This window comes from Tasmannia lanceolata, unplaced genomic scaffold, assembly GCF_043159265.1.
Source record: "Tasmannia lanceolata isolate RefF3 unplaced genomic scaffold, GAP_Taslan_0.1 ptg000018l, whole genome shotgun sequence".
Lineage (NCBI taxonomy): Eukaryota > Viridiplantae > Streptophyta > Magnoliopsida > Canellales > Winteraceae > Tasmannia > Tasmannia lanceolata.
In genome coordinates, this window is record NW_027518695.1 from 14,074,500 (window position 1) to 14,218,678 (window position 144,179).

The 144,179-nt window shown below is 38.2% G+C and overlaps 8 protein-coding genes and 1 long non-coding RNA gene across 27 annotated transcripts; 5 read left to right on the forward strand and 4 right to left on the reverse strand.

The window, feature by feature from the left end:
* The first annotated feature begins 2,214 nt into the window (after positions 1 to 2,214).
* On the forward strand, positions 2,215 to 12,624 carry PHIP1 (phragmoplastin interacting protein 1). Its single transcript, XM_077361117.1, has 4 exons — positions 2,215 to 2,830; positions 7,021 to 7,192; positions 11,768 to 11,814; positions 11,913 to 12,624. The coding sequence occupies exons 1-4, from the start codon at positions 2,343 to 2,345 to the stop codon at positions 12,409 to 12,411; spliced, it is 1,206 nt and encodes a 401-aa protein (XP_077217232.1). The 5' UTR covers positions 2,215 to 2,342; the 3' UTR covers positions 12,412 to 12,624.
* A 5,063-nt stretch (positions 12,625 to 17,687) lies between these two features.
* Positions 17,688 to 35,050, forward strand: LOC143850887 (PIF / Ping-Pong family of plant transposase). Its single transcript, XM_077360166.1, has 2 exons — positions 17,688 to 18,174; positions 33,647 to 35,050. Exons 1-2 carry the CDS (start codon positions 18,063 to 18,065, stop codon positions 34,690 to 34,692), a joined length of 1,158 nt encoding a protein of 385 aa, XP_077216281.1. The 5' UTR covers positions 17,688 to 18,062; the 3' UTR covers positions 34,693 to 35,050.
* A 744-nt stretch (positions 35,051 to 35,794) lies between these two features.
* LOC143851408 (hexose transporter) lies at positions 35,795 to 37,491 on the forward strand. The gene is made up of 2 exons (XM_077360832.1): positions 35,795 to 35,966; positions 37,110 to 37,491. The coding sequence occupies exons 1-2, from the start codon at positions 35,892 to 35,894 to the stop codon at positions 37,191 to 37,193; spliced, it is 159 nt and encodes a 52-aa protein (XP_077216947.1). The 5' UTR covers positions 35,795 to 35,891; the 3' UTR covers positions 37,194 to 37,491.
* Positions 37,492 to 39,450: 1,959 nt separating this feature from the next.
* Positions 39,451 to 54,125, reverse strand: LOC143850986 (2-oxoglutarate dehydrogenase, E1 component). 4 transcript variants are annotated; one of them, XM_077360299.1, is made up of 10 exons: positions 53,967 to 54,100; positions 53,614 to 53,706; positions 51,861 to 53,525; positions 51,271 to 51,497; positions 50,852 to 51,184; positions 44,828 to 45,074; positions 41,253 to 41,381; positions 40,958 to 41,173; positions 40,758 to 40,881; positions 39,451 to 39,993 (listed from the first exon to the last, which is right to left on the reverse strand). In XM_077360299.1, the coding sequence occupies exons 3-10, from the start codon at positions 53,421 to 53,423 to the stop codon at positions 39,755 to 39,757; spliced, it is 3,078 nt and encodes a 1,025-aa protein (XP_077216414.1). In that variant the 5' UTR covers positions 53,424 to 53,525; positions 53,614 to 53,706; positions 53,967 to 54,100; the 3' UTR covers positions 39,451 to 39,754. The 4 variants fall into 4 exon arrangements, with proteins under 4 accessions (XP_077216414.1, XP_077216411.1, XP_077216413.1 ...); XM_077360296.1 differs by lacking the exon at positions 53,614 to 53,706 and having other exon boundaries at positions 51,861 to 53,466; positions 53,967 to 54,125; XM_077360298.1 differs by lacking the exon at positions 53,614 to 53,706 and having other exon boundaries at positions 53,967 to 54,122.
* Positions 54,126 to 55,576: 1,451 nt separating this feature from the next.
* LOC143851041 (7-deoxyloganetin glucosyltransferase-like) lies at positions 55,577 to 60,874 on the reverse strand. Its single transcript, XM_077360366.1, has 2 exons — positions 60,302 to 60,874; positions 55,577 to 56,741 (listed from the first exon to the last, which is right to left on the reverse strand). Exons 1-2 carry the CDS (start codon positions 60,798 to 60,800, stop codon positions 55,807 to 55,809), a joined length of 1,434 nt encoding a protein of 477 aa, XP_077216481.1. The 5' UTR covers positions 60,801 to 60,874; the 3' UTR covers positions 55,577 to 55,806.
* A 3,429-nt stretch (positions 60,875 to 64,303) lies between these two features.
* On the reverse strand, positions 64,304 to 75,271 carry LOC143849783 (Ras-related small GTP-binding family protein). Its single transcript, XM_077358972.1, has 8 exons — positions 75,104 to 75,271; positions 66,060 to 66,132; positions 65,874 to 65,974; positions 65,697 to 65,762; positions 65,495 to 65,592; positions 64,809 to 64,871; positions 64,635 to 64,727; positions 64,304 to 64,544 (listed from the first exon to the last, which is right to left on the reverse strand). Exons 1-8 carry the CDS (start codon positions 75,174 to 75,176, stop codon positions 64,461 to 64,463), a joined length of 651 nt encoding a protein of 216 aa, XP_077215087.1. The 5' UTR covers positions 75,177 to 75,271; the 3' UTR covers positions 64,304 to 64,460.
* A 6,075-nt stretch (positions 75,272 to 81,346) lies between these two features.
* LOC143849638 (protein SUPPRESSOR OF K(+) TRANSPORT GROWTH DEFECT 1) lies at positions 81,347 to 93,514 on the forward strand. Of its 4 annotated transcripts, none has more exons than XM_077358737.1 (10): positions 81,347 to 81,559; positions 82,303 to 82,774; positions 84,698 to 84,803; positions 89,016 to 89,214; positions 91,359 to 91,427; positions 91,559 to 91,633; positions 91,870 to 91,968; positions 92,064 to 92,219; positions 92,657 to 92,805; positions 93,198 to 93,514. In XM_077358737.1, exons 2-9 carry the CDS (start codon positions 82,303 to 82,305, stop codon positions 92,780 to 92,782), a joined length of 1,302 nt encoding a protein of 433 aa, XP_077214852.1. In that variant the 5' UTR covers positions 81,347 to 81,559; the 3' UTR covers positions 92,783 to 92,805; positions 93,198 to 93,514. The 4 variants fall into 4 exon arrangements, with proteins under 4 accessions (XP_077214852.1, XP_077214854.1, XP_077214853.1 ...); XM_077358739.1 differs by having other exon boundaries at positions 93,205 to 93,514; XM_077358738.1 differs by lacking the exon at positions 93,198 to 93,514 and adding an exon at positions 92,907 to 92,976.
* Positions 93,515 to 95,869: 2,355 nt separating this feature from the next.
* LOC143850911 (uncharacterized) lies at positions 95,870 to 108,366 on the reverse strand. Of its 2 annotated transcripts, none has more exons than XR_013236107.1 (4): positions 107,688 to 108,366; positions 96,612 to 96,754; positions 96,356 to 96,517; positions 95,870 to 96,248 (listed from the first exon to the last, which is right to left on the reverse strand). It is a non-coding gene; the product is annotated as an uncharacterized LOC143850911 (long non-coding RNA). The 2 variants fall into 2 exon arrangements; XR_013236108.1 differs by having other exon boundaries at positions 107,720 to 108,365.
* A 3,205-nt stretch (positions 108,367 to 111,571) lies between these two features.
* On the forward strand, positions 111,572 to 121,208 carry MTSSB (mitochondrially targeted single-stranded DNA binding protein). Of its 12 annotated transcripts, none has more exons than XM_077359145.1 (8): positions 111,572 to 111,864; positions 113,493 to 113,701; positions 113,997 to 114,093; positions 119,174 to 119,280; positions 119,399 to 119,607; positions 119,760 to 119,860; positions 120,749 to 120,808; positions 120,903 to 121,208. In XM_077359145.1, exons 3-8 carry the CDS (start codon positions 114,024 to 114,026, stop codon positions 120,917 to 120,919), a joined length of 564 nt encoding a protein of 187 aa, XP_077215260.1. In that variant the 5' UTR covers positions 111,572 to 111,864; positions 113,493 to 113,701; positions 113,997 to 114,023; the 3' UTR covers positions 120,920 to 121,208. The 12 variants fall into 12 exon arrangements, with proteins under 12 accessions (XP_077215260.1, XP_077215261.1, XP_077215262.1 ...); XM_077359146.1 differs by having other exon boundaries at positions 113,493 to 113,631; XM_077359138.1 differs by having other exon boundaries at positions 111,573 to 111,864; positions 119,117 to 119,280.
* Positions 121,209 to 144,179: the final 22,971 nt, after the last annotated feature.

The window sequence follows — 144,179 nt, forward strand, 5'->3', positions numbered from 1 at the left end:
TTTTTTCCAGTGACGCCCAAAGCCTTGTGTTGGGTGTGCTTGGTTGCTCAAAGGACAGTATAGTTTAGGGGTTTTGCTTTGTATTTGGGTTTCACGTTAGCAAAATCTCTTGTTTGGTTGCAAATGTAGCATTGAAATCTGTGAAGATTACTACACAAGTTTCATAGATAGTTACAGCAAAATCTTGTTTGGTTGCAAATGTCACTATCCAAGTCGCTCTCTCTCCCTCTTCTTTCTATATTGGTAATGACACCCCTCCCACTACTCTACGAGGTTGGCAACCAAACACTTTATATCACTATTCTACGAGTAAATTCTGTGTATTTAATACTCTTTGACTTTGACTTGCAGCCATTGATAAATTATATGATGAATGGGTGTGCAAACACCTAAAGGTGGCACGCCCAAAAAACCACCCTTGATATTTGATCCTACAGCAGGTTCTCAAAAAGCGAGCTGATGTTGGATCAAATATCAAGGATGGGATGATGAGTACGAGTTTGTATGCCCTTTTTGCCCTTATAAATGTATACAAATGCACATTGGTGACGTACAGCCAATGGTGGCGCCTTTTCAGCGCTTTTTTTTTTGCTGGGAACCCTCGAGTTTAGCTTACCTCCCTTTTAATTGAGGGATATTATCATAAATGTTGAAATATAAATGATTAAATAACACAAACTCTAACAGCTTAAGCTTTTGGAGTAATTCGTTGTTTAACAACAAAGATCTCATTTGTAAGGTCAAGGACTACAAAGATCAATGATTTGGCTAGCAATACACTAACAAGACTTGATGGATTAAGGCCTAAATGATCCAATTAATATGTTCTCAATGGCATTTGGCCGGATTTATGGGTGCCGTTTGGATCAACGGATCTGATCACATACACGAGGTAAAAGTGGGAGTCTTAATTTTTGCATTTTTGTAGTCTTTTATCATACACATGGGATGTGCATATGGTATGAGACCAGACATGTACATTGCCTCAATGGTCTCGATTTCACCTACAAATCCTGGTTTGGACCCCAAAATTGCTTTCTTACCATTGATCGTTAAGGATGTGAATGCATCTGCTTCGAATCAGATCCACCTATTTCTCAGTCACGCATCCATTCAAATCCCTATCAGTCGCATCGGATTTGTAGTGTTCTTCGGATCCTATTTCTCATGTCTCGGTCACGATCCATTTCCAATCGGACCATCCATTGGAGTGTCCAAGCAGGTCCTACTTACGTTGTGTACAGTTAAAATTCTCAAAAGAGGGCGAGTGCGAGTTATTGTGACAAAGACGCAGCTGATTAGAGACTTAAAAGTCAATGGTTAGAGAAGGAAAATAAAGAGGCTGGCTCATGACTTGAAAATGAGACAGACGGATGACAAAATACAGAAAATAGAGATCGCTTGAAAAATAAATATGGATATTTTTTTACTAAAATACCCTTGAAATAATACTTAATGACTTAATGTTATAAGAATTGAAGGATATTTTTGTAACATAATAAAATAATATCAGATTTAGGACTGTCTGGTTGGCTTTTATTAGTTGTCTAAATCCGATCAGTAATTTTTTTGGATCGGGATTCGAAATATGACTAGGGGTGTTCATTATTCGGTTTTAACCGAACCGAACCGAATTGATTCGGTCAGTTCAGTTCAGTTTTTGCTAATTCGGTTTGGTTTCGGTTTTTATTTTGGTTAATTCGGTTATTCGGTTTCGGTTATCTCGGGAAAAAAATTCGGTTAACCGAATAACCGAAATTAACCAAAAATAAACATTATTTTTTTTGAAAAAATGATGTAAGGGCACTCGGTAGGATGATCCAAACTGCCCATTTGATTGATCACAACTTCAATAGGTTGTGACTAAAAAACCTTTTCGATAGATTGATCATAGCTCTCCGATCAAACCGTCTAAATAGATTTTTTTTGTCTTTTTTATCACTATTCGGTTATTCGGTTATAACCGAATAACCGAATTTTTATTCGGTTTCTGTTTCCGATTGAACACCCCTAAATATGACCATGGATCCTAGTAGCTTGTCTAGGTCATGTCCATTAAACTTCGGATATGGATAGTCCATCGGACTGTCTGGATCCTTCGATACCCGTATTGATCGTGAAAGTGACTTTCTCGGTAGTCATTTAAGAAAGGAGTGCTGTTATCAAAATAAAGTCTAATTTTACCCTATTCATTTCTAGAACAAAACCACAGGCGTTCTATAAAGTATAAACCCTGAACCCCAATTTTCGTTTCTACATCGAATTAACAAGCAGAAAGCGAAAGGGAAGAACCCTGTTTTTGTTTTTGCTGTGTCTTTCCATTAGAATCGAGAAAAACCCAGATGGTTTTATCGAACAAAAGGCTGAAGCAAAAGCTCAGAGCCACTTTGGCCGAGTCTCTAACGGCAAAAGAGGCTAAAAAACTACCCAAAGATGCTGCAAAAGTAGCCGTTAATTCGAATTTTCAGTCCCTCAAAGAGCTTTTAAGCTCTGAAACTCAGAAACCCAGGTTGTCAAAGAGGGAGAAGAGAAGAAACAATCTTCCATTTGAAGATTTGAAGGCCGTTCAAGGAAGTTCTGATAAGGAGAAAGAGAATAAGGAGATTGATTTGGTGAGTTTGAATGATAAGAAGAAAAAGAAGAGGAAGAGAAATGATGAAGTAGATGAGAAGAAAGGAAATGATGCTGATGAGTCCGCGGAGAAGAAGCAGAAGAAGAGCAAGAATAAGGAGAAAAAGAAGAAGAAGAATAAGAAGAAGAAGGGAACTGAGTCTCAAAATGGAGAAAGTAAAGTAGAAGGTGTAGTAGAGCTAGTAAAGATCGAGGAGAGGTATAATCCATTTATTCATTTTTATTTGTTTGGTTTGATCTTTGGCACTTGATGTCTTCAAACACTATCTCCTTTGATAAAAAGTTAAAAACCCTTTGAATCCAATAAAAACTGAAACTTATAGTCTTATTCAATGGAAGATCTGAAATTCTCTATACACATGTCCATATTTATAAACTTTAAACTTAACTGACTTGACTTGAATTAGGGCTCCTGACTTAACAAGAATTCTAATTATGTCTCCTACTAAAATATTTGGTTTAAAAATCTTTACTTGCCAAACTAACTAAGAAAACATAAGTAACTGTAGTACATCAGTCCCCCCACTTGAAGAAGATTCATTCTCGAGTTTAGTTCTGCTACTCCCCCCATGAAAGAAGGTTGATTTCGTACGCCCATAACTTAGTACACAACATATGGCCATTATCTAGGTCAATAACATCGTATTCGCTTTTGTCTTGATAATACTTTCTAAATGGTATACGATGTCCATTGTAACTCTTTGCATGCTTGATTATATACATGGATTCAAAAACACTGCGTTGTTGTTTGCGGATCTTCCTCTGGCATGCATAGGAAATCCCAGTTAATTAAAAGTGGATCATGTCGCAGAAGATCTGACTCGTAATCACCAGATGTCACTTTGTCACTTTCTGCTTATGGGGATTCTTCCTTTTCGACTTTTGATCCTTTATTAACTAGATCCACGAATGTTGGAGGAATTTCTACTACAGTCGTTCTTGACAATTTCTTCTTTACCGTTATCCTCGACAATTTCTTTTTTCTCTCCCTCAAGTTCAGAATTTTCATCGCTTGTTTCTTCTGAACTAGTAGCCAAATTAGTCACCTGGTACTGAGGACACTGATTAGATCTATGTCCAAGCTGGCTGCCATGATAACACTTCTCTGACTAAATCAGAGCGTACCAGTTCGTGTTCGCATCCTTAGTGGTGGTCCGTGGTCGTTCTGGATTGCCCACTGCCTGAATCTCAGGTTTTAGGTGGAGGTGGCGGGATTGGCTTGTCAAGGGATCTCTCACTTGTGTCGGCACTGGTTCTCATACTGATGTGACAGGTGTCATCCTGCATGTCGAGTTCTTCATGGAAATCCAATCTAACTGCATATCCACTCTAGTGGCTAGTTTGACGGCATCGTTAAGGGTCCATACAGACTGCATCAAGACTCTATCTTGGAGGGTTATGCGCAATCCACTTATGAACTGTGCAACTAGCTGTGATTCTGTTTTTGTCAAATCAATACGTGAGGATAGGTGATAAAACTCTCTCACGGTCCGACCTCCTTGATGACAAGTATGATATTTCCAGAATAGTACCTGATCATAGTCTATCAGCACGAATCGTGCTTGCATCAATCTTTTCATCCTCGGCCAAGTATGAATTGCTGCCTTCATCTGTTATTTTCGTGGGAGTTGGAGTTGCTCCCACCAAGTTGAAGCTCCACATGTGAGTTTAGAAGCTACCAACTTTACCTTCTTTTCTTCAGGGATTTCCATATAATTGAAGAACCGTTCTACTTCAACAAGCCAATCGAGGAAATTCTCGATATGAAGTTGACCATTGAAGTCTGGAAGTCGATAGTTTCGATCGTGTATGGCTCTTCCTTGCCTTCCGTGTTGGAGGATCACTTCATCAAATTCCTCATCGCTAGACTCACCTTCATAGATTGGTGGTCTATGATTCAGACGTGATACCGAATCTGTCAATCGCAAGCCCTAGTGCGGATCATATGTGGTTCATTTCCATGGATCCTATTGCCTTCAAAAGGCGGTGAAAAGTGATATGACAATTATAGAAAATGGATGTGAAATAATGGAAAAGGGAAGGAAAAATATTAAAAGGGAGAGCAAAGGTTAGTTGAAAATTGGAAAAGAGTTGTTGGATTTGTTTAAAATGGACAAAAAAGCTGAAACTAATGGAAATATTAATTGAAGAGAAGTTGGTTCTGTAGGGAGTTCTTTGGTTATGGGGATTCAGGAATTGGTTAAGAAGAAGGATCTTGAATCAGTTAAAATGCAACAAGAAAGATGTTAAAGATGGTGTCAAGAATTGGTTGGAATGTTAAAGAAAGAACTAGAGTCGTTTATGGGTATTTGGGTTGGTGAAACAAGGGGGTGTTTTAAGGGGCTTAGGAGTAATATATTAAAGAAATAGTCATGAAAGTTGGGGGTCTTGATTGGTTTCAACTTTCAACAAAGATTAAGAAAATTAAAGGTTTGTTGAATATTACAAATTTTGGGATGAGAAATGAAGGGATAGTCAGTTAACAAAGTGAAATCGACTAACTTTAAGAGTGCATGTGCTGTTGGGATTATGGGGAGAGGCTAAAAATTGGAAACAAAAGGGTGTAAAACACAACTAACAACAGACAATTAATCGGCTAATTAATATGGATTTTTGGGTAATATTATAAAAGGGGTATATGGAGCCTAAAAGCTAGGAGGGAAAGAGGTTTCTAAGGTAGTTTAGGAATGAGAATGATCTGCTGGATGGAGGGGAAGGGTGGCTGATATGTAGTTGATACATGGCTACAAACAAGGATGGTACACAGATGTTTGGGTGTGAAACAATGGGATTTGTTTCAAGGTAGATGGCTGGTGGCCGTTGGGTGGCCGGCTAATAAATCTGCAGGTTGTAGGTGTGCTGGTTATGGCTAAAATAAGAGTCTGATTTGGACGGGTGATTTGCGATGGAAGTGTGAGGTGTTGGTTAAAATCAAGGAAAAGGTGTTTTCTTGAAGCTTTGAAAGTGGGGAAGAATTGGCTAGAAAACAGGAATTATTTTCGAGGGAAACGGCTAAAACTAAGGTAAGAGAGAACTAACCTGAAAAGTAAAAAGTTGGACCTTTTGTGCGGCAAATCCGCATCAGAAATTCGGGCCTCGGTTGATAGTGGTTTGCAAGCTGGTTCGATCCGAGGAGAAACCTTGCTCTGATACCACTTGATGCGGTGGAAGTGTGCGGAAAGAAGGTGAAGATCATCGTCTTCAACTTGTTGAAGAAGAGCACCGCCTCCTTTGATAAAACCCTTGAATCCATTAGGAAATGAGATAAAAACTGAATTTTATAGTTTTATTCAATGACAGAACTGAAATTCTCTATACATATTTCCATATTTATAGACTTTCCACTTGCCTAACTTGACTAGAATTAGGACTCCTAACCCAACAATAATTCTTATTAAAACTCAGGCTAATATATTTAGTTCAGGACTCTTTTACTTACCAAACTAACTAAGAAAAATCAGTAATTGTACCACATCAATCTTTGATGTTGAACTGGATTGATTTTTGAAACCCCATGTCGTTTTAATGCTTTATGTAATTTAATCATCTGAGTTTGGAAAGAAACTGATTGTTGAATATCTGTGTTCTGTTATATGTCATGGTTTGAGAACTAAACTGTTTAGAGAAGAGTCAAGAAAATAATGAACACGAATGGTTGAACAGACCCTCTTGAAGGTGGGAAATCTCCTGTGTGCAAAGCACTTTTAGAGAGAATGTTTTCCCATCCCTTGTCACCCTTCTCCTTTCCTCAACCAAACAATGACCTACCAGTATCTTCCCCAGTCCCCTATAAAGTGCATGATAATTATTCCCATAGTAGGAAGAGAAAAGCGTTCCTGCGCTGCAGCGCAGGGAGCTTAACTGCGCTTTAGTGGTTTATAAAGCCTCCCATTGGTTCCTTTCTTGTGGACCCGCTATACGTTTCAAATGGGGACCCGCTATACGAACCAATGGGAGGCTTTATAAACCACTAAAGCGCAGTTAAGCTCCCTGCGCTGCAGTGCAGGAACGCTTTTCTCTAGTAGGAAACAAAACATCAAATAACCATCCTAAAAGGACTATTATGCCAATAACCTACTTACTATCCATGATTGCATGATTATTATTTTGAAAAATATTCCAAACATTGATGAGTTCTCCAAACCCATGTTTTTCTTGGTATTGTATTTGTATGACAAACCTTTTGAGTTTGGAAAGGATTTATTATTGTCTTTCTGGTTACTTGGTGTGTGGGTTTTCTTTCATGATGCCCTTGTAATGTAGTTTCAAAGCTGATTGGTTGTCTGTAAGAGACTGATATGGATTCAAGGAAGTATTTTTGTCCAAAGAAATTGTTTTTTGGGCACTTCATATTCCTTACTTTCATGTATTTGTTGGGGTTGTTTACAGTCAGGAAAATCTGGATGCTTCTACAAAGGTTTACGTGGGAGGTATTCCGTACTACTCGACTGAAGATGATATAAGGAGCTTCTTCGAGAGTTGTGGCACCATAACTGAAATAGATTGTATGAGGTTTCCTGAGAGTGGGAAATTCAGGGGCATTGCAATGATTACTTTCAAGGTTAGGCTTATCTGTTTGTGTAATGTTCATCAACTGGATTAAACTTGTTTACTTTCAGTTCTTATTATATAACTAAGATAGGAGCACGCCACTCGCAATACCAATCTTGGACATTGGATGAGCTTATTCAAGAGTTGTGGCACTATGACTTAATTAGATTGTATGAGGTTTTGTGAGAGTGGGAAGTTCAAGGGAATTGCTATGATTACTTTCAAGGTTAGGCTTATCTGTTTGTGTAATGCTTATCGACTTGATTAAACTTGTTTACTTTCAGTTTGCATTGTATATAACTTTATATTGCATGTCATTCACAATAACAATCTTGGACATCGGATAAGCTTCTTGAAGAGTTGTGGCACCAAAACTGATATATTGTATGAGGTTTCCTTAGAGTGGAAAATTCAGGGGCATTACTACGATTACTTTCAAGTTACGTTTATCTGTTTATGGAATGCTGTTCGACTGGATTAAACGTGTTCACTTTCAGTTCTTATCATCTATAACTTACATAAGGGCATGCCATTCACGATCTTTTACATTGAATATTCTTGTATGTTTTAAAAAAAATGGAAATCTGTAGAAATTGCAGAAGGCGTGCATTTTTAGATTGTAAACTGGGATCATTATATTTGATAAATTGTGTGTGCATTGTGCACAATCAACTGAATGTCTTCATTACAGAAATCTTTGATTTTGTACAGCTCCAAAAAAAAAGAAAAAAGAAACAAAATCTGTTGCATAAAACTAGGTTGTTGCTATTCAAAGGAAAAACTAGGCTGTCGCTATTCAAAGGAAAAACAAGGCTGTCATTCCTTCTCTTCCTTAAAATACAGGCAATCTAGGCGCACATAAAACACTTAGGGTTGAAATTTCACTCGGCGAAGTATGGAGTTGTTTATAGGTCTAGCCGTCTAGTAATGATGATGGCTTAGGAATCTATCATATAGTAGAAGTGTTTAAGGCTCTATTTAGTAAGTGGTTTTGGAGGTTTCACGTGGGAGAAGGTGATGCAAATCAAGTTTATGAACAAGTCCATAATTCAACAAAGACATTTGGAGAGAAGGAAATGATTGTTGAGATAAAAAAGTAGGCCCAAAGGAGATCGATTCATCATGCTAACATCAATAATCGGCCCAACAAAGTTCCTTTTGAAAAGTGGCAACTTGTGTTATTATGATTTATAATGATTATTATTTAATTTTCGGGTTAAATTTATGTAGATTTTGGGCGGCCATATGAAAAGAAATGTGAATAATGTTTTTTGGTTATTATGATTTACAGTTCGCTTGAAGCCGTAATAGTCCACTGTTAGATCCCTACAATTCACCTAAATCTATTACAGTTCACACCCAAAGCCTGGACGCTTTTCTTATCAATAACCTCGACTACTTCCTAGCCGCCCAGATTTTGAACAAATCTAGATTTATTAATTACCTTGATCTATCATTGTTTACCCTACTTCGTCAGATTTGTCAAGATTTGTGAACCTTGATAACCCATCACAACAATCCATATTTATTCTATCCCTAAGCCTCCCTAGAGCTGTTCGGTTAATCCTCACATCTTAATCAACCCAAATCTGAGCCCAAGATGCTAAGATATTCTTTCTCTTGACTGTAGATCAACTTGGTATCAGAGCTACACATCCAATTGTCTTCCCTTATCCATCATGCATCATTTTGGTATCAGAGTTGCATGCATAATGATCTTTCCGTACCTGTTTTGCATCACTATAAATAAGAATGTTGTCGAGATGTATCACTAGATAGTAGCTGATGAATGGAGGGAAGTCTTGAGTCATAATGCGCATATGCATTAGTGAGGCTGTAGGGCATCATCAACCATTCATAGTAGCCCATGCTTAGTTTTGAACGCAGTTTTCCATTCGTCTCCTAGTCTCACCCACACGCGCATTGATCTTGTTAATAGTTCGACTGTGACTACACTTTCTCAATCATCCGTCTTTCTTAGGTATTAGTAATGCTGGTAATGCACATGTGCCGAGACTTTCTTGAATAAAACCCTCTTCTTGATGCTTATCCGCTTATTGCTTCAATTCAGCATGTTCTTAGGGTTCATGTGATATGCCAATGAATTTGGTAACGATGATCCTGGAACCAAATCAATGGGATGTTGAATCTCTCATATAGGTGATAGCTCCTTTAGTAACTCCTTCAGTATCATGTTAGAAAAGTTGGAAAAAATTTGTTGGACTTTAGAGCCAGTTCCATTGGTTGCTTATCTTTCGGCTTCTGAACATCCTTGTCCATTAGGGCGAAAGACAGTCCACTCTTTAGTTTTATTCTCTAACTGCTTCTTTTTTTTTCTTTTTTGCAATGGTATTCTCTAACTGCTTCTTATTCAACTAATGTAGAGGCTACAATTCTCTTGTGGTCTTAGGGCTCTCTTTAACATTCGTCTCAATCTCTCAGACATCCATTAGCATTTCAAGTCAATATGCTGACCCTGGTATTCCCTTGACCCTTATAATGTGTTTCAAAACGATACACCGACCCTTGTTTAGATCATACAAGGTATTCCCTTGACCTTTTATGAATGACATCCTGATCGTACATCCATGATCTATCAAGTAATATATTGACGACATTAATCGGAACAGCATCACACCAAATAGAATCCTCATAGACTCCAACGTAGAAAGAGATCAGACATCGATGGGTGACTGGTATAGTAGTTTTGTCCACCCATGCAACCTTGTGTAGATTTTGGATTGGGATGTGGTTCGGGTTTCAACTTGAGGCGATCGATGGTACTTTGAGAAGCCTCCACATTAGTGCTGCTACCTCCAATAATTAATCATCAGATTTTTCTCTCAATGGACATTGGTGCAAAAGATAATTATACAAAGCCAATCTTCTTCTTCCCTCTCAAGAGTTGTCAAGATTATCAAAGGACATTCAGTTGGGGTAACTCTTCTCTGTGATAATATTCTTCATCAGTTGGGTAACCTGATTCATGTTCACATTCAAGTTCATTATGTGGATCTTCCATCTCATCCTCATCTTTCATATCCATCTAACCATCAACAATAATAGAGCACCCCAAGAATGTCCAATAATATCTAAGAGTTCCTATTGGAGAGAGCCAGGGTATTTTGCCCACAAATAGGCTCTAGTCTCCTATGGTCATTGCTTTTTTATTGGGTGACAGTTTGGACAATATTCTTACTGTGGATCACTTGGCCCTTCATGGATGGCATTTGCCAAACAAATGCATCATCTGTCAGGAGGTCGAGGAGACAATCTATCATCTACGCATTGCCTGCCCTTCTGTGAAAACCTATGGAGTTCTGTCATGGCCTTATTCGAAGTTAGTTGGGTGATGCCTGGTTCCATCTCAGATTTCATTGAATGTTGGATTGTTGATTTTCTTCCCTGTAGAGGAAGAATTATTTCGAATTTGTGCTTAGTAACTACATGGTGGGTGATATGTATTGTTTGGAGTGACAGAATATTCAGAAACAAGATCAACCCGACTTATATCATTGAGGGGAAAAAAATCCTTTCTTGTAGCAGTTGGTGGGCAAGAGGAACACTAGAGTTTAATGACTTCTCAGGGGATGAATTCAAAAGTTTCTTCTTGGCAATATCTTATCGTAAGAGGTCTAAGGAGAAGAGATCAATTTGGTGGACGACTCTGGAGGGGAATGTTAAGCTTAATTTTGATAGTACGTTCTTTAGCAATTCAGTCCCAGTTGAGGGGGTTCTTTAGATATCATGGAGGTTTGGTTAGACCTACTTGCGATTGGAGACTCTACTGAGGCAGAAGTTTCAACCTTACTCAATGGTTTGAAATTGGTGAGCTATCAGAACTTTAGACATGTGATTGTTGAAAATCACTTAGGATAGAGGATGGCGAGTCAGATTGAATAGATTTTAAATCTTGCTACGTCTATAGATGTGAGCTTCGACGATTTTTGGACAGAAGCAAACTCATTGGAAGACCTCTTGGCCAATGATGGCTTTACGTGAGATTTGCTAGCTATCATGGATAATTTTCCTCTTTATATTTTTTAGTTGTTTTGCTTTCTTTGTATTTTCTATATGACCAGCCCAATCTGTAGCTTCTCTATTGCTTCTACTTTCCATTTAAACTTGCCAATTGTTGTGTCAATCTTATCGCCATGCTCCTTATTGGCCACAACAAGTTTATACTTGGTTGCAACCTAGGGATTGTATTGGAGCACAATAACCTCTAAACTATTTTTCTTTTATTTTTCTACTAGACCTACTCCCTTCTACCTCTTTTTCATTTCCCTTCACGCAGATTTAGATGTTGGCGAGATAGTAACTGCAACTCCCTTCTACCACTCTGTCGTTTTTTTCAAAATGCCGCAATAAAATCATGATATTTTGGTACCATTCAAAAAAAAAATCATGATATTTTGAAAAATTCGAGATATTTGTGACTATGATTCCAACTGTTATGATAAATCTATGCAGATTACCATTTAATTCTCAAAATAAATTTACAATAAATTGTTTTTCTGCTTCATGATAGATACAATGATCTCAGTGATTGTTGATCTTATGATGTCATTTCATTTTGTTGCAGACAGAAGCAGCAGCTAAAAGAGCATTAGCTCTTGATGGTGCTGACATGTAAGTATTATATATAACAGATCACTCTTTAATTTTCTCTCTTCTGGCCTCTTCTTTTCCATGGCATTTCATATGCCATAACTTTTGAATTATTTCAGGGGCGGACTGTTTCTAAAAATACAGCCTTACAAGACAAATCGAACCCAAAAGTCATCAGATTTTGCGCCTGAGATTGTGGAAGGTTACAACAGAATTTATGTTGGAAATTTGTCTTGGGATATTACTGAGGATGACTTGCGAAAGCTTTTCTCAGATTGCACTATATCATCTATTCGTTTTGGTAATGACAAAGCGACAGGTGAGTTTCGAGGCTTTGCGCACGTGGATTTTTCAGACGAGCTTTCTCTATCAATGGCGCTAACATTAGATCAAAGGGTGGTGTGCGAACGACCAGTGAGGATAAGATGTGCAGTTCCGAAGAAGGGAACAGAAACCCGCTTGAACTCAGAGTCTACAAGTAAGAATCAAAATGATACAAGCTCTGGTAATGGGAAGAAAAAAAGGCGGACATGTTACGAGTGTGGCGTTCCAGGACATCTCTCCTCGTCATGCCCTCAGAAGCGGGTTAAGGTGGGTAATTCTGGTGCGGGTGGCTAATTACGGCGGACTCAGTTAACAAATGTGTTTAATATCTGTCACTGTTGTTAATTTAGAGCAGGATCAAACTTTTGGGACTAATAAAGTTCCCAGTTTCAAAAAGAAAGTTTGAGCAGGGTGAAACATTTTGGTTCCTAGATTGCATTCATCTAATGGGTTGTTGATGTTATCGCAAAGGATTATCTCTATCCCTGAAATCATATAATTGCTCTTTTCTTGTTCTTTAACATCTTTCATATAAAGGGTGCTATTCTGACTTTTGAACTTCTAACTGAAAATTGCTGCAACTTGGAATAGGGGTGTTAATGGGCTGGACCCCAAAGAGAGTTCATTAACTAAGAATTGCTCCCACTAGAGCCAATTGCATGCGTCTGAAGTCCAGTATTTTTCTAATAGCACAGTGACGCCCACTTCATAGCATGATCCAAACCGTTCATTTGTTGGGCCACAACGTAGATCATCTCCACAGGATGATCCTAACATCATCATCAAAAGAAGGATGATCCTAACCTCCGATCTACAGAGCAATTGCACGTTATAGAAACCTCTAGATAGGAGGGTTAGGATCATCCTATGGAGATGATCTACGGGATACATCCTATATATGTTGTGGCTCAACCAATGAACGGTTTGGATCAGTCTATGATGTGGGCCTCACTGTGCTTTTTCAAAAATACTGGACTTCATGCACACTATATAAAACCTCTCATGATTAGAACATTTCAGTGTGTATAAAGAAAGAAATCGGTCATGGTGAAAAACCGTCAGACCTTGGCAAGTCAATGATTGATGCGGTTAACTTTCGGTGAGTCCAAAGAATTTTCGATTGCGTTGGTAGGTTATAGACTAGAACTCAGGCCAAGGAAAAAGTGAGTCAACTTGGACGAGTTGATGATTAACTCGGAAAGTTTTTAAATGGTTGAAAATCTCAGTCTTGGTATTTTGTGGCTCCCACTGGTTGGGACCATAGTTAGCAAAACACTATTTTTAAAGGGCATGTCTACTAATGTGTCACCTCCCTATAAGATTGAAGCCAAAAACAACAGAAAGTTGGAATTTTGCTTGGATTTCTTGGGGTCGACAACCAAACACTACTTACCACTGTTCTACGAGGTAAGTTCCAGGTAAATCCAATGCTTGTCTAATACCTGTCGACTACTTACACCGCTAATCTACGGGGTAAATACATGGAAAAATATCATAAGAAAATTAATCAGGCAAAACAGAAAAGAAAAGGGTCCACAAATATGAAAGTAGCAAAAATTAAGTGAAATCATGATTATATATGAAAGCCCTTGTAAAATAATATGCCGAGGTTGCATCAATATCATCTCTGAATACGTTGACACCTCCTATTTAAATAATATGTATGTATACTATATATAATAGTAAGCCCCACTAAAACTTTGTAGAATGTTTAATTAAAATCGGTTTCCCTGAGTTAGGTCGGAGAGTGGACCGACCGACCCAGTCCCTTTCATATTAATCTCCTTTTTAAGTGTTTCTCTAAAACTACATGTCCCACCCCTACTTTGGCTTTGCTAGTAACAAAAACATAAATAAATGCAGTGACACGTCCCCATCACCACTTATAGCATGCTACGTAAAGTTTTTATTTGCCCGTACAAAATCAAGGGAATTGATATTTCCACCCTTATTTGTTTGTCTTTTCTTAAAATTACTTGGTTTTATATGCTGGAGTCCAATAGTGGGCCGACTTCATAGGATGATCTAAACCATTCATTTATCGGGACACAACATAAATAGCCTGTACCCCATAGATCATATCTATAGAATGATCCTAACCCTCTTATCTATGGAGATTAGTATAATGTTCAGTCCCTCTACATATCGTAGGGTTAGGATCATCCTATGGAAATGATCATCCTTTGAAGTGGAAGTGGGTTCCACTGTACTTTTTGAAGAATACTCAACTTCAATACTTCATGCGTGCTCACCATATAAAATCTCTCATTTCACACCTCTTTTCTTTGTCTCTCCAATCCATTGTAAGAAGGAAAAAACATGGTTAAGAAGGTAGAAAATATTTTTAAAAAAGAAGAAAGAGTGGCAATATCAATTCTCTAGGTTGAAACTAACGTTCGTGTGGGTCCACATGGAAAACGTTCATGGACAAATTCATGGTAGCCAAGTAAGGGCAAAAAAAGAAAAAAACAAATATAGCTCATGGATTTCATAGACAGCAGAAAACTTAAGTGAGACTGTGAAGGGTAGTTTGGGAAACGGATTCTTACATGCACCGGAGAAAAGATTAAGGGCACATATTTGTAGGGTTTTATATTGTGAATGCATGTAGATGTAAGTATTTTCCAAAAAAAAAAAAAAAAAAAAGTAGGGCCCACATTATTCGATGATCCAAACCATTCATTCCTTGATCCCCAATGCAAATATGCAGTGCATTAAAAAATCATCTCTATAAGATGATCCTAACCCTTCAATCTATAGAGGGAGTATGCTATATAGATCAGAGAGTTAGGATCATCCTATTGAGATGATTTTTTGGGCACAGCGTATTTACGTTGGGGCCCAACAAATGAATGGCTTGGATCATTGAATGATGCGGGCCCACTATATTTTTTAAAAATAATCACATGTACATGTGAACAACATATAAAAACTCCATATTTGTATGATTTTTTATTTATTATGAAGCACAAATACTGAGTGTTTTAAAGCAGGATTGAACCACCAGGTACAAATCGGGCGGCTAATTTTTCAACCAATCTGATAAATTTCGGTCCCGTACAAATCGGGCGGCTAATTTATATATAAATCCGACCTCTTAACTACTTAATAGATCCTTTTTAAAACCAAAAAGTAAAAATTTAAAATTTAAAACTTAATACCTATCATTTACCAACTTATCTTATTATAATAAAAAAAATATGATCTAACTCTGTTGATTTTTTCTTCTAATTTTCTTTGTTAGAAGTTAAGAATTTGTACTATGGGTTCTTTTACTTTTCCTTTTCCTTTTTTTACTTTATTTATTTTTCACTCTGTTCTCTTAATTTTTGTTTTATAAGTCTAAAATTAATTAATCAACGACCACATGATTAGACAAGTTTGAACCAAACCAAAACCATTTTCTTTAGTTAGAATCTAAAACCCACAAACTTTTGCTCAGAATACCCTTTTCTCATCACATTGGAGGCCCCCACTTTAATATTTGACTTACTTTTTGGAGAAGGATAGTGACCTTTATGAAGAAGATTGACTCAAGATATAGTGTATATATACATCATTCAACCCTTAGATCCTTTGCTTCTTTGTGAAGAAGATTGATTCAAGATGTAGTGCATACACTTATTAAATGGTGTATATACAACACTGACCGTTAGATCATCTTAGCAATCGAGTAGGGTCCAGATTTTCAAGAAATGATGGCCATTAGATCATGAAGTTATAGCTGTGCACTAAATCATTCTGATTATCTATGTAGTCATTTAGAATTCTCAACCTCATTTGTGTTTATTTACACTCCCAAACCTAGTTAGTTAGAGAGAAAAATCGCAACTAATCATACTAGTGATCAATTGAGTAAACGCGAGACGATTGAATTAATCACGAACTCTGTGGGAAGATTAGTAGGATGATCTGCAATGCTAATCGTCGCGTGGGTGATTTTAAGAAGTTTCTAATATGCATAAACGATTGAGATTTGCTAGGCAATTTAATGTAGGTCTATCCTGAAAAAGTGATCCGGGAAATGGGTTTACGGCCTAGAGAGCGAGTCTCTTGAAAGGGTCATTGTGTTTAATACGTCTAAAATTTTGTCATCTATAAAATATCGCAGGGTAAAGTTAAAAAATTGGCCAAACAAATGCATTTAATATCTTTTAAATGTTTTCTTCAAAAGAAGGATTTTTTTTTTTGTAAAAGTTTTAAACGACAAACCTATAAAATAATTTTTTTCCCGTTTGATGGGAGTAAAAATAACGGCTTAATCATATGCTGACACGTGGCAAAGGGTAACTAAATAATCTTACCCAATTTGAAAAGTTCTAGACCAAATCCTTGCCCAACCACAAGGCAACACTTGTCCAGGAGTATGAAGCATCAGAGAGTCTTCTCAGAGTACAAAAACTCCGAGTTGGCCTTCTAACTGTTTGCTCATTTGCGCAGGCGGTTCCAGCTCTTCCGACGCCACCTCAGCGGATCACCGATTTTGGCCGCAACACCGTTTTAAATGAAGTTTTGCTAACCCGGACATAGGTCTATCTAAAAGATTTCAAAAGACATTAAAAATAGGAAGAAGAGTGTTTCGAAAATACGAAAAGGAGATTTTATATGTTACGTGCGCGTAAAGTCTAGTGTTTTTCTAAAACTAAAGTGGGGCTCACTTCATTGGATGAACCAAACCGTTTTCATTTGTTGGGCCACAATGCAAATAGGCTGCACACCTGCAAATCATTCCCACAGGATGATTCTAACCCTCCGAAATGTAGAGGGACTGCACATTATAGAATTCTTTTTAGATCGGAGGGTTTGGAACATCTCCATAATCTACAACGCATAACCTACTTACATTGTAGCCCAACAAATGAACGGTTTGGATCATCCTATGAAGTGGGTCGCGCTGTACTTTTTGAAAAATACTAGACTTCGCGTACAAACCATCTAAAAAGAGATGGGCATTTCTTGCATTTCACTCTCTTTCTCTCATTTCACTCTGGAAATGTTTGGCAACAATGAAATATTAGTTTACAATGTGGCAAGAGAGGTGTAAGAAGGGTGGGAGAAGGAGAGACTTGAGAGGGATTAGGTGAGGAGATGATGAGAAGAGGATGAAAAACACGAAAAAATTATATTATATTGTGAGTAGAATTTATTTTTTCATTGTCTTATGTCTCCCTCTCATGCCCTCCCTCACAATTGAGAAAACTAAGGGAGTGTTCCGCAACTATTATTTTACGGGATTCTTCCACTTTATTAAATGATGTGGAAGATGATAAAAGCAAAAAGTATTGAAAATCCAGTTAGATTATTCAACCTGTCATGCGTGTCTCAATTTTCAGTGAAAATGAGAAGCGTTGCCAAACACACCCTAATATTTCATGGAAAAAAACACATGGTTGCCAAACATGGCCTTATATGACATGGGGTCTATCTAAAAGACTTCAAAAGACATTAAAAATAGGAAGAGTGTTACCAAACTATATTTAGAGAAGGGGGGCATTTCATGAATTTCACGGTTGGCTTTGGTTAAAATTTCCCATGATCCCAACACATGGTTATACCCAACAAAGTGTTAAAAAGACTCCTAACCAAACTCTTAAAACTGCTATAGTTTTTTTTTCTCGGCTCTTCCCTTGCTGCATTGTCCTTATGTCTTTCTTTAGATTTTCCTTCATTTTTTCTCTTTATAAGTTTTTCAAATCTCTGTTGGCATGCTGTAAACACCACCACCACCAACATGCTCGACAACTAACCATCTCTCTACTTTCTATTTCTATCTCTAATCTCCATAAATGGCTTTGCATGTACTCACTTCATCCATTTCTATGTCTTGATCAATAGCCTTGTCTTGTCTCACTCTTCTGTGAATTCTGTTTTTTCTTCTTTGATTTTCTTGGGTAAACTTTGGTGGGTTTTCTAAGTCTTTTAAGTTGATTGGCTTTGGACTTTTAATGGGTCCCGTGAGAGGGTTCAAGAGGAGAAAGAAGAAGGTCGAGAGAGAAAGTGGGTCATCTGAACAGGACGCTTCTGATTGGTGGGATGATTTCTCTAAGAGGATTACAGGTATTATGTACTGTAATTTCTTTTGCTTTGTTGTTCTCCTTTGTCACTGCTTTTCTTTAATCAATATATTGTTGTTGCTATGTTTTTCTAATTGAAAGTCTTCTTAGGTCTGAATGGGTTCTATGATTTTTTGCTTCATTCTGAAATTTTGGCACATGTGCTTAGTGTAGTTTAAGGAAATTGGGCTGGTGCCATTAATAAAAAAAGTTAATTGGGTTGACTTGCTCTTTTTCATGTGGTTTTACTAAGAATCTGGCTTAGATCTTGTGCTCTCTGTTATTTTTGAGTTTACTCTTGTTTGGTTTTATAGGAAGCACTGCAACTATGAATATCTTCCAATCTTGATGGATACACGTTTGTGAACGAGACATGGAGATAAATGCATTTTGTTGCTATTGCTTAGAATCCAATGGAGTTGATGATTTCCCTAACATGTTTAAAGTTGACTGTGATTGTTACTGATTGCTTCCACATTGACTAGTATATTATATCTTAGGGTTGAATCTTGTTTGCCTCTAGCAAAACTGTTATGTTTAATTGTTTATTGTGTCGCATCATATAATCAGATACAACCCTGAATCATATAATCGCATTGCTATTCCTTGGTTATTCATCTATTTAGAAGTAGTATAAACTATTTTACATGGATTCTTCTGAATGGGCAACATACCCGTGTTGGACACATGTATGATTCCAATACTTCAGGACTCACTGCAACACTTCTACATCTCTTTTATCTATTTTTTCTGAATACTAATGTCACCACTACAATTGCCGCATGCTTTTAGTATTATGCATCCTAGTAGTAAGTTTTTTACATGGAAATAAATCATTATATTTACTTAACCTGTTAAAAATTTTCATATATTACTTGTTATAACCATGCTATTATGTAAAAAAAAATTGAGAATTGATTAAAAATATTTTGATGAATTCACGAATCTTCCCTTTCGAGGTTTGCTGAATACTCGATATCCGAATCCATGAATCTTTCTTTTCGATGTTTGCTAAGTCTGATATTCAATATCTGTGTCGGATTCCAACACTCGTTCTTGTACTGATGCAACATAGGGTATAAATATCTTGATCCTATGTCTGGTAATAGATATGTCATTGTGAACATTACCTTCTTTGAATCTGTTCCTTTTTTCTCATCCCCCACCTCTAATCATGGGGATAATTGTGTGTAAGGGAGGTGTTTATTTCCTGCTCCTATAGCTGATCACTTATACTATTCCAAGGTTAGAAAAAGCTAGAAATTATATATGTATGTGAGATACCAAAAGGAGAAGGCGGTTACAACAGATGTTCCATTGCAATTTGATACTTCGGAACTAAGTCCTGCTAGTATATCTATTACTCGTCTTTCTCATATTGTTGAGTTCATTTTGTTGAGTCTGAATTTCCAAGTGATCTTGATCTTCCTATTGCCTAATCTTATGCAAAGGGAAGCATGCCTTATTTGATCTTGTTGCCTTACGTAATGGAAAACGTCATAGTACGTTGGATCATATTTCTAAATTTGTTATATATGATTCTCTGACGCCATCATATTGTCTCCTCTATTTCTTTTCTGTCCATTCCTAACAATGTTGCAGAGACATTCTCCTAACCAAGTTGGAAAGAGAAAACTTGGGAAGAGATGAAAGTGTTGACAAAAAATCAAACCTGAGAAATGGTTGATCACCTAAAGGGGAAGAGGCAATTGGCTGTAAGTGGGAGTTTACAGTGAAGCATAGGACAAATGGATCTGTGGTAAGAAACAAAGTGAGACGGGTGTCCAAGGGTATGCACAAAGTGAGAAATAGTTATGGCCGCTATTTTAGTTGGATGTGAAGAATATCTTCATCCATGGGGATTTACGGGAGTGAGAGTACATGCAGCCTCCTCACTCTTCAATCATCTAGGTACTAAGGGAAAGTTTTCCCCTTGATGAAATTCATCTATGATCTAGATTTATTGAATAAGTTGACGGCATTGTTGTGATAGGTAGCTGTCTTACAAAAATTGATCAGCTAAAAGGTTACTTGGTTTGCTGAGTTTGAGATCAAGAACTGTGGTGAGTTGAAGTACTTTCTTGGAATTGTGGTAGCTCGATCAAAGAAGGGAATTTTTATATCTCAGAGGAAATATGTTCTGGATTTGTTGAGAGAGACTGGGGAGATGGGTGCTTTGCCCAGCAGAGACTCCATTTGATCCTAATCCACAGTTAAGAGAAAATGATGGTGATCTTCTTCTAAATAAAGGTTTATTTTAGAGACTTGTTGGTTGGTTGCTATACATGTATCTAACCTATCCTGATATTGCAGTAAGTGTGGTTAGACAATATATGCATGCCTCAAAATTCTCTTACCTTGGCCATACTGAATCCTCCCTGGAGAAGGCAATCATTCTATGACTATTGTCATCTTCGAGTTGAGGCATTTACTGATACTGACTGGGCTGGATCTATAGATCATCGTAGATCTACCACAGGATATTGAACCTTCGTGGGAGGAAATTTGGTTAATTGTAGAAGGAAGAAGCTTTCAGTTGTGGTTAGGTCCAATGCAGATGCAGAGTATAGGGTTGCAATGTATCTGTTTGAAGATTTTGTTGTGCGAGTTGAAGATAAAGTCAGATTGTCCTATGAAGCTTTATTCTGATAATAAAGCTTCCATAAGCATCTCCCACAATTCAGTTACCATGACTAAACGAATCATATTAAAGTGGACTGGTGCATTCTCAAGAAGTTTGTCTATCGTATGTAAAAACTGAAGCATTCTCAAGAAGTTTGTCTATCGTATGTAAAAACTGAAGCGCACTCAAGAAATTTGTCTATCGTATGTAAAAACTGAAGATCAACTAGTTGATGTTCTTACCACAGGGGTGATAAAAACATAGACAAATTTTTAGGCAAGCTAGGCATGATTTATATGTATGTCCTGCTTGAGGGGTCGTGTTGAATTACTTTATTGTCGAATAGAGGCATACTTTTCATTATGACAAGTACGACTTAAATCATAATAAAAGTATAAAACTTGAAGAGTAAGGGATCTCCCTCAACTCTCGTTTCCCGAAAGCTTTTTTCTCTCTCTTCTTCTCCTTCCTCTCGGCCTTTCTCTTGTAATCATATCATCAAAGACAACTAATACCTATATTCTTATATAGGATTTGCTAGGGTCCATCGCAAAAGGCATTTCGCGCCTGGTCTGTCGCATGTCAGACCAGCCACCTCGTGAATGAAGATAAAAGCTAGCAATTCCCTTCTTATATTATTCTTTTTGTGCATCAAAACTACTACTCACAAGCAAGGTTTTAAATTTTGGTTTCGATTTCATTCTGCACATAAATGGAAACATTTCGGCTTTAGTGGAAATCTTGTAAAATCATTGAAACATATGGAAACATATGCAAATGATGAAATTTTAAGATGAAACATTGGGAAATGGGATAAGCACAAATACATACCTAGAAACCATCACATAAACAAGAAAGGCATCCGTAATGGCTTAATTACTTCGAACACCTAGTGATATGCATTGTCGCACATGGCTGGATTAGTAAGTTAATAAAGAAGTATAATGTAATGAAGTATAAGAAAGTACAATGACCAATCTCCCCTCCAAGGACCCCCATCTCTTTGTCAATACCACATAGAGTTATGAGGTATTATTGGTCTCATGCCGATTTAACATCCCATGCAAAAAATATGGTTACTCTGCTGTGGAGTTCAACGATGTTGACATCTCTCCATTTTTTTGTAGTTCTGACCATGTCGGTCGAATTTCGGTTAGAAATAATGACGTGAAAGGAATTCATTTGAGGTTTCGTTTCGGTGGGGTTGGAAACAGAAATATTTCAGTCGTTCGGGAAAATTTCAGGGAAATTTAAAACCATGCTCACAAGAACAATCAAGGATCTTGAGTTTCCTGGTTGTCGTCAATGGATCATTTTTACGGTATTGGAGATGGATGGTGAACCAATGGGTGCTTTATTATTCCGTCGCATTTAACTTTTGGACTATACAATGTAGTTCAATGGCTTGCATACATTAAATTAACCTGAAACAATTTCACCTTATAAACATTGGAAATTTCATCTAATCACCAAACTAGGGAAGATGTTGGATGCATTCTTAAGAACTCTAATATTGAAATAATAGCTATTGGTTTGCATTCTTTACCTAGAAAGAACAAAGAGACCGAAAACTTCATTAGTATAATGAACATAAGACCAAAAATCTTACTCTCATTGTCTTAGATTTGACATCCATGCACACAAGGAACCAAATTCTCATGGATGTTGATCATTGCGATAAATAAGTTTAAGACTACGGTCAAAAAATTGATAATCTGGCATCATCTAGCAAATGGTTTCATGTTCTGTCTCCAAATTAATTGAACTTCCAAATGCCCCAGTAATCACTGGATATTTCAATAGTTTTTTACTTCATGTTTTGTTATTTTTTAAGCATAAGTCAAACATCCAGGGTTCCAGAGAGTAATTGGTGCATTGCAAGTCATCTCCCTGCCTGTTTACCTCTATCTTTTGTTTCTTTGGTTTATAAGCTGGGTTTGGTTCTGACCTTTAACAGTTCATTGAGGAGATAAAAACTACATTATCTTGTATTATTTCCTATGCCTATCAAAAACTCTTAAGGATGGTAGGGTGGAAACAATCTAGAGTAATAATTGTATTACTAAGTTGAGCACATTTTGTTAGTTTGGAAAGATAATAATGTAGAATTTTGATCCACACATGTACGGGCTAGCCATAAGGTTTGTACCTCTCCGTTCATGATTTGGTCATGAGTTGAGTTACTTTTCATGATTAGATTGTGAATTGAGTCAGATTTGATCCATAGTGATAGTATTTTCTTCAGTGCAAGTTGGATGGAATTTTGAATTGCTATAAGTTTTTATTTTTTTGAATGGTACAGTAGCTATAAGTTAAACAATAAATATCTGGTAGCAAGGTACATCTGCAGAAAAGAGGAACGACTTAAAAGTCGCTAAGCATCCCAACATATCCTGTCTTCTCATGATGAGGGAGCCATTAATTTACGTTGATCCAGTCAGGGCTCATTTCCGTCCATTATGTATAGTGTTATCAATTGCGGAACTGTCCATGTAGAGGGGTTGCCAGCAGAGCTATCAATTTTGCTGAGGTGATCCTTCGACAAAAGCTTTATCTGCAAATTTGACAGTTTTGATCATACGAACAACTATAGATATATGCTTATCTATGAATAAATCATTAGACCACTTCCTCAATATTAGGGGTTTACCACCAACAAACCACAGGCCAGTTTCTCGAATTTTCTTGCACTTTCCTCTTGTGCCAAGTTTGAATAGGGAATTCCAATTTTGAGAGAAAAGATTTCTAGAGAACTCAAACTTATCCAGCCCTTTCCCATATGGCCTACGTTTCTACACATAATATGACTTTCCCAAGTAACCATTTAAGTTGCCCATGTAGAGGATGCATCTTTGATAGATTTATTTGGAAATTCAATGACTTCCATTTCCATCTTTTGTGGCCATTCAATATAAGAAGGAATTTTCATCTTTTATTCTATCTTGCACAGTTTTAAATTTCCGCCGAAATGGACACAAAACGACCGAAATGTTTCTGTATCCATCCCCATCGAAATGCATACCTAAACCGAAATGTACATTGAAACCAAAACAATAAGGATAGTAGTGGTATACTATACTAGTATGTGTTGCACAATTATATTTATATGAATTGCGTGCGAATGTGGTGTGTATATATATATATTTTTTGAAAATTGACAAATATATTCATACCAGCAAAATTACACTGGGGACCAGTAGTCCCACTAGATTTACATAGTATGAATTGCCCAGGAGCATTTTCCTTGGCCCAAAAGAAAAACCCATTACCCTTTACATTACCCAATAACCTCAATTTAATCGAATCTAGCAAAAAGTGCCAAATTTGTGGGACCCCCAAGTCAAGATCATGACCTGCCACGTCACACCGATTTCTCCACTGCAATCCGCTGGCGAATTCAATTTTCAAAAATCCCGCTTGAAGGCCCAGAGCTATTGTGCGCCCATAACCGTGCACGATAGCCTACCACCCAACATCATCATCCGATCTCCGGCGGCCTTCACCTCGAACCACCACCAAACACCGACGGCTCCCCAGTAAAAATATATCAAATTCTTCCACCATCTTCTCCAAAACCTACTTCCACTAACTCAAAAATCATCCCATCCAAAAGTACTCCTAGCCCTAACCCTAAACCGTAACCCTAAAGACTATACTACTCCCCCACCTCCTTCCCCAATCAACCCTAACGCTAACAATCCTAAAACTCCCCTCCTTTTCCTTCTCCTTCAAACCTTAACCCTACAAGGTTCATTGCCGCTATCCACAACCTCCCTCACCTCCATATCCAACCTCCTCCTTTTCCCCTGACATTTTCTCCATCAACCCTAACTAGATCCGGCCCTTTCACCATTAAATCCAGCCTTCTCGAGCCCAGCTCCGGCCATTCCACCCATATGGCCCCCGGTTTTCCATAACCCCCAGATTCAATAATCCACGGTCTCTACGGCCTCGCACCGCCTATAGCTGGCCTTTCATGGCTCCAGGTCTAGCACCCCACGGCCTTTCACGGCCACCGGTAACCTTCACGGTTTTCCCCTGCTCCAGATCCAGCTTCACAGCCTCCATGGATTTAGATCCGGCCTCCACGGCTCCCAGTCCAGCCTCCACGGCCCCGGATCTTGCCTCCACAGCCCTAGATCTTGCCACCACGGAAAAGCCATCTTCCAGATCTGGCCTCCACGGTTCCCGATTCGGCCTTCGCAGCTATCTTTTGCTAACCATGGGAGGACGGTAAAAAGAGTTAGCAATTGGGAGAGAGAGGGAAACAAGAGAGAGAGAGAGAGAGAGAGAGAGAGAGAGAGAGGGAGAAACTGCCTCCCTCCCTAGGCCGACGCCCTAGAGAGAGAGCTTTTTTTTATCGCCATAAATAGTTTTATAAATTATATTTGAAATGTGGTATTACTAGGTTATTAGACATGGGAGTGAATGTGGTGTATATATTATGTATAAATAGTTTTATGAATTATATGTGAAATGTGGTATTACTAGGTAATCAAACAATGCATGGCACTAGATGTTTGATGTTGTTAAACTATTTTGGGTGGTTTTTTTGTTTATGTGATGGTCATTCTAGAACTTTTTGAAGTTCCAACTTAAATGTCTATCATTTTCATTCCATACGTTTCTGTGACTTTACAGGATTCCCACCGAAATTTACATACCAAATTGTCATGTTGCCATATCTGTCACGACTGAAACACATGCCGAAATTGAAACATGAAACCTTGCTATCTTGTTCTTGAAGATGTTCCACCTCCATATGGTCTCGATTTCCATCCTACTTGATATCTTTTTATAGGGATTACACAACTAAAAATGAATCTTTGTAAATTGAAAAGAAGAGAATGAGAGTAAGGTTTTAAAACTAAACATAGGTTAAAATGAGTACATTTAATAAGTTTCTTGAGTTGTAAAGAAATCTAAGAAGCTAATTTGTAGTTGTAGCTACTTGGTAACGTTATAGTAAAACAAAGTAGAACCATGTTTGTAGCTCACTCAAGAGTGCGTTTATGCTAGTTCTCTCTTGGTAGAGTCAGGTCTCATTCTTACTAGAGTTGAGAATGATCTCTTATGCCCGGTCATTTATGAGGAATATCTGGTAGAGTGTTGATTGTAGTGCGTATCCTACTAGTTTGATTGTTCATCATGTACTAAGTCTAACAAACCTTCGCCTGTGGTTTTAAATTTTCATTGAAACATACACGAAATGATCTAAACGTTTCCGTTTCCATCCCCACTAAAACACATGCCGAAATCAAAACCATAAGTATATTAGTGGTAACCCGTAGGTCCCGTACGGGTGTGGCTCTTTGGCTTGAAGTCCTGGGTATGCTCCCCATTAACGCGAGTTTGAATCCCCCGGGGCTTACCCGATTCGCGTAGTTTATGGGTGATTGCGCGCATCCGGAGGGAATAATCCCGCCCTAAAAATTGGGGTGGGGATCCCTGTCATAAAAAAATGTATATTAGTGGTATGCTATATTAATATGCCTTACATAATTATATTTATATGAATTGAATGTGAAATTTGGTATATATATTATGTTTAATATTTGGGATTTGCTAGCGTCCATCGCAGAAGGCATTTCACGGATGGCCTGTTGCATGTGAGAGCAGACACACAGGTTCACAGATCGCATGTTGCATGTGAGAGCAGCCACACAGGCTCACTTTTCAGCAGATTTTGTCTTCATTCATGAGGTGGCTGGTCTCACATGCAACATGCCATCCGCGAAATGCCTTCTGCAATGGGTGCTAGCACATCCCATAATATTTTATATGAATTACATGTGAAATGTGATATGTACTGAATTATCGTACATGCATTGCTACATAATTATATTTATATGAATTGAATGTGAAATTTGGTGTATATATTGTGCATAAATATTTATATGTGTTAACTTACCAACTTCTCCAATAGCTTAAGCTGTTGGAGAAAGGCGTTATTTATCTTTTATACTTTAACACTCCCCCGCACGTGTGGCCCACTGGGCAAACATGTGGCACATGTGGTCCCACTTTGGGCTCCATCGCATGTGGATTTTTGCTATCCGGGAGGTTTGAACTCGAGACCTTTGGCTCTGATACCATGTTAACTTACCAACTTATCCAGAAGCTTAAGCTGTTGGAGAAAGGCGTTATTTATCTTTTATACTTTAACAATATGAATTACATGTGAAATGAGATATGTGCTGAATTATTGTACACGCACGGCAGTACATATCACTAGTTGTTCAATGTTGTTAAACCATCATCGATGGCTGCATTGCTCATGTGATGGTTTCTAAGTGTGTGTTTATGCCTATGTGAACATTTCCTAAAGTTTCATCTTAAAATTCTAAAATACGCATATGCTTCCATACGTTTCCATGATTTTACCGGATTTCCACCAAAATTTCCAACCAAAACCCCCCATTTCTGTGCCGATTGAAACCAAAACTGAAATTTAAAACATTGATCTTGACATTCATGAATTTGTGCCAACAAATTCTCTAATCAGTTTCGATAGTTTCCTAAATCATATGCAACTAATTCATGAATTGGTTTTCACTATTATGAACCTACTATAAGAGATCCACAAACCTTTTGTGAACTTCATTGTGGTTCCTAATTGTTTAACTGATAGAAATCATAGAATTTTAAGATCTGGGTGAGAGGTTTGTTAATTATCCTTAATTTTATTAAATAGTGTGTTATGGGCAGAAAGATAAACAATGTAAATAAATAAGACATGTTAAACTATCGTAGCATATAAACTTTATAAATGACCTATTCTACAACACAACCCCTTAAGACAGTGCATATATATATAAGCATGCTTGATGTATACTGCAACATGTTTCTGATAAAAGCTTTGTTGAGCAAATTTATCAGCCTGTCTTCAGACTTCACAAATAGTATCGAGATTTTCTTTCTTGACCACTTTACCTCTCATTTTCTTTGAAACTAAATAATAAAGGTTGCAACACAAGGACTTCCTAGAAGGTCACCCATCCTAGTGCTTTACCTTTGTAAGTGGCTGTTGACACCAATGTGGTTGGTTCTTCATTGAAAGACCTGGTTAGATGAGATATAAATAGTTGGCTGGTTATCGTAGGAGTCCTTGAATCGATTATTGGCTCGTCCAAGTTGGCTTGGTTTTTTCCCTACCAAATCAAAGGCTCCTTTGATTCCCTGAAATCAATAGAAAACTTTTGCATGAATCATTGACTCACCCTAGTCGACTCAATTTTACCTTGAGATAGTTTTTTGATTTGTGCATGTTTTATTGGTAAATCCATAGGTGCACATCTCAATCTGACTTCATATTTGAGTTGAGCTATGTAAGCTTAATTGTAGCATGAGCCATGGCCCATGGATCTAAACTCGGTTTATGTTCCTGATTTTTCTATTATTTTTATTTTTCTGCTTTTGCTTTTCCATGTAGAAATTGTACCTCAAAAAGTTGTGCAATGCCTCATGCTGGATCTTTTGTCAAATGGGGAACCGACATTTAAGTGATGCAACCTAAAAATGTCCATGAGGAGGCAGTAGCTTCAGTCGTCTTGGGTGGGGTCTTGAGATATGTTGAAATCTCCCTCACAACCTCCATGTAAGGAATCCAAGGGACTTGATAGCTGATTAGTCATGTGCATTGCATATTCATGATCCTAACTCTAGATCTTGGATCTTTATGAAGTCGGTCAAGCTCACCTTATTGAGTTGGTTCACCGGCTCATTGGGCGCTTATGGAAGAGTGCTATGGAAGGTCACACCATAAGCAATTCTTTGGAACTTATGGGTTGAGAGAAATAGATGGATTTTCAAGGGGAAACCAAGTCACTAGGGAAGTTAATCATCGAAATCAAGATAGCTATCTATCATTAGATGGGAAAGGTAAACGATAAATTGTTGGGGATTGGCCATTCTGTATCTTCTAGAAACTGGATATTGTTCATTTTAGCAAGAATCCAAGGTCTATAGTTTTTTCTAAAATCGACCCCCCCCCCCCACCACAAACAAACACACACACACACACACATATTAAACTTTGATCACCCTTTAGTCACCCTTCTTTTTTCTGATTTTTTTGCTGCATCAAGTCAGTTGTGAGGCGCTCAAGACATGTTCGGAAAAGAGTTGAGCTTGCAAAATCCTAATACTACTCATTCCAGCCAACGGACCACTCCCCCTTTATCGTTCTTCTTTTTATTTTTCTCATCATAATGCATGTGGAAATCAACTAAGCTGCCTGTGGGTGATTCTGGTTCTATCTCCACTTGATCCAAGTTTCAATTCCCTTTTTTTTGGCGGCGAGGTTGGCTAAGCTCTACATTGTTTTGGTCACCATTGGTATATAGTATAAGTCTATCGGAAGTGATTTTGCCATATTGGTTTTGTTTGAGTACCGTCCAGATTGTTAGAGCCCGGAGCCAGGTCATACATCAATTGATTGAGTGGGGCAGGGAGGTGCGAGCTTCCACTTGAAACCCTTTCAGTCACTGACATTAGGGCATTGCTCATTCAATCTAGAATCTCACCCCCTTGACGGTAAGTCCCATGTCCCTGTGCATGAGCAGGTTCTATCTTCTCCTGCCATGGAATCATAACGGAAGGTTTGTTGGTAGTGAGTTGCTTAAATAGTTTTAGCAAGGTTGTCTCCTTTAGGTGTTACAATTCTGACTGTCTTCTTATAGTAGGAACCGTTTTCGTATGTTTCAGCTGCTTATACACCAAGCAAAAAAGGGAATCGTCTTTTAAACCAAAAAAGGAAGGTTTTTAGTTGTCTAGTGAAGGTTCATTCTATCTCATTAGTTCTCAAGAAGGATTGACTTGGTCTCATGGTGGATGTGGATTGAGGGAAGTTAGAGTGTCAAGACTCATCCAACAAGCATGAAGAAGGATGGATCTTCATGGATGGTAGAATCCTTGGAGACGATACTTTTTTTTCTTTTTTTTTTGTATCATTACATTTATAACCCTTACAGTGCTAGACTACCAGACCGTTCTTGTGACTGATCTTTTTTGCTATGTTGTGTTATTTACTTGTTTGCTAGCTGGCCTAACAGAGTGTATTTCTTTAAAAGGGCGGCCCAGTGCACGATGCTCCCGCCATTGTGGGGTCTGGGGAGGGCTAGATGTACGCAGCCTTACCCCTGCTTTGCAGAGAGGCTGTTTCCGTGACTCGAACCCGTGACCACCAGGTCACAATGGAGCAACCTTACCGTTGCGCTAGGGCTAGTGTATTTCCTTATTTTAGTAAATTTAATTTACTTGTTCGAAAAAGGATATATATATATATATATATATGAGAAAAGTGTTCCTGCGCAGCTGCGCAGGGAGCTCCCTGCGCTTAAGTGGCTTATAAAGCCTCCCATTGGTCACTTTTTGTGGACCCGCAAAGGTGGACCCACTATACGAACCAATGAGAGGCTTTTTAAGCCACTTTAGGGCAGGGAAGCTCCCTGCGCAGGAACAGTTTCCTCTATGTGTATGTGTGTGTGTGTGTGTGTGTGTGTGTGTGTGTGTGTGTGTGTGTGTGTGTGTGTGTATGTGTGTATGAGGAAATGGATTCTGCGCTCGAGCACAGAAACAGGGTGGGGCCACATTTTGGGTGGGATCCAAAGCATTCATTTGATGGGCCCTTTCATGGGTAGGGTGTCCACCAAAAATATGCTCCATTGGATCACCTTAGGGTGTCCATTTGTGGTGCCAAAAATGGACAGATTTGTTTGCCCACAAATCTGTCCATTTTTGGCACCACAAATGGACACCCATTGGTGATCCAATGGAGTTGATTATTGGTAGGCCCCCCATCCATGATGGGGCCTTCTAAATGAATGGTTAGGATCACCCTCCCAATGGCCCCACCCCCCTGTTTCTGTGCTCGAGCGCAGAAACCCTTTTCTCATATATATATATATATATAAAGAGAGAGAGAGAGAGAGAGCAAAGTCATAGGGGCTGAATCACATGCGTGAGAATGCACGATGGAAAATGGGGTGTTAATTTTCTCATTTAGGCTAGTAGGAAAAGTTGTCTTTTTTTTTAGACAGCTCCTATGTCTCACCAATATCAATATCGCAAGGCTGACAAACTGAATAACAATCAGACGCGAGATACCTAATGATAGATTTCCCAATTGATCATGCCATCAGGACTCAAATCCTTCTTGTGGACATGAAGAATGAGACATTTGACTAGTCCTGGTTATGAATGCACATTCCCAAGATCCACACCCTCTAACAATCACCTTCTTGGTATCATTTGAAAAAGAGGAAGAAACCAATCACTTTCTTGGTTTTCTAAATGCTGGAAGTCACTCTGTGAGAGAATAGGGTTACATTGCACTACAAGAAATTTGTTTAGTAATTGTACTAAGGGATAGAAAATTGATGAGACAAACTAGGTAGGAACAAATTACATGGCATTGATAAAGATAGGAATAATTTGAATGGAACAACTCACAATGATGACAAAAGAAGACCCATCAACAAATTCAAATTTACACTTGAAGAACAACAAGAGAAAAGACAGATGACTTACTAGTCGTGTAATTGACAGCTCTCTTACTAATAATCAATGAATTAGAGAGATATGATGAGCTTCTTTTTTTCGAGGGGTAGCTAGACTAGACATGATGAAGCTGTGCATGTGATGAACTTGAAGTGCATGTTTTCTATGAATTGGTGAGAGTTAGTAACCTCCCAATGCTTTGCCTTTGCCACCCAATCTATGTTATTCTAAGGGGACTTGAGTCACCTTTTGAGTTGAAGACTACACGGTGTTAGCCTCGTGGGAAGTGTCTTCTACTCCGGTGGAAAGAGTTTGAAATGAATGAACCTAGCCTATAGTAACTTCAAATATAAGGGGTCGATCATGAAGTTTCAAACAGTGTTCCTTAGTAAATCAATCCTCTGATTATGAGTACATTTAATCCAACTCTTCTCATGCAACCCCTACCACGATCATATCTACTTCTACCTCTGCTGTTGGTCATCATGGAAGATCTGTCAGTAAAATCTACAATCAGAAGTGGACTAGTACATTGCTTATATTCTCCTATATTCTTTCATCCATCGAAGGAGGCAAGTGAAACATTGTTAACTCTTCATTCTTGAGTAGCTGGAGTTTTTATCACTTCAAATTAGGGCTTCAATTCTTCAAAGCAGTAAAAAGTTGAAAGTCTCTGTCAAGTTTCTGCCAATGGGTATGTTAAACTAAATTTAATGGATACCTTAAACTCAGACTTAACTAAACATGTGCTGGTACTCGTAGGTTTCTCCAGACTGTTCTCCAAGAGTGATCTACTCAAGGTAGAATAGGTTCCATCACATTTTCATCGAGTAATCATATCACCTCCTAGGTCTCGCAATCTAGTCCCCAAGCAGTCTTGCTTCCCACGATTAAGGCCATCCTAGTCATGTTATTTATTTTATTAATTTCAAAAGAATGGAACACAAGATATTCAAAATGCATGGAGCATATACTGGGAATATAATCGAACTCCGCAAGTAGTGGATCCTTTCTATTTTCAAAGATGGTCTCAAAATTTCATTTGAAAGAACAGAAGTGATCCTGGTTTGTTTAGAATTGGTGCTGTGATGTGGTTAGAAATTTGGGTGTTGACATCAAAGCATTCTTTGACCTACTCAGTGAGAAGGATTCTAGACAAGTGAAAACCACGGCTCCCGGTCTCTGGACTTTGAAGATCATCGTTTTGGAACTCTTAAAAGTGGAGTGGAACTGAGCCAATATCATTGCCTGTGCTCCTATCCCTTCTTTGGGTCCATGGCATTTTTCAAATACTATATTAGGAACTGTCAATCTTTTCCAGCGTGGGAGCTGACAAACACTGGCTCCTAGTGGGATAGATTACTTGTGTCATGGCACTCTTTGTCGAGATTTTGTAAAGCTAGCTTGCACTGTTTTTTCTGTTATTTTCAGGTTTTTAGTTTTGCTGCTGATTTTTTATGTTTCCTTGGGACAGCTTGTCTCCGTTTATTTTTGTATGAATCTTCTTTTTCAATAAAGCTTATGTTAATAATGCTCAAAAAGGAAAAGGAAAAGAACAAATAAACTGAAGTAATGCTTATTCACTTTGTTTTGTTCTTTACCTTCCTGATGTCTTCTTTTCTTTCTTTCTTTCTTTTTTGGGTCTCTAATGCCTTTCTTTTTCTGCTTTCAAACATTGTTGGGTGGCTATAATTTGTTCTCAATTGCCTATGTTGTCTTCTATAAAAATGCATCCAGATATATCATAAAGGAAGTCTTCCAATAAGGTAGTATTTCTGTTGCTGTAAAAGAGCCATGTGACAAGGAAGGGACATTTATTTAATGGAGTAGCCGTGGCATAAATGCAATGAAATAGAATGGAACCTGCTAGAAGAATAAACACTAGAAGGTAAAAAATAATTAGTTCAGTCAGTTGACTATAATTTTTGGTTTATAGTGATTGACATTTCTCTTCAAGCAAACTCAAGGATTGTATGTCAGAAATCACCACCATATTCTATTGCCTGAAGATGGGTAAATGCACATTTTCTCCTCTTTTGGTTTCTTTCTTGTTGTTGGTGACCTGTGACTACTGAACCAGTGACACAATGTTTCAGCATCTTCCAATTTAGCTGCCAACTCAAGCCAAATGAACCGAGTCTCTGTGATGTTTATGTTGGTTGCTTAGTGGGGTTTATTTTTCCTGTTAGACGTGTTAATGAAGCTTACAGTTTAAACTGCAAATCCATTTGTTCTGCTTTTATGGATGCATCCTAAAATTGTAGATTCATTTGAAATTAGAGTGAGTAATTAAAACTCTAATTTCTGTAAAATTCAAGTTGGTGAATGATTGTGTTCTTTTTTTCCTGTTCAGGTCCATTGTCTCTATCCAATGGATTGGATACTTTTGAATCTGTCTTCAAGGTCTCAAGGAAGACCTTCAACTACATATGCTCACTTGTTAAGGAAGATCTAATGGGAAAGCAATCAAGTTTTTCTGGTACAAGTGGAAAAGTTCTGTCTGTAAATGATCAGGTAGCTGTTGCGCTTCGAAGGTTAAGCTCTGGAGAGTCACTGTTAACCGTCGGAGAATCATTCGGTATGAGCCATTCAACCGTCTCCCAAGTGACTTGGCGATTTGTGGAATCCATGGAAGAGAGAGGAATACACCATCTTAGATGGCCCAACACAGACGAAGAGATGAAGGGGATAAAGTCAAAATTTGAAAGAATCCTAGGGCTTCCAAACTGTTGTGGCGCCATAGACACAACCCACGTGATGATGTGTTTGCCTTCCGTGGACTCATCGAACAATGTGTGGTTTGATCATGAAAAAAGCCACAGTATGGTCTTACAGGCCATCGTGGACCCTGATATGAGGTTCAGAGATATTGTCACTGGCTGGCCAGGGAGCATGAATGACGACATGGTGCTAAAAAACTCGGGCTTCTTCAAACTCTGCGAGAAAGGAAAAAGGCTTAATGGAAATAAAATTGAACTTTCTGAAGGATTAGAAGTTAGAGAATACATAATTGGAGATTCGGGTTTCCCATTACTGCCTTGGCTTGTAACTCCCTATCAAGGTAAAGAACTTTCGGATTCGAGAGCTGAGTTCAACAAGCGACATTTCGCGACTAGAATGGTAGCACAGAGGGCATTGGCGAGGTTGAAAGAGATGTGGAAGATTGTTCAGGGGGTGATGTGGAGACCCGACAAGCATAAACTTCCTAGAATAATCCTCGTTTGCTGTTTGTTGCACAACATTGTTATTGATTTGGAAGACGAAGTTCAGGATGAGATGCCATTGTCTTGTCAGCACGACTTGGGTTACAGACATCATGAATGTGAGGCTTTTCACAAGAACACATTTGTCTTTAGAGACAAGCTCTCGCGGTACTTGTCTGGTCGATTGCCACCTTGAAAATAAAATCATGGTTTGCTGTTCTATATTCAAACATGGGCAAGATTCGAAGGTTGCAGTCATTTTGCGGTTCAATGGTCAAGCCGAGAAAATGTGATCTAAAGTGCAATATTACTGAAATTTTCAATGATATCTTTCTTTTCTATGTTACAGGAGAAAGGAGAAGCGGAATCTGATTTATTAGCTAAATTTTCTACTCTGAAGCAGTTAGCAAAATGAGTGTAAAACTGTTGATGTTGTGAAAATTGAAGGGCAATGTTGTTTTTATATAGATTCTCATATCCCTCCATGTGAAGCTCCACACTTGGTTTGTAAATTTCAGGAAGTAATGTAATTAAATTGGGCTTATTTTCCATCACCTCCTTTTAACAATTGGATGGTGATGAAGATTACTTATTGCAAGATTTCTTCATGGGTGTTTGACATTCGATTATTGAAAATTCAATACTTTGGTGTTTCCTGCCCAAAGGACTCAAAAATTTTAAGGCCATGAATATTGTAATGATCATCTATCTGATGGGCAAGACTCTTGTCAGGTGGGCCATGGCTGAAAATTCATGCCAATTATACTTTTTCTTCGTTCCAGATTGTTCTTCTGGGTGGGGGGGAGGGGCACTAGGATGGGTAATGACCAAAAAGACCTTCCATATATTCTTATTAAATCTTAACCGTCCAATTTACAATAGCTAAATGACATAAGGTGGCGATCCATTCATGATGGGGCCCTGCCGATGAACGGTATGGATCGCCAAATTGGTGGGTCCCATTGTTAATTCGTAGGCTAAGATCATTTAATCTCTCCTTCATCTTTATTATGCCTGATCTGATATTCCCACTCAAATATCACGGTTTGAATGATCCAAACCGTTCGTTCTTGGGATGTGCTATTGATAGCCCTCCCATCAAACAATCCTAACCTCTGATCAAATGTCTGGCCCCACCTGTGCTTCTGCATACACATGAGGAAATGATATATTCTCCCCCCCTTTTCCTCCTGGGGCCACCCCCGCTGTGTAAAGAAAGGATTCATAAGTCATAAATACAATAGAGGGGGTGGCCCAGGGAAGAAAAGGCCGTGAATATATATCACTTCAGTTCTATAACTTAGCACAGTTAACAAAACTCCACCCAAAAAGAAGGCCAAGAAGGTTTGATGTGTTTAGGGTTTAGGGTTTTAGGTGGTTTCGAATTTTCAATCCATGGATGCAAAGTTTTTGAAGGACAAGAGATTCTGGCTTGCATCTTTCCTAGTTGCATGGGCTGGTGCTCTCCAGGTACCCAATTCAAACCCTAGAAGGAAAAATTCTTTTTTTTTTCTTCTGTGTTCTTTCACTTTCTTGCTTTCATCAAGTCCATATGTCACTTGATTGAAGTATTCATGTATTCCTACATGATCTGTTCTAAGAAAATGTCTGCCATGATATAGATTAAAAGCCCATCAACAAATTATCAGTAATTGTTAACGAACTGAAGTATCAAAACGATACATGGATTTTATAATCTAGTATTGTAAATTACTGGTTTAGTTTCTGGGTTTTATAATCCAGGTTTTAGTTTCTAAAATCCCAGATTATAAAATCCCTGTGTACAAAAGGACCCTAAGGATCTATTGGGTGGACAGCCCAATTCCATTTTAGGATCAATTTGTGTCTAAACCTGGAATCCAAACATTCCTTTTGATTGTTAATTCACACACAGATTGCAGTAAAAATTGGCACAGGGTTGTGAACCTGTTATGTGCCTAATCGCCGTAACACAAATAAAGAAAGAAAAAAGATGGAAATGAGAAGGGGTATGGTTGATTCGAGGCGACCAGACCTCGTAGTGGTTCGTACAAAGAACATCCCATTTAGGACTTTAATATGTAAGTTTGATTAGTAATACTTCATAGCTTCCCTTCAATTAGTTTATAAGTTCATGCACAAAATGTAATATACATGTATTTATACAATTGTCTGTATGTTTCATCCTCTTTAATTCTGTCTGGGATACATTGGCATACCATGCTTCTGGGTGCTCCAGTGTCAGCTTCCTAGTTTTCTCATCTGTCATGGACAAGCATGTCCATTCCCATGTTACATAGATTCTACTTCTTCTCCATATAACTTTCTCAGTGTGTTCACAGCTTTATACAGTTTCAATTGCTTTGGACCCTGATTGTTTTGAATTTTGAGAAGCGATTGTGAATCGAAAACTGATAATTGCACTCAAATGTACATTTTATTTTGAGTCTAATAGTCAGTTTTGGACTCACAATCGGTTCTCAGTATCCAAAACAAGCAGGGCGTTGGTTGTTTTTCTCATAGTTAATTTAAGTATTTCTCTTCAACTCCATTCTCTTTGGAGGCTCATGATCATAGCCATGGACATTTACACAGCAAGTCTTGCTGAAGAAATTAAACAACTGTCTTGTGCAGGCACATATGATGTGGATACAAAAGCAGGATTCTTTTAAGGAAAAATTCGGAAAAATAGATAAAAAGAAAGATGGGGATGAATGAGGAAACAGCTGATCGCGTATGTAGCTAGGAATTCTCAATGCAGCCCAATTCAAAGCTGCTGAAACTAAAGAGTTTCCAAAGCCAACATTTTAGAGGAGAGCTTTGGGAGTAATTGTTTAAGGTTTCAATGGTCTATTAATTCTAATTTCAGAGTAGTATGGAGACATTATCAAGAATTGGAGAGTTCAGAGTTCAGAGTTACTCTTGAATTCAGAGATGAAGTGATTAGCTGCCTTGTAAGAAACATCTTTTCATTTCGAACATCCATATATAACATGATAATCTTAGATTCTTTCTATACAGTATCCGATTCACTTATTTGTGATTTTTACATGAAGCCCAGATGCATGTTCTTTGATCGTTGTCTTTGATGAATGAGAAGGTTAAAGAATTGAGGATAGTCATTAGGGGAAAAATATTGGATCATACATTACAGTATTTAAATTTTGTATTTCAACCCATATTCCAACCAAAGTGGTAGACTATCTCATAAATCTTGACCGTTCAATAAATCAATAGGCAACCTCTTGGATGGGCGGTGATCCAAAAATCACGCTTGTTGGGATATCTCAACCATCCAATGATCAAATACACTTCTATCATCCCAAAGGATGGGAACCATGAAAATTTTTTCCATAGAATATTAGTTTGTCTAATGGTGAAAAGAGGTTGAAGAGAGGTTGATAGGTGACTAAAAATGGGGAAAAATAAATCGTATTTCAAGTGAAGTATTTTCCCCCTCGTTTTTTACTCTTTTCGTGCTCTCTCCTCACTCAGCACCATGGTTTAAAATTTTGGTTTCGGTAACCGTTTCGGACCCCACTGAAAACCGAAATTTCGGCAAAATCTGAAATTTGGTGATTTGGTTCGAAATTCATGACCGAAATTCCAAAATTTCGGCCGAAATATTATAACACTTTTTTTTAATAGATAATGGTATTTAATTGAAATTTCGGTCCGAAATTCAGTAAATGGCGAAAAATGAAATTTCGGATTTCGGTCGAAATTTAAAACCATGCTCAGCACCTCCCAGGTCTGCTGCCCATCTGATAAGCTAATATTCCGTGGAAAAAATATCCGTGGTTGCCAAACATGGGGCCGTAGTTGCAAATAAAGGCCAATTTTGTGGTATTTGGCATCCAAACAGGTCCTAAATGATTTCTCTCTTTATGCACACGTAGTTTTGTGATTAAATAAAAAAGTGCGTAGTTATAATCAGGGAAATGATAAATGCGCCCCTTTACATCACTTGGGACACCCAGCAGCAGTGAATCAATGACTGCAGAGGTGCTGATGTACTTCACGTCAGAAAGAATCAACAGATTTGATTGCCATGTACACTACAGTCTGGGGTGTCCCAAGTGATGAAAAGGGGCACATTTATCATTTCCGTATAATTAATTTCTAGGTTTAAGAGAATGTTGTTACAATATAGAAATTTAAGGAGGACTGACCTATAACCAGTATGGGTGTGGCTCTTCGGCTTAAAGTCATGGGTATGCTCCCCATATTGACCTATGTGTGGTTTACGGGTGATTACGCTCGCCCCTGGGGAATACCCTATGTCATAAAAAAAATATTGGGGTGGGCATACCCTAAATCATAAAAAGGAGAGAGAGAGAGAGAGAGAGGACTGATTTATAAAAGCCCCTTAAAAATACCTTATCTCTGCACTTTTCTACCGATTTGGAACAGCCTCTCACACAAAAAATTTAGTTTTCGCGCTTTTATACAGTTGATTATCGTTGGAGCAAACATTAAAATAAGTAGGATCCGAAGAGCAGTTTGGAAAGGATCTGACCGTTAATGGGTCCAAACAGATGGTGACCAAGACATATGTGGATCCGATCCAAAGTAGATCTATTGATACCCTTCGCTGGTAATCCATGGGGTATCAAAGGTTAGCTACTCCCTAGTGGTGTCAAGAACAAGGTGGGTTCTCCCATGTTCAATTCCAAATCAAGCGATAGATAAATGAGGTCCCAAATCTTTCACCAGAAAGTAGTCATATACTCATATCCCTTTATTCCAGTGAAGCGAGAATGGTGAAATTATTCCAGCCGAGAAGGAATCATATAAGGAAGCAACTCCTTTTTGGGTTGGAAAAATTCACTGAAAACACTCTTTTGGAAAAAAAAAAAAAACTCAGGCTGCATTCTCGAACCCATCTCAGGAATCATATAAGCAAGCAACTCCACCCAAATTGCACCCCTAAACCAAACGCGCCATTACACACCTGCAGATATTTGACCCAATCTGATAAGAAACCCCTAATATTTTCTTTCAGATTGTTTTTTTTAGAGAATACTCAAAAGGAATTCAGTTTATACAATATGAACTCACACATGAAAATGGCTGGTCAAAATATTTATAAATACAAACAAGCATTCATGACATTTTATGAGAAAAAAATTGTTATGTATGAATTAGGAGACTTAGTTCAAATGATTGAAAACAATTTCCCAAGCTCAAATACTCTGAATAGTGGAAATTGAGCACCTACAGTAGAGATTGGACCCACATTATTATTCCTTAGGCCTCCTGTACCTGAAAAGGTGGGATCAATGGGAGAATTTGATGGGTTCACGCTGCAACGCTTTCTGGATAAGTTCATTCTGTTCTTGCTGGTGAACTTGATAGAAACCAGTGGCTGAAGCAGCAGATGGAGCTCGCCCAGAATATTTAATGTCGTCCATGTTCCCTCTTCCCAGAGCTTTCATGGCTGTTGAAAGCCGAGGTGCAATGTAAGTGTATGCTCCCATGTTCATTGGCTCTTCCTGGCACCACACGATCTCTGCATCTGAAACACACAGCCAAGAACCCTAAAATCAGTTATCGACAATATTGTTTTCATTTCATGTAGTTATAATTATTATTGTTACTGCTAATGCCATAGTTATAGACGACAACAACCATACCAATCTCTAAACCCCAGGTTAACTACTACCAGGATCCTATCTCTAAATTGATAATATGGTAGGATCGTCTATAAGTGGGAATTGAGCCATGTGCCCTAGTTAGCTGGATCATAAGGGCTATCATGTCGAGGTTACAGGGTCTAACCCAGCGTACCCACAAACAGTCACAAATATTTCTCCAAGAATTTCTCTGGAAGGGTGTATCTTGGCATATTTTAAATTGTTTTTGTTAATTTCAAGTTTATATTGGGAAAACAATAGAAAAAATAAATATAAAAATAAAATAAAATTTAAGCACAAAATTAGGGAAAAAAATATTATTGTGAATTTATTGTGATATTTTTGTAATATTTTTGTGGTAAAAAATAAAATATGAAGAATTCTCCATGAATTTTTAAGGCGAGAGAAAAGTTCGGGATTATGTTGTTTTATCAAAAAAATCACAAAATGTCGTGATATTTTTTAAAAATTCGGAGATATTTGTGACCACCCACAAACAGTAAGAAATTAGGTATAGAAGTGGATCCATGCAATGAGACTGGCATCAAGGGGTGTGCATGTTCATGTGTGGGTGGGTGTCTTGGTGGCTGTATGAGAACCAGTGATACTAGAGGTTCAGAGACAAAAACCCTTTAATGGGACATACTTGGATATCGCTTCAGCTCTCGCTGGATCAGGTCATATGGGAATGGGCAAAGTTGTTCAACTCTGCAAATAGCAACATCCTTCCCATCAGTTTTCTTCCGTTCCTCGTCAAGCTCATAATAAATCTGCAACAAGATAAATGTTAATACAAGAGCCAATTTCTTTGAGAGAACCAAAATCACACAACACAAAGAAATGTACCTTTCCAGAGCACAGAACTAAGCGTCTGATACCCTCCTCAAGATTAGAGTGGTCGTTCTGATCCTTTATAAGCCGTTTGAAGCGGGTACCTTGCTTGTCAAATCCAGGGTGGCCTTTCACATCATCAAATTCAGATAGATTTGACTTGCAGTCCTTGTGGCGAAGCAGATTCTTAGGAGCCATCACTATTAGTGGTTTCCGGAATTCCCTGTGTATCTAGAAATGACACATTACAATCAGCAATTTAAATTTATTCAAAATTGAACCAATACCACTCAAAGCATCACTTACTTACCTGACGCCGCAGAACATGGAAATAATTTGCGGGTGTTGTAACGTTCACAACCTGCCAATTGCACTCCTGGATCTGTTTCCGTAGTGTTGGATCCATCTCAGGTATCACATAAGGATTGTCATCACTCATCTGCATAATTAATTTTTAAGCGTATTTTAAGCCTGACATTGGCAGCCCATACTTTATAGAATTCTCATGGAAACATACAGATGAGCAGGGTAATTAAGGGCTCGTATAAAAAAAAACCAAAGCAATTAAACCAACAAAGCATGCTAGGAAGATGTGAATTAAGAATTCATCCCAAGAGCAATCTAGTTCACAAAAAGGACTCAGTCCTGATCCTTGCCCTTCCCAGGCCTATGAATCAGATTAGGGCTTCCATTATGATAGGCAAGAGGTCGAGAACTTTGCTTAAACAGTTAAACTAAATGGTCTCATGACCCATTCCCCATTGATTTCTACAGATTTGAGTAGACCTGAAGGGATTGAAGCCGTCGCTTGCTAACCCAAGTCTAACATTGCGAGGCTCTGAAGAAAACTCCGGATACTTGTTGTCCAGCTCGTGCCATGCTGGGGAGTCTGCCGGATGCCTAAATATACCGTCTTTTGTCCGTCTGTCATCATGCCATGCCATGAAAGAAGCTGTTTTATTCGACATGTATAGCCTCTGCAACCTTGGTTTCAGTGGGAAGTGACGAAGAATCTTTGCAGGAATTTTTAGGCCCATTTTAGAGGTCTGAGTTCTTGCATCATCCGGATGTAGTGCATCTGTTTTCCACCCGCAAGCACCACATATGCGACATACAGACTCTTTGGCGTCTTGAAGTGACCACAGCAACATAATTGATTGAGGCCCAAAAGGGACTTTCAAAAGAAGGCTGCCTCATGCAGAAAGTGAAATTAGCTAATCCGTACTTATGACTCCTCAAAGGATTGTAAATAATTCACCACCTCGACAGAAGGCTGCCTAAACTTTTGAGTCCTCATTGGCTTGTAAATCATTCTTCTTTACCAACAATTTTAAAACCTCTTGTTAAACAAATTTTGAGGTCGACCATTATAAAATTTTATGATTACCAACTAACTGGTAGTGATTAGTTGAAGACCGTTTGGTGGGTGACCATCCCCCACAATAATCAAGGACGAGCTTGGCAGGATGGTTCTAACCCTACGATCTGTAGATATTTAAAATGGAAGGGTTAAGATCACACTACGGAGATGATTTTCAGTGCAATGCCTATTTAAGTCGGACCCAACATGTGAAAGGCTTGGATTATACAATAATGTGGGCCTCGTTGCATTTTTTGTTGTACATGCTTGAAGGGGTAACAAATACCATACATTAGTAGAAAACTCTATAGATTGGATGGTTAGGATCATCCTACTGAGATGGCAATGGAAAAGCTTCAAACCAGGATGGAATCTTGGCAAGGGACGTACCTTTCCTTCGCCGCCAGATTAACCTTGTTAAAGCTATCGTTGCAAATTGCATTGACAAAATCCAAAGGGATTTCCTGTAAAACAGTGTTCCCCCTCTCAAGAGCCTCCATCTAGTCAACTAGCACCAAGTGTGCCAACCAAAGTGGGATAGGGGCCTGGGAATTAAAAATCTGTGTCCAAAACTCTGCCCTACCGGCCAAATGGAGGCGGCGTCTGTCCCACTTCAAGAATAAATCATGTGCCATGGTAATTTTCTCCTAATATCAATTTAGATAGTGATACAGGTCACAGGAGGTTCACACATATGGACTTCTGGGAAAAATGAATTTGCCACTTCTCCGAGAATATCTCGTTTTGTTAGTAACGGGGAGGACACACTCTTTTGGTTGGATAAGTGGTACAGTAACTCTATTATGGCTTCTGAGTTCTCCAATCTTTTCTCCAAGATCGTTAATCCAATGGCCTCGATCACGAGCTACTTCATTTGAACCAAGAATTCCATCTCCATTTCCCCATATCCTAAGACTATGAGACTCTTCTTAAGCACTTCAACAGTTTCTTGGGATGGATAAGAGACTTTGCTTGTACAATATTATAGCTTTGAACTCCCAAAATGAAATCGAGTGGTGTCCCAACGAATTGGGTATCTTCTAAGTTAAATCACCCCCGACGCCCCCACCCCACACACCCATTCACACACATCCCCCATTTTACAACCCTCCACTATGCAAAAATGTTGTATTTTGAAACGTCGCCTAGGGCTAAAGCCTCCCCATGGTGCGTTATACATGGGAAGATCATCACCATAGACCAATTGTTCGATCAACATATCAATTAGAATAGGGTCTAACCTTCCCCAAAGAAATCTTGATTCATTGCCCATTGCCCATGGTCCTTGAAAATCTAGAGTTTCTTATTTTTCTGTTCTAAATCATCCCCATGCCAAATTTGTTTGAATCTATCAAGGAGTTTCGGCACTGATGGGGCCTCCTGGTTGGTAACAAGAGACTGCAATGCGTATGGGCCTCATGGTTCATGGTTGGTAACAAGAGACTCCAATGCTATGGGAAATCATTTTCCCATCATGCACATGGAAGGAAAGAAACAATTGCATCTTTAATAAAAAAAATCCAAGAACCTAGGGCAGTTAACCAATGCAATTATTGGTGAGGTCTCTGAATCATGGTTTGAAATTTCGACCGAAATCCGAAATTATCTCATCATGGTTTGAAATTTCGACCGAAATCCGAAATATCCAAAACGTACAAAATTTCAGTCGAAATTTCGGCGAAATCTCGGTAATTTCGCCGAAATTACTGAAAAAATATTAATTTTTTATTCCTTTACAAAATTTCAGCCGAAATTTCGGGATTTTGGCTGAAATTTTGGTTTCGGCTAGGACCGAAATATATGCCGAAACCGAAATTTCAAACCATGCTCTGAATGCACATCTAAAAAGTAAATATTTTTCAAGCATTCATCCACATGATATCATTATCAATTGTATTGCAGTTAGGTAACTTCTATTAAGAAGACTAACGCACATACAGAGGAGAGCACAAGATGCCCCGCACTGAAATTACATATATAATCTCCGATGGCTGCAATAATTGCAGGAACAACACAGTTACAGCCACTAACTGCATAATTAGTAAATGTACATGCACCCTCTGATGCAGGACAATACCTAAATAAGGGGAGAATCGTACACTCCTAATGGGATTAAAGATCACATGATTTGGATGTGATTTGAGCAAGTTATGGGTGTTTTTAGGAAGTGGTATAGGTATATTACAGGATTACTATTTTACCCTCTCCTCCCTTCTTGGCTAATGGAATAGACAGAAACACTCACTGATAAATCTAAGACAATAATGGGTGTATGTACATGTTTTAACACCAATATTTTGAAGAATAACTGTTCCAGGGCAATTCTTAGTACAGTTTAACCCTAGACTCATAGAATGAATAGAAATATTCACTGGTGTTGGCTATTGATTAGAATGTTCAAATAATAGTGGTATGGTTACTGAGAGTCAGTATTTTTTTTAAGAATGCATATGCAAATTTAATGGATTTCCCTTGAAAAATAGCATAACCCAGGTCGATAATGTAATTTCACTGCAAAACATTACCTGAAGGAAACGCTCCAACCGAGCACTTGAATGTTCTGGGCCCTGACCATCATAACCATGAGGAAGTAACACAACAAGCCCAGTTTGGCGTAGCCACTTTGACTCTCCACTACTCAAGAACTGATCAAAAATCACTTGAGCACCATTTGCAAAATCACCAAACTGAGCTTCCCACAGAACCAATGAATTTGGATTTTCCATCGAGTAACCCAACTCAAACCCAAGTACAGCAAACTCTGAAAGAGAGCTGTAAAAAAGAATAGCAGTGTACATGAGGTTAGAATCATACTTAACAACAAAGGTCCCCTCCAGGAAGAAATTACAGAAAATCCATAAAGCACATTTATGCTGTTCCTTTTGACAGTGCACGGTCCTGTTCCTTTCGACAATGCATGGTAGGCCGTCATGTAGGAAAAAAAAGGTATTCTTATTCAGCATATCATCAGGATTAACCATTAGTATAACCGGATACGATATGCATTACTCAGTAGGTATCGCTATAGGTGCATATCATAAGAGCTGCACACGACTTGTCTAATGCATGGGAAATATGGTTTTGTCAAATACAGCACAGAGCATCTCTCTCTTTTTTCCATTTTTTCCACTTTTTTCCTTAGTGGGTGCGGTGGTGGTGGTTTTTTTTTTTTTTTGAGGTGGGGGGTGGGGGGGGTTCAGATTTTGGGCATTCGGGGTGAAAACCTAATTCAGAAAAAAACAAGTACAGATACTAAGTGCCATTCGAATGAACCCGGATCAATTGTTTTGGGGCAATCACAACTTTTTAAGATATGTATCTTCATATTTCTTCAGTTGTGTGTGTGTGTGTGTGTGTTTTCCTTTCAAAAGCAAGCATTTAAACGTAAATCAGCACATTTTGGGCAAGCCAAAGCATCTTTGCGCTATTCTTACGATATAATAGGCTTTACATCAGTCTTTCTCCTTTTATTCCTTTGTTGTCCTCTGTGTTTGTTACAATATAACATATTAACATATGATGCTATGAGAATTGTTGCGATATCATCATGAATTATGTTGTTTTATAGTTATTCAAGATTAAATTTTCTTTTGATTCTTTTTTGCAGGGTTTTATTTTTTACGTTTTATTGTAGTGAATATTTAGGTTATTTTTTGTGCATCATCATGCATGAATGTTCCACTTTTAAGGCTTGTAAAAATCTGTCTAAAATCTGTCAACTTTGTTGCATTTGGTTGTTATTTTTCACAGTGAATATTTTATCTAAGTACATTCATATACCGCTTTTTGATGGTTTTGACTTTAAAATGTATTTTATATTCAAATACATGAGCAAGTATGAAAAATTTTCCTTCTTTCTTCCATAATGACATCTACACTCATACGTGCATTTAATGGCATGCTTTGTGCATTGTCGGTGATTGTCATTTTAGGACTTTTCTTGTATCATTCTACCGTCTTTTTGCTGACTCATTTCAGCATTTTCATTCTTTTGCTGTTTTTCCTATTTATCTCTTTTACAAAGTATCTTCCAGTCAAATATGCATGGATCCATGTTTTGTCATGGACTCATGGTTGATGGAGGCATCTGCCATCTTAAGGTTTCGTTTAGTACTACGTGTTTCCTTTTCTTTCATTTAAGCTTTTTACACTTTTCCTTTTATGGTGTGCTTCTATTCAGATCCAGATACAAGCACAGCTGTCAATTCCATTTTGTCCCTAGCGGAATTCTTGGAATGTTCTACTCCGGTAAGGAAACCAGAATAAAACCTGCATAGGAATGTACCAGCGTGTGTTCCGGTCAACTTAAAAAAAAATGGAAATTCTGGAGAGTCCGCTCGTTCTGGTTTATTCAAGTCAGTTTATTGTTCATAACAACCATCTCTTATGTGAATTATGTGGATAGTACTTGCATTATGTTGAATTTAGATGGATGTTAACAAGATATTAATAAATTGTGGCTCTAATAATATGTGCATATATGTTTTGCTTTAGTTTTTCATGTATTTTTTTTTCGCATCTTTTTCAATAGTTTCTTCTAATTCTTTTAACATTTTAACTCCTTGAAATTTGTCTCATTTTTTCAAAACATGACACCAAAAAAGGCGAGACACCAAAGAATTCCACTCCAGAAGAAAATAGGAACGCCCATCTAATTGGGATTGACAACTACAAATACAAGTGTGCATGTTCTATGCATAGTTGATGACAGTATGAGCCACTTGTGGATTTTTCACTTTTTTCCCACTTTTGTTATCTCTTTCAATTTGTTTATTGTTGTAAATATGTAACTACCTATTCATGAAACATTTACTATTTCCATCAAGTTCTATATGTTCCACATGTGTAGCAATAATTGTCACTGCAATCATAAGCAGGCATTGGTCAAAATAAATATTGAACCAGCCAATCACGGGGTGGAAACATGACATGACAATTTGGGGCAGTAGGCACCATGTGCGGGGTATTTACTATCATAGCCCATAGGACCATATATTAGAGTGCTAGTCCTCTCAAATAATATTTTAAGAAGCAAATGACAAGTTGCAAAGCAGTCCCTTAAGAAATAGAAAGAGACAATAAGTTGATAAAAAAGCTTTCATATGAGAGGAAATGCAACGAGCAACAGAAAACTGGCAGAAAAAAACAAAACAGTTAAGGAAACCATATGTGCATCGACGGCTGAAGATGAGGACCGACATGTGGCTTTGAATGAGAGATGACAAATGCTAAAAAGGCCTGCCAATAAATTTACAGGGAGAAAAGATGCAGGTTCTCAGTTTACTAATATGTGAGAAACAGAAGGAAAGACATGAGATAGCGGATCCCACCAATCTTTTTATGTACAAAAAAGAGACGAATGCAGGGGAAAAAAACTAAAACAATCATGGGCAAGAAATGAAGGTTAAAGATAAGGACAGCAAATACAAAGTTTTTATTATTTTTATGTTAACTATATTTCCCCATATGCAGCGGATCACAATATTTTCAGTATGTGTTAGATAATATGGCAAAGGTAGGTGAAACAATTGAAGGGCCTAGTGCTTATGAAATTATGGATTAACAAGGAATTGACAAAAATACAAGGCACGTATCAAAAAATTTAGGATGAGAAAAAGTACAATCTAATGCTCAACAATTGAGGTGGCAAAATGACAAAAAAAAAAATACTTAGGTCCGTTTGGATGCCTCAAAAAGTGGGGAAGTACACATATTCACACAGCAGTCCTTGCCCGCTGTAAATTTTCCAAATGCAAGCCATTTTGTACTGTTTGACTTCCTTGCCAAATCAAGAGAAAAGGGAAAGTAAAGAAATGGGAATCTTATTCCTTTCCTTCTACTTAATATTATGTGTTCCAAACGGACCTTTAGGCCATGTCTGGCTGCCAGGAAATTTTTGTCATGATAAATGGTGTATCCAAGTGGTGAGAGAGGGATAGGGCTGTGAGAAAATGAGAGATATTTGAGAGGGCACGATTGCGATGAGACTGAAAAGTGGCTAAAAGTCTGGAAAAAGTTGTTCCGATTTTGAGTAGAGTTTTTTGTTTCCTGATTTTTTTGCCACTCATCATCACCGGAGACACTAGTTTCCTGTTTTTTGTTTCATGATTTTTAGCCACTTTTTGCCAGTCATCACCGGAGACACTAGTTTCCTGTTTTTTGTTTCCTGATTTTTAGCCACTTCACCCTATCTCCACTTGGGAGACATCAATTTATCAAGAAAAAAAATTCACGGTAGCCAAACGTGCCCTTAATGAACATCTTGGGTAATTGTAACAAAGGTATAATATTCCACAAGGCTAAATGCTTAAAATGAAATGGACACAAACTGCAGTCTAGGTCTGAAAAGGTTGCTGTCTGCTCTGGCAGCATGCACACTGCTTCAGCCTCCACATAAGTTGGAAAATAAAAGAAAATAAATAAAGAAAGAGGATAGGAAAGAAAGAAAGAGGAATACAAAATGGAGAAACTCCATGCCTTCAAATGAAAGAAGAAAAAGGGAGGAAGAAGGAAGATGAGATAGAGAAATTCGGATTCAATGTGACGGAAGTTTCATCTGGAGTGGAAACTACACCCCCTCTTTTTCTCTGAGAAAATATAACTTCGTTGTGGATTGATTTACTATGAAACACCCATTTTAGTGGAAGCTTGGGCCTTTCATCTTTGAACTTGGAAGGGGTTTAACCATAGTTGCCAGGGTGGGAAACGAATTCGGGAAACGAAACGTGAAATGGAAACGAAACGTAAAACGGAAACGGAAACGAATGAAAAAAAAATACAGGGGAAACGAGAAACAATAGAAAATCGTACGAGAAACGTCTTAGGAAATAATGTGTTTTTTCTAAAATGATTTTCGTAAGTTCCACACATGTTTCCTACACGTTTCATATGCGTTTTCTACGAGTGTTTCATACATTTATCACGCGTTTACACATTATTTACACAAGTTTTCTATATGTTTCCCATGTGTTTCAGGAACATTTCTCCAATTTTGTGTCATATTTTGGAAACGTTTCCGAAACGTGTTTCCCTCATTTTAGGGGAAACGAGTTTCCCAACCACGAGAAACGCGTTTTAGGGGAAACGGGTTTCCCACCCGCCCAAGGAGTTTCCGGCAGCTATGGTTTTAACTATTAAATTATATGTTTTTAGAATTAGTTAGGCCCGAAACGAAGTCGAAATCGAACCCTCCAAGTGTTGAGTCAAGTTGGCGAATAACAAAACAATGGTTATAAGTTATAACCCTACTCACCTAAAGATTCTAGAAACAAAAGGTTTCAATAAGAAATACTGATTGAGAAATCTAGAGGAACCCGAAATCAAATAAGTAAATCTTAGAAATGCTTCAAATTGAATCTTAATTTGTAAGAATCTTGCGATTTCCAATTGAATCTTAAGATTCGATCATAAATCGTATGATTCATGAGATTTATCCTAATTAAGTTTTGCATAAAAGAAAATATGACTCACTTTCGATAGTCCCCCTTTCCTTTTTGCATTAGAAGAAGCCTTCAAAAACCCTCTCATGAGAAGGAAGAAGACAAAGGAGGAAGAGCTCGAACGCACCGAACCAATTTGAACCAGTCGAGCACAAGACATGTGCTTGAGGCCATTACTTACATCGAAGGAGACAGATATAACGAGGATAACATCGACGACTTACCAGTTTTTTTATAATTGATATTTGTCATTTGATGTTTGGGACTTTGAGATTTGATATGGCTTTGTGTCTTTTATTAATTTTAAGATTATTATCCAATTTGCATGGGTCTGGATGGGAGATAGATGATTAGTATCACAGTATGTGACAAGTATGTTAGCAAACAATTCGTATTATGATATTTAATAACCAATTATGGTAGTTTCTATTTAAATTAATTGATTTGAATGAGAAATGAAAAATTGGCTAATTTTTTATTCTCTAATTTATTGGTTTTTTTTATATTTTTGATATTATAAATATGAGATTTGGTAGGCAATTTCACAGAAAACCATTTCGTGGCTAACTATTCCATGAGAGAACAACCACATCCGATGAATTAAATGAATAGGACAAAATCAGTTAAAAGGTGGGCCTATGTGGCTGTTCTCTCATGCAAAAGTCAGCTGCGAAATGGCTTTCCAGTTTCTGCGAAATTGCCTAGCAAATCCCTACACACACACACACACACAATATGAATGAATGAGTCTTTTTAGGGAGACTTCCTCGGTCTTCCCTATCTTTTTAATACAGTTGGCTTTCCGTTTCAAAGAAAAATGAATGAATGAATCTTAGAATTTATGATATAGTTTATGATCCGATACGATTTGACCCCTATTACGATTTACAATTCGATTCCGATTTTCAAAACATTGACTACGACCAACACAAACACAGGTATAAGTTTGCAATTGTGCGGCACTTCAAAACTTTAGAGGCACAAACTGCTAAAAGATGTGTGATAAAGATAACCTTTTATCACAGTAAAGAACATACATGGAAGAAAGGTAAGAAATGCATATCCAAGAACAAAATCTAATATATACTATGCAGACTATACCGCACGCACCTGTTACTAACTGTAAACATTTCCTCATCCTGGTTTATAATAATATGGTCCAAAGGGCAGTATTGCTCCCCTGTTTCCTGGTCATGAATTACTGCATGTCGATGACTGAATGTACCTCTTTCGACATCCTGACCACTCAACCTAACATGATTACCTTCCACAACCAGTGTAGCAAAAGCAAGCGCTTCACCAACCGCCCAGTCGATGCCTTCCCCTGTTTCAATCATCTGAGCACGCTGCTCAAAAATTCTCTTGACTCCTTTATGAGCCTTGAAATTTTCTGGAAGAGTCGTAATAGCTTTGCCCACAGTTTTCAGTATCTCGGGTTTCACCCTGATGTAGAGAATTTTTCAAGAAAGGAGTTTAAAAAAAGCAGAGTTAAGCAGGAATAAATTAAATCCAATAAAAGCTCATCATACCCAGTATTTCGAACACGTGAAAGCTGTTCGGGAGATTTAAATCCAAGCCAATAAGCCGAAAGCCAATCTCTCTTACTTGGAACGTAATCTTTGCTATTCATAAGCTCTTCATTCAGAATGGAGCTCACTTTGCTAAGTAACTTGTCAACATCTTCTTTTGAAATCTCCCCTGATTTTATAAGTTGGTTTTGATAGATGTCAAGGGCCCGTGGATGATTTCGAATAACCTGTAGGGTTGGTTATACGTTATACAATGGTGGAGAAACATGTTTAAATTTATCTTACAAGCAATAACATAATAGCAACAATAGTGATATAAACTATCACTGTATAGTTACACAAGAAAATCACCAAAAAAGAGTGCTTGAGATAGGAAAAAGTAAATTACTAAATAAGATATAACAATGAACAGGAACCAAAAAGACCATTTTTAGAAATGGCAGCATAGTATAAGCATGCAACAAGAAAAACTAGCAACCAACCATCTCTAACAAGCAAAACAAATGTATAAGTTGAAAGCATGTTAAAGTTACTCCATTCCGTGACAGGAAAAAGGGTTAAATGAAACAGGGGGGAAGGAAATCAAGCACCTGGTACATCTTAGGTTGTGTGAAAGATGGCTCATCGATCTCATTGTGCCCAAAGCGACGGTAGCATACTATGTCAACCACCACATCAGAATGGAATGTCTGGCGCCATTCAGCTGCAAGCTCGCAAACATGAACCACGGCTTCTACATCATCACCATTTACATGAAAAATAGGAGCATTCAAGGCTTTGGCCACATCTGTACAATACTGAGAAGATCTCCCTGCCCTTGGATCAGTTGTGAAGGCCACTTGGTTGTTCACAACAAGGTGAATGGTCCCGCCAGTTGTATAGTTGGGAAGAGCACTCAGATGCAAAGTCTCGTAGACCACACCTTGGCCAGCAAAGCTTCCATCCCCATGAATCAAAACACCCAAGTTCTTTGTCCGGTCCGTATCATTAGAATAATACTGCTTCGCTCGCGTTTTCCCAACTACAACAGGATCAACAGCCTCCAAATGAGAAGGATTCGCGACTAAAGACAGATGGATTCTCTTCCCACCTCTGGTCGGCCGATCATAAGAAGTACCCAGATGGTACTTGACATCACCAGTTCCCGTGTACAACCCACCTTCCCCGTCTACAGGCTTCGTACCACCACTAAATTCACTGAAAATTTGACGCAGTGGTTTCCGAACAACATTACCCAAGACATTTAATCTTCCTCTGTGTGACATACCAATAACAATGGTTTCGACCCCGAGATCAGCAGCTCTATCGAACATCTCTTTCATGCCGGGAATCAGAGTTTCACCACCTTCAAGGCCAAACCTCTTTGCAGCCGTCCATTTTGTGGCCAAGAAATTCTCAAATTGTGTGCTCCAAATAAGCCTATCAAGAATAACTTCACGGCGCCCCTGATTGTACTTCATTGGACTGACAGTCTCAATTTTGTCCCTCAACCAATTACATTTCTCACGATCTGCAATGTGCATGTACTCAAAACCAATGCTACCACAGTAAGCCTGCTCGAGCCTGTTCAGTATTGCCCGAAGCGTTTGCACAGGGCGGTTCTCAGACAGAAACCCTGCCATCCTCCACACTCCAAGAAAAAACTCTCTATCAAGATCCGCATCAGTGAACCCATAAAGACCCGGGTCCAAATCATCAGGGATCTCACGCTGCTCTAGCCCTAAAGGATCCAATTTGGCTTTCATGTGCCCGTTAACTTGGTAAGCCCTAACAAGCAACAACAACCGCATACTCTCTTGAATTGTTTGCCCTGAAATTCCTGGCATTGTGGCAGCTTGCCCCACAAAGTTTCTGAAGAAATTGTCCCATGATTCATCAACACTATCTGGATCAGCCTCCCAAGCCCTCTGTAGCTCCTCTATATAGACGCTGCTCGTGCCATCAAGGAAGCTGTCAGTTAGCTTCGAGAGAGGCACGGGGCGAGGGACTGGTGCTGTGGCTGCTTGAGCCTTCGATCGGAAGACTGTTGAGTGAAAATAACGATTCTGAGATGGAAGGGGATGAATTCTTCTCGTCGCGTAAGATGAGGCCTGAGCTAGATTTCTCCTAATTGCCAGTTTAGCTATACCCGAAGCAGCTCGAAACCACGCCATAGTGCTCAAACAACCTAAATTTCTGAAATCCCCAACTCTTGAGCTGAAATTGGACAAAATCAAACGATAGCCTTGATCATTTTCCAAAATTCCACCAGATTCCTGTCTAACAGAACATTCACTAGACTTAGATAACCAAAAAATTGGGGGAAAATAAAACTCAAACAACCTAAATTTCTGAAATCCCCACCTCTTCAGCTGAAATCGGACACAAATCAAACCATAACCTTGACAATTTTCCAAAATTCCACCAGATTAATCTCTAACAGCACATCTAATAAAACTAGATAGCCAAAAAATTGGGAAAAAAACTGCAATCAGTTGCTATTTTCCAATTTTACCACCATCAAACAGCTCAAACGCAACAGAATCGAGGAGAATTCTGATTTAATAAAAAAAAAAACTAACCAAACAAGAAATGAAGAAAATAAAGCGACAAAGTAAGGGAAACGAATATGTAAAAGCTAAGAATATAAAAGATTGTCCATGAGAATACAGATCTAGCAAAGAGAAAAGCAGTGATTCAACGACTCAAGATCTTACCTGAAATCAAGAATTCATAGAAACCCTAACCCTAATTCGCCGAGAAATCGGTCATCGTTCGAAAAGTCTCTCTCTTCCACCTTTAGTCAGCACTTTTATGCTCATTCCCATATCTTCTGAGAACAAAATGGATTTTGCTTTGGGGAATGATATTTCCACCCCCCCTGACGGATAAAATCCCCCCTTTAACGTTATTCGTTAAATTTTAAAGGCAAAGAAAAAACGTTAAAGGGGGTGAATTTATCATCAAGCAGTTAACCATTCTGACAGAAACCGTTAAAGGGGGAAATATCATTTCCCTTTTCTTTTGGTGGAGGAAAACGGTATGATAACACTCATCTTTTAGAATTGTCCGAAACAGCCATCTTAATGCCACCACGTGTACCAAAGAATATTTGTCTTAAAAAGGGGTTTTCTTGTGTTACATGTTCAACACGTGGCGAAATATAAGAGGCTGTTAGGAAACCCGTAAACGATAGTATCTTTCCTTTGACTTTGAACATTCGTAATGACTCACCTAACATTATCTTAGGGCCCGATTGGATACCTCCCATTTTGTATTTGGATTTGGAATTGAGTTTTGAATACAAAATGAATAGATCCGGCAGCTCATGTTGAGGGAGACAGAGAGGGAAGGGGGTACTTCCTAGTGGAGGGGAGAGGTTTAGGAGCAAAGAGGGTGAAGGAAACTGCCAGATCTGTGGATTTTCAATTTCTTATTTCCACAGCAAATTTAGAAATCTGATTTTTTTCACTGTCAGCTTCTGAATTAGAAATCGAAGAATTTGATCCGATCCAAATTACAAAGCAAAAAGGGCTGCAAATGTGAGAAATCCAAATTCAAATCTTCTTGGCATCCAAACGGGCCCTTATGGATGAGGAACAACCATATGAATGTTTATTGAAAAGTTTTGATAGGAACAGTTACATGCATTATCTTATACATGAGTCGTGAAATTTTTCTAAAGGATTCATTAGCAGACCCCAACTAGTTTGAGATCAGGAGGAGCGTCGAGCGGACGTGATTGGATTATCTTATTTTAGCTGTTATTTAATTTTACTTCGGTGAGTGATTGGATTAAACTCTATATTGAACTTATTGGTTATTGGGGATGGGGTGAGATGACTTTATTGGATTAGTAGATTATTGTCTTGGGATTTGATGGTTGCACCATGGATATTTAATTATTCTACTGCGAATAATGTTAGTTGTCTTTGATACTTGCTCGATATTTAGCATTCCTCAACTTATATATACAATAAACCTCACGAATCATTGAGTGAGATTGATGAAGCACTTGCTTTTGATGCAGGTTCTGGTGAATTACCAAGAATCACAATGTGAACGGTTCGCATCCGATTTGTTATCGCGCGAACCGGGTAACTCAGGTTCAAGTCCAAGGTGGGGCCTATTGATGCAAATGGCTTGTGTTTATCCTCATGGATTATGTTCAGTAGGATAATGAGAAATTTACTGAAATGGGATTGGTTTAGATGACTTCAAATTATTGCTTAAAAACATGAAATTTCGGCCTGACTCGAAAGTGGGTTGAGTCAAGTCACCTCAAACGAGTGACTCATGACTCGAAATGGGATTATTTTGGAGCACATTCTCTTACTAATATATGGATATTGTAGATATATATTTATATTTTTTACTTTAAATGATACAAACACTATTAGACGCAGAGACAACAGTTTCAGAACAATTACATGCTTTTACATACGAGATTTTTGAACGCATACTCATTTTTATAATGAGAAGATTCGGCGAGTTTCGAGCTTACTCAACGAGTTATTAACTACTCTTCAAATATTCATACAGGCTATTAGAGAAAAATCAGTCATGTCTTCGTTGAAGCACCTCGGAAATCAGTCTATCAAGATTAGTAGAAGAAGATCCTCCTTGTCTGGTAGAATTTTTTGCACTCTCCTTCCACTTCATAGCCTTCAATCTCATCTCCTTCCCATTCTCTCTTTCCATCACTTCGCGAACAACATGCTCAATTTCCTCTCTTTTTACATCACTACTTATCTCGACACCTATTCCCCATTCATTGCATGTGTAACGACAATTCGTTGGTTGATCGACAAATTGAGGCCAACAAATCATGGGTACACCACCACATATACTCTCCAATATGGAATTCCATCCGCAATGTGTCAGAAAACAAGCTATAGAAGGGTGGGAGAGTACTTCCTCTTGTGGGCACCAATTTGCTAAGAAACCCCGCCCTTCAATCTCTGTCATGAAATCATCTGGCAAAATTGCTTGGCCATCGGTCACAACGTCACGCCTTATGATCCACAAGAAAGGATGCTTTGTATTTGCAAGCCCCCAAGCAAATTCATTCAACTGTTGGCTTGTCATCAATGTAAGGCTCCCAAAATTCACATAAAGGACTGAAGAAACCTCGCGCGTGTCCAACCATTCCAAACACACTCTCTCTTCTTTCCACCAGTTCATGGTAACGGATTTCAAGCAACTCTCAGGCATCTGATGGCAATGCAATGTCAACGGGCCAATGGTGTAAACGTTGTGGTATATGGTTCTCATAGCTGCTATTACCTCATTTTCCAAGTCATCGAATGTGTTGAGAACAATAGCTGAAGCCTTGAAGATATTTGGGATTTCCTCTGCTATGAATTTGAGCACAATGTTGGTGGAATCGGTTGATCTATCGGTTGAACTATCGAATCGTGAGAAATCCTTGAGATGGGTACCTCTCATACCTGGTATCCAATCGATGGTCCCATTGGTCAATAAGTTCTCTTCTGCATGCATATAAAATTTTCATTAAGAGTCAGGTCCAAAAATTTTGATCATGAAACAAATTATGTATGATATCTAATATTAACTATTTTGTACTCTACTATATGAGTACGTATTTCATTCTACATGTGAAAGAGTATCACAATGGTTTAGGCACCGATCCCCTCCGGTGAATATTGGCCTCTACTGGATTTTTATATTAGGTGTTAGAAATAAGAGTATAAATTATCAGCGTACGAACAATGCTAGTCCTTTGTCTGGGCAATAAAATATTAGAGATTATAAATTTATTGAGACATAACTATTAATTAAGGCCCCAACTATACATGCGTATGTGTGTGCGTGCACATCTGTGGTTCTTATTTGATTGATGCCCATCAAGCATAAATTATAGGGATTTGTTAGGGAATCTTGCTGGAAGGCAATTCACGGCTAACTTTTGAATGAGAGAAAAGCCACATCAGATGAATCAAATGAATAAGACAATTTGCAGAAAAGTGAACCTGTGTGGCTGTTCTCTCATGCAAAAGTCAGCCGTGAAATGCCTTTCTGCGAAATTGCCTAGTTATATCTGTGTTAGTGTGTGTGCGGGCACGGGTGTGTGTGTGTGTGTGAGAGAGAGAGAGAGAGAGAGAGAGAGATTGTATTATCATGTTTCGTATTTTCTATTTTACATATGGAGCCAACCATGATTAATTTAATTCATTCATGTGGTACACATCAGCTAATAAGGTCGAGATCTTAAAAAGTGGTAGAAGACATTAGAATGCACTGATCCAAATTTAGTGCCAAAAAAGCCATCAAAGAACTTAAAACCTAAATTAAGTTAGAAGATCTTAATTTAAACAATTAAGTACAAGAAGGATAAATCTAAAGTCTAGGAATCAAAAGTAAAGCACAAAATAAAGAGGGAGTGCACCAGAGATTTATAGTGGTTTGGTCCTTGAACCTGAAAGGCCTTCTCCCCTCCACCAACAAAACCGATTGATGGCTTCACTAACCTAATCCTCTTAACTTCGGTGAAGATCTACTATTACAATCCAATTGCTTTAATTGGTGGCAATCCTCACCAGGGAGAGTAAGGCTCTGCATCTCCGAACACTCGCCGATTACAATCTTGATCAAAGAAAATGAAAATGCAAAAAAGCCTCTTACAAGGAAAATCATACACTAAGCTCACAATACAATTTTCTCTCTCAAGAATATACAATTTGAATCCTAGAAGCTAATCCCTTCAAGTGAATCCCAAAATGAGGCTTAAGGGTGTTAATCAATATTTAATAATGTCAAATCATGTTTAGGAGTGTTCTCCATGATCCCAAGGGTGTAGAGAACCCTTATATAGGCTTAGAGCCCAAAACTAGCCATTATTGGGCTCCCCAACGGCTATAAACGAGTAGTTTAAACTAGCTGTTACACTATTTAAATAGATGCACTAAAACATCAAACTCATTAGTAAACAAAATGAATCAACTTGTGCTTAGAATCATCAAAACGAGATTAGAAGATTGCCAGAGAATGGACCATTGGGCTTACAATCTCCCCCATTTTATGATGACAACAGACAAGGTGATTGCCAACATATAAGCATATATCCAAAACTTCTCCCCCTTTGTCATCAACTAAAAACAAGGGGTGAGAGTTTTTCAAAATTCAAGGGTATAAGATGTGCAAAGTGAACTCTCCATTTTGTCAAAGAATACTTCAAGATGGAACTCCCTCTTTTTTATTATCAAATGCAAATGAAGAGGGGTTTCACACACATGGGGTTTTAATGTTTTAACCAAACTCATACTCCTCGTTTTTCAAAAACAATCTCCCCCTATCAAAAATAACAAAGTAAAACAAGAGAGCTTTTTCAAAACCAATAGGGTTTTAAAATAACCATTTCAAGCTCCCCTTAAAAATAGCTTCCCCCTATTTAAAATAAAAAAAAGGAACTCAAGAGCAGATTTCAAAACATAAATGCCAAGGTTTAAGATTCAATCAATATAGGGTTGAACCTTGGGCTTCAAAACGCATATCATATAAAGATATTCAAATTATGCACAAGCTTCTAATCTAAGACAGCAAAAAAGAAATCAGTAGGGGTGAGGAGAATGAGAGGACAACTACCATCCAGCTCCGCTCTTCCGGCCGGTCTTCTTCCTCCCCTCCACGGTGTGGATTGTGGCTATAGGAATTCATGGCTCTGATTACGCCACGTGGATCCCCTCCCCAACTCTTCGTAACCGCCATCATCATGGCGCTCCAGTTTCTCGATGAGGCCACTGGGCTAAAGCAGCAGCACACGAGCCCTTTGACGGACTACCCACAGCGGGTGCGCCGGGGCACCGAGAGACCTTAGCCTCTATCCTCGTTCGGCCTTCCACCCGAGTGGAAGCCATGCAATCCATATGACGTCTCTCTCCTAGATGACCGTTCCATGTCCCCTCACTATCCCACACTGCCACTGCCAGTAGCTGGAGCAAATCCCGCCTCCGGCGTACAAGATTCTGAATCTGCCAGCCGCCAATCTGTCGCCGCTAGAAGAAACATATCACATCATTTTCCAGGATTGTACACGCGCGACCTGCCATGCCGGCATCTCCAACGATATATGCGGTCCACATCACCGCAACATCACACCTAGGAAATCGGAACTCCCGCCTATAAATCGGAACTCCCGCCTATAAAGGGGGAACCCCCACTCAGGAAAGAAGACTTGATCTTTCTCATTGGATCGAACACCACCACATACACCAGGCACTCAGACGAATCAGGCTCATTCCCTTTTGTTAACACGCTCACAGGTGCGCATATCCACCACTAGCCCACGACGATTTCCTCACCTATCCTTTGTTCAGCTCTCCTTTTCATGGTGCTTCGGTCTGACTTGAGCGTCGAAGGGGTCCCCCGGAGTTCTGAGTCCGAGTGGTTGTTAACCTTTTTGTCTGTGGACATAGGTTGTAGGTTGAACCTACCCACCGTGATGGACCCAATAGGCGGCAGGACCCTGCATCTTTATTCAAGGTGGCAAATGGCCACGGCACTATACTTCTCAGCCCAACGTGGACCACCGGCCCGGCAAGGCACGGCACGGCACGATTTGGCCTTGGGCCGTGTCGGACTAAGGTTGAGGTTAAGCACCGCAGAGCCCACAGCCCGCGGCCCGTGCCGGCCCTGGACAACAACCTCATAGGCTCACTTTTTTGCTCACTTTTTAACTGATTTTGTCGGGCCGGGCCATGCTGTTTCGTGCCACATGCCTAAACCCACAACCCGGCACAGTCCACGTCTTCGTGTCGTGCCGGCACCGCCATGTCACTGTAGCAATTCGTGCCGTGCTGGCCGGGCTGCGGGCCAACACGGCCCAATTGCCACCTTGAACTCAGACCCTTCGCACTCGATTACATACTTGATCATCATCAATTTATATATGCTAAGTTCTTTTGTAACTCGAAGTTTCTTCTTGGAGTTATGCAAGCAAGTCAGTTTTTTTAAGTTTATTGAACTATGATCTAAAAGCGACCGAAATTTGCAGAATTTTTACCATCAAGGCAAAATCATCACAAGTTATTACCTTTTACCGGAAGGAGCCCTCTTTCGATCATAGTCGGTATATGGATGAAGCCCATGAGACTACAGGCTGAGATGGGCCAAAACAGGACCCCAGGGATGCCACATTCTTGTGCAACTTGTAGAGCGAAGGTCATGGCTCCATCTGAAACTATGCCACTGACTCGAGGAACCCTTGGTGACTGATTCAATTTTGTTACAAGATTACGAAATGGAGTAAGGCAGTTCTTCTGTGTGGAAACGCAGAGCTTAGAATTATCTTGTGATGTGTCTTCTTCAGAGTACTGCATGCCATCGGTTATAGTTTCAAATCGGAATTCGTCTGAGCCCTTAAGGAAATCTGGGCCTTGAGATCTAAGCAGGTGGGTGTGGAAGAACTCAGTGAGGACAAAGGTTACATAGAAGCCTTTGGAGTTGATGAGCTTGGCTAGTTGTAGCATGGCGTTGATGTGGCTTTGTGCCGGGAATGGAATGCAAACGACATGTTTAGGTTCAGACTCCATGTGTCACAGATTGAGGGAAGAGACTATGAAGAAGACACATATGGTATTCTTTAAAGAGATACTCTCTTTGCCAACAAATTATATGGTGGCAGACCTTGAAGTTCCGTCCAGCTGGTAGGTCAGAGGTAACCTTCACATTTAAGTGTAGGGTACTCTTTAGGATAAGGCATTTAAGGGTGTGTTTGGCGTACCGTTTGAAATAACGCTGTTTTGCAAAACGGTGTTTTGCCAAACTGCGTTTTCATGTTTGGTTGGCCAGATCAAAACGGCATTTTAAATGGCAAACGGAGGTATTGTGTGTTTGGTTGCAAATGCCCCAAAACGGAGTTTTAGTGGTAAAATGACCAAAAAGGGCATTGTTTGGTTGGCTTCAATGTAACTCAACTACTCTCTCATTAGGCCCAATGTAACCGAGTGGAGGCGTTGAGGCAGTGAGGCGGACAAGTGGGTTTGCAACTTTGCAAAGTAGATGAAGAAAGTAAGAAACTAGAGTTTTTTTTAATTCTTTTGTCTTTAAAAAATCAAAATTAAGAGATCATATAATGATATCAGCAGCCCTTTGTTTTGAATTAAATATTAACAATTTAATAAATTTGTGTCCTCAAGAATAATATTAACACTCCCACTTTTTTGGTATTTGACGTAACGCATAAAGTCGCACGCATATATGTAAAACTGGGTTTTGGTGAGGGCAAACACGTAAAAACTCACGGCCCAAAAACTCCGTTCAAAACGGCGTTTTGCAAACGGACCTCCCCCCCTCCGTTTGCAAAATGCCATTTTGAGGGTTCAAAACGGTGTTTCAAACGGCGTTTCAAACGGTGGTTGCACACCCAAACACTCCCAAACGGCCGTTTGACCCCAAAACGGTGTTTCAAACGCCAAACGGTGTTTTAAACGGTACGCCAAACACGCACTTAGAGTTTTTAGAAGAGGAAAATAATAACAAAACACTCTTGTGTCAGGTTAAAGGTGCAACTTGGGTAGGGTTGAGGCCAACACTAGCCCAACCCGAGTTAGCATTCCCTCAACCCTAACCCGACCCAACCCAAGCCTCGGGTTAAGGATGGCAAACCCTAACCCCACACACCTCCAAATCTCTCAACCCTAACACAACCCGTCTTACCCGAGATTGGGTTGGGGTTAGGGTTCACCTACGGCAAAACAGATACAAATAGGAAGAAAATCATAACTGTAGGAAAGTTGTCTTACTTCCCACTGTACGTGAGACGGTAACATGACCAAACCCGAGAGGCTGAGATATAGCATTCTCTCAACCCTAACAAGAGTACAAGACCCAACCTGAGCCTTGGGTTGACCATGGTCAACCCTAACCCAACTCGTCATTAAATCTCACAACAGTAACCCGACTCCTCTAACCAGTCTAACCTTATCTTTCAAATAGGGTCAGATAGGATTTGGATTAGGCTAATACCAAAGAAAAAACATAGATAATAATAACCTTTTCAAAATCACAATAAATTTAGAGGATGGAAGTCAGGTTTGGGTTGGGTCAGGTTTTTCAAGGCCTCAACCCTAACCGAACCCGAATTTAAATCTGGGTGGCTTTTCCCAACCATAACTAGGTTGAGGAAATGCCAACCCAAACCCAACCCGAGCCGAAATTGGGTTGAACCCGTTGGTTTGGGTTGAGCCTGACACAAGTTGCACCCCTACTTATGTGTCATGGACAACTAGCAATGTCGCTAGACATTTATTCATGAAAGAGAGAGACTTAAAACAGAAATGGATAAGCCCTACCTATACAATTAATTTTCCACCCAATCTATCTAACCAAACAAAATAAGGAAAAAAAAAATCTTCTCTTTGAACCACAAGTCCACACCAAGAAAGAAAATTCGATTACATCTGCTTATTTCCTTTCCGTTGATTTTTATTTAGCGGCATTTTAGTCATTTCTGAGGAGTCAAGCAGTAAGAAAGTTCTGGCATGAGTGTTTTTGGCAGGCCTTGAAGTCCCGTCCAGCTGGTAGGGCAGAGCTACCCTTCATATTTAAGTGTAGGCTACTCTTTAGGTTAAGGCATTTAGAGCCAGCAGTTTTTAGATGAGGAAAATGATAACAACACACTCTTGTGTCAGGTTAAGGGTGCAACTTGGGTAGGGTTGAGGCCGACACTAGCCCAACCCGAGTTAGCATTCCCTCAACCCTAACCCGACCCGACCCAAGCCTCAGGTTAAGGATGGCAAACCCTAACCCCCCACACACCTCTAAATCTCTCAGTCTTACCCGAGATTGGGTTGGGTTAGGGTTCACCTACGGCAAAACAGATACAAACAGGTAAAAAAACTTAACTGTCGGAAAGTTGTCTTATTTCCCACCGTACATGAGCAAGGTTAGGGGCCTACCTTGCTCACGGATTAAAACAAATTAATTGTTGGGCCCACCAACCGTCATGCATGTTAGAGAAGAGACCGGTAAAAAGAAATGCAATAATCAGAATAGGATGTTAATTCCGCGCCTGATTCTGGCATTCCAAACACACCCAAACCGAGAAGGTGATGACCCCGACATGTGAGAACCCTCCAAATCAAGATTCTGCATCACAAGTGCAAGTGTGGTATTTCTAACACCAGGGGCCCAATCGTTTCGTATTATCATTAGGCCAATAATCAGTTGGGGCCGTCACCATCGGCTGTCACAATCCGAAACAAACGGGGCTTAAGAACAGAGACTTTCTTTTAGGGATTTGCAGGTGGCTGACTGGTCTGTCGCTCGTCAGACCAGCAACCTCGTGAATGAAGACTTTTGTCTTCATTCCCGAGGTTGCTGGTCTGATGTGCAACCATGAAAATAAAATTCAAAGAATATTTGTTTACGCAAGGTGAGAGAAGGGTAGAGAGGGTTGGTGAGGGAGAGGTTCGAGAGAGAGAGAGGGGAGCAAGTGATAGAGTTCATAAACAGAGATAAAAAAATCCCTCCTGAAATGGGATATTTGTTTTCCTTGTTTGCCAACTCTATCCCATGCCCTCGGCCCCATCAAATCTCTCACTCCCACCCTTTTGCCTCTCATCGATTGGTTAAACAAATATTACATGCAGGTTAGGCAACCACGAAAATAAAATTCACGGACTATTTGTTTACCCCGAGTGAAGAAAGGTAAAGAGGGCCAGTAGTGAAGGAGAGGTTTCAGAGGGCCGTGTGAGTGAGGAGAGCATATGAAATGTGTGAAATGGTTGGTCAACAAAGAAAAAGATACCCTCTTTAAAATAGGATTTTTATTTTACCTGTTTCCCAACGCCATCCCCATGCTCTCCTTACCAATCCCTCAAATCACTGTCTACCGTCTCTTTGTCCCCTGCATTAAGGCAATGTTTGGCAGCAACGAAAGAGTTTACAAACGGAGTATTGGCTTATAAGTGATGGGAAAGGGGCATGGAGGCTGAGGTTGCCAAACAAGCCAAACATGAAACATTTTTTCCTGGTTGCCAAACATTCACTGTAAATTTCATCATTTTCATGGACACATCAAGTTGAGAGTGTCTTGTGATCCAAAGCCAAAATCATATAATATAAATTAGTCAAAGACTGAGAAACTACATTCCACACAAGATTAAGTAGTTGAAAAGAATGAAAGGGAGAAAAATAACAATAACTCTCCAACATCCATCTCCAGCCACTGCTCTATCTACATTTCTCTCTCAGGAATTGCAGCAAGATGATCTCTCTAGAGCTTTACCCTCTCCCGCCGCCTGGTCTGGTTTGTTAATCTTGATCGTCTGAGGCTGCCACCAAGCAATGATAAAATTCTCAACACTACTGATTTGAATTGATAAAGCAAAGGATAAAAAGTTAATTGTGGAGAAGACTCTTACCTCGGATTTGGAGTCAGTTTCTGCGAGCCTCTGTTTGATGTCCCTTGCTATTGAAAAGAAAACTTGCTCCACATTTAAATTCGTCTTTGCACTCTGCAATGCCATATATTCAGTGTAAATCAATAGCCGGTGGTTTAAAGGAAAGAAAAGTTGTCATGGATAATGGTTACTTACAGTCTCAAAAAACTTGATGCCGTACTCATCGGCAAGTGCTTGGCCCTTTGAAGTAGGCACAGCCTGGAAACAGGTTTAGTTAGTAATGGGGATGAATTTAACAGACAGAATGTGGGGGGTAGAGCCAAATGCCCTATCAGTTAGGATGCAAGGGTTACACATTGCCGACGGAATTGTATTTCAGAGATTCTTCTAAATGGGCGAAGTACCCTAATCGGATTCCAATACAAAGGAATCTTTGTGATACCTCTAGATCTCCTTTATCTGTTTTTTTCTTATGAATACTAGTGCCCCAACTTTACAATTACTGCATGTTTCGGGTTTTAACCATCTTAATAGTAAGTTTTTATGTGGAAATAAAACATTCTATTCAGTTAACCTATTTAAATTTCAATATGTTACCTTTCTATAACCATATTATTATGGGGAAAAAAATTGAGAACTGATTAAAGGGTTTTGTTAACGAGTGGCCCCTTGATTAAAATATTTTGACGAATCCACAAATCTTTCTTTTGGAGATTTGCCGAATCTGACATCCGACACTCGATATCAGTGTCAGAATCCGAAACTTGTACCTGAACTTATACAACATAGGGGCACATAGATTGGTCCCGACTTAACCAAAGGAAAATATAGAGATAAAATGAAAAGATCTGCAGAGAGAAGGTGGATCCAAGTGAACCTACCCTCTTACTTTCATCCATGTCAGCCTTGTTCCCCACCAGTATCTTGTTGACATTGTCAGAAGCATGTTGCTCAATGTTCCGAATCCAGTTCCTTATGTCTAAATGTATAAAAAAGTCAGTTTAATGAAAAAAGAAGAAAGAAATGAGAGCGAATACCAAATATAGCTGTTTAAAGATCAAATCGTAAAGAGGAGAATTGTACTGTTAAAGGATGACTCATCAGTAACATCGTAAACCAGCAAAATACCCATGGCTCCCCGGTAGTAGGCTGCAGGGAAAAATAATAACCATTTTTTTAAATACAGAATAAGAACTATTTGGAAGGCCTTTAAAACTCCTCAAAAAACAAAAACAAAAATACAAAAGGGGAACAGAGCACCTGTTGTAATTGTTCGGAACCGTTCCTGGCCAGCTGTATCCCAGATTTGTAGTTTAATTCGTTTGCCATCAAGTTCAATGGTTCTTATTTTGAAATCGATACTGCATAGGGAAGCACAACTTTGTGACTGAAGAAAACAATAAGCAAAATAATCCTGCATTGTGATAATAAGATAAGAATGCACACCCAATGGTCGTAATAAAACTGGTGGTGAAGGACCCATCCGAGAAGCGCAGAAGAAGGCAACTCTTACCAACACCTGCAAAAGTCGATTGTAATGGAAATCAAATTTCAGAATGACTGGCTTGCATACAGTTTATTAGGACGCATTGAATAGTCACTACAAATTGTGCTGAAGGTCTGTATTGATAACTTCGCAAAGGTTGAAGTTGTTAAAATTGTACTGTCAACAAAAGCAGGGAAGGATGCCTTTAGATAAGCATCCACAAGGTTGATGAAAGACCAATCTAAAACCATCTTTGAAAAACATTTTCCAACCAAGAAATGAGATATGGAAAGACAAAACCGAGAAATTTTCCCCTACATGAGTAACAGGAATGCAGGTCTCATACTTAAGAGACAGCAAAAACGAAGAACTATAATTGTCAAAGGTCATCATTTGCGATAGCATGCATGCACGTACATAGATCTATAATTATATGCATATAACCTATACCATAAATAATGGGAAAAGTTGAGGGGTCATGACCAAGCCCCCAAATTATTTAAAACCTTATAAATGTAAGTTCCCATAGCTATTAAATACCTTACAAATGTACATTTTTAATAGCTAATAAGTATCTTATATCTTATATTTGTAAATTTCCATCTCAATACTTCTATGTAAATGGGAAGATTTTAAGCGAAGATCAGAGGCAAGTATGCGGCAATCAGAACAGATGGCACAAAAATGGAGAGAGAGAGAGAGAGAGAGAGAGAGAGAGAGAGAGAGAGAGAGAGAGAGAGAGATTTCATGGGATAGGAGTGGAGAGGGGGAATGGTTTTTATTTTTTATTTATTTCCTTCATAAACACTGAATTAACCTCCTCTTCCTTTAACCCCTCCAACTCCCTTTGTCTAGACTGATCAAGGCTTTCGGCATTCTGCAGTCTTTGCCCCAAAACAAGTTTGGGAGACTCAAGAATTTTAATCTGATTATTTCCTTTGATTTCTACATTCTAAGTCACTCACCAGACCACCATCTCCTCGTGCTTGCTAGACAATGGAAATGCCTTTATTCTTGTTCCCTTCCTTGGGCCACTATACTTTAATTCAATAATATTTCAAAACTAGACTTCCTAGGAAAACAATTAAGCATGAAAAGTACTTAACATCAACATGCAAACTAATTAAGCATCTATCAACCAAAAGATAAGCTCGACTGATTAATTACAATCGAATGTCCAACCATGGAATATTTTTCAATTTCGGAATATTATTAAATTAATCATTGCTTTTATTAAAAAAATGTGTTACTTTTAACAATTAGAATGGAAATAATTACTCATCAACCAAAAGAATTTTAAAATCTAATTACCACAACAGGAGAAATTTAGAACACAATAATGTCTAGGTAATAATGGAAAATAATTAATTAAATACGCATCAACCAAAAGATAACCTTGATCAATTAATTAAAATTAAGCGTCCAACCACGGAATAGTTGTCAATTTTCACATATGATTTTTATTTTTATTTTTGAATAGTTTCACATATGAAAATTTGTGGCATAATTTTAAAATCTTATTGATTTAATTATTTCTTTTATAGAAAAATAAGAGTCGCTAACTTACAACTCACGCATGGATCTAATTATCACGACAAGAGGAATTAGGCTTAAGGAAATTTAGACCACAAGAATATCTTGGTAAGCTGGGAACTTCATCAAGTGAAACTTATGAACCTCATCCCAACTCAAGTGAAATTTTTGGCTAATGCCCCTCCAATTCCAGTGAGCACTCTTATTTGTCCACCACTATTAATGGTATTTAAAATAACTACATGAAACAATGCCACAAACATCCTAATCTCATTGTCGGACACTCCAACAAACAATTTATTCACCATCACCCACTAGACAATATACCTAAAGCACAATCTTCGCAACATGCTGACAGGTTTGGACTTCCCCTAAAAGACTTGTTGATCCACTACATCCAAATCATCGAAGGAATGGCCACAAAACAAAGATTCCATAGGAGCTTACATTTGGAAGTCCTAGGGTCGAATGCCATGCATCAACAATCTCCGCTAAGGAGAAAGGCATAGCCCACGAAACCACAAAAAGAGAGGATGAATTGCCATAATTGGGAAGCCACCAGACAATGGATCAATAAGTGGTGAATGTCTCCTCAACCACCCAACACATGAAGCACCGGTTGATGATGACCTAGTTTTGACAATCAGGTCATCAATGGGTTATTTTTTTGGATGGCATCCAGTGGTTAAAATTTATCTAGGCATGCCATCCAACCAAAAGCAATGATTCGTTAAGGGGAAGGGGCTCAAATGTACCAGTCTAGACACAAGATCCACTTTTCCAATGGGGAATTAGTACAGATAATCATGGTGAGATTTGATCCGCATATGCAGTTCATATGGAGAAATATAGCATAGCTAAAATCAGTGTATGGTCGGAGTATGAAAAACGTTTAACTAATGGAGTAGGTTTCACATTGATGTTGTTAGAACTTAGAACTTTGAACATGGGATGTAGCACCCTATAGATAGTGAGTGACACAATATCCATGATGGGTTATACAATGAGATTTAGGTGAAGCTAGACTTCCCAAGAAAAAGATACTTATGAAAGTATCCTTAATTACTTAGCATCTACATGCAAAATAACTAAGAACGCATCGTCCAAAAGATAACCTTGGTTAATTAATCACAATTGAACGCCCAACTATGGAATATTTGTCAATTTACACTTACAAAAATTGTGTGGCATAATTTTGAAATACTATTGAATTAACTATTTCTTTTCTAAAACAACAGTTACTTAGGGAAAAAAAACAGTTACTTCTGAAACTTAGAATGGAAACTAATTACTCATTCATGGATCTAATTATAATGGTGAGAGGAATTTAAGCTTGTGGAAATTTAGACCACAAAAATTACTAGGTAAGCAAGGAAAATAATTAAGTATGCATCAGCCAAAAGATAACCTTTATCAATCAACTAAAATTGGATTTCCAACCATGGAATATTTGTCAACTTTCACCTGTGAAAATTGTGCATAATTTTGAAATATTATCGAGTTAATTAGTTCTTTTATAAGACAAGAGTTACTAAACTAATTACTCATTCATGGATCTAATTATCACGACCGGAGGAAACGGACTTATGGAAATTTAAACCACAAGAATTTGTAGGTAAACATAGACCTTTTCTTTTTTTTGAAATGGCAATATATATTGAAGAAGAGAACCAAGAAGGTCACCAGAATTACAAAAGGGAAAAAAAACAGCAAAGGACAACAAAAAATTCAATGGCGGTAAACATAGACCTTCTTCAAGTAGAACTTATGAACCTCATCCCAAGTCACGATGTGAAACTATTGGCTAATCCCTCCCCATTTCAAATATGTACTCTTATTTATCTGCCACTACTTATAGACTACATGAACCAATCCTGCAAATATAAAAGTTTGGGTTTAATGAGAGGAGCATAACTACCCAATGAATAATACTTTCCTCAAAAGCTAAACTTCTCTGAATCTCTTTGACAACCAAATCCCATAATACCTTCCCCGATTTACCAATACACACACACACACACACACACACACACAGAGAGAGAGACCAATATAACGCAATGGGCAACGGTCTCTCTCAACACCCAATTTCCTAGAAACCTCTAGAGAAAAGAATCTTTCAATTCAGACATTAGTCAAAGATATGGGCATTTTGTTGCAGTTTGGGTGGTCTTTCTCTCATATTCATCGCGAAGGAAATGATTAGGCTGATTTCTTAGCCAATTTTGGTGTCTCAAGTTCAAAATTCAATGGTGTGGGCATATCGCACAAGATGCCAATTTTGTAAGCTTCTTTTGTTTCCATTTTTGGTGTTCGCTTTCTAAATCCGGCTAGCCTTTGTATCTTCTTTTCCTTTATTAATACATACTTGTTCAGGAAAAAAAGAATCTTACACACCTACCCCAAAACAAAAAACCCCACAACCTTGAAAATAGCCTCATTTTTTGGACATGCTTTGTTGGATAAATGAGCTGATATAATACCATAGGTATTATTACAGATATTAAAACATCCCCTCCATATGGGATCGATAATTGGTTGGGAATATACGTAACTATGACAGTCTGTAGGATTACGGATATGAGGAATTTGTACCATCAAGGCACCCTGTTGCCTCTCTGAAACTGGATGGGGTGACGATGTACGTGACATTGGAACTATATGATCTGGGTCATCTTCTACCATCTCTACAGATTCAGACTCTTCGTCTGAGTTGTCATCATCTGCCAGTATCAACCTTCTCCTCAGCTTTTTAATCATTCTATCTTCCTCCCACTTCCGAACATCTGAATCCAAACAGTTATCCTCTTCCTCCAGCATAGAACAATCACCCATTAATACTATAGATTTACGTGCAATGTCCATAGATTCAGGCATAGTTGTAAATTCCGTTTCGGTCGCCATTTCGTTTTGGCCACCGAAACGAAATTTCGGTGGGATTTCGGTCATTTCGGTGCATTTCGGTCGAAACTTTTCGTTCACACAAAAAATATATTAAAAAATATGAGAAAAATTCAAAAAAATAAAAAATAAATAGAAAAAGATGAAAAACTAATAAATAGTCCAAAATATGTGTCAGGGTGCGGGTACGACACGACACGGGTACGTGGGTACGTGATTAAGTTCCATATTTCATAACATGAGGTATCAATACATCATTCATTAGAAAAAAAAAGTCTGTTACCAATGTGTTGACCAGTGCCTGACAAGATGAATAATTTTTAGAGACCAAATAATGAGATTTTTTTTACCGGACTTTTGGGATTTAATAATGTTTGGACAAAATAGATTTTATGAATTTTTAAAATTTGAAAAATACCCCACCGTTTGGAAGTTAAGAAAGTTAAAATTTTGACCCGACCATTTTTCTTTGAATTTTGTACTAGAACTGGAGAGTTGACTTTTTTTCCTTTTAGATTTGGGTGTTGAAACTATTTTTAATAAATCCAAAAGGGGGGTATTCCGTTATTTACATGTAAATCTTAAGTAAATGGACAATAAAATAGTAAAGACATTTACTTAAATGGTTTACATGTAAATACCGAGTACAGGAAAGTAGAGAAGTACAGGAGAGGAAAGAGAAGCAGCAGGAATCCAGTCAAACTAGCCCTTATGCACGATTCCGGCCGGAATGGAGAATTTCGTCCATTCCGGACGAAATTCCGGATTTCGGAAAATTTCGTCCGGAATGGCCGGAATGGAACGAAATTTCCACCGGAACGAAATTTTTGGAATTTCGTTCCGGAATTGTAACGAAACCGGTTCGTTTCGTCCATTCCGGACGAAACGAAACGGAATTTACAACTATGGGCAAGGTTGCTCTGTGGTATGCACATTAAGATCCCTTGAAGTGCATAGCTCACACCGCCAGTTGACTTCTTCATCAGCGCCTGGAATTTTATCTAAACAGTAGCGATGCTGAGAATAAATTTGGCACTCAATGCAGTAGATAAGAAGTTCAGGGTAGCCTGTGTCACCGCACTTCTGGCAAAAATTTGCCTAAGGGGTGCTAGAGTGAAGGGAGCCCTTGAAAATAGCCTCATTGCGTCAATAAGAAATAGCAAATAAACCGCTTGAGAGAAAATCGCGAAGCAAAAAACTATGATCAGAAAATTCAAAGGAAGAAACCTCACAACAACTTGTGCGGTCAAGCCAGAGCCTTCCACTACCCTTGATTCCATCACGCTAACCATTTCTATACTTGAAGACTCCACGATATTCACAAAAATGAAAGGAGAAAAATAGGGCATCCATGCATCATTATTTTAGATCTTGAAAAGAAACCTTCAGAGAGCCATCAACAAGACTGAAGATGTAGACAAGGAAATCGTACATGATGGCATCCAATTTTCCCAACAAGATCCTAAACCATTCTCCAAGGAGATAGTCTAAGAAAGCTAATCCATAAAATCATGAAGTTTCCATGGTCACTACACAGACTATACCTGCAATCCAATTATCGTCACCACAACCTAGGCCATCATACACATCAATGCAACATCGTGAATTTGTTGTTCGACTTTCAGAAAAACAACCTTCAACAACAAAACAATCTCACTCATCAACACTCAAAGATGCATGGATAACACTTTGCAATAATCTTATAAAAAACCAATCAAAAGTGGATAGTTGTAAAGTATTTTATTCCCTAACTAGTCACCTCACCAAGAACTCATAAGTGTCATTTCGACTTATATTTATCCTTGTATGACAAGGTAACTAGTAAAAGACCACCATCAAGTTCCATTGATTTATGTCTTACATCTCCCATCACTCCACTTACACTCAACATGTTTAGGGTCTTCAACAGTTAAATAGGTCAAAGGCTTAAACATAAAGTCTTCGGGGTAGTCGAACCAAATGAGAAAACCCATATTTTATACAAAACTTAATTAGGATAAATCACATGAATAGTAGGATTTTCTATTGAATCGTACACTTGATACAATTTTAGATTTAATCATAAGATTCAAATAGAAATCTATCAGATATGATTTCAATCGTAAGATTACAATCATAAAGAGTAAGATTGTCAAAACAATGTCAATACCAAGATACATCGGTGATATGAACTTCAATGAGAGACCTTGCATTGTAGAACTCTGGAGGGATGAGCTCATAAAATGATAAAGAACAAAGGCAACCGATAGAGAGCTGAATGGCTGATGTATTAGACACTAGCAATGAGGCATTTGTGGGTTTCTCAGCAGCATTTTGGGGCAAAATAGGGACATCGCGAAGTTTGATTTTTATTTTTTATTTTTTTTTGAATGATGATGAGAGATATTATTAATAGAATTAATAGAAAATAGAAAAAGAAAAAAAAAGGCAGAACTCCGAGACAGAGATGGTCACTACAAATAGAAAGAAAAACAGACAAAGCGAAAAGAAAAGGACAAATCAACAGGGGGCATAACCCTCGAGGGAGGAAGTTAAAATATTCTATACATTCCCTGGCTACCCCATATCTAGACATCCTGTCCACATCGCTATTGGCCAATCTTCTGACATGAGTGTAAGTAACAATAGTGTCTCCCACTCGTTCCCAATCTCATCAAACCAATGAGCATATCTCCACGGGTGTGAGCGGGTCCCCTTCAGACACTTTATGACATCGAGAGAGTCTCCATCTACTATTAGATGGTCAAAGGTGGTTCTCTTATAGATCAGATCCCGTGGAGTACTACTCTTACCTCCGCTTCATTAGAATCAGTTATCCCAAGTGGGCCCGATAAAGACCAACTCATCGTCCCATGTTCATCTCTAACCACCCCTACTACACGGCTAAACCTGCAAGACCAAGGTTGCCGAGACTGGACCCATAAATTTCATCTGCCTCAGGCTGGGAGAATCCCATTCAGGAGTTGGAGTAGCCTCCTGCTCATTGTTGTTACAACTCCCTCTCTAACCATGCCTTAGGTGATGAGTTGAAACAAACCTAAATCTAGGCAGAATCTTTACCGATATAATGGGAGGGCTATTATCTTGACGTTTGACAAAGCCCTTGAACACGTTCCTTTCTTTCCAAAAGACCCAAATGGTGGCTAGCATAATCATGTTCTAAAGAATTTTGCCTTTCTTCCGCAAGGGGTAGAAACACCAACAGTCCAGAAGATCGGCAAGCCTGGTCAGGGAAAACCATGGACGAGCACCATGTCCAACCCGCTTGTCTTTGCCAATCTTCTTAGTGGAGCATGCTTCCAACATTCACAACAACCTTGCTACCCTATCCAGCTCTCTATCAAAGAAATTTCTCCTAAAGTTAATCTTCCACGAGATTCTACCCTTATCACCACTTTATCCAAAACCAGAGATTAACAGATCCGGAAACTCCTCTTTGAGAAGAGATTTTTGTCATCATTTGTCTAGTCAGAATCTTATTCTATCTCCTGTGTATACTCTGAACCTTATGCCCTTCTTGACACCATAATGGAGTTTTGATAATGACTACCGCCTCAAAACAAAAAAAAAAACAATAATTACCACGAATGAGAGAGGAAGAGGGTCCACACGATGTTTTTGCCCATATGAGAGATGAGAGAGAGAGAGAGATAAAAGCAGTAACACTTTGTAACCATCTGACAAGCATAAAAATCTTAAGCAGTGTTTCATCTGCATGACTCTAGTACACATACTTTCCTCAAAACCAAAGTTGTCAAAATAATCCATAAGGAACCATAAAGACGCAAGTTTATCTAATTAAGGAACTCCTACACCCACTATAATTGACCATGATGCAAAATCTTCCACCATCTTTATTTCAACAACAGAATTAAGTCAGAAAGGCCAATACACATGTTTGTCAGGATACCCAAGGTAGCTAATGCTAACAAAAATTTACAAACATATATGTATTATACTTACATCCTTCACAATCATATACATATCCATATGATGGTTTGAAGGGATCAAACTCACACTTCAAGAAATCTCATTACAGAGACAGATTTCCAACAATTAGGCTCGAAATTTTGTAAAAGGGGAGTGATAAATCGACTCCCAAATATGATAAATCGACTCCCCATGTGTCTTTCTCTCTCCTCTGGGTTAGAGAGAGAAAGAGGAGAGAGATAGACACATGGGGAGTCGATTTATCATTTTGGGGGGTCGATTTATCACTGCCCTTTGTAAAATTGTATATGTCGTTGACTCATCTCAATTCTCGAGATCTAATCTCCATCCGACTAGATAAAAATTTCATTATTTCTTTCCCAAATCAATTGAAAGAGGCCTAAAACCTAAGCCCTATAGAAACATAACCTTGGGTTCTTATAAGTTATAACTGGTGAAAATTATATCAGATCAATCAAAAAGAACGAAAAAAAAAAAATCAACAAGATCGAGATCTTGTCGTTCGTCTGAACATAATGCAAACGAAAAACCAGAACTTGAAACCCAAAAAACAAAGGCAATGTAAAAATAAAAGAGAAAAGGGGTAAGAAAAAATAAAACCCTAGAAAAGCGAATCGCTTACCGCTATCACCGATGAGGAGGAGCTTGATGAGATAGTCGTAATCGGCTCGAGCCCTAGCAGGTGGAGCGGCCATGGAAGAATAAGAAAGAAGAAAACCCTAGGTGGGAGTCTGCATAAACGAAAACAAAGAGAAGAAATAAACACGACCAATCAAGGGGAAAATAACATGAAAAGAAGAAGTTGGAAAAAATTAAAAAATACCTGTGTGACCGAATATTGGTCGTGTTTGTTTGATGTGTGGTTTTCAAATAAGTACGGTTATGGCCCACTCCATATAGGATGATCCAACCCGTCCATTTGTTGGCCACATCTTGGGCAATGATATTCCTACCCTTCACCGGTAAAATCCCCCCTCTTTTCCGTGAGAATGGTTCAGTGGGCGGAGACAAAAGAGGGGACAAGCATTAATTAGAGAAAGATATTATGATGAGTGGAGAGAGAAGGTACAGAGATAAAGAGAGACCACCATTTTCAAGACAAGATTTTGCTGATGTAGTCAAGAAAAAGCTGATGTGACCACTAAATATTCTCCCATATAAATCCTAGGAAAAAAAAAAACCCAGCAACCAAATGGAGAGTTACGTTTTCCCTTACCTTTGAAAGTCAGCGGACAACGTTTGGGCGTGGGGGGGTATTGGTGAAATTTCGATTTAATGTCATTTTGAAATTTCAGAATTTCGGTCCGAAATTTCGAACTAAAATACCAAATCATTTCAGCTTGGAGATTTCTGATTTCGCCGAAATTTTGGATTTCTGTGGGGTCCGAAATTGGTACCAAAACCGAAATTTAAAATCTTAATCCATAAGTGTGTTTATTTTATTTTATTTGGGGGTGGGTATCATTTCCCAAATGATTTCCATGGATAATCCTAACCGTCTAATCGGCTGCACATTAATATGGAGAAATTCTATAGGTTGGAGGGAATGCGCATAATAAATGCACTTTGTTGACTTTAGAGGTGGATATGTACCAATGGGGGTGCCCTGGGAGCTTGTTTTGCAAGGGAGACCTTCATTCTATCATTCCGCCGTATGATGTGTTATCTACTTTTTCATGTCTTCATACTCGAAAGCAGGGTTTTAAATAATAGCCAAAACTGAAATTTCGGCTGAAATTCAGTGAAAAAAGAACAAGCAAAATTTAAAGTTGTGCCAAAATTTCAGAAAAAAAATTAAAAAAATGACAATCTCTGCCAAAATTTAGGTTTCGGTCTGAACAGAAATTTAAAATTTCGGTATTTCAGCTGAAATTTAAAACCATGCTTGAAACCTAATGATACTTACACGCGGATGGTGGAATCCCTTGCAAAAAAAAAAAACCAGCTACAAGGACGCTATCGGTTATTGTCAATAATATCTTGATCCTAGGCCCATGATCCATTAACCCTTGTTTGCGGGTTGTCTCATGACATTCCACAAGATCAACGTTCTCGATTTCATAGACATGCCCTCTATGCCCTGTTGGACCCACAAATGTCATTTTACCCACTTTTTGTGCAATCATTCTCATGCAAGAAAATCTCATATCTCAGCCTGACCCCATCCCATCTATTGAGGGTCCTATCACCTGAGTGAGGTCTTGGTGCATCTATATTTTACCTTGTGTTATGTGATTTTCATTCATTCCAACTCAAAAGTTGGATAAATATTAAGAGAAACCCACGTAGTTAGATTCCACATCGAACCACACACAATAAAAGAAGAGGAAAAAAGAAGAAAGTAGAGAAAAAGCAACAAGGAGAAGTGTCTTCAAGGATATGCTGGGAAGATCCTCTCCCATCAAGCCCTATAAAAAGCTTCACACCCAAAACACCTTATTTTTAAGCCTTAAGCCTCTTGCTTCTTCTTGACTAACGTCCCAGCAGGAATCTTTATAATTCCGGCATGTCGACTGTAAAGAATGACACCGACGATGATGAAGACAAAGATGATGGTAGTGAAAGGCAACTATGATGCTAAACAGATCACATGGGCAACTACGAACCTTTGGCAATGTCTTGTGTCTGAGATTTCTTTACCTCACTAATCATGCTCAAGCTGTAATCAAGAATGGTTTTGTTTACTTCTAATTTCTTGTTCTCTTCTTCTTTGTCTATGGAGTTGAGAAAAGTAGGAGATCTTTTTTCATGGATGCCTTCTTCTCTTCTATTTTCTCTCCCTATGTAATGGATGCAAATATACAATAGCTTACTACTTATTTTCGGAAAGGATATTGATATGCACACTCCCCTTTTTCAATGATGGTACTTCTCACATTATAAACCATTAACCACTCCTTTTTATGAGCTGTTGATAGCTTCTAGGACATGGTAAGTCATTAGCAGAAAAGTGTAAATAGAGGAGTGTCATTATTAGATGAAATTTGCTAGGGTCCATCGCAAAAGGCATTTCACGCCTGGTCTGTCACATCGGGAATGGAGACACCAGCTTTTATCTCCATTCACAAGGTGGCTGGTCTGACATGTAACAGACCAGCCGCGAAATACCTTTTGCGATGGACACTAGCAATTCCCTTATTAGATATATCATTTACCCTTCCACATACTTGATTATTTAGGATAAGTTCTTTGCTTCGAAAAAAATCAGCCCAAAAGCATTATAGGAATTTAGGATCTGGAGAAAGTGTGCGGAATGGATAGGGTATGTTGAACAACATTTTTGTCGTTTTTCCATTTTTAATTTTTTCATTCTCAGCACAATAAAAGTACGAAGGCGTTTAGGAGAATGGTTAAAGAACAGTAGAACACAACCTTAGGTTCTCGGGTCATCAATGGCCAAGAAATGGTGGATCCACTCAACTGGTCTATTTAAATACATAATGGGAATGGACAAATGCGCCCCTTTTCATTGCTTCGGACACCCAGTTGCATTGTACGTGGCAATCAGGTCACTTCATTCCTGAAATGTGAAGTACATCAGCCCCTTTGCAGTTATAGATACACTGTAGCCGGGTGTCCCAAGTAATGAAAAGGGGCGCATTTATCATTTCTGTTGCATAATTTATTAGGCTATAGTTACAGTAGTGTAGGGAGGAAAGGAATGCTCCGGCGCCACAAGACGCGGGGGGCTTTGCATAATTAAACTGATCGTAGCTTATTGTATGACAACAAAGGATTGAAATATATAAGGATTATATATGTCCGAGCATATTTTTCTAGAGGAATGCTAACGGAAGGCTACCATTGCACAAACCCAGCTGGAACGTCGTCCCATTGGATCTGCGTTGCCCAACAACAATTACAAGGGTGCTGAAAATACAAAAATCAAGGAATGATAAATACAGTTGGGTGGCTTGGATCTGATGGGGCGCCCTTGCGGTTGGGTTTTTGGAAGCACACTCTTTTACGAACTATATATATCTGTAGCAGAATCAACAAAAGAAATATTTGTTTGAATATGAGGGCCACTCACACCTTGAAGCCATGATTGGATACCCATAAGATTTAGATTTGGATTTAGTTGATATTTTGAACTGGATTAGATCCTTAGATTTCCAAATCAGCTACAACAGTGCAAAAACTTCCAATTTTCAAATTTGTTCAGCGTGACATTATTTGGAAATCAATATTTGTGGCAACTTCCTTCACCGTCACTGCTCCTCGACGTTGCTCCGGCAGCAGCAAGATATCCCTCCCTCCCTCCCTTAAAACATGATCATGAAGATGATTGATGTATTTTGTATCCAGAACTCGAATCCAAATCAAAATATAAATGCATGTGGTATCCAAACGGGCCTATTGCCAGGGGCGATGCCACATGAGAGGAAAGGGGGACAATTGCCCCCCTTTATTTTTTGGAAAAAATATATATATATACCTTTATTTTTTAATATTTTTTTATACTTACCCCCTTTTTTAAAAAATATGCCCCCCTTTCCAATCATCCCTAAGATAGAAAATAAGTTTAAAATTTTAATTTTACCATTTTTATCTCCCTTTTTTGTGCAAAATTTACTATAATTTTTGCCCCCTTATGCAAAATTTCAGATAGAAATTTTTTCTATCTTAATTTTAAGATAGATAAAAAATTACTATAATTTTTGCCCCCCTTTGCAAAATCTCTGGCATCGCCCCTGCCCATTGCATTTGGATTACCGGGATTGGAATCATTGTCCTAATCTAATTCCTATTTCTATTACCTTGGAAACGGAATGGAAAAAAATTAGAAAAAATCAAGAAAGATTTCATTCCAACAGGACAAGATCAAAATACCACCCACTAGGGCAGGAAACAGATTCCAGCATTTTCCCCTGCTTAAGTCCACCTCGGTGTTATTTTCGCCCCTTCTTAGTTCTTATGTTCGTTTTTTGAGCTAAACGTTGGAATAGGAACAGGATACCGATTCAAGCTCTGATTCCAACAATCCAAACATATCTTACACAAAACATTATATAATCCAGAGATGAACGAAAATGAGGTTGTTACTTGCAACGGAGGTTAAACAAAAGATAGAGTACAACTATATGAATAATCAAGACCATTGATCTTGTAGAACATCATCAGATGACTCCCATGGACCTGATTCCATGCTGAACAGACATTCCAACTGTAAGATAATGTACTATAAAAACCAACGGTCTAGATTTTCTTCTCAGAACCCCAAAACGAGTCTTCATTCATCAAGCGATGGGTTTAACAGCAATGGGCTGAACTTGTGATCGCTAATCAGACTAACGGAGATGATCACATCCACGTTGCACAAGTGGGCCCGAAAAGCGATGGGTTTAAATATTTGGCCATACAGTACTATTCGCCCCACTACATAGGGATGCCAACGGATCCACTTTCCGGTCGGATCCACCTTTGTCACGGTCACTATCCATTCAAATTCCTTATCGGTCGGGTCGGAGTCAGATTGTTCTTCGGATCCTACTTTCCACGTCATGATCACGATCCATTTTAATTCGGACCGTCCATTGGAGTGTCCTATAATGTCCCATTAAGCTAAGTAAACAAGTAATTTTTTTTAAAAAAGAGATAGAATGGCAGTCCACTCTTAGTGCGTCTCTATGCATTTTCTTCAACTAAATTAAAAATTTATCAATGTTTAATCTATGTGTATAATAATGCTTGTAGACAATAAAACTAATCAAAATTACATACACAAATATAATGTATAACTATTATAAAAGAATATGATGCATAAAGAAGAAAACCCCTCTCCCTTTTCCTTCGTGAAAGTATGAAATGAAACTACTGAAATGAGTGAAATCGCATTCCCATCCGATTCATTAAAGCTATGTTCACTTGCGTTCCCGGAAAGCAAATCCCTGGAAAACAACCTCTTTTTTCCTTGACAAGACGGAATTCTGGTGTTCACTTGCTTTCCTGAGAAAGTAACAAGCCTAGGTGGAAAATGTCAAATAATGAAATGGAAATTGCCAAAAATGATGTGGAAATGTCTCTGTTTTCACAAGTGTGGGAAACCAAATCCCACTATTTTGGTCGGATTTGCTTTCCCGGGAAAACTAGTGAAAAAAAGTGGGCAAGCAGTTTCTCGGGAAACATTTTCCTGCGTAGTTCCTGCGCACGTAAACAGGCGCGAAAAACCTTTTCCTACACAGTTTCCCTAGATTTCTTTTCCTAATGCCACGTCAGATTCCTGAGAAACCTTTTCTTTTCCTTTCCCAGGAAACAAGTGAACAGAGCCTAAGTGATAAAAGAGGTTTTGACCAAAATACCCTTTATAGGACGGTTAGCATTAACAAAATTTGGAGGGTATTTTTGTAAACTATTTCGGATCGTGACTATCAAATGGGCATCTGTGGCGTGCTCATACACAATCCAAAATTTTTTGGATCCCAGATTTGATGATCCGAAATATGCCCATGGATCCTATTCATATGTTTAGATCCCGTTCATTAACGTTCGGATTCGGACGATCCATCGAACCGTTTGGATCCATTGACACCCCTATTCATACATGATCCAAACTGTTCATTTGCTCGGCCAAAATGTAAATAGGTTGTGGCCCAAAGATCATTTCGATAGGATGATCCTACCCCTCCAATCTAGAGAGGTCTCCATAATCTGACCCAACCTCTATAGATCGGAGGGTTAGGATAATCCCATGGAAATGATTTTTTGGGCACGACCTAATTTCTATAAAGTGAGAGTACAGTAGTTGGGTTAGGGGATTGATATCCGCGTGAACAGTTTTTGATAATGGGACGAACCCACATCGTTTTATCTTGTTATCATACACGGTTCTGCGGATATCAGCACCTTTTAAATATCAAAAGGCTGCTTGACTTTCAAAAGAGGAAAGCATCCCAAACCCTTACGATATTCCATTTCTTATCTCTGTTAAAATTCCCAATTTCTCTGCTTTTTATTTTCGATCACCGATCATCGCACAGAGAGAGAGAGAGAGAGAGAGAGAGAGAGATTTGTGAAGAATCCTTCGTTTTCCTGCAACTTTTTTTGATCTCAGATCGGGAGGAAGCATAAATTCTAGGTCAGTTCTCTTCACTTTCTCAATTTCTGTATAAAATTCCCGTTTTTTAATTCCCGATTAAAGGTTTTTCGGTTGCAAGAGAAAAAGAGAGATTAACGAGCTCGTTTAGGGTTTCTCTGTAACTTTTATCTCCGAATGCTCGATATTGGATCTGAAAATCCGGAGAATTCCCGTTTCTGATTTCAGCTTTGTGGATTTTCGGAGCCAGGAACCGAGAGGGAAAGGGATTTTGTGGATTTTGCATCTTTTTGCTGAGGCCCTGTTTGGATTGCAGGATTTTTCTGCAAATATTTCCAAAATTGCCTACTTTATTTACATATGAAAATAGATGAGTGGAGCTTTACTTTATGATGAAGCCCCTCTATATTAACCACAATCATGTTATTTCTCTCTGAATTGTATAAAGAAATAAAAAATTCTGAGAAAATTTTCCATCAGAAACGTTTTTCATGCAATCCAAACGGGCCCTGCGTTTCTGGTTTTTTGTCGGGCTGTTTTTCTTCTTCTGGACCTCTGATTTTTTAGGGTTTTTTCCCCTCCTATTCAGTTTGTTTGGATTGGAAGGTGTATAGCAATTTCAAGGAGCAAGCAATAGAGTAGAAAGAAAGAAAAATTCCATCAGAAACCTTTTTCTTGCAATCCAAACGGGCCCTGAGTTTCTGTGGTTTTTGGTCTTTTTTTTGTTCTTCTAGAGCTCTGATTTTTTAGGGTTTGTTTTTTATACAATTGGTCTGGATTGGAAGATGTATAGCAATTTCAAAGAGCAAGCAATCGAGTACGTAAGGCAGGCTGTTCAGGAAGATAATGCAGGGAATTATGCGAAGGCCTTTCCGCTTTACATGAATGCTTTGGAGTACTTCAAAACCCATTTGAAGTATGAGAAAAACCCTAAGATCAAAGATGCTATAACCCAGAAATTCACAGAGTATTTGCGGAGGGCAGAGGAGATCCGGGCTGTTCTTGACGATGGTGGGTCCGGACCCGCTGCTAATGGGGATGCTGCAGTCGCAACACGGTCCAAAACAAAGCCCAAGGATGGGGAAGGTGGAGATGGGGAGGATCCCGAGCAGGTGAAACTGAGGGCGGGCCTCAATTCTGCGATAATACGGGAGAAGCCGAATGTGAAGTGGAGCGATGTGGCAGGGCTTGAGAGCGCCAAACAGGCCTTACAGGAGGCTGTTATCTTACCTGTCAAATTCCCTCAGTTCTTTACGGGTTTGTACCTTTTCCAATTTAGTTACCTCATGGTTAGTTTTTGTGATTTTAATATATAACTCCTTTTTCATAATGGTGTATTATATACTGGTTTCTTTGTTCTGATTATGATGGTTTGCTTCCAAAATAATAACGTGTATTGGAATGATCTCAAGTGAACAAATGGGGAGAGGATGGTTGTCCTCAGCTCTTCAGTTCTCCAGTGCATGGTAATTAGGATCAATCATGCTGTTGGGTGAACCAGTGATGGGCTACTGCCCTAATATCGCACTTTTCAAACAATTATTATTGTCCAATCAATGGATTTCTATGTAAGGTTTCAGGTTTCAGTTTCGGTATGTGTTTCAGTCATGACAGTAATGGAACTATGTTGCTTCCGATAAAAATTTAGGTGGAAATCTGATAAAATCACTGAAGCTTATAAAAACATATGCAAATGATGGGCATTCTAGCACAAATATACACTAAAAAACCATCGCATAGGGGAAAAACTATTCATAATGATTTAACAACATCGAATACCTAGCGACTGCACATGTCTACTAATTCAGTATCTACCACATTTCACATGTAAGTCATACACAAACATATACACATAATGCATGCACTACATTTCATTTGCAATTCATATAAATATAATTATATAATGCATGCTAGTATATTATATCACTGGATTTTCATGAAAATTTTCTAAAGGATTCATTAGCCGATTCCAACTAGTTTGGGACAAAGGCTTAGTTGAGTTGAGTTGAGTTGTATGCTGGTATATTATATCACTGGTATGCTTATGGTTTTGGTTTAAGTATGCGTTTCGGTGGGGATGAAAAACACAGAAATATTCTGGTCGCTTCATGTCTATTCCAGTGGAAATTTTAAACCATGTTTTTATCCATGAAATGTTAACACTTGAATTTTTTGTTTCAACCATGCTTGGAAGCCAGTGATTCGTTGGTATTGATTTCCATTCTTTGATATTTTCAGACTCTGGTCCATCGAATGTGGAGCCACCAGAGTTGCAGCTCCAACCACCATACATGTGTCACATGTACAGTAGAGATTGGGGCAGACGACTGACTATTGCTCCAACAACTAGTTAACTTGAGCTTTCTAATAGATAAGGCTACTCGAATAGTACATGAGCATAGATGATTACTGTCTCAAATATAGGTTGAGTCTCATCCATGGGTTTAAATTTCGGCCGAAATCGGATTTCGTTTGAAACCGAAACTGAAATTTCACAAAATCCGAAATTTCGGGTTTACCAAATTTCCGTCTAAATTTTGGGAAACTGATTTTTTTAGAATGTAGTATTATTCCGAGATTTCGGATATAATAAAATATTACTTTTTTTCTATTACCGGATTTCAGCCGAAATTGGAAATGAAACTTAAATTTAAAACCATGGTCTCATCATGATTACATACTCTTGTGAGCTATATTACACAACCACTTGAAGATGCAGCCCATATAATTTTTTAGGAAACTCTAGAAAAGATGGGAAGCCAATGGAATCATCCATCTCATTATAACAATAATCACCTCGTCACACCATGGGAAACTATGTCCCAATGCTCCGCATAATAGATACTCTGATGTTCACCTATGAAATGTTTTTATTTATTTATTTTGATGTTTAGAAATAGCCGACCCCAACTAGTTTGGGACAAAGGCTTAGTTGAGTTGATGTTTAGAAATAAGTGCTTGCATAGGGGCTTAATCCAGTATGTGGATGGCAAACTTATTCTTTATGAGATTATCATCCATCTATTATTTTTGTATTTTCTCTTTTCTAATTATTTCAATCTTATCATTTTTCAGAATTAGCACTGCGAAATATTAATCTGTGGTCACTATACTTGGGTTCTTTATCGTTTCTGTTTATATTTTACTATTGACTACAATTAATTTTGAAATTTTGTTTAGGCAAGAGGCGGCCATGGAGGGCATTCCTTTTATATGGTCCGCCAGGTACTGGAAAATCATACTTGGCAAAGGCTGTTGCAACAGAGGCAGAGTCAACCTTTTACAGGTAAAATTTTCATCCTAACAATCCTTACCATTTGGATTTTATTTTGGAGAAAAAGGTTGCTGACATCAATGCCTAATCACTTTATTTTTTTAATGATTATACTTTCAATCATGTTGCCGCATTGAACTTCTATAGATACTTCCACCTTTCTCTGTCAATTGTTATTTGGAATTTTATTTTTCATCTCCGTGATGTATAATTTAGTCCATTACTTTCCTTCTGGAATGGTACAAGAAATTTATTCCAATGAAAATAAATACAACTACATAATGTTACAGCGTAGGATGAGCTGTTCTGTTGCCATAAGAAACATCTTTCTATTTTCATCATTTACCATAATCAAGTAGCAGAAACCATTTATTTGGAAGATTATTTACATCGTTTACAATAATTAACTAGTGGAAACCATTTAGTTGGAAGATCTTGGCCTATGTTCAATAATCGGATTAAGATATCTATAAATCTCAGGTACCTACAAATTGAAACCTGCAAGCCACCACGGACACATCAAAATTCTTTGAGCCCATGGGATTGCATTTCTAGAATATGCTGTTATCACGAGGGTACCTGACAGCGATTCTTGAAGAACTACGGTGAGTTAGACAAAGATTAAACACAAGTAATTGCGTAAGCAAACTTTGGAGAGTTTGATCGTCGTGATTTCAGATCAAGCACTTTAAGGATCCTGTTTATAAATCTAGCTTTAATGGAAAACCAAAACCATTACAAAACCAAATTACTAAACTTTAATGGAGGGAGCTTGTTTTCTATGTTCTCCATATTTCAAGCTTTTCTTCCTTGATCCTCTTCTTTTCGGAAATCGTGAAGGGATGCACTTTGACTCTTGCTCTCCTTCTTATCTATCTTCTTCATGCTCTTGGTTTTTGCTGGAGGAAGACATGGCTAGGAAATCATGTGGGAGGATGATTAGCCTTGGAGCTTTCAACTTTATTTGGTCTAGAAGTGGTAGGCCATGGTATTTTCCAATAGTACATGGGAGAATGGGTCATGGGCCATAGATTGATGTCGACATCCCGCCACATCTAGACCAAATAAAATGCAATAAAACTACCAAAGTAAATCCTATAAATCACAGAAAGGTATGGAAACATATGCAAATGACCTTTAACTAGTCAACATTTTTAAAAGGTTTAAGTAGTTGGCCGTGGGTGCAACCAATGAAGTTTTAAATTTTTAAGTGAATTGGGTTTGGGAGGTTTTAAGTGGTAGGCCATGGTATTGTCCAATAGTACATGGGAGAATGGGTCATGGGCCATAGATTAATGTTGACATCCCGCCACATCTAGACCAAATAAAAGTCAATAAAACTACCAAAGTAAATCCTAAATAAAATCCTATAAAATCACGGAAATGTATGGAAACATATGCAAATGATGGACATTTAAGATAAAACTTTAGGAAGTGCTGGAATAAGCCTAAATACACAGTAAAAAAGCCATCACATAATAAAAAAAACACCTAGAATAGTTTAACATCGAACACCTAGTGACATGCATTGTTGTGCATGTATGGTGATTCATTACATACCATATTTCGCATGTAATTCATGTAAAATTTTAATATAATACCATTGTTTAGAAACGCGGATTGCGGGTCAAAACACAGCCGAAGAAAATCCTACTCAACTCATCATGACGCGGTCAAAGTACTCGGCTGATGCGGCTGAGTACTCGGTTAATGCAGTCATAACTTGGGAGAGTCAAAGGAATTTTTGTTAACTTTGTACGGCAAAATGCGGAACACGGCCAAGGCAAAAGGGAGTCGACTCTGGGGAGTCCATCGGGGGAGTTTTGAAACTATGCATAATACATACATCACATTTCACATATAATTTATATAAATATAATTAAATAATACATACTGTTACAATATACCACCAATACACTTAATTTTTTTTTGTTTCGGTATGTGCTTTTGCAAGGACATAAACGAAAACATTCCTGTCGTGTGTGTTTCTGTAAAAACTTAAAACCATGCTCAAGATGTCATTCACCACCTACGAAAATTGTTGATACTACAAACATGTATATTGCAAGGTCGCATCTTTCATTTGGAGTCAGGTTTCAGAGTTGTTCGGGATTTAGTGGGTGCTTCCCAGTTCGATTTGGGATCTCTGCTTGAGTTGGCACATTAGGGAATTCAGCTCTATGGGGTTGACGTTGTGGCACCTCACCCCTTCGATAGTGCTACGGGGGCTATGATCAGAAAAGAAGGAACGGATATTTGAGAAAAGTGATGCCCTACCTAAATGGTTGGTGTGGAAAATCAAATTCATAATTGCATCGTGGGCCTTGCAACATGAATCTTTTAGGGGTTACTTTCTTGACAGCACAATGAGGGGTTGTGGATTGCTTCTCGACAGCTTTACGGCGAAATCTATGGTGGTTGCTAAATAGAAACCTCCATCAGATAGTGTTTTCAAGCTCAATATCAACGGTCACTCCCTTAGCAACCCCGGCAATGCTGGTATAGGAAGCATTTTCTGTGATTCTAGGGGCACCATCATCCTTTACTTTGTCAGTCCTACAGGGTCTATTGATTCCTCTGAAGCAGAAATTCGAGCCATCCATAGTGGTCTTTGCATTTTTATTAGTCTCTTGGACTGGATACTACTGATAGAAGGGGATCCTTCCAATGCGTTGTCCTGGGCATCTGGCAAGGAAGATGGCTCATGTAGACTAGGACATGTCATAGACAAGAGCAGAGCGTTGGGCAAGAACAGATTTGTTTCCTTTTCCCTTATCCCTAGTAGTGCTAACAATTTGGCTGATCGTCTCGCCAAATTGGGTACTCATAGAGACTATGTATTTAGGATTTCCTTACCCCCATATGTGCATTTGTAATCTTTTTTCCTTTTAATATAGTTATCATTTTCAAAAAATTAAGATATGTTTATTATAATTATTTTGAGCCAGGATTAGAGCCAGGTAGATTCCTTCTTCATGAAAATTTTCTAAAGGATTCATTTAGCCGACCCCAACTAGTTTGGGACAAAGGTTTTGTCTTGTCTTGTCTATTATAATTATTTTGATGGATCTATTGCACAACATGGAAGATGCTTGTGAAGACCAGACTATGTTTGACCAATCCCCTTGAATCTCCTCTCTTCTACACATGAGACTTCTTTAGCTAGAATGCCTCCATATAATTCAATATTTTATGTTTTATCTCACTTTTGGCATGCTTTTGTTCTTATTCCTGAAAATTTTGTTATTATGCTCCACAATCCAGATTCAAGCCTTTAAAAAAAACATGCTCCAGATAGTTCATAAAGTAGATACTTTGATGAAGCCCGAGGAAGGTGCCCTCTAATTGCAAATAGACCCCCAGACCGTGTGTCTTAACTCTTAACTATTGAATAATGGAAGTCAACATGTGCATCGCCATGCTCAATATTGATAGAAGAGAAGCCCGTAGATTAGCTTTGAGTGAGCAGTGCAAAAGAAAAATGATTCTTAGAACTCGGGCCCATATATTGAAGATGTCCTATCACTTCACCCTAGTCATCATCCTCCATATCCTTGACTCCACCCTCCTAGACATTGCCCCAGTTTCCCAACCATTCAGTAAAATACAAAACCTTCTCCTTTTGATATCCTTCACAGACCTTCCCTCTCCTCCCCAAAACATCACAATCTTTTGCCCCAGCAACTCCCTATCCACCTTCCCAAATTACATATCTCCAACTCTTTTGCCTACAAGCCTCTCCCCACCACAACAAGAGATGCCTGTGTCTGTTTGAACCACCATTGATAAACAAAAAATAATAATTTCTGGAGCCAATCTAGATCGTCAAGCACCCTGGCCAGGCACTGGAACAACATCAAAGTAAAATGGAATGTGGGTCGACAAAATGGCAAAAATTTAGCTTAAGCATATGACAAAAGCATATCACTTTGTTCCATAGATCGTTGAATTGTCTTATACAATGTGTAGTCGTGCGCTGATACACATTCAGAGCCACATTCACATATTTATAACTATACTTATTTCCCCGTACATTTATGTAAACACTCATCTTCTAATGAGCAGAATTTCAGAAGTTGGTCGTTCCACTTTCATTATGTGTTTTGATCTGCCTTTCTCAGATTGCAGGATTGTGCATGCACTTGTACTTGAGCGTCAATTATAGATACTGCATCTCATATAGGCTGCTGACTTGGAAAATGCCAAATTACTCTCTATGTGCAGTGTTTCTTCATCGGACCTGGTTTCGAAGTGGATGGGTGAAAGTGAGAAGCTAGTTTCGAACCTTTTCCAAATGGCCCGGGATAGTGCCCCTTCCATTATCTTCGTTGATGAAATAGATTCTTTATGTGGCACGCGTGGAGAAGGCAATGAGAGTGAAGCTTCTCGACGCATCAAAACAGAACTTCTTGTACAGATGCAGGTATCAGTTGCCGTGTTAAAGTTAAAATGCATTATGAATACTTATTGATGCACAAAAGCAGATGCCGATACCATATTAAGACCTCTTCTATTCAATCTCTATTTATATATATCTTCTGATTTCTGTCATCAGCCGTAGAGTTTTGATGTGGTAATGGTTGCATTTGTGGTTGAGAAATGTTTTTTTTTTTTTTTGGTGGAGTATGACTATTATTGAATCCTACTGGAGAAAACGGATTTAATTTTCTGCAAAGCACAAGCATGATTTATGTGCATGAGCTGCCCTTCCAGCTCAACATTAGTAACCACATTGTGCTGACAGAAGCTTTAATTCGTTTTCTGTTGGTTTTTGTGCTTATTAAACAAGCTGGTATTGGTAGGATTGGTTGTCTTCAGTCATAGCTGCTACACATGTTTGCATTGATCTCGCTGGGTATTGTCTCTTAGTTGCTACCGTTTTTAACTTTGAATTACAGGGTATTGAACTCATTCATTTCCTCACGGATGGTTAAAATCTTTTCCTTCTTTTCTTAGAAATCAGATCTTAAAAGGGTTTATGTAAGACCTCAACCCAAGATTCAAAAGGCTCACTCACTTGGGGAATCTGGCAATTTTGACTCACAACTGGCTTTGTGTAACAAGTTGGTTTCCCTATGAATTTATAAGTAGGGAAATGATATTTCGACACCCTCTTGTTTGTCTTTTCGGAAAAAGGATGTATTTCTTTCAGGAAAAGACAAACAAAAGGGTGTGGAAATGCTATGCTGAGAATGCCACCCCTTCTGTTTATCTTCACCTCGCAGGTACTTGTTTTAGCCATTTTACCTCTGCTGATTATCCAGTGTGTCTTGTATTTGGCAGGACATTTTTGTACTCACATGTGTGCTTATGAAGTGCACAAATCCTTCAAGATAACATATTTTCTGGGGAATTTTGTTCTTTTCTTTTAGGGTTGGAGATCTCTTGTTGAAAATATGCATACAAGTGGTTTATACTAATCAATAAACTCACTCTTACATGCATGTTTCAGGTAAAGTATGTCAATGTCATAACTCTCCCCAATGTTTTCGGTATTAGTATTGCCACATAATGCCTTCCTTAACATCAACAATTTTTGCATGGATTTGTTTGTGCTGTATTTGTTGCATTGATCCTCTTGTGTTATGAAGTGAGATCTTTAATGCACAAATGGCACTCTCTTATCGGTTCTCCTTGGACATGTTTATTTCCCCCCCTCTTTGTTCCATCTCTGTCTCGAGTTTTGCATTATCTCGTGATCCATACATGTTTGATACTGTAAATGGATTTTGATTTGTTGCCCAGTATGCGGGTTGGTTTACACTTTCGATGTCAGTCTCTACTTTTTTCGCCGCCTATAACTGAAAATGACCATTCAAAAAATTATAATAAGAAGATTTAAAAACTTATCTCAAATACTTTTAAAATCACTGTCATTTAAAAAAAAATTAAAATTAAAAAGCACCTTTGATCACCTGCCCGAGTTGATTTTACCTTGGGCAAGTTCTTGTCTGAGAACGGGTATTTAAAATTTTAAACACTGGTTAGAATTGTCAAAGTTGCATATGCGAATAGCTTTTAGTATTATTCTAAATTTGTTTATAGTCACTGTTCCGTAAAAGCCATGTCAAATCTGAAACACTCGGGACAAATATTTAGCTTTTTTCATGCAATTTTAGTTGGTGCTTGTTTTTTATTTACTTTGATTACAGTTCAGTTTATTATATAATCATGTGTAAATTATAAGTTACCAATCCTCTCATGTGCTTGTTTATATGGCATTTTGGATCTTACCTATTTAGATGCTTGATCTATCCCATGATTTACATTCTGAGTCATGGTACTTAATTTTAGACTTCAGGTTGATTACATTAACTTTTGTTAAATATCTGATGGTGTTTTATTAGGTCATATCATTAGAATCCTTCTGCGACTAGCAGTATCAGTTTTTTACATCGTTGACCATGACTTAAAGTTGTAATAGAGTGCAATTGGGCAATTACAATATTTTCTTTGTTTGAAAGTAGTAGAAATTTTACAATGCCAAATCTAATGTGTCCATGAGAGCATTGATCATTCCTTCTACTTTGAGGGCCAATTAATAATTGACCTTCCCTTTCATCTCAGGGTGTAGGAACAAACGACCAGAAAGTTCTTGTACTTGCTGCTACAAATACTCCGTACGCACTGGATCAGGTAAATTCTGACGCATCTCAAATGCTATGCCTTTTCATTCTGGCTTCAAACTACATTGGTTTACATGGTCACTTATTATTCTTTGGATAGTTAGAACTATTGCATCGTGGCTAATCGGTGGTGAATGACAGGCCATCCGGCGACGGTTTGACAAGAGAATCTACATCCCTCTCCCCGATGTAAAAGCGAGGCAGCACATGTTCAAGGTATCATCATATTAATGAATCAAATAAAATACTGATTTAAGGTGGCGAGCCTGTTAATATTCAAATGAAAAAATTGGCAATTATTTTCCATGTGGTTCTTTTTTTTTGTTGCTCTTGGTAGCCATTTTTCATATGACCACTTTCTTGGATCAATCCTTTCTCTTGACTTCGAAGTTTGAACCATAATTTTTAAATCCTTGCACATAGGGAAATTGATTTATGATGGTTTTGAACAGGTACATTTAGGAGATACCCCTCATAACTTAACCGAAAGTGACTTTGAGAACCTAGCCCACAAGACAGAAGGGTTTTCAGGTTCAGATATCTCTGTATGCGTAAGTGCAGTCCTAAAATCTGATATAATTTGTGCTTTCCATGTAATAATTAGTGGTTGTACATTTGATAGAAGTTGCCTATTTTTCATTGACAGGTTAAGGATGTTCTCTTCGAACCTGTTCGTAAAACACAAGATGCCATGTTCTTCATAAAAAACTCTAATGATATGTGGATTCCATGCGGCCCAAAACAAGCAGGAGCTGTTCAGACCACCATGCAGGATCTTGCCACAGAAGGCCTGGCTTCAAAGGTACAGTAAATAAATCCAGTATATTTCTACCCATGTTACAGGGATTATTCTGAATGGGCGAATTATTGGGCTAGGTATCGTTCCAATAATTCAGAATTCTTTGCGACACTTCTAGATCTCTTTTTTTTTTTCTGAATTCTTCTACCACAACTTTACAATTACTGCGTGTTTTGAATTAAGCTTTTATGTAGGAAGTAAAATATTAGATTTGCTGAACCTATTTAAATTTTCAATATAGTAGTTATAACTTATAACCATATTGTTATGTAAAAACTAAAATCTAAGAATTGATTAAAATCTGAGAATTTAAAATTTTTATTTAGAAATTTAACCGACACGTACCTGTATTGATGCAACAGTGGTTTCTAGTCATCTACTCTTCTGCTTTCTTCTACTGATTAATTGACTATGCTGTCCCCATCAAATAATTACAACAGATTCTTCCGCCGCCAATCACAAAGACAGATTTTGATAAAGTGCTTGCAAGACAGAGGCCGACTGTTAGCAAGAAGGACCTCGAAGTGCATGAAAGATTCACAAAGGAGTTTGGAGAAGAGGGCTGATGGACCAGTCTTACAGCTTAAAGGTATTTTAAATGTATTTTATGTTATTGATCTGAATGAAAATATGTTATTGATGGGGGATTTTCTGTTGAGAAATTTACACTTGAAATTCTTGTTTCAACAGAGGAAGCAGATTTCAATCTCCAAATGTCTATTCTCTGCTTATAACTATAAGAAATTATCATTTGAGTTGATATGCGCCGTATCTTTCTTAATATTTTGTTAGCATGTAGGCTGTTTTCATGTTTCTATTTTTTCTTTTCCTTTATTTTTTTTCTTGGTTTTTGGCTATGTTAAAGGGAAATCCAGTTTTGTATGTAGGTGAATTAAAAGAAAGCTCATATTGAATTATTCATTTTTTTTAATGGCGAATTATTCATTTTTATATGTGAATTCTGAAAATCAACCTCAGTAGCGTTCAGGGCGACTGAAACATTACTTCATGCTGGTGATCACAAACTTGCGGAAATGAGGGCGGCTTCCATGTGCACCTGTGGGGTTTTAAAGTCGCTCCGAATTGAGTTCTGATTACTAATTAGGTCATCAAATACGTGTCTTGTTGCTATTTTACAAGGGAAATTACTGAATAGATCATCAGACCCTAGATGCCTAGTTGCTATTGTAAAAGAAAAATTATTGTGTGTATTTTCTACTGATTATAATAATGTTCATCTGAATATTGTAATTAAAAACCCCAAAAAACATTAGATTCTATGTTGAGCATTTACATAATCTCTTGTAAACTCAACATGCCAATATGTAGTCCTTTGATTTGGTTTCACTGTTAGGAAATATCAAAGTTACACGTAATATACAGAAAAATGTGAATTCGTCCGGTCTAAGGGGGTCAGGTCTAAGGAATCAGTCCACTGCGTGTCTTATACGTGATCATTTTGACTTTATACAAGCCTGCTCAGGGCTTCTACCCAAATGACTGAGATAAGTCTTTACATAAAATGTCTTGTCGTAATAGAATTAAATGTTTACTAGGGGAGTAACTTGGGTTGGGTCGAGTTGAGGATAACCCTAACCTAACCCAACCCGAGATAGCATTCCCTCAACCCTAACCCAACCCAACCCAACCCGAGCCTCAAGTTGAGATGGTCAACCAGCCTCCAAATCGGGTTGGGTTCAGGTTGAGTCGGGTTGGGTTTGGCTTCATCTAGGGCCAAACAAGAAAATACAAGTGAAAAAAACATAATCCTAAGAAAATCATGATAAGAGGATAGGGTTCGGGTCGGGTTGCCAAAGCTTCAACCCTTACCCAAAAAGCAAACCCACTTTAAAATCGGATTGAACCCATGGGGTTCGGGTTGAGCCCGATCCAAGTTGCACCCCCAATGTTTAGTCATCATCCTTAGCTGAGAACGAAGGAAACTAATTTCATCTATCTTTCGTAAGCATGTTGGTTCTCCAATATTACTTGCGGAATCGTTTGTCAATATCTCACAGTATAGTGAACGCCAAAGCAATATTTTCACATAATATTTAAAGGAAGATGTCCGCACCCCGGATATTGAAAGGGGTGCGAATTATCCAACAGGGGGTGCGGATTTATCATCATCCTATTTAAAATAGGGATTTGCTAGGGACCATCATCGCAGAAGGCATTTCGTGGGCCGGCTGTTGCATGAGAGAGCAGCCCCATAGGCTCACTTTTCAACAGATTTTGTCTTCTGTTTTCTTTGCCAAAACTTTTTAGTCTCACAATATACAGATAGAGTCATCTCATTTGAGTCAATTTTGCAAATACGGTGGGGCCTTCAATTTGTGACCAAAATACCCATGATAGATTTTTTTTGTTTTTCACTCGTAAAACGACCAAAACTTCCTTATTATATGAGAGAAGGCGAAAATTATCTTGTCAAAAGACCAAAATACCATGAAACTCGGGGTTTTGTTTTGATAGTGGGTCCCACCAACCCGACTCAAACCCATGATTGGGGTGGGGCCCACTATTCACCTCATGTTTTAATGTCGTAGGTCCCACTATCTCCACCCAATCCATGCATAGGGTCAGGCCCACGATTTTACAGCTCATGTTTTGATGGGTGGGGACTATTATTTTTACACAGCGTGGAGCATGTAGAAAACTAGAAATGATCTTTCAAAACATATCACTGAACCTTGCACTGTTCGTTTAAGATTATGACAACCGATTGTGACTGCCAAACTGATTATTAGATTCAAATTTAAACACAATTTTGTGTCCAATAATCGGTTTGGCACTCACAATCTGTTTTCATAATCTTTTAACTAACAGGACCTTAAATTGGAGGTTCAGATCATTCAGAGGCGAGGGGACCCACATTACTGTGGCAGACGCACAACCATCTGAACTGATCATCGGCACATATCATGGATGGGTAAAAACCAAACAATTTTAACAATCCTAACCATCCAATTTGCACCCTGGAGATAGATGGTTAAAATAAAAAATACATATAGTTAATACTTAATAATCAACACGCATAAGAACATTTGAGCAAACTTCAGGATTTTTCGAGACAGGCGCAATTTTATGCTCATTGATTATCCATGGTGAAGCCTTCCTCTTCTCAGTACCAATCATGAATCACATCAGAACCTCCTGAGAAAATGTGGGATTTGACCAAGCTACAGATATCAGCACCTTTTACAAATGGTTCACAATCAAGAGGGAAAACACTATTTGACCAAACATTAAGCTCGTGTTTGGCAGCCAAGAAAATTCTCTCTATGGAATATGAGTTTATCCGGTGGTGGGAGAGGGAGAAAATTGAGAGCGCATGTGTGAGGAATTGGACTCTACTCAGAAAAGAGACTCATTTTCTTACTTTTCAGCCAATTGGAACCATCTCCCAGTCTTTCTACCCCCCTCTCTCACCACCTGGCAAACTAATATTCCCTGAAATAAATTCATGGATGCCAAACATGGACTAAAATTTTCCAACTGACCAAGTTCAGAGGCAAGGATCATCCATTGTGGGGGCCTTTCTCTTTCTCCAGCTCCAATCAAGGACCACATCAAGCTCTAAAGAATATGAGAGAGATTCTACAAAGCTGTAGATATCAGCTATTTTACCATCACCAATTGATAAAGCCAGCTATTTTAAAGACTATAATATTAGTCCCCTGATTCTCCAACAATCAAGTTCCTCACCATCTTGCCATATGGGTCTACTAGGAATTTTTAAATGTTCCTCCTTTTCTAGTGAAAACAAATGCAGTCAAAACCTGCTAAGATCCCTTCACAATTCTGGAGGAAATAGGAAAACAATCTATGGTGGGTATAAAACAATACCCATATATGTTGTCGCAAAATATGTCAAAAAATTCCTCAACAAGAACAACAAATATTCAAGTCCATCCTCGGGGAAAGCCTCAATTAGTAAAAGAAGCCAAGTACTTTACCTCCAACATTCTTTCTCCTGGCCTCCTCATGATCCATGATGCCCGCAGACGTTGTCAATACAATATAGCCAAACTGCATATTTTCAGTATAGAGAAAATCAAATTACTAGGGTTTATGCAAAAGTTCCTAAACTTTAAAGAGCAACCATAATCCTTTTCTTTATTCTGTTTTTAACCAACCTGTCTAGAGGGAAGCAGCCTAGCCGTCCAAGGCTCAATTTCTTTGACGCCAACATCAAAGCGAGGACTAATAACCCCACATTTGTTCAACCTTTCCATTCAATTCCACAACTATTTTACCTGATCTGTGCTCATCAACATACTCAAACGCTCCAATGTAACCTGTGGAATGGTCAATGACGCAAGTTGTAAAGAGGTATGCATGATGGGGCAACGGGCAAAAGAAACAAAGGAGAGAGAGAGTAAAGATGCAAACCGTGCTTTGCATGACGAGAAGAAACTTAATAATCACTTTTGAGGATGGCCTAATCATGACTTGCCGCTTCCCTCGCTTCTCAGCATTGTACATGCTTTTGAGAGCATCATTCAAAACGCTAACTCTCACCATCCTTGCTTATGCTACAAACAGAGACAAAAAAGATGTATAATGCCTCTAGATAACCTGGAGAGAGAGAGAGAGAGAGAGAGACTTCTTACAGTCGCTGATAAATTTTTGGCATATGGCATCCGAACATCAACAAAAAAAAAAACCTGACATTATTCAGAAGCAGAAGGCTAAAACTTTCACAAGTCGCAAATCTGTCCACTTGATGTTGTCAACTCATGTTGGTGCGTTCGTATAAAAAGCAATGACCTCAGTATTGCAACCAAGGTTTTAAATTTCAGTTTCGAAATGCGTTTCAGTACTCACCGAAATCAAAATTTCGTTTGAAATCCCACGAAATAAAAAAAGTAATATTTTATCCTGCCTGAAATTTCGCCCGAAATCAGGGGAATATTAAATAATTAATAAAATATAGTTTTTTACGTGATTTTCCTACAATTTCAGACCGAACCGAAATTTCAGGAAAACGAAATTTCGAAATTAATAAAGTAAATTTTCGGGTTTAGCCAATTTCGATTTCGGTATCGACCGAAACCTGAAATTTCAGATTTCAGTCAAAATTTAAAACCTTGATTGCAACACCGAATCAGTTAGTAGTTCATGATGCTCAACCGGAGATGTATTATCTAAATCTTTTCATTCAAGCATTTTTTTTTTGGGAATTTCAAGTGATTTCATTCTTGAATGACAATTAAGACTAAAGATTAAATCAGGCTCAAGAATATGAGCAAAATATTTGCCAACATATTATTGAATCTATGAAGTGTTATTATGCTTAATCACTCAACTCACCAGCAGATTAGCACAAAGAACCTGCAGATGATAATTGGTAAGAAGATCACGGGATATTATCTGCTACTCTCTTGATCTCGCTTGTATTGCGTCAAAAGATTAGTAGCTGACGAAGGTATACAGAATACCATCGCCGCTCAAACTGAGGAATATCGCAGTGCCTTCGGTCAGTTCGGCATGCCGATGTCAATCCGCAACCAAGCCAAGTTGGGGCAAGGCCAATTGATTCCTTTCCTTTGTTAAGTTTATTTCATTTAAACTTACAACAAGTAAATACTTAACTATTGGTTCTGATACAATTGTATGGTGGAATCAATTCGATAATGACGTCGCAGAAAAACAGAGCTTCGCCACCAAAATTCTAAGTCAATGCACGAATGGATGTGAAAAGAACTGGAGTACTTTCGAACACATCAACTCTGCAAAGGGAAACATGTTGGAGCACCAAAGATTGGATGACCTGGTGTTTGTCTATTACAACCCTAAGTTTCGAGAAAGGTATACTAATAGTAATTAATGTTGTCACCTCTTAGGGCATGTTTGGATGTAAGAAATGTTCTTCCTTGGAAAGTAAAATTTTCCAATAAAGTTTTTTCTACATTTTTATTTTGAAATTTTAAATTCCGTGGTTTCATTCGCATACTTCTATTTTCTGTAATTTTAAATTCTATTTTTTGGTTCATGTCCTTTAACTTTCTGGCATTCTGAATTCTCTATCATTGAATAAGCAAGATATGAGTTTTCTAGAAACAATTCCTTTAAGAACATGGGCACAATTGTCAATAATAAAATTGCCCACTTCAAGATCATATTAATCAAGCTACATATGCTAAAATGTTAAAAGAATATAATCCTAAAAATATAAATATTATGTTCACATAAAATAAAGATTGGCCAATTTTATGTCTAACAACTCAAAATATGTCCCTATAAGATATGCTTGAACTACGTATGCATAAATAAAGCATGTCCAAAATTAAATAAAAACATATCCATCAAAGACCAAATTCTTCGAGTAGGAAGATAAAGCTGCAGCCACTGATTTGCCTTGACATGTCCTTCAAGCGCTAAGAATATGATCACTTGGTTCTCATTCTTGCATAAGAAATCAATTGTCTTCAAGCAAGTATTGTTGTCCATGTATGTGATCTCAATCTCCTCGTAAAAGATCTTAACTTTTCTTTCTTTCTCCGTGATAGCTTTCTTGACAATATCTCGACTTTCTGAGGCCATTGATCTGACTGCATCTACCATTTGAGCCAAATAATCAGAAATATATTGCCTTGACACGTCCTTCAAGCGCTAAGAATATGATCGCTTGGTTCTCATTCTCGCATAAGAAATCAAATGTCTTCAAGCATGTAATGTTGTCGATGTATGTGATCTTAATCTCCTTGTATAAGATCTTATCCATGATAGCTTTCTTGACAGTGTCTCGACTTTCTGAGGCTATTGATCTGACTGCATCTACCAGTTGAGCCAAATAATCAGAAATATTCATAGAGGCATTTTTCTTTTGCTTTCCTATCTGTTTGGACCTTGAAGGTGTCGTAGATCGACATCTACTATGTCGAACCATGCCTAGTTCACATCCGACGCATTTTCAACCTTAACTTCTTCATTCATATACGAACTCTATTGTCTAATCCTGGAGTGTTATCATTAATATCAACTTCAATACCTGTTCCAGCTAGACTTTCATCAGCTTGATCATTAGTACTAGAATAATAGAGAACTTTCCAGAATTGTTTTGGTTCAGGCCCTCAGCATGTGTCTGTTGAGAAAACATGTTATGCACAAAAAAAAACATTTTAAGGAAGTTATAATAAATATAACTAGCTTTTATCGAAGAGAAATATCTTAATAGAATAATCCCACACTCTATCATAAGCTACTACCATCGAAGTAACATCATCCCACCAAAAATCACTTTGATCAAGCAAAGACATCACGATTAGTAATTGTTTTCTCTATGTTTTCAAACAGTCGTTACAATTAGCTTTTGTGATACTAGTTTCAAATTTTGCATTAATCTTTGTGACCTCATACAACTTTTGGTGGCATAAACATACTTGGGAAGAAAGACCGATGATGGTTCAATTGATGCAGTCCAAAAATCCGAAGGTGAATCGTTGCGCAAGAGTGAAGGTAAAAAAGATAAAATAAAGAATAGCGGGGCCCTTCATCACTCTTGTAGGGAATAGAATACTTAGATCACCGACGAAGGGGATACGAATTACTTCGTTCACATCGAGGTCGAGCTTCGTTGGAGCGAAACTGAAAAATACTCAAAAGTTCTCAAAGAACTCAAAATTCTAGAGGCCAATTTTCATTCAATAATTCTTAGAAGTCCATTATAATGCTTTGATAACTTCTATCCATAAGAAAAAGAAACCCTAAAAGCTAACTTAAGACCTAAGAAACTAATCTCAGCCGTACATCTAAAGTAAAATAAATAAAACTTAACATCTTGACTAAAACAACCTTAAAATAGAAATCCCATAATAGACATTTACTATGCCCGTAAATTAGCCATAACTTCCTCAAATCGCATCTAAATTGTGATCGTGGGCTCGCTGGATAGGTAATAAAAAAACTTTTCTAATGATACCAAAATCAAAACCAAAAGGACAAAATTTGATGCTTGAAAAATTAGAGTACAAATACGATGGTGAAAATTAAAGTTTAAGAATAAGAGACTTATTACACACCACATGTTTGTGATGGTTTTTGTCTTCATCATTCTCCACTGGTTCAAGAAAACTCGTCCTCGAGATTTGAAGTATCGAAGAACGTTCATCAACTGAAACTCTCAAGGATAAGACCATGCTTTATAGTCTCCAAGACAAAGAGATGATCTTGAACTGGCTTGAATTCATGAATATCCATTGTATGCTTCAACGTAGAATCTAATAAAAACAAATTAATATAAATTGATGAAAATATAAATGTAATGTTCTTTCATAGACCCATCATTTTAATCTCCATTGGTCCACCAATCAGCTGTCAGATCCAATTCCTTTTGCTTCTTCGTTCATGATACCATGGGTAACATCATTACTGCTTCAAGTGCTTCGTTGATCAATTCGTTACCATAAAAATCCAATGACTTGATATTTGAGCTTTTAGCTATGATTAAATATTCATCATTTGAATATTCATCATATATTAGTGGTGACTCTCAATTTATGATTTCTTTCTCAAAGTAATAATAAAAATAATTTTAATTCTGGTGTCATCTCCCAATCTTGGTGCTCAACAAATCGATCGAAGATACTAGGTAGCCATCGCGAATCCACGCAAATGTCCTACCAGACTTCTTCATCAACCATGGGAAAGAATCAGCTTTGATATCAATTGATGCATGAACAAAAACTAGAAAGGTTCTTCATTGTACAGCAGCGGAGGCAAAAAGATAAAATAAAGAAAGGGTCCCTTCAATCACCGTCTTAGGGAACAGAAAACTTGATCCCGTCAAAGTCGAGTTTCTCACAGTGAAACTGGAAAATACTAAAAAAAACTCAAAGAACTCAAAAGCCAAAAGGCCAATTTTCATTCAACAAGACAAAGAAGCAATTGGCGTTTGGTTTCAGAACTCTCATTGATCCTTGATGTTTGTCGTGAACAGGCGACTACCATGGCTAACAATCGTAAGCGTGGCCAAGGTTGTTTGTATGGAAGCTTCTCATTAAGATCACCAAGTCAATGGAGTCAGAGAATAAAGGAGGCAAGTCTAGCAACTTACGAAACGTGTAAGCGCGTTTCGAAATTCCGAGTCGCGATGATAGTAGTCTCGTTTTAAAGGATGTTAACCATTTTTATCATCGTGCTCCGCAGGGTGAGCCAGGTGAAAGGGAAGTTCGCGATCCTAATCAGCCATACTGTGATATTGATATGTGCTTCAAGTGCTTGGGTTTCGGCCATATTGCGACAGAGTGCCCGACTTAGTCTACGATTTTTTATAAAACCAAGGAAGATAGCAAACCAAGAACCAAAATACCTTCAGCCAACTCCGTCTACGATTTTAGATAAAACCGTAACCAAGAAGAGAAGAAGAAAAGTTGCATTAAATCTCAATCATGAGAATTCTTTTCATTCATTCCATCATAAAGTCCTCTAAAAACGTTTACACATCTTTCATATTAAACATCATCCATTCCATCAAAAAGTCGCCTAAAAGCGTTTACACATCTTTTATATTAAACATAAATCCTCATCCTAGCAGCTTTCTAAAGATAACTATCAAACCTCGAAAATCATTCAAAAAAAACTATCAAACCTCCAAAAAATAGGAAAACCTCTAATAATAGACTCCTCATAAAAGTAAACTTTCCAAATTACTAAAATATAGAAACTACTAATGATATAAAACTCCTAACAATATATATTAGAATCTCAAATCTAATTTGTTGCTAAAGATAAAGGTAACTATTACCAAAAGTTGCCAAAAGATGTGGTTGCATCAAACTCCCCTAGTTGAGAAGGACTCGTCCTCGAGACCGAATGATCATCTCCATCAACCTCGTGGTATGCCTCTAAATTAGATATATTGAAAGTCGTGGAAATTCTCATGTCAGCAAGTAGATCAATCATACAATCACTCTCACCAATACACTTGGGTACACAAAACCGTATGCCAGCTCAGTCTTGCAACTTGTCATATTTGCCCCTTGAGAACTTCTCTTTCTACCTGTTGATCCAAACAATGTCTCTTTCTTTAAATTTAACATGCTTCCAACTCTTATGGGTCAATTCTTTGTGATTGTGATTGCTCTCATCAAGCTTCTTTCAGGCCCGCTCATGCAATTTTTTGATGTATTCAGCCATATCATTAGCATCTCCACTGAAACGATCTGAGACAAGTAATAGAACCAAATCAAATGAGCTATTTGGATTCCGACCGTACACCACTTCAAATGGATTGATGCCAATCGATCGATTCTTTAATTTGTTATCGGCGAACTCAGCATAAGCCAAAACATTACTCCAAGTTCTCTTATTTTCTTTCAATTCCTCCTGAAATTCGATCATAGTTAGAAAGTTACTTCCTTCCTCTTTTAAAGGTTTAGAAATACTTTCCATCTTAGATGGGCCCAAAATCACCTTCACATCATCCTTGACTAACATGTAAGTAGCGCCTCACCAAGATAGTTCCAAGTGATCTCGTCGCCCTCATCTTCTAGTCGTCAAAATATAGTTGTTCATCTAGAACCTTCGATTCGACCAACTCATCAAATTCTTTAACCAAATTTACGTACATTCAATTTGGACACTCTGTCGCAATATGGCCGAAACCCAAGCACTTAAAGCACATAACACTATCACGGTAGGGCTGATTAAGACCCGTCTAATCATAGACTTCCCTTTCACCTAGCTCACCAGGCGGAGCGCGATGATAAAAATGGTTAACATCCTCCGATACGAGACTACTGTCATCGCGACTCAGAGTTTCAAAACGCACTATAAGTTCTGTAAGTTGCTAGACTTGCCTCCTTAATTCTTCGACTTCATTGACCTGGTGATCTTAATGAGGAGCTTACATATGAATATCTTGACCACGCCTACGATTGTCAGCCATGGAAATCGCCTCTTCATGACAAACACCAATGATCATCGAGAGCTCTGTTATCAACCCGCACCAAGGACTTCTTTGTATTATTGAATGAAAATTGGCCTTTTGGCTTTTGAGTTCTTTAAGAATTTTTGGGTATTTTCTGGAATCATAGTGAGAAACTCGACATCGACATGATCAAAGTAAATCTCATCCCCTTTGACGTTGATCGAAGTATTCTATTCCCTACGCCAATGATTTAAGGGCCCATTTTCTTTACCTCTGCAGCTGCGCAATGAAAAACCTTCAGGTTTTTGGTTCATGCATCAGTTAGTATCAGAGCATATTCTTTCTTATGGTTGATGAAGAAGTCTGATAGCAATGTTTGCGGGGATTCGCGATGGCTATAGAGTAGTTTTGATCATTTTAAAGGAGAGTTGTTGAATGTCAAGATTGGGAGGTAACACCAGAAATGAAATTATTTTATTATTACTTCGAGCAAGAAATCATAAATTGGGAGTCACCACTAATATATGATGAATATTCAAATGATAGGTATTTAATCGTTGCTAAAAGTTCAGATAATAAGCCATTAGATTTTGATGGTGACTAAGTGATCAACAAAACACTTCAAGCAGTAATTGATATTCCTCATGGTATCATGAATGAAGAAGTAAAAGAAATTGGATCTAACAACTAATTAGATGGACCAATGGAGATTAGAAAGATAGGTTTATGAAAAAACACTACCTCTATAATTATTAGATCTTACGTTGAACCATACAATGGATATTCATGAATTCAAGCCCGTTCAAGATCATAACAGATCATCCTTTTGTCTTGGAGACCATGAAACATGATTTTATCCTCGAGAGCTTCAGTTGATGAACGTTCTTTGATACTTCAAATCTCGATGATGAGTTCTCTTGAACCGAGAGAACCATCAAGAGCGTGCGGTGTGGAATAAATTTATTCTTCTTAAACTTCTATTTTCACTATCTTATTTGTAGTCTAATTTTCAAGCATCAAATTTTGTTCGTTTGGCTTGATTTTGGTATCATTAGAAATGTTTTTCGATTATCTATCTCATGAGCCCAATATCACAATTTGGATGCGATTTGAGGAAGTTATGGCCGATTTACGGGCATAATCTAGGTCAATTATGGGATTACTATTTTAGGGTTATTTTAGTCAAGCTTTTAGGTTTTATTTATGTTACTTTAGCTGTACGGGTGTGATTAATTGCTTAGGTCTTAAGTTAGCTTTTAGGGTTTCTTTTACTTCTAAATAGAAGTTATCAAAGCATTGTAATAGAATTCTTTGAATTACTAAATGAAAAATTGGCCTTTGGACTTTTGAGTTCTTTAAAAACTTTTGAGCATTTTACAGTTTCGCTCCAACAAAGCTCAACTTCAATGTGAAATAAGTAAATCTCACCTCTTTTGTCGGGGATATAAGTATTTTATTCCCTACGTAGGTGATCAAATGGCCCATTTTATTCTTTATTTTATCTTTTCTCGTCCGCTGCTACGCAACGACTAACCTTCAGGTTTTTGGACTTTGGAATGCATCAGTTGATCTATTGTCAACCTTTCTTCTCAATTTAGTGAGGTCGCGAAGATAATGCAAGATTTGCATGGACGGCACTAGAGACGAAGATTAATGTAAAATCTCAAACTAACATCAAGGATAATTGTAACAATCATTTGAAAACATAGAGAACAATTCCTAATCGTGAAGTCTCTGCTTGACCAAAGCGATGAGATGATGTTACTCCGATGGTAGTAGCTGATGATAGAGGGTTTGATAATAGAGTGTTGGATGATTATATTAAGGTATTTTACTTCGATAAAAGTTAGTAATAATTATTATAACTTCGTTGAAATGATTTTTTGTGCATAACATAACTTGTTTTCTCAACAAGCACATCCTGAGGATGTATTCGAAAGTACTGCAGTTCCGTTCACATCCAGTCACGTTAGAGGTTTGACTAAGAATTCTGGTGGCGAAGCTCTGTATTTCTAGGACGTCATTACCGAACCGATTCCACCATGCAACTGTATATGTAATCACGACTTGTGGCCACAGATTCGTGTGTCGAGTTTCGACACGGATATAAAGTTGTCTGATATGGCAAACCCTAAAAATCTAAAAATGGTGACACAGCCATACAAGTACATGCATATAAAATCACTTATTACTATCATAATTTGCAACAATATAAATGCAGTATTCATTTAACAAACTAATAAATCTAGTTGCTTCTTGAGACATTTCTAGCAGTACATTTAAAAGTGTCAAAAGGAGTGTCGGAATGTGGCGACACGCATGTTGTGTCGTGACACGTGTGTTAGCAAAAATTCAAAGTGTCGGTTAAATCATAGCGCATAGCCCAAAAGAGATCATCCATATTTGCTTGTTGGGACTAACAAATGATTACTTAGGTAGTGACCTCTGTGGCAGTGGAGTATTTGGGTATAGGTTCTCAAACAACTAGTAGAAAATAAATTGCGCATGATCATTGCATAGCTTAAAAGATGATTAGTCATACACTAACATCTGATACTAACACAATATTTAGGTATTATACGTTCCGAGTCACTGTCCAAACAACTTGAAAAACAGAACGTGCATGATCGTTGCTGGGACTAACAGATGATCAATTAGACATCAACCTTTGCTACCTAATAGTAAGTGGGCATTGTAGGTTCTAACCAAGCAACTCGCACAGAAGATTGTGCATGTCAACATAAAGACTAAAGAGATCTATGGAGCACAAAGTCTGAGCTCACTTTTACCGTTATACAATCACCCAGTGAATTCCATCCAAGAGTTGAGATGCATAGCAAATATATCAGGAACAAGATGAATCATTATTTCACCGATGCCCTTATAAGCATATGAATTCTAAACTCGCGTGCTTCCTTATCTCAAATTGATTTATTGGGAATTTGGGAAACAAACAACCTAAAACATCTGAAATAAGGCGGTCAATTTCATCTTGTTAGCTCCTCACCGTTTAAAATAAACATGGATCTCATCAAAAAGTAACTTATCAATCTAATCTGACATATTGCAGCCACAACTCAAATAACTTAATTCACGGTTAGCAACATAACAGAATTGAGCAAACCCATTGCTTATAATCTTCCAATTTCGCTTCATAAACCAGCCCAGTACAAATCAAACACGCTTCCAAACAATATTTTCCCAAGCCACATATAAAAATCACTTCTCATTAAAACAAAATTTTGCAGCGAAAAATAATAGCCATTTCGAATTAATAAATTCTCCTGAAAAGATCGAACTAAAAAAGCCAATCAAATTTGATAACCCAATGAAACTAAACTAAAAATCCCAACCAAGGATCAAGAAAACTCAAATAGTACTGTTAAAAACTCAAAATTGATAACCCAATGAAACTAAAAATCCCAACCAAGGATCAAGAAAACCCAAATAGTACTGTTAAAAGCTCAAAATTGATAACCCAGTGAAAATCAAAATCCCAACCAATGATCAAGAAAACCTAAATAGTACTGTTAAAAACAAGGAACAAATCGAGAGTTGCATGCATCTAGTTGAATCTAAGAAGAATAATAGCAGAGAGATTACCTCGTAGCAGATGTTCGTACCCCTCAGATTACTGAGCTGAGAGTTGAACGAGAGAAAGAGAAAGAGAAAGCTAGGGTTTGGGGGAAATGAGGGTTTTGATTATTTGAGAACCCTTTTGGCTTTAGTTACAACTTACAACAGAACAAATCTGAAATTGCGGAACTACCCCGCCATTGGACGACTCTAGCCCTTGGATTCTTTACTTTGTTAATGAACGGTTGAAAAATGAGAAGACAACATGTCACGTTCAAGAAACAGGGTTCCGATCATTTGATGGCTGAGATTTTTAGGGAGGGACAATCCACAATGTGGATAGATATCAATAAATCAACTGTTGGGATCATTGATCGAGTTGGCCCCAGTTGTACTTTTGCTCAAGGTTGTAAGTTGTAACATGGGTCTGGATTAGACCTGGCAAAAAGTGTCCTGGACCCGCGGGTAGACCAGGCCCGCCAGTAATTTCTGGGTCCGGGTCCAATAGAAGTGAACCATTTAATTTTGACCCGTGCGTCCACCCGGCCCGTCAAAACAGGTCCACCCATAAAAAGGTTTTTTTCTTTTTAAATTGTTTTAAGTCACAAACTATTGACATTTCTCTCTCTTTCTTTGACGAAAGAAAATACTTTATGATTCACAATATGAACAAACATCTAGGAATCTTTCACATAAATAACTCTTTTCTAATTACTTTCTTCTCCAAACATTTGAAACCCCACAAGCAGATCTTACTCTGAAATCTCGTGAACAAAATGCAACAAATATGCCTGAAAATCTCATCAATAAAAGCAACAGCACAAGTTCTAAATTTAATCGATTAATACAACAATCGTGCTCTGAAATTCTATCAGTAGATGTAACAAAGAAAAATAAAATAAAAAAATGAATCAAAGATAAAATTGAACGAAATACTCTGGAATTTCTAAATCTGTCCTTTAATTAAGACAAAAATAAAGAGTTTAGTTAATCAAGAGAAGAATTAAATAGAGACTTACTTCAATTAGAAGATTGCTCGAAGAACACTTACTCTCTTTTTTTCTTCGATCTCCAAATTTCTGTTCGGAAGAGGAGAAACACATGCAAGATCTTGTGTGGAACAATGAAGCCACAAAAGGAAGAGAACTTGCCGGAGATTGACCGAAGTTCGGCCAGATCCACTAGGAGAAGAAGGGAAAATGAACGAACTAGGGTTATATTTTTGGCTAGGAAAACAAAAATTTCAGAGTTTTCAAAACAGATCTGAGAAAGCAAGGTAAAAGAAACATAAATTCGTGTAAGAATTATAGCAAAGAAGAAGAAGATGATAGTTTGAGCATGGCTGGAAAATCGACGGAGCTTTGCCCGGGAAAAATGGAGGAAAATGACTCAGGATTACGGTTTGATGATTTAGGGATTTTTCCTCTTCTCTTTCTCTCTCTGATTTCTTCTTCAAAACCCTCTCTGAAATGGAAAATGGGGAGATCTTGAGGTAAGGGGCAGAAAATGGGGTTTGATTAGGGTTGGAGTCAAGGTAGAAGGGAAAGGAAGATGATGATGGTAGTCATGGTGGCTCAAAGGGTGGCCAAATGGAGAGTAATCGGAGAAGAAGGGAACGAGTGCGCGACCTTTCCCCCTCTCTTTCTCTCTTTTAGATCTGAAAAATTCCTCTTCCCCCCAAACCCTCATTCGATTCCCTGTTTTTTTAACAGGGGAATCATATATTTGACCCCCTCCTTTCCCAAGACAGCCCTTTATAAGCCATATTTGCTATTTTTCTTCCTAAGGCTACCCCTATTCGGATAACTCATCCCTCTCTACTTCTTTTAATTAGGAAAAATGATTCATTCAGCCCCCCTTTTAGTTATCTTGGTACAACCCATCTAATGTATTTACACTCATTTTTACACACAACAAGGGTGGTCCAAGCAACTCCTTCTCTCCTTTTTATTTGACCCAAATATGTTGTTGTCATACCCTTATTTTGTTACTTGCACTCCCATTTTTTCTTTTTCTTAGCTAATCATATAGTATTTGTATTGACACCCTTTTTTGCACTACAACCCTAACTACACTCATCTTATTCTCCATTTCCTGTCCAATTTTTATGAAATTTTGCAGGGTCCTACTTGGGATACTATCCTACCTTTCTGAAATTTTGCAGGGTCCTACTTGGGATACTATCCTACCTTAGAGTAAAACTTGGGACACCAAATCACTTGTTTAATGGAATTTTTAATTAAAATGACGATTTGGGGTTCGGTCAAAATGGGGTGTCTACACTCACACACAGACCTTTCCTTTGTATATTGTGGCTACTCAAATCTAGCATTGTACAAACGGCTTTTGCTCCTTGTCTAGCTTCAGCAGAAGAGTGGTGGTTGCACTCACAAACAGAAGGTTAGGGACACCCGGAGTTGGAACTCCGAAGGAACCCTTCAACACCCAAGTTCGACCGAGGCAACAGAATGAGAACTGAGTACTAGTGGTTTTTGCATCACCTTTGAAATGGAGTATAGGATTCCCCTTTATAGGCAGAGATTCCGAGTTCTAAGGGTGCAATATGTCGAGGACGTGACGCGGTGTGATTGCTTCTGTGGGCGCAGGTTCTGGTGTTGTATGGTCGGCCAGAGCTAACCGGCCAATAGAATGGTGGGTGATGGGACTTCATGCGACCACGGGATGGGGTGTTGTACAGTCAACCAGAAATGACGGGTCCAAGGAATGAAGATGATTGGAAGCTTGTGGTAGTATCCTTTCCTTGGGCAAGTGGACAATGGGACATGTTCCTTGGAGGCGGTGTACGCCAGTGAGCTGGCAGGCAATGAGGGCCTCATATGCCCCTAGGGATAGCGTGTGTCAATCGGTTGGCAGGTAATGGGAACCGGCGTGCTCCCAGACAGCAATATGTCAGTGACCTGGCAAATGAGGGTCCTGCCCCCGCAGTGGGTTTCCACTAGCTTGGTTGAGTGCCCATGTATTGGTTGGAGCCGGAAGGCGATTTGACTGCTTCATATCTACGCAGGTCCTTCGCCAGGTGTCATTATCATATCGGCTGCCTGATTTTACCCCCAACATATATACACACAATTATACATATGTTTGAAAAGATGCAAGAGAATTGTAGCCAAAATATAGACAGATAGATCCGGTGCAAGTTTCACTTCTTTCACGTTGGCTGTGTCTCTGTGCTATTCTTTTAGTTCTTCTTGTGGGGTTATTATGATCATTCTTTAACCAAATCGTAGAGCTATCTATTTGTTTTGTCTTCTTTAAAGACACTCTCTGGACTGTCTCTAACCTATTTCTATATTCAACTAGCTGGAAACGAAAGCAACCATTGATTTGGACTGTAATCTAGTTGCAATCATCCCGGATATAGAAACTGGGTTGACATATGGTAAAAGTGATTAGGATATCCTTTTTACGTTCTATATTACATGCTAATAAAAAATTTCATTGAAAAATCAATGAGCGTTGTAGAGACACTGGGTTGACATATGGTCAAAGTGATTAGGAGATCCTTTTTACGCGCTATAACATGTTAATAACAAATTTCATTGAAAAATCAGTGAGCGTTGTAGAGACACTGCTAACGATGAATTCGTGGTCCATGACAAACTTGTCGCTTGCTTGGGTTATGATAGATGTTTCGCTTTCTCAAGCTAGGGCGACTTGGTGCCTGTTCGGGATTGGGGCAGAATTGGTGGACTTGGTGCTTGCTCAGCCTAGGGTAAACTTGGTGCTTGCTAGGGCGGGCATGGCACTTGGTGAGGCTAGGACGTACTCTGTGTTTGCTTGGGCTATGAAAGGGTCGTTGGACATCAATGATGATGTAGGGTTCGACGCGGTTCCTACGTCGAGATCATCAATGGAAGCTTTAAGGTCAAAGAAGTTCCACGGAAGTGACTAAAAAAATAATTGAGTGATCTATTTGGAGGAGCTCTATGCTGGGAAGGATATTACTGGAATTCTCTGTGCACATATTTTCATAAAAGTTGCCTTACTCGATTGATGGAGCAAAGCATATTCATACCCTATATGTTGTTTTACAATTCGTTCATTTTTTAAATTGATGTTTGTAGGGTTTTTTTTTGGTAAGTCGCAAATGATATGGCGTGTGTTATAAATAGGATTTATTTTCCCTTCTTTTTCCGTCGGCTCGCACAGAAAAATGACTTTCACCATCGGTGTATATACCAAAAAATGTCGGTGTAGGACTATTGGCAATTCAACCGTGCCTAAAGATTTTTACCGACATTTTCTATCAAACGTCGGTGTATATATATTTCTACGACATTTATTAACGTCGCAAAATTAATTTTTCTAATGCCGGAAATATCATCTACACCGACAGTTTATAAAAGCGTCAGTGTAGATTATTCATTCTCGGATGTTTTATTGACCGTCGGTAAGAGGACCATGGTGGTTGCAAATGATAAGAATTACCGATGGTTTATTGACCGTCGGTGTAATTACTGATGGCCACAACCATCGGTAAGACGACCATGGTGGTTGTAAATGATAAGAATTACTAGGGGTGCACATTAATCATTTAAAACTGAATTAACTGACCGAACCGATTTGGTGGTCAATTCGGTTCGGTTCCAGGGTGGGTCGGTTCGGTTTCGGTTTATGAAAATCTAAATTTCGGTTACGGTTTCGGTTACTGAAGGCAGAAAATGCGGTTTAACCTAAAACCGAAATTTCATCAAAGAAGTATAAATTTCGGTTTTCGGTATCGCTATCGGTTTTAGAAACCGAAATTAAGAATGCTTAACTTTGATATATCCACCCCCCTTTTCACTTAAAACAGGCTAAAGGGGTTGTCCCAAGTAAAAGTTCTGAGACTTACTTTTCAAAACCATTCAACTATTGTCGATTTTTCCTTTTCGTTTTTCCCTTTTCAGTTTTTCACCGTAGCAAATTAGCAAAGCAAAACCCAAAAGCTAGGGTTTTGTCTCCTCTAAACTAAGCCGCCTCTCCATCTCCGAGGTTCCGACTCCACGGCCTCCGCCTCATCTCCAACTCCCAGGCGTCCGGCGCCTCTCCATCTCCGACTCCGCGGAGACCCCATCTCCAGAGGAAAAGATTCTTTGCAGAAAATACCTTGATTTTCCAGTATTTTTTCAACTCTCTCTCTCTCTCTCTCTAAGATTAAATAGCAGAAAAGGATCTCTCTCCTCAAACAAATCGGTAATCTTTTAGACTTTTACACCTGTTCTTCTGTCAAACAAATCGAAAAATCTGTGTTTATGACCGGAGTCTAGGGTTCTAATTTTAGGATTTTGGTCTTCTTTGATGATGATTTCCAATTGCTTTTATTCAATATACATTTTTGTTAAAATTTCTGATAATCTTAAGCGTGGAGTAGAAATTTATAGGAAATGCAAATTTTGAAATTGATAGAATCTGATACTTTAGATGCCTTGAGAGTGAGACTGAAAGTATGAGTCGTCACTTATGGCGATTAAGTGTTCTGTCGTAAAGACCTATTTGCAGCCAATGAGGTTGATGTGGGGTGAGAGTGGAACTACTGTCCGGGTGTGGATTACAAAGGAGTGAATTGAATTTGCCAATGAGGGTGATGCATGGTTAATGAAGAGAGAATAAAAGGGATATCTGAAACGAAACACATTGTTGGATGGTATGAGGATCGGGCTGTTGTAATTTAGGGTTTTCTGATGAATGAGAGTTTTGCCTTTTCATTTTCAACCCTTCATTCATATTCAAGTTACGAAATAAGAAGGGAGATGATTTTCGCCCTCCGTAGGATAATGCACCCCCCTGTTAACGTTAATACCTTAAATCACGTTACCATCGGGGCGCATTATCCTAAATCGAGGCGGAAAAACCATCGCCCAATAAGAGCCGTCAAATGGAGGGGTATTTCTGTAATTTTAGATCTGTTCTGTTGTAACTTGTATCTAAAGCCAAAAAGGTAATCAAAACCCAAAACCCTACTTCTTGCTCTCTCTTGTTGCTTCGAGGTATACTCTCCTCTTTAGAACGTACAATCTTTACTCGATTTCATTATGTTCTTCTGATTTTGATCTGTTTCTTGCAAGCACCTTTTAACATTTTCCGTGTTTTTTTTTTTTTTCCTGGTTTTAAGATGAAATATGTGTTGATATATCTCTCGTTCGTGGGTTGTTTTCATGGTTAAATTGTTGGAGACGGACGCATACATTCTCATTTTTTAAAAGTACCATTTTAATCCATTTGGACACAAGGATTTTATAATCAAACTAAAATCTGGATTTTATAAGCTAAAAACTGGATTTTTCAATCTTGAAGGTTTACAATCCAGGTTTTAGCTTATAAAATCTAGGTTTTAGGTTCTAGAATCCAGGCAATCCTGGATTATAAAATCAAGAATCGAAACGGCCCCTCTTTAGATTTTATCAAGCTATTAATTCGAAACTGCTATTATTTTGGCTGCAATTTTTTGTTTTAATGGGAGGTGATTTCTATTTGGGGCTTGGGAATATATTGTTTGGAAGCATGTTTGATTTGTACTGGGCCGGTTGAAGAAGCGAAATTGGAAGATTAGAGGCAATGGGTTTGCTCAATTTTGCAATACTGTTAATCGTGAATTAAGTTATTTGAATTGTGGCTGCATTATGTTGGATTAGATCGAGTCTTTGAGCAACAGAGCTGATAAGTTGCTGTTCGATGAGATCCTTTTTTATTTTAAGCGGTGAGGAGCTAACAAGATGAAATCAACCGCCTTATGAGGATGTTTGTTTTAGCAATGACCACATTCCCTTGCCCCTATTCGGCTGTTTCAATGGCCTAAATACAAGCTCAATGCTGAATTCCAGGAATAGGAGGCACACACACATGCTGTGTGATGATAGATAGCCACACGACGGAGCTCTCGTTGTGGAGATATGATGGGCAGAGGCGGAGCACCAAGTTCGGGGACTTGTGCTGATTAGAAAGCCTTCTGTCTCGGCTCAGGTTAGACCCGACAAAGCTTAAGGTCGATAGAGTTGAAACTACCAACCATAAGTAACTTCAGACTAAAAATGTAATTATTTTGTCTTTCCCTTTTATTTATTTTCCCGATTTTTCCAGTATACTTCTTGAATTTCTCGAACTTTTACGTTGCCATTTTTTTTCCGAATAAAAATTTTGTAACTAATGCTCGATGGAATTTCTTCGCTCTATGTGGCTTTACTGATTTTACCACACTTGCTCAGGTTTTCAGTCGTCGTTACAAGAAACCAACGAGAGATATGAAGGAACCGAAAAAAAAAAAGACAAATTCATTTTGTTATTCATCACTCTCCTCGGTCTTGTTATTGATTTTTTTTTCTTTGCAGTTCATTCTCTATTAGAAACAATTGAACATGGGATTTGCACTGCGACTTGCCAAGTGTTTAAGGACGGCTCCCATGAGAACCAACTCTTCTTCCTTTGGTATTTTTTACGCCTTTTATTCATATGTTTACTTCTTCTTTCTCCCTTTTTTGGGTATTCATTACCTCGTAAAAGTTTTGCTGTGTTAGCTGGTAATATTTAATAGATGTTGCTTTGTCTTGGATCTATGTGGACATTTCTTTCTAAAGACTAGAAGGCCACCTTTGGATACCCACAAGATTTAGATTTGGATTTAGTTGATATTTTGAACTGGATCAGATCCTTAGATTTGTAAATCAGCTACAACAGTGCAAAAAATTCCGATTTTCAAATCTGTTCTGAGAGACGTTATTTGGAAATCAATGTTTGTGGCAACTTCCTTCCCCGTCGCTCCGGCGGCAGCGAGACGCCGAGACATCCCAACGTCGAGGAGCAGTGAGACATCCCATCCCTCTCCACCCCCCCCCCCCCACCCCCCCCCCCCCCCCCCCCTCTAAAAGACTGAACCATCTGCTGCATGGCAGGCACTCAAAGATGTTTCCATCCTACTGAGATTTCAGAGTGGGTTTATCAGGAGCTTTTTGCTTCCCATTTTATGCATTGTCATGCTACTAAAACAATGGCTCAAGTTTGTGTTTGAATTTTCTAAAGTTTTAGAGCTTCAGGACATTCTTTCTTTTTAAAGCTGATTTAGGGCTTCTACTCTAGGAAGACAAAGGGTTATGATTGATTGGGACTTAAGATGCATTTGTGGAGAATATTTTAAGACATGTTGCTTAAATTTTAAGATTATATTTGATGTTTCTGTTGTGCTTCACCAGATTTCATGGCGATACCATCAGTGGACCCCATTAGCTTTGTTTGACTGAAATTTTTGGTTTCTCACGATTTTTTGTTTTTTGTATTTTTCGCTCCATTCGTGGCACTTTAGAGTTTGTTTTAGTGGGAGTTATGCGAGTTCCATCTTTATGCATTATTGTGCACTAAAACATGACGACAAGTTGAGTTTTGAATTTTAGAAAGTTTTGGGAGCTTTAAGGGTTTTCCCTTGAAGTTGATCTAGGTCTTTTAGGTTAGAAAGTCTTAGGGATAGGATTGAGTAGTTTTAGTTCAATTTGAAGAGGCTATTTTTAGATTTTCCTATAATTTTGGTATTAGACCTAACATTTTTCTATTGATAGAGGTTTGTCACCGTGTTATCAGGATGATGTTGCCAGTAGACTCCATTAGTTTTTTGGACTTTCTCATCCTTTTTTTTAAAATTTTGGATTGTTAAATTATCCAAGCCCCTGTCCAACCCTTGGTCACATTCAAACCAATTTAAAATTCCCTTTCCTCCTGTCAAGGTTACCAAATCCATTAGTCCCTGAGGTTGAGATTCTCAAAATCTGGCTCCTAAAATCCCCCCTCCCTCCTCCAAGATCAAAGCTTCCAAAGACCTGCCGGTCGAAGAATTTATCAGGTAAAGCATTCACAGATCCAGCTATCAGATCAAATCTTTAAAATCCGTAAAGTCAATCAGACCACACAGCCAAGTTTCGATTTAAGTACATCAAGCAATCCTTTCGATCAAATAGCACCAAGTGATCAATCAAATCCGGCAATCAGGTCATTTCAAATTCCTCAACTGACCAGTCAAATCTCTTCAAGAAGATCCCCTGACTGGATCGGCCAAATCTTTCGATCAAGCAATTGAATCTTCCAACCAAATTCAACAATCAAGTCAAAATCCTCCTCAGGATGTGGTACAAATATTACTCCTTTCGTCAAATCTCCTGGTCAGGGTGCAAATATTACTCCTACCAGTCTCTTCAATCATATCTTGGACAGGGTACAAATTTTACTCTTGTCCAAGCCACTCCGCCTGCACTGAGTGCTAGAAATGCATCCCTTTTTCATCAATTCCTTGGATAGGGTACAAATATTACTCTTTCCGAGCCTACTCCGCCTCCACTGGTGCTAGGAAGGCATCCCCCAATCAATCTTCGTGGCAGGGTACAAATATTACTCCTCCCCAAATCCCTTGGACAGGGTACCATATTACTCCTAGGTTCCCGGGACGAGGCACAGATATTACTCCTTCCCATCCTTTCGGACAGGGTGCAATTATTACACCTCCTAATTCAACCTTTTGGCCTGGGTACAAATATTACTCCTGCCGAACTGCCGGGATAGGGTACAAATATGCTCCTTCCCATTCTTCCGGACAGGGTACAAATAACACTCCTTCCGGTCATACCTCTTGGTCAGGGTACAAATAATATTCCCCAGTCTTTTCCACCATTTCTTGAGCAGGGTACAAATATTACTTTTGTCCAAGCCACTTCACCTGCACTGGGTGCCAAAAAGGCATCCCTTCCATCATTTCTTGGATAGGGTACAAATATTACTTCTTTTGAGCCACTCTGCCAAGAGTTCTCTCAGGACCCATCTAGCTGCTTAGTCTTTAACTCCTCAAAAGTTTAATTGTCAGCGAGAGAGGATGTCACTTCTACAGTGTTATTCAATTATTTCCTTTTTTCCTTTTCATGTTCCCTGTATTTATGCTTTGAGTTTTGACGTTCTCTCTCATTGAGCCCTGGCCCCTTTTAATAAAATTTTATTGCTGTTTAGAGAAAAATGAATATATCCAACGATCCACATTCAAAGGGGAAAAAATCTACTTATCCTGTATACTCTGAATTTGATGGAAGACTCTAATGGTTCACTACAAAACCCATCGTGGTTCATTCTCACTTTAATGGAGGGATAACAATTCATCCACAACACTTATCATGGTTGTTACAATGCCGAAAGAGGCGACATCCATTCATCTCATCATGTCCTGCAAATGGATGGTAAACAAAATATAGCTAATGGTTATCATTTGAAGGAAAATAAGTATACTTATCATATCATCTTTTGACTTTGATGGAGAACTATGATACAGGAGAGTTTTGTGTCATGGTTCATTTGTACAAGTCATCATGGATGGGCCATACCTAGAGGACCTTGAATCGATGATGGGCCATACCTAAAGGAACTTGAATCGATGAATCTCTTAGTTAATGTCTTGAAAAGAATATAGCCAATTGTCCACATACAAACGAAAAGTTTACTCCTTCAAAATGGAATCGTAGATGTTAATAGTTTGTAATTGTCACATGATGTTGACTATGCACCTCCTTGGGGGTTTAATGCTTAGGATCCTAAGTTGCAAATATCATTTTTGAGAATTTCTCGACAAGGGAAATTCTTGGGATATTTTTTTTGTTTTGTTTCTTCCGGTATATATCGGGGAAAAAAAGATAAAAATAAACTTATTTAAAGGGCAATGATAAATTCGCACCCCCTGGCCTGTAAGGATAATTCGCACCCCTTTATACGTTAGAAAGCGTTAAAGTCTGCTGCATACCGTCCTTTAAAGGGGTGCGAATTATCTTACAGTGGGGTGCTGATTTATTATTAAGAAAAAAACATCATAAAATATTGCGATGTTATCGCGGTAAATGATTAAAATGAAAATATCACTGTATTTTTTAAAATCTCAGCATTATTTCATGATCGTGTCATTTTATCCAAATGTCGCGATAAAATTGCGATATTTTGAAAATGTTGGACATATCTGTGACATCTTCGATTTATTTTCTTGGGCCACCTGGATCTAGGTTGCCTCTTGGGGTTACTGGGTCTCTTGTGAATGAGGCTGGTAATTATTGTCTTTGGAGGCTTATTTTGCTATGTTATCATTTTTTATCTCTAGATGATTTCATCTTCAGGATATACTTGATCCATTTATGGAGCGTGCAGTAACCCTGGTTTCTAGTTTTAGCTTATGCTCCATTTCATGTGACGTTGGGACTAGACTTGGTATATCATGTAGGGTTTTCTTTTATCAATTGTTTTTTGTGGTTGTCATGAATTAATTAACATATCACCTTGCCATTAAAAAAAAAACATATTAGTATATTACCTTTCAAAAAATTAAAATAAAAAAATGAATAACCGTTTATGTATCTTAAGATTGTCTTTCCATAAACAATATATTATAGTGCCATTGCCATTTTGTGGAAAGGTGCATTTATAAATTGCCATTTTGTGGAGAGGTGCAATTATAACTTAATTTCTTATTTCTAATGTATGTCCTGTTCCTAGTGGTGATTATAATTTACAAATTTTCCCTTATATGTCTAAAACTACCAATGAGGACATAAATTTGTATCGTAAGCTTGATATCGAGTTTGTCTAAAGTTTTCTTTGTTGTAGAAGATGGTTGTATTAATTATATATTATCATTCCATTGCCACTTTGTTTCCTAAGATGTATGTATTAAATTTCTCAATTTGGTGGCAATTGTATTGTATTTAGCCACTGGGTGCGTTGGATGGATATGCAGCAATGGTTATAAAAAGGGATCCTTAACTTGGTTGAATTGCCAAATTGGATTTGGATACAACGAAAATTTGGCATTGAAAAGACAAAAGTGGAAACACTTGTGATGGAAATTCCTGGGCTCTAAAAGGTTTCCTAAACGTAAATTTCCATGGAAGGAAAAACAATCTACTTTGACGTCATTGTATTCTGGATGAATCATAAAAATTAGATGTTTATGAGTTTATCTATTGTGGATGTTATCTAGTTAGGGTGTTTCAAGGGGATACAAGGTGCAGAATCTAATATGTTTGGGGTGATTAACTTTTAGCTATTCTTTAACATGGGATGACTTTGAAGCTCTTATTTGGAAGTGGAATTGTAACTGGGGTTTGTTGTGAACTTGTGAATAGTTGATCTTAGTTGGTTATCTTACATTTCATTTACTATTCTCAGTTGATTTCTATGGTATAGACTCAGCTATTTGCGTTGTTTCCTGCTTCAAAAAGGCACAAGAGTGCACTTGTATTGTTTTTACCACTGAAAACTAAAACACCTGAATGTTAATTGAGAAGGTTCGGTTCCGGCACACATTTTGTAAATGATTTAGAGATATGTTAATGCACATTTTGCTGTTACCTTGTGGGCCTTATGAAAAATATAGACGGTGTGTAGGTTCTATATTCAGGAATGCAAGTCTTGGTTGATAAATGGGCATGTTTAACATCTGTAGGCCTTCACAGAGGTTCACAATTGTGGCACTCAACCATGTCATTTGATGATTATGAAGGGACCAATCCAGAAATAGAGGACGATAATTTTATTACGAACAAGAAAGAGTTGGAGCCACAAGGTGTAGACCCAAAAAAGGGTTGGGGTTTTCGCGGGGTGCATAAGGTATTATCACTAGTTTTAAACTTGGAAAATACTCGTTCTATATATTATGCTATGTAACCTCTAATATTCTTTCTAAGTAAGAAGTTTATGCTATTAATTCTTTTGATTTGCATATTAGGCTATTATTTGTGGCAAGATTGGGCAAGTTCCGGTGCAAAAAATCTTGAGGAATGGGCGGACTGTGACCATCTTTACCGTTGGAACTGGGGGAATGTATGACCAAAGAATTGTAGGAGCAGAGCACTTGCCCAGACCAGCTCAGTGGCACCGAATTGCTGTTCATAATGAACACCTCGGGGCATATGCTGTTCAACAACTTGTAAAGAAGTATGTGTTGATTGCTCTACAAAACTGAATTTTGCACACACTACCTTTTGGGGGAGAGTTCACCCAAATATGTACAATAGTGGTTATTAGGTTCTGTTTCTTGCCAATTATGTTGTTGGTAGTTGACATCCTCTTCTCGTGCCTCTGTTCAGCTCATCAGTTTTTGTTGAGGGGGACATCGAAACAAGAGTCTACAATGACAGCATAGGTGGCCAAGTTAAAAATATTCCTGAGATATGCGTACGCCGTGATGGTATGTTAACTATGTACCTTTTAAGCCATCCTTTTTTTCCATATAAGGGTATTCATTGCAATAAAAATCATCACCCTGTGATAAGTTTGTTTTATGGTATTTTGACTTGCCCCTGTCATCAACTGTATTTATATTAACAACATGCCATGACAATACCGCTCCTTCTATTTTCATAAATAACTGGAAATTTTAAAGCACCTTCTTAGTGCACATAATCTCGGCTATTTGATTGTTCCTAGATTTTAATTTTATCATTTTGATAATTGATACTAATACAGTGCTTTTGTAGTATGGCGGGAGCCTCGTGTACTGGGCTGCCCGTTTTTATTGTTCCAATTCAGTGGGATATTTAGGTTTTAGATCTATGTGTGGTGTTTTATATTTTCAGTCATTTGAACTTTCTCATAGGCTATAGTTAAATGCCCAAGTTATGCTGAATCTGTTCACTGTTTGTATTCTAAATTTTTTTTTTTGAATGACTATTCTAAATTTATTGTAACATTGGTTTGAGTTTTACACACTTTGACTAAAGGCTTTTGAAGAACATTGCATGAATTGTGTTTTATATTTTTAGTCATCGGAACTTTCTCATAGGCTAGAGTTCAATGGAAACGTTATGCTGAATCTGTTCGATGGAAATTTCCCTTTGTTTCACCATCCAAATACTAATAAAATAAAGTTAGATAGTGCTCAACTAATCATTTTTTGCAATGAAACTATTTAGGGTTCTTAGCATGGTCATTTTTGCATTCTACTTGTAATGGCTGTGGGTTTACTAGATTGCTTGGAAGTTCAGTCAAACATGGTCTGAAACCTTCTTGCCTTAAACTGGAATTTAATGGGTTTTCACTTTTCAACTCACTACCTTCTTGTGGTCACCTACGACAGGCAAGATTCGTCTGATAAAAACTGGGGAAGGCGTCGGCAACATTTCCTTGGATGATCTGAGTAAACTTTATCTCCCCTCTTGTACTAATCATTTATAACATCCTTAGATCATTATTCCCATGGTAATTCTAATGCATTCAACTGTTGCTGGCAGAGGATGGATTACTGTAAATCGAGCTCGATACAGGAAAGGGATGCCAACACTATTCCGACCCATTATTTAAAACCCAAGGATAGAGTTGGGGAAACAAATAGGAGCAGGACAAAACTTTGTAGTGCACCCAACGCGCATGCTGCTATTGGTGGAAGCATGACGGGATCCATCCAATGGTAAGGGACACCCTATCCCTTTGTTTTGGTTTTTTTGTATTGTTCTCATATGTTGCACCGATGGGTTTGTGAAATACAATTTTGGCCGCTGCGTCTGAACCACATACAATTGTGGTACTTGTTTTGTTTACTTAGCCTGATTTTTGTAAAATGCTCTCCAATGAATGTGCATGTGCTCCTCTCTTTTAGGCCAAACCATTCTCTTAAAACATATTACAACTCCGTTTTTGCTCAATTGCCCTCAAACACACCGCTCAAACAGGGTGTGAACTTCACCTGTCCAGATTGTCAAGCATAAACCATAACTCCGTAATTATGTACCTTATCATCCAATTGAGCCATTGATCCTATGGAAGTCTGAATGATTGATGAGATCATCTTTGATGAAGAGCCATTTGAAACCAGATGAGATTACAAGCTTGAGGCCTTCCAACTCCCATCTGTTCTGCATGTGTGGTTGAATGGTTACTCAGCACAACTAAATTGGTAGTATCCTACAGCTCTGTATTCAACCAATTAAGGTCAGATAATTTATGTTGGATAGAGAGCTATAGAAGGATACTACCAATTTAAGCTGTGCTGAGTATCCATTCAAGCATATATGCAGAACAGATTGGACTGTTGGAAGGCCCGACCCGAGATAGTATGTAGGGTAGGGTTTTGGAAAACCCGACCCGTCCGACCTGAGTTGCAACTACAGTTTCTGTGCCTTTCACAAATGTTGATGAAATGAAAGAGAAGGACGTGGGTATTTATTTAACAAAAAAGAACAAATGTGTTTGAGCCAAAAAGATCTTAAAGATTGAGATGTGTTTCATTGATTTTATACGGTGTTTTGTAAATGAATATCTAACCTATGCTACTTCATTACCGACTCAACGGGAAATGTTGTTTCTGAGTTGATGGAATCTGGCAGTCCAAATGCACTTAGATTTTTGTCCTACGGAAATGTTGCAGGATTGTGCGCCTACTTATTGCCCCCCCATGGTGGCATTTGGCCTAGATAAACTCAACATATTTTGGCCACAGAGAGAGCTACAAATGGAGTGGGCCATAGGAAAAATAAATCACACTAATGGAATGATCATAACTAAGAGACCGAACAACGACTTCCATTTTCTCCAAAATCAATTTCAAGGTCTTGTTTGTAGATTTGGCCCGTCCATTAGCTTGGGCGTAATATGGAGTTGAGCTGACAATCTCCTTAGCAAAAGTGACCACTAACTCAGTGATCTTGTTTTGATGATTCCAAACACAAGTGATTAAGTGGTACTAATTTTGTTTGTTGCTTAAGTGTTTAGATTTTAGCAAAGTACCAAAGTCAAGGAATCATGGATCAAGTCTAAGGCAATCATGAAGATCAAGTGAGCCGAAGGAAAGATGAGGAGATCCATGATGAAGATCATGACTTGAAGATTGGAGATTAACTTTAAAGATTCATGTCAAAGTCTTGTGATAGATTGATAAATCTAATTCTCTAAATAATCTCATGGGTACCTAAAAGGGTCCCAAATAATATAATCTAACAAGGAGCTCAAAGCCTAAGTGCCAAAGTGAGCTTAAATGTGAAAAGCATCAAGTTGGCACTTGCATGGTTGGCCACAGTCAATGATCTTATAGATAATGGGTCAAGACAAATTTCAAATATTTTGAAAATATTTTTAAAAGATAATATGCTCTCTTATGTTTCCATAGAGCACAAGAACGCCGAAGTCCGATACCAAGCGAGGGAGATATGAATTTTATAAGATGACTACGTAAATTTGGAAAAAAATTAGAATATGTCTAGTGGCCAGTCGGCCAGGCAAGCCGACCTGAGCGGCCATCTGAGGATTGGTGGCCAGCCTCCAGCCGCAAACTGTGTTTTTATATAGGCCTAGCAGTTGGTTGAAACTAGCTGTTTATAGCTTTTGGGGGAGCCATGGAATAACTAGTTTTGTGCAGTTTGCCTGTATAAGGGTGTTCTAACCCCTTGGATGGTATTAAATAGTGATTAACACCCCAAAACGTGATTGGATGGTATTAAATAATGATTAACACCATTGTGCCTCAAAGTGGTGAACCTTGTAGGGATTAGACCTTATGCTTCTGTCTGTATATTCTTTGAGAGTGGAAACTTGTAGCGAGTGATCTTGTTGTATTTGCCATGTTAGAGGCTTTGTATTTTTCATCTTCGTTACATTGTACTTGGAAAGTATTTGGAGACGCGGAGCCAATGCTGAAGGCGAGTGTTGGGAGACGCGGAGCCATCTCCGTCGGCAAGTGGTGAGGCGCGGAGCCACTTCGTTGTAATCGGTTTGATTTTCACCATTAAGAAGATCCAGTACCTGCTCCGTTTGGTTGCCGGGTTTTTTTCTTTTCCTGGGATTTATGTGGGTAAAGGTAGGAGACAAAGGAGGGGACAAGCATTAATTAGAGAAAGATATTATGATGAGTGGAGAGAGAGGGTAGAGAGATAAAGAGAGACCACCATTTTCAAGACAAGATTTTGCTGATGTCAACAAGAAAAAGCTGATGTGACCACTAAATATTCTCCCACATAAATCTTAGGTACCTAGCTCCGTTTGGTTGCCGGGTTTTTTTCTTTTCCTGGGATTTATGTGGGTAAAGGTAGGAGACAAAGGAGGGGACAAGCATTAATTAGAGAAAGATATTATGATGAGTGGAGAGAGAGGGTAGAGAGAGAAAGAGAGACCACCATTTTCAAGACAAGATTTTGCTGATGTCACCAAGAAAAAGCTGATGTGACCACTAAATATTCTCCCACATAAATCCTAGGAAAAAAAAAAAACCCAGCAACCAAACGGAGCCGGCTACAAAGGTTTTTGGGGGAGTGGATTTAGGTCCAGAGATTTTGACTGAACAAGTATAAAAATCTATGTGCACTCTATTTTCTTGGTTCTTACTTTTTCATTTTGATTTTTATTTTCCTTGCATTAACTGTCAAAATTCTTCTTTGGATACAACTTTCAATTAATCTTCTAAAATTTACAAAACCCAATTCACCCTCCTCTTGGGTTGCCGCCTGAGCCTCACAGTATTTTTCAAGTCTTTAGATTAACCAATGCATTTTAATGCCGGCTTGATGCACACTACAAATCCTCTCATGAACTTCAGCCATTACCACCATGGATTCCTCTATTCCTAAGAATTTTAGGAGTAGATCATTCATGTTTTTCTTGTAAAAATCGTCACCAAGTATAACGTAGTAATGCTTTTCTTTTCGTTTTCAAATTGGTCAGGATGTGGGGATTTTGTAAGTAGTAGATTATTGGATATCTCCGGTCACTTTTCTTTACATCCAATGCCATGACTTCGATCCGAAAGGATAATGGATGTTTCTGTACGGTGATTGGTTTCTTGCAAATACCTTTAAGAATCCTTAGTCCTGAGGCGACTTGAGCCAATTCATTTGCCTCACTATTCAGGAACCTAGGGACGGACCTAACCGTATCGTCCGTGAATTGTTTTATGAGGTTATTGGCTATCGTATGATACCGGACTAAGGCTTCACTAGAGCATTTGTACTCGCCCCAAGTTGTTCGAGAACTAATTGGGAATCTCCAACAATCTCAACATTGGTAATTCCCATTTCTAGAAATATTCGAGGCCAATTATCAATACCTCGTGCTTGGCCTGATTATTGGAACACTCAAAGTCTAGCTGAAATGAGAACTGAGTTCTCCCACCATTAGGAGCAATAATTGAGATTCCTGCTCTAGCAGCCTCTTCGGTGTGGGAACCATCAAACATTAGGACTCAAGGTTTTAGACGATGATTCCAATATTGAGGCATCTTACCTCATCCGGTTCAACATCGATGCAAGGGCGATTGGCTACGAAGTCGGCCAAAACCTGAACCTTGACTGCGCTTCGAGGCACGTATTGAATACTTAAAACAATCCGCTTTAAAATCTCCAAATCCATTTGGAGGGTTTCCTGGCAACACCAAGGCTTCATCAATTTCATTTTGAGTTAGACCAAAGAAAGTCAGGTTTGCATTTCTATTGTGCATAGATTTGAGGATTATTCTTCAGTAATTTCAGAGTATTGTCTAATAGATATCTAAATTTTCCTATCTTCGTGTCTCAACAAAATCGAAAACATGTTTATCACGTGTTAAAAAAAATAAAAAAAATTGAAAACTTATTCTAAATATGGTTTTGCTATGTGCTATCATCATTTTCAAAATGTCAAAAGAACCACCTATTCAAATTTCCAATCTAATGTTTTGGGTATTTCCCTTTTGGCACATTCATGTGGTTGTGAGCCACCCGTTAACCGTGCCTTTACGTGAATACAAGGATTTTGTTTGATTTTGTATATAAAAATGGAGTGTCCAGGGCTTAGCTTAATTTTTTTTGGTTTGGGACTAAAATCTAAGAATTAGGTTTCGGGCAGGATAGTATTACTAATAATTTATTGATTATTGTATAAAAACCACTGATGTCCCTCATGAAGCAAATTCCTTGTTTTGTCCTTGATGTGAGTCCAAAACCGATTATTGGACTCAAAGTTACATTTTACTTTATCAAAATCTAAAACAAACTGGTCCAAAACCTTAGGCTATGTTTGGAATGCCAAAATCAAGAATTGTAGTCCACATCCTATTTCAATTCCTATTCTGGTTCCCGATAAACTCAACTAATTCAAAAAAATCTAATAAAAATTTCATTCCAGAATTAAAATACCACATCTTGGGACAGGAAACACATTTCCCTTTTAATTATATTAAGATGTCATTTCTACCCTTAATTATGTTCATTTTTTCGAAGTAATTAGGCCATGTTTGGATTGTAGGAATTTTCTGGGAAAGTTAGGAAACGAAAAATATTCCTAAAATTTCTTACATTTTTATATATGAAAAATATAACATGAACCAATCCTATTCAATTTTTAATTAAGATGGACCTTCGATTTATGATAATATTTTCTAAATTAACCATAATAATATCAACTCTCTAAATCATGGAAAGAAATTTCCCGACGAAAAAATTTCCCACCGGAAATCTTTTTCTTGCAATCCAAACAGGGCCTAAAGGTTACCCGAAATTAGAATCGGAATTGGATCCCGATTCTAGTGCCTCATTCTTGCAATGGAATCGCAAGCGAAGTATATATCTTGGAGGATACGAGTACGTTAATTCCAATGCCTTCGAAACACACCCGAAATCCTTAACGTATCTTCGTCGATTTGGGTATGTTGATTCTTGCAATCTAAAAAATCTAAAAAAATCTTTATTAAATCCGCTATTTTTTGTAGGGAGGGCGCATTATAAATAGCTTCACCATCAAAAGAGAGGAGAAACAGAGCATAATGAGTTCTTCTTCCAACACCAACAACCTCTCCATCGACCCTCCCTATCTCAAAACCAATTCTTTTCCTTCCCTTGCCAGAGCCTGGAAGATTTCCAACAAAAAACCAACCTCATTCCTCACATCCCACAATCTTTATTCAAACCCTATAATTGGGCAAATTCTAAAAGCATAAGCATGGACTGGAATCTGACCACTAAGCGAATTCCTGTCACCGATCAGATCACTCAGCCCCGAACTCCTTCCTTTCCTCTGTTTCCGTTTCTCTTTATCATTCTTGTCCTCATCAGTACCGCTCAATTTCAAATCCACATTCTCAAAGTAATTACCGTAAATGTATTCATGCGTATACCCATTTTCCGGTGAAGAATCCGACCACTAGACAAAATCCCATCGCTTATCAGATCTCCCAGCCCCAAATTCCCACCTTGTCTCCGTTTCTGTTCCTCCTCCTCATCGTTCTTATCATCGCCAGAACAGCTAAATTCGAGTTCCACTCTCTCATAGTATTGTTCGTAAATATGCTCCTGCGTATACTCATTTTCTTGATCAAAGAGGATTATATGGCCGTGCCAGTGCCACACTCGATAATCTCTTTCTTCATTGAATTATGCGGTGATCTCCAATAGTAACACCCTCCCTAGAATTAGGGTTCAGGGTCTCGATCCTCCCGTTATCAATTCTCCGAATAATCTCCCTCTCTATCTTCGATTCTTCTTTGGCAAGCCATTGAAGGTTGTTGCAAGAGGAGTTGTGGAGGCTGTTGTAAGAACTCATGCTTGCCCTGTTATTAATGCACTTGGATGGGAGCACTGCTTTAGCTGATATTTAGAAGGGCACCATTTAGGTTGGCATTCCTAAATATATAATACGCCAAAATATGCTCTCACTATCAGCAAATATTTTACCTGTGTCCAGAAACATACGGGTAAGGCCGTACAAGTTTTGGATTCTGAGCAGAGACGGAGGAGTGGGGGCAATTGACCCCCGAAATTTTTTTTTGGAGGAGTCTTACCTACTTACTTAAAATGACAAAATTACCTTTACCTCTCTTTGATTTTTAATTTATTGCAAAGAGAGACACAATTCTAATTCATTTACCAAACCCATTAGCGGAAAATTTTCCTTTTCAAAATGGATCTCCACTCCCATCTCTTTAATTTTCCCTCTCTCAAGGCGTCTAGTTTCCCCTATCCGACGATGACGGCTAAACACCCCCCCCCTCTCTCTCTCTCAAATCCCCTATTGAATATGGCATTACTTGTATGGCTCATGTGTCAAAAATGACAGTTTCTAGGGGGAAAAGGATTAGCAAAAATTGATCATGGTTTTGGGGCCTAAAAAGATTTCATGATCAATGTCGTGGGTTTTTTTTGACTGGATTTTTTGAATGGATTCCTTCTTGCTGATGGTTTTGAATTTTCTGAATCTCTGCAAATTGTCAAGTGCATTTTTTCCATTTGAATTCCAAAATTTATTGAAAATAAGATTATCTAAGTTTTTCTTAGTTCTGACAATGTTGAATGTTTCACATTTAGTTACTCCTGATAATTTTGAACTTAGGTGATTGTGTAATTTTATTTTTCTCCGAGGCTGTCTGTGAGAGATACGTCCTGAATTTTCCCTAATCTAGTCATAAATTTCATGAAAGTATCTTAGTGAGTTCAAGATCACTTCATTTTCTAAAAGTGTTTTGTTGTTCATTCTTTAATTCGAAGGAAGCCTGTGAAATTATTATTCCCAATGACTATACTTTTAGTTCTTTAGTTAACGGATCCGTAACATTTGGGTTTCTATTGTGCTTAGTTTTGAAGATTACTCCTCAATTGCTGAGATTTAATAGATATCTGCATTTTCCTATCTTCGTGTCTCAACAAAATTGAAAACCATTTTTTTATCGAGTGTTTAAAAAAAAAAGGAGAAATATTGAAAGCTTGTTCTAAATATCATTTTGGCACGTGTTATTATCATTTTCTACACTCCGGCAGTTTCAAAAATCCAAAAGAGACTCTTATTCAAATTTCCAATTTAATGTCTTGGGTCTTTTTCTTTTGGCACACTCAAGTTGTTCAAAACTAAATTTGGACTCAAATTTAAATTTGGGACTTACTATCCATTATCAAAATCTAAAACAAAGGGAGCCTAAACACCCTATTTCAATTCCTAGTCTACTTCTCCGTAAACTAAATAGAAAAAAAATTAAAATAAAAAATTTAAGAGGGATGCTAGACTGAAGGGAGCCCTTGCAGAAACCATTTACAAGGGCGCCCCCAGTTGTCTATCTCAAGAAATGCATTTATAATGGCACTGAAAATTAGGGATCCCTTCCAAAAACCAGTTACAAGCACCAATGGGGGCGCCATTGTAACTTGTTTTTGTTTGTAAGGCCGCCCTTCAGTCTATCATTCCTCATTCCCATTAAAAATTTCATTCCGTCCAGCAAAATCAGAATACCCCATCTTGGGGGCCAGAAACAGATTCCAAAATTTCCCTTCAATGTCATTCCTACATCTAATTCTGTTCTTTTTTTTTTCTTTTTTTCCAGTCATGCGGAATTGCAAGGGAACGCACGCGAAATCCAAATGTATCTTGCTAGATGCGGAAACCCACGCGAAATCCAAATATATCTTGCTAGATACGGAATCCCACGCCAAATCCAAATATATCTTGCCAGATACGAAAACCCACGCGAAAATCCAAACATATATCTTGGTGGATACGAGGATGCTTTTCTTGGCATTTGGACCATTATATATATGGAGGAAAGAGCACCCTTTCAAATATCAGCTAAACATGGGTTCTTACAACACCCATCACAGCTCCTCCTCTAACAAACTTCAAAGGCTTTCCAGGGAGGGCATTACTATTGGAGATCACGGTATATGCGTTGGGTTCCATGAAGAAAGAAATTATCTGGCGTGGCAGTGGCACGGCCACATAATCCTCTCTGATCAAGAAAATGGGTATACACGGGAACATATTTATGGACATTACTATGAGAGAGTGGAACTCGAATTTAGCTGTTCTGACGATGATAAGAAGGATGAGGAGGAGGAACAGAAACGGAGACGAGGTGGGGATTTGGGATTTCGTCCAGTGGTCGGATTCTTCATGGAATCGGAATTTGGGTTCATCGAAATAAGGTATAGGTTTTTCTTTCTGTATATTTTTTTGTATCTTTTTGTAATGGGGTTAAAATCACCCTTGTTGGGGTTTCCATGATTTTCAGTTTTGGGATTAATATATTTGTCCCCATATAAAGCTTTTTTAATATAAAATAATTGTGGGTTATTTTCAGTTTTCTTGGAATTTTGTAGTAATATACATGCTCGTTTGTTTGATGGGATTTGCTAGCGTCCATTGCCTAGCATCCATCGCAGATGGTCTGTTGCATGTCGGCTGAGCCACCTCATGAATGAAGACAGAAGCTGCTGTAAAGTGAGCCTATGTGGCTGGTCCGACATGCAACAGACCATCTGCGATGGACGCTAGCAAATCCCTTGTATGATATTATGATTCGTAGGCATGTAACAATGAGAAGTGGAATGTGTTTACTATACAATGGTTACAATATAGAACTTCTAAAACTGGCAGAGGACTTTCTAGTAATGTGAATGTGAGTATGGCCTAACCATATATGTTAATTATCCACTTTCTAGTAATGTGAATGTGAGTATGGCCCTCGATTGCATGGCTCTCTATATGTATGTGTGTGGTTTTTGACATTTTAGTCTGTGACTAACTTGAATTTTCTCTAATCAGGGAAATAACTCTGATCACCATTGATATCTTGGTGGAGACGTGTGATATTATTGGAAATCCTGAGATTTTTAGGGGACTTCACACAGCCTTCAATGCAAACTCGGTGTTTCCCCACGGGATCCTCAACAATTCTACAATCAACACCCACAGCTGAGAGGGACACCCTTTCATTCCGTTCCAATTCTGGCTCCACCTCTCCGGACTTTCCCTTCTATAAGTGGAGGGGTGAACGTATCTGCTCTTTGTTCTCAAGTCAGGTTTATGTACCGAGAGTACGCAATTCTCAAAGCCGCATTCATAAGTATGCCGGAAGAATTCGATGAACGTGTTCATGCTTCTACTTTTGCCTTTGAAAAGAAGAGAAATTATATCATGCCCGATCGGGCATGCTCTGGTAAAAGAGTACCGCCCTTGATATTTGATCCAACAGCAGCCCCTTAAAAAGATGAAAAAAGGGGCTACCTAGGTGTGGGACTAGGTAGGACCCAACCTGATATGGAACAGGCTTAAAGGACTTAATCTAATGCATTCCATCGACTCTAGGGCTTTATGCCATTTTCTTTGTATTGAATAAGTGATCAATTGTTGATGTGGGTGTTCTCTTGGTGCATTTCACATTATTTGTTTGATTGAAAATGGAATTGGGTCTTCTCATGGGAGTGCAAGGTGCTGTAAAGATAGATGTAGGACTAACATTGGGAAGAATATGTTATCTCGACAACCATGACTCCCTAACATTTCATTCGTATGGAATCTTTCAAAAGGGTTCTTAATTTCGAACAAGTATAGATTGCTATTTTTGGATATCGATATTCAATTATTTAACATTCAACAACAAATTCGAGTCAGAAACAAAATCTATCTTAATGCACCTAAATGTCGAATCTTGTATAAGATTCATATCTAAAATCATTTATACTTCATATTTGATAAAAACCATACTAAGAGTTAAACAACAATTATGATGTCTTATTCTTGCTTTGCGTGGGATCATGATTTGCAAAACATGTCTGAACTTGATGCTTTGTTTTGCCAAAATGGCAAACCACGTGTGGGTATACATTAACAAGGTTTACAATTTACTTTGATTTGCAAAACATGAACATTGATCCAAGCAAGATTGTATGTCTATCTCAGTTGGAAGGTGCTTTCTGTTTCAACCAAAAGATTGTGTGTTCGATCCCAACCCTCACCTAGCCAAATTAATAATAATCCAAGATCATTGGGCAATGAGGTTCTAATCTGGGACAAAAGCAAAAAGGCGAGTCATTATTGTTCGTCCTATTAGTGTTAGAGATGTGAAGCCAAGGAGACGATACTCAATTCACTATGAGGCTTCCTTTCTGTTATATATTATTAACTATATTTCGTGGGTTAGTTACAAAACTATAGGGCATAGACAAGGAGTCCTTTTGTCACTCCTTTCTTCTAACTTTGTTGGCATAGTTATTAGCTGCATTATTTACTCGATGAAGGGCCATATTCTTACTGAATGCATCAAAATTTTTAGATCACTTGAATTGATATCCCACCTTTCAGATGACCCTCTTGATTTTTGGTAATCATAACTTGACTCAAAAGAGGTGGAATCATTGACCCATTAGAAAGGGGTTAAAGGGGTTAAACTTGCTTTTAGTTATTAGCTTTTCTTTAACATGGGATGGCTATAGTATAGACACAACTATTTGCATTGGTTCCTACTACATGAGGACGCAAGACTACACTTGTATTGTTCTTACCACTGAAAACTAAAAGACCTGAATGATAGTTAAGAAGGTGAAGTTCCGTTATACATTTTGGTAATGCACATTTTATTGTTTCCTTGTAGGCCTTTTTAAAAGCTATAGATGATGTTGTTTTTTAGATTCTATATTCAGAAATGCAAGTTTTAGTTGACAAATTGGTTTGTTCGACATCTATAGGCTTGCATAGAGGTTAACAATTGTGGCACTCAGACCATGTCATTTGATGATTATGAAGGGACCAATCCAGAAATAGAGGACAACGATTTTATTACTAACAAGAGAGAGTTGTAACCACAAGGAGTGGATCCAAAAAAGGGTTGGGGTTTTCGAGGTCTGCATAAGGTATTATCACTAGTTTTAAACTTGGAAAATACATGTTCTATATCCCATGCTCTGGCTACTCAGATATTCTTTAGACAATTAATGCTTTTGATTTGCATGTTAGGCTATTATTTGTGGCAAAATTGGGCAAGCGTCTGTGCAGAAAATCTTGAGGAATGGGTTCACTGTGACCATCTTTACCAAAGAATTGTAGGTGCAGAGCACTTTCCAAAACCAGCTCAGTGGCACCAAATTGCCGTTTATAATGAGCACCTCAGGGCGTATTCTGTTCAACAACTTGTAAAGAAGTATGTGTTGATTGCTTTACAAAACTGAATTTTACACACTACCATTTGGGTGAGTGTTCATCTACGAATATGTATAACGGTGGTTATTAGGTTCTGTTTCTTGCTGATTATGTTGTTGGTAGCTGATATCCTCTTCCAGTGCCTCTGTCCAGTTCGTCAGTTTTTGTTGAGGGGGACATCTAAACTATAGTCTACAAAGACAGCATAAGTGGCCAAGCTAAAGACATTCCTGAGAGGGTGATCTATTTATAATATTAAACATAGTACATTTGGGGTTTTAATAATTAATATTGATAATGCTGCAATTAATTATGGTATTAGAGCAAATTAAATGTCAGATAGGAGTTTTGTATAGCCACTAAAGAGACCGAACAATGACTTCCATCAGTAGAACGGCATCATGCCCATAGGTTAAAGGAAATGGGGTAGTTCACGTGCTCGATTTTTTAGAAGCCTTGTAAGCCTGTAAGACTTCTGATAACGTTTCATGCCAAGCCCTTTGATTGTCATCAATCATTTTCTCCAAAATCAATTTCAAGGACTTGTTTGTAGATTTGGCCCGACCATTAGCTTGGACGTAATATGGAGTTGAGTTGACAATCTCAAATCCATATTCCTTAGCAAAAGTGACCACCAACTCACTGGTGAACACAATTCCTTAGTCGGTTGTGATGGTCTGTGGTAAGCCGAATCTATGGATGATGTGTTCCTTTAAGAATTTTATAATATCGGTCTGTGTAACCGATTTCATAGGAACAATTTCTGATGTGTTCGTTTAAGAATTTTATAATATCGGTCTGTGTAACTGATTTAATAGGAACAACTTCTACCCATTTAGTAAAATAAACCATAGCTACTATTATAAAACAATGTTGTTTAGACGATGGTGGGTAAAATTTGCAAGTTAAATCCATTTCCAATCCTCAAAATGGCCACGGCTTAACAATTGGGTGCATTATTGTAGCCGCAACATGTTGTACTGGCCCATATTTCTGGCATATTGGATTCAGTCTTGTGTAATTGTGGGCCAGTAGTAACCATGTATGTAAGCCCAACGGTACACCCCTTGACAATTTTATATCTTGTTTTGATGACTCCAAACACAAGTGATTAAGTGGTATTAATTTTGTTTGTTGCTTAAGTGTTTAGACTTTAGCAAAGTACCAAAGTCAAGGAATCATGGATCAAGTCCAAGGCAATCATGACGATCAAGTGAGCTGAAGGAAAGAAGAGGAGATCAATGACGAAGATGAGGACTTGAAGATTGGATATCAACTTTAAAGATTCATGTCAAAGTCTTGTGATAGATTGTATAAATCTAATTCACTAAATAATCTCATGGGTACCTAAAAGGGTTCCAAATAATATAATAAAACAAGGAACTCAAAGCCCAAGTGCCAAAGTGAGCTTAAATGTGAAAAGCATCAAATTGGCACTTGGATGGTGGTTGGCCACAGTCCATTATCTTATAGATAATAGCTCTAGACATATTTCAAATATTTTGCAATTTTTTTAAAAAAGATAATATGCTCTCTTAAGTTGCCATCGAGCAAAAGAACGCCGGAATCTTATAAGATGAGAGGGAGATATGAATTTTATAAGAAGACTGCATAAATGTGGAAAAATTTAGAATCTGTCTAGCGGTCGGCAGGCGAGGCGACCGGAACGGCCATCTGAGGATTGGCGGCCAGCCTCCAGCCACAAACTGTGTTTTTAAATAGGCCTTGTGCGGGATATCCAACCTTCCTTACAGCATCGTAGAAGGACTGCAAATTCTGAGGCGGATATTCTGGCTAAAGAGGGGGTTCATTTATCGGGTATTCGATTTGTTTATCTGCCCGAATCTGGCATACCACCCATTTAGGGGGTATTGTCCCATGATTTCTCTTTCTTTTTATTTTCGGGAACATCTTGTCCCCGCTCTCTGTACTTCGTTTTACTTCTATTAAAAGTTACCTTTCAAAAAGAAGAAGAAGAGGCCTAGCAGCTGGTTGAAACTAGCTGTTTATTGGGGGAGCCATGCAATAACTAGTTTTGTGCAGTTTGCCTATAAAAAGGTGTTCTAACCCCTTGGGATAGTATATAACACCAAAAAACATGATTGGGTGATATTAAATAGTGATTAACACCATTGTGCCTGAAAGTGGTGAACCTTGTAGGGATTAGACCTTAGGCTTCAGTTTGTATATTCTTTGAGAGTGGAAAGTTGTAGTGAGTGAACTTGTTGTATCTGCCATGTTAGAGGCTTTGTATTTTTTATTTTCATTACATTGTATTTGGAGACGCGGATCGTATTTGGAGACGCAGAGCCATCTCCGAAGGCGAGTGTTGGGAGACGAAGAGCCATCTCCGTCGGCAAGTGGTGAGGCACGGAGCCACCTCGTTGTAATCGGTTTGATCTTCATCGTTAAGAAGATCCGCTTAGTGAAGCTACCAAGGTTTTTGGTGGAGTGGATGTAGGTCCGGAGATTTGGACTATACCACTATAAAATTCTATGTGCACTCTATTCTCTTGCTTCTTACTTTTGTATCTTGATTTTTATCTTCCTTGCATTAACTGTCAAAATTCTTCTTTGGATACAATTTTCAATTAATCTTTTTGAAAGAGCAAAAATTTACAAAACCCAATTGATCCCCTCATGGGTTGCCACCTGGGCCTCACGGTATTTTTCAAGTCTTCAGATTAACCAATGCATTTTAATGCCGGGTTGATGCACAACATAAATCCTCTCATGAACTTCAGCCATTACCACCATGGCTTCCTCTATTCCTAAGAATTTTAGGAGTAGATCATCCATGTTTTTCTTGTAAAAATCGTAACCAAGTATAACGTAGTTTAATGCTTTTCTTTTTCGTTTTCAAATGGGTCGGGATGTGGGGATTTTGTAAGTACTAGATTATTGGATATCTCCAGTCACTTTTCTTTACATCCAATGCCATGACTTCGATTTGAAAGTCTCGGTCATAGACCAAGGGTAATGGATGTTTCTGTACGGTGATGGGGCTCTTGCATTAAGAATCCTCAGTCGTGAGGCAACTTGAGCCAATTCATCTGCCTCACTATTTTGGAACCCAGGGATGGATCTAACCGTTACGCCCGTGAATTGTTTTATGAGGTTATTGGGTATCGTATGATACTGGACTAAGGCATCACTTGAGCATTTGTACTCGCCCCCAAGTTGTTTGATAACTAATTGGGAATCTCCAACAATCTCAGCATTGGTAATTCATATTTCTAGTAATATTCCAGGCCAACTACCAATACCTCGTACTCGGCTTGATTATCGGAACAGTCAAAGTCCACCTGAATTTGGAACAAGAGTTTTTCTTACTATAGCAGCCTCTTCGGTGTGGGACCCATCAAACATTAGGACCCAAGGTTTTAGATGATGATTCCGATATTGAGGCATCTTACGTCATCTATACAAGGGTGATTGGCTAAGAAGTCGGCCAAACCCTGACCCTTGACCGCGCTTCGAGGCACATATTGAATACTTAAAACAATCCGCTTTAAAATCGCAAATCCATTTGGAGAGTTTCATTTAATACCAGGGCTTCGTCAATTTCATTTTGCGTTACACCGAAGAAAGTCAGGTTTCAATTCCAGTCGAAAAGATACTCTGTGACTGAAAGTTGTCCTTTGGTGGTGTCTCGGCCTTGTCCCCAGTCTCATTCCGATCTAGCTCTTTGGCTGTATTAACAACTGGGCTTTTCCTGGATTTTCCCCAATCTATCTTAGTAAGTTCAAGATCACTTCATTTTATAAAAGTTTTTTGTTCTACGTTCTTAAATTTTATGAAAGGCTGTGAAATTATTATTCCCCACGACTATACTTTTTAGTTTTTAATTAACGGATTCGTAATATTTGTGTTTCTATTGTGCATAGTTTTGAGGATTATTCTTCAGTAATTTCTGAGTTCTAACTGATAGATATCTGCATTTTCCTATCTTCGTGTCTCAGTAAAATTGAAAACATGTTTATCACGTGTTAAATAACGTTTTGCCATGTTTTATTATCATATCCTCCTATGTCATTTTCTAAATTTCAAAAGAATCTCCTATTCAAATTTCCAATCTAATGTTTTGGGTATTTCTCTTTTGGCACATTCATGTTGTTGTGAGCCACCCATTAACCGTGCCTTCACGCGAATACAAGGATTTGGTTTGATTATGTATATAAAAATGGAATGCGCAGGGCTTAGGTGATTTTTTTTTGTTTGGGACTAAAATCTAAGAATTATTAGGTTTCGAGCAGGTTAGTATTACTCTGGAGTGTATGTTGAAAATGGCATTTTTTTAGGGAAAAATATTATCTATTTCGATAGCTATTATAAAAATTTATTGATTATTATATAAAGACCACTGCCTGCCCCTCCTGGAGCAAATTCCTAGTTTTGTCCTTGATGTGAGTCCAAAACCGAATATTGGACTCAAAGTTACATTTTACTTTTGAGACCGATAATCGGTTTGGGACTCGCAATAAGTTTTCAAAGTCTAAAACAAACTGGTCCTAAACCTTAAGCTGTGTTTGGATTACCAAAATCCGGAATTGGAGTCTACATCCTATTTTAATTCCTATTCTGGTTCACTATAAGCTCAATTTAAAAAAAAAATTCAAAAAAATCTAATAAAAATTTCATTCCAGAATTAAAATACTACATCTTGGGGGCGGGAAACACATTTCCCCTTTAATTATATGAAGATGTCATTTCTACCCCTAATTATGTTCAAATTTTCGAACTAATTAGGCCTTGTTTGGATTTGTAGGAATTTTTTGTAAAAGTTAGGAAAGGAAAAATATTCCTAAAATTTCTTACATTTTAATGTATGAAAAATATAACATGAACCAACCCTATTCAATTTTTAATTAAGACGGACCTTCGATTTTTGATAATATTTTCTAAATTAACCATAACAATATTATTTCTCTCTAAATCATGGAAAGAAATTTCCCGAAGAAGAAATTTCCCACTAGAAATCTTTTTTCTTGCAATCCAAACAAGGCCTAACGGTTTAGACCTGTTAAACGGGTAACCTGCGCGGGTACGGGTACGGGTACCGGCGGATATGGGTAAGAAATACCGGCGTGGGTACGGGTAGCCTTGCATGAACCCGGAACCCACCCGGGCGGGTAAGGGTATACCCACGGGTAACCCGGCAAATTTAAAGAAGAAATTATATATATATTTTCCAAAAGAAATTATATGATGAACGGGTGTATGAATACATAAAGGTGGTACGATGGATGTACAAGCCTTGATATTTAATCCAACAACAGCTTCTTAACAAGTCAGCTGCTGTTGGATCAAATATCAAGGATGGGATGATGAGTACATGCCCATTCATCATACAAATTTTCATTTACTTTAACAAGTGTTTGTCTTGGTACAACCAAAGATACCAGCCACATACTTGTTTTGTTGGCCCACCCACATAGTCTATTTTTTATTGTTTAGTGTTTAGGCCTTAAGAATAAAAAGTTGAAAACCGAATGGCGGGTAACCCGCGGGCAGCAATGCCCGACCCAGACCCACCCGTGGGTCACAGGTACGGGTATTTTTTCTCGCGGGTAATGAAATCGGTACCCGTACCCCTGCGGGCCGGGTGTACCCGCGGGTACGGGTCTCATTTTGCCAGGTCAATAACGGTTACCCGAAATTAGAATCGGAATTGGATCCCAATTCTAGTGCCTCATTCTTGCAATGGAATCACGAGCGAAGGATATATCTTGGAGGATACGAGTACGTTAATTCCAATGCCTTCTAAACACATCCAAAATCCTTAACAAATCTTCATCGATACGGGTACGTTGATTCTTGCAATCTAAAAAATCCTAAAAAAATCTTTGTTAAATCCGCTATTTTTTGCAGGGAGGGCGCACTATAAATAGCTTCACCAACAAAAGTGAGGAGAAACAGAGCACAATGGGTTCTTCTTCCAACACCAACAACCTCTCCTTCGACCCTCCCTATCTGAAAACCAATTCCTTTCCTTCCCCTGTCAGAGCCTGGAAGATTTCCAACAAAACACCAACCTCGTTCCTTACATCCCACAATCTTTATACAAACCCTATAATTGGGCAAATTGTGAAAGCATAAGAAGGGCCATGGAATCTGACCACCACATGAATTCGTATCACCAATTAGATCACTCAGCCCCGAACTCCTTCCTTTCCTCTGTTTCCATTTCTCCTTATCATTCTCGTCCTCATCAGTACTGCTCAATTTCAAATCCACATTCTCAAAGTAATTACCGCAAATGTATTCATGTGTATACCCAATTTGAGGTGAAGAATCCGACCATTGGACGAACTCCCATCACTGATCAGGTCTCCCAGCCCCAAATTCCCGTCTCGTCTCCGTTTATGTTTCTCCTCCTCATTGTTCTTATCATCACCAGATCCGTTGAATTTGAGTTCCACTTTCTCACAGTAATGTCCGTAAATAAATCCCCGCGTATACCCATTTTCTTCATCGAAGAGGATTATGTGTCCGTGTCACTGCTTCACACGATAATCTCTATCTTAGTGGAATCCAATGCATATGTGGTGATCTCCAATAGTAACTCCCTCCCTAGCATTAAGGGTCCGGGTCTCGGTCTTCCAGCTGTTAATTCTCCTAATAATCTCCCTCTCCAGGTTCGACTCTTATTTGGCAAGCCATTGAAGGTTGTTACAGGAGGAGTTGTGGAGGTTGTTGTAAGAACTCGTGTTTGCCCTCTTATTAATGCACTTGGATGGGAGCGCGTTCTTAGCTGATAATTGGAAGGGTGCCATTTAGTATGGCGTTCCTCAATATATAATATTACAAAATATGCTCTCACGATCAGCAAAACCCATTAGCAGAAAATTTTCCTTTTGAAAATGGATCTCCACTCCCATCTCTTCAATTTTCCCTCTCTCAAGGCGTCTAGCTTCCCTATCCGGCGATGACGGCTAAACCCTGAGGTATGCTCTCTCTCTCTCTCTCTCAAACCCCCTATTGAATATCACAGTACTTGTATCGCTCATGTGTCAAAAATGACAGTTTTAGGGGAAAAAGGATTAGCTAAAATTGATCATGGTTTTAGGGCCTAAAAAGTTTTCATGGTCATTGTTTTCATTTTTTGTTGGATCTAGGTTTCATGATTAGGGTTGTGGGTTATTTTTTGACTGGATTTTACCCATTAAATCAAATAGATTCCTTCTTGCTGAAGATTTTGAATTTTCCGATTCTCTACAAATTTCAAGTGCATTTTTTTCAATTTGAATTCCAGAATTTCTCGAACATAAGATTCTTCTGAGTTTTTCTTAGTTCTGATATTGTTGAATGTCTCACTTTTAGTTACTCCTGATAATTTTGAACTTTGGTAATTGTGTAATTTTGTTTTTCTCCGAGGCTGTCTCTGAGAGATACATCCTCAATTTTCCCTGATCTAGTCCAAAATTTCATGAAAGTATCTTCTTAGTGAGTTCAAGATCACTTCATTTTCTAAAAGTTTTTTGTTGTGCATTCTTTAATTCTAAAAAAGCCTGTGAAATTATTATTCCCGAAGGACTATACTTTTAGTTCATTAATTAATAGGTCCGTAAAATTAGGGTTTCTGCTGTACAAAATTGAATACCTTTTTTTTTTTATCAAGTGTTTAAAAAAGGAAAAATATTGAAAGCTTGTTCTAAATATCATTTTGGCACGTGTTATTATCATTTTCTCCGCTCTGGCAGTTTAAAAAATTCAAAAGAGACTCCTATTCAAATTTCCAATTTAATGTTTTGGGTCCTTTTCTTTTGGCACACCCAAGTTGTTGTGAGCCACCCATTAATTGTGCTTTGGCTTGCATACAAGAATTTGTTTTGATTTTGTATATAGAACCGGAATATGGAAGGCTCAGCTTAAATTTTTGAGTTTGGGACTAAAATCTAAAAATTAGGTTCATGGTAGTATTAATATGGATCGTGTGTCAAAAATGGTAATTTATAAAGAAAATGATTAATTATTTTGATTATTGTATACAAACCATTGTCTACCTCGCCCAAAACTAAATTTGGACTCAAATTTACATTTACTTTTGAGTCCAAAAAAAGGTTTGGGACTCACTATCCATTATCAAAATCTAAAAAAAGACATCCTATTTCAATTCCTAGTTTGTTCCCTGAAAAAAAAAATGAAAAATAAAAATAAAAATTTAAGAGGGATGCTAGACTGAAGGGAGTCCTTGCAAAAACCAGTTACAAGCACCAATGGGGGCGCCATAGTAACTTTTTTTTTTGCAAGGGCGCCCTTCAGTCTATCATTCCTCATTGTGATTAAAAATTTCATTCCGTCCCGCAAAATCAGAATACCCCATCTTGGGGGCCAGAAACAGATTCCAAAATTTCCCTTCAATGTCATTCCTACCTCTAATTCTGTTTTTTTTTTTAGTTTTTTCCAACCAGTCATGCGGAATTGGAAGGGAGCGCAGGCGAAATCCAAATATATCTTGCTAGATGCGGAAACCCACGCGAAATCCAAATATATATCTTGCTAGATCCGGAATCCCAAGCCAAATCCAAATATATCTTGCTAGATACGAAAACCCATGCCAAAATCCAAACATATATCTTCGTGGATACGGGGATGCCTTTTCTTGGCATTTGGACTTATATATATATATATATATATATATATATATATATATATATATATATATATATATATTGAGAAATGGCCAAAGAAAGGACACGCTTGCAAATATCAGCTAAAAGGAGAGAAAACAAGGGTTCTTACAACACCCACCATAACCCCTCCTGTAACAACCTTCAAAGGCTTGCCAATGAAGAATCGAAGCTGGAGAGGGAGATTATTCGAAGAATTGATAGCGGGAGGACCGAGACCCTTAACCCTATTTCTAGGGAGGGTGTTACTATTGGAGATCACTGCATATGTGTTGGATTCCATGAAGAAAGAGATTATCGGGTGGGGCCGCGGCACGGCCTTATAATGGTTGGTCCCTAGCAAATTTCATCTTTTAGTAGTTTTTGATGATCAAGAACAAATTTTACCTTCATTTCAAATGACTTTGCATTACTGCAAATGATTATCTTCCCATTTATTTCAAATGACTTTGTATTAGTTTATGGAGAAAAAATACTAGGGAATTTAAATACTAATGTCTCTCCATCTTTTTTTGCAGGGGACTTCCTTTAGTTTCTGTCGGCGAATAGGAGATAAACATGTGTAATTGACATACGCATTTGATTTGTATTTGCATTTTCTTTGCGAGCGTTGTTTGGCATGGATTTCTTCACGCAACTGTTCAATGCATTCTCTTAGCACCCCATTCTGCTCCTGCAACTCCTCCACAAATTCATTGAAATGAGCTGCTCATCAGAAATGGAAAAGCATTAGAAAAATTCCAAAACAGGAATAAATAAAAATTAAGTATCGAAGAAAAGTTTTTGGCAAGCCAAATAAAGCTTATGATAGGTTCATTTGGGAGAAGTATAGAACTGCACCCATATGTATTACACCACAAACATCAAAGTATTGAAGACTTCTCCCTAAAAGAACTTAGCGGTTCTGACGATGATGAGAACGATGAGGACGAGGAGCAAAAACGGAGATGAGAGGGGGGCTGGGAGATCTGATCGGCAGTGGGATTTCATCCAGTGGTCGGATTCTTCACAGGAATCGGAATTTGGGTTCATCGAAATAAGTTATATGTATTTCATTCTGTATTTTTTTTTGTATTTTGTTGTAATGGGGTTAAAAACTTAAAATCCCCCTTGTTGGGGTTTCCATGATTTTAATATACTTGTCCCCATATAAAGTTTTTTTTTAATATAAATTAATTGTGGGTTATTTTCAGTTTCTTGGAATTTTGTAGTAATATACATGATCGTTTGTTTGATCTTAAGATTCACAGGCATGTAAAGATGAGAAGCAGAATGTGTTTACTGTACATATGTATGGTACAATGGTTAGATTATAAAATTTCTAAAACTGGCAGAGGACTTTCTTGTAATGTGAATGTGAGTATGGTCTAACTGTAAGCATTAATTATCCACATTTAGGGTTAGACAATAGAACTTCTCTCAACCAACAGGGACATTTTCTTGGAATTTGGATGTGGGTATAATATAAATAAATTGCTTAAAATTATTTTCAGCATGGAGTGGACATTTTCTTGGAATGTGGATGCGAGTATAGTTTAAACAAATTCGTAAAAATATATTCAGCATGGAGTTTGGAGATTCTAATTTTTGGTAAAAACTGTTTCATTTCGCTAATAATAATATTCCAGTTACATATGTGTATGTCGAATATTCTGACAACTCCTGTAGAACATATATATGCAGATTTATTCGAGTTGTGTTGACCTAGAAGCAAATATCAATGCTGAAAATTGCAGACACGGATAATGATAGTTGTATGAGAAGATCTTGTATTTAACAAGGACATTTAAATTCTTATACTGATACTAAGTTACGAGCAGGGAGACATGCTTAAATGCCCAAGAAAAGATGAAGTTTGCAACTTCCTCTTAGTTTCCCCTTGTTTGCTATAAGCGTTCGTCATGGTTATATTTCATTTTTTCAGATCCTTGTTTAAAGGACTAAATAGTTTGCAATGTGTGAATTGTAAATGTCAAATAGAACATTGAATAGGAGAATAACCTGTTCAAATAACTCATAGTTATTTGCATTTGATTAAGTTCCAGGCACCACAAGATAATGCCAACCAAGTCGTTCCCTTGTACGAAGTTAAGGACTTTATTTTTGGCAATACATTTATTATAGCCAAAGGTTCACTTGGTTTCGTTTAAGGATTTTTCATCCATAGATTGTATGACGCTTGGAAGTTCATTGTTCAGTAGGTGAAGGTGCCCTTTTGGGAACTAATGATGGAGAACCTCTTTTTACGAAATCACAAGTTTCTTCGTTGCTTATTAGAGGCTCGTTCACCTATGGTTGTCAAAATTCTTCTTGCCAATTGGAATTAACAGACTCATCATTACAGGGTCTCATGAAACTTAATGTTCTCTATGGCTGTCAATTTCAAAATAGCCAACATGAGGGACTTAGGCTATGATGTAAGGGAAACAAAGTGGGGATCGCCCTTTTTCATCTTGATTTTTACCTTCCTTGCATTAACTGTCAAAATTCTTCTTTGTATACAACTTTCAATTAATCTTCTAAAATTTACAAAACCCAATTCACCCTCCTATTGGGTTGCTGCCTGGGCCTCACAGTATTTTTCAAGTCTTTAGATTAACCAATGCATTTTAATGCCGGCTTGATGCGCACTACAAATCCTCTCATGAACTTCAGCCATTACCAACATGGCTTCCTCTATTCCTAAGAATTTTAGGAGTAGATCATTCATGTTTTTCTTGTAAAAATCGTCACCAAGTATAACGTAGTAATGCTTTTCTTTTCGTTTTCAAATTGGTCAGCATGTGGGGATTTTGTAAGTAGTAGATTATTGGATATCTCCGGTCACTTTTCTTTACATCCAATGCCATGACTTCGATCCGAAAGGGTAATGGATGTTTCTGTACGGTGATTGGTTTCTTGCAAATACCTTTAAGAATCCTTAGTCCTGAGGCGACTTGAGCCAATTCATTTGCCTCACTATTCAGGAACCTAGGGACGGACCTAACCGTAACGTCCGTGAATTGTTTTATGAGGTTA

Bases quoted from the DNA above. Each gene is read 5' to 3' on its own strand.
- PHIP1 (XM_077361117.1), top strand. From the start codon at position 2,343: ATGGTTTTATCGAACAAAAGGCTGAAGCAAAAGCTCAGAGCCACTTTG. The intron at 7,193-11,767 runs GTTAGGCTTATC...ATTTTGTTGCAG, and splicing joins TTGCAATGATTACTTTCAAG to ACAGAAGCAGCAGCTAAAAG. The intron at 11,815-11,912 runs GTAAGTATTATA...GAATTATTTCAG, and splicing joins GCTCTTGATGGTGCTGACAT to GGGCGGACTGTTTCTAAAAA.
- LOC143850887 (XM_077360166.1), top strand. From the start codon at position 18,063: ATGGGTCCCGTGAGAGGGTTCAAGAGGAGAAAGAAGAAGGTCGAGAGA. The intron at 18,175-33,646 runs GTATTATGTACT...TTTCCTGTTCAG, and splicing joins TTTCTCTAAGAGGATTACAG to GTCCATTGTCTCTATCCAAT.
- LOC143851408 (XM_077360832.1), top strand. From the start codon at position 35,892: ATGGATGCAAAGTTTTTGAAGGACAAGAGATTCTGGCTTGCATCTTTC. The intron at 35,967-37,109 runs GTACCCAATTCA...TGTCTTGTGCAG, and splicing joins CATGGGCTGGTGCTCTCCAG to GCACATATGATGTGGATACA.
- LOC143850986 (XM_077360296.1), bottom strand. From the start codon at position 53,423: ATGGCGTGGTTTCGAGCTGCTTCGGGTATAGCTAAACTGGCAATTAGG. The intron at 45,075-50,851 runs GTGCGTGCGGTA...TCTTTTTTACAG, and splicing joins ATGTTTACAGTTAGTAACAG to CTCTCTTTCAGAGTTTGCTG. The intron at 41,174-41,252 runs GTAAGTAAGTGA...TGTCATTTCTAG, and splicing joins TCCATGTTCTGCGGCGTCAG to ATACACAGGGAATTCCGGAA.
- LOC143851041 (XM_077360366.1), bottom strand. From the start codon at position 60,800: ATGGAGTCTGAACCTAAACATGTCGTTTGCATTCCATTCCCGGCACAA. The intron at 56,742-60,301 runs GTAATAACTTGT...ATATGCATGCAG, and splicing joins AGGGCTCCTTCCGGTAAAAG to AAGAGAACTTATTGACCAAT.
- LOC143849783 (XM_077358972.1), bottom strand. From the start codon at position 75,176: ATGGCCGCTCCACCTGCTAGGGCTCGAGCCGATTACGACTATCTCATC. The intron at 65,763-65,873 runs GTGCTCTGTTCC...TTTTCCCTGCAG, and splicing joins GTTCCGAACAATTACAACAG to CCTACTACCGGGGAGCCATG. The intron at 65,593-65,696 runs GTACAATTCTCC...TTATACATTTAG, and splicing joins TGATGAGTCATCCTTTAACA to ACATAAGGAACTGGATTCGG.
- LOC143849638 (XM_077358737.1), top strand. From the start codon at position 82,303: ATGTATAGCAATTTCAAAGAGCAAGCAATCGAGTACGTAAGGCAGGCT. The intron at 84,804-89,015 runs GTAAAATTTTCA...CTCTATGTGCAG, and splicing joins GCAGAGTCAACCTTTTACAG to TGTTTCTTCATCGGACCTGG. The intron at 91,634-91,869 runs GTATCATCATAT...GGTTTTGAACAG, and splicing joins CGAGGCAGCACATGTTCAAG to GTACATTTAGGAGATACCCC.
- MTSSB (XM_077359138.1), top strand. From the start codon at position 114,024: ATGGGATTTGCACTGCGACTTGCCAAGTGTTTAAGGACGGCTCCCATG. The intron at 114,094-119,116 runs GTATTTTTTACG...TAACATCTGTAG, and splicing joins AACCAACTCTTCTTCCTTTG to GCCTTCACAGAGGTTCACAA. The intron at 119,608-119,759 runs GTATGTGTTGAT...GCCTCTGTTCAG, and splicing joins GTTCAACAACTTGTAAAGAA to CTCATCAGTTTTTGTTGAGG.